Below are 144,179 nucleotides of genomic sequence, written 5' to 3'. Positions count from 1 at the left end.
CAAGGTTAGGATAGAACACTGAATTGCTCCCTAGTACCAGTGAAGTATACATTTTGGAGCTTCAAGGCAGGAAACAATGAGATGAGAAAAAGCTCTTTGTGCCTAGGAATACTAATGAAACCACCTATAGACTAGGCCTAAGTTCAATGGTAAATGAGCCCTTATTGCCAATGAGTTGATAATCAGGAAATTGAAAAGCATACTCAAAACTTAATTTAGTTGAGGCTAGGACTCGATCAAATCAGGAGAATTATTTTAACAATAATTTTTATCTATAGACTTTACATTGGCTGGCTCAGTTGCAACATTATTTTTTTTTCATACACAGTAATAGTTAATTGAAGTAAAAAGTCTAAGCATAGTTATAGTTGCTAAATAAGTAAAGATTAATGAAAACAGTTTTTAAAATCCCTAGCATCTCAACCTCCCCAAAGGGGTGTGTATGAGAGGTTTTTAATTAAGGAAAGTTAGAAGCATTTTTAATCTTGAGAAATTTTGGATTAATTTCAATATTGAAACTTAAATTTGACTTTTAAATTGTTTTGAAACTAAAAATTTCATGCAGTTTTAAAAATATGATTTGGGGATTTTTTGTAATAGAATATTCAATTAGAATTTTACTTAGTGCTAGACAATATTTTAATTTTGGCCACAAAACAGCAGGAAGGGCCATTTTCAAGTCCTGAATAACCTGTGATGTGGATTTTGTTTTTGCCTTTATACTTCTATAGTTTGTAGGGTTGCTTTTTGTATGATTATTTTGGTAGAGTAAGGCAATCTTTCTAATTAAGCATGTAGCTTACATAATTTTATAATTGACATAGAAAAGACATTAATAGAATTAATAAGAGATTGCAGATTTAAGGTTAGCAACATGGATAATATTTATAGAGAGTAAGTATATAGGGAGTTCATCAAGTCCTGTTAAAGAAATGTGTTTATGGATTTCTCTTATTTTCTTTTGCAGCAATGAAGCTGTCTAGTACAAAGGGAGAAGGGTCTCTGATACAACAGGGTCCATTATTCAGTCTGAAACTGCTAGTCTGAAATTTCCTTGAGGGTGGATTCTCATAGGAACAGGGAACAAGTACAAATTTTGGGGTCCCCAACCTACAAGCTAGCCCTGAAACCTGGGGTTCATCAGATCCCACTAGGCCACAAGTTTGGGGTTTCTAGATTCAATATATATATATATATACACACACAATTTTACATACATAGTCCTTGATTTGGTGTTAGTCAAACAGAAAGATCTGTTGATCTTTTTATTTGCCTAAGACTTTATGGGACTTAATATTTACATGTATACACATTTTCCACATTTGCAAATTTGGGTACTTTTTATTTACTCGAGGCCCTTGCTATACATCAGTCTTGTGTGGTGTTTGTGTTCTTTTTATGTTATGATGGATGCATATACATACCCAGTGTTGCTTGTAGTCCTTTGTCTACATTTTGACTGAAGAGTTCAGCTTCTTTCTTTTTTGTTATGTGCTGTGTTGGATGCATACCCCTAAAGTGTGAAGTTAACTGTGTTTTGTGTTCTCAGCACACCATCTTACCTATTGTTCTTCTCCTTCTGTGTCTTCATGAGTTGTATTTATATAGTTCAAAGTTTTAGCTGGTCTATAGCAGTTTTGCACAGTTCTCTTTTGAATTGTAGTAGTTTCTTTCTTCCTTTTACTTCTGATTTTCTTCTGATTTTCTTCCTCTGTAACTGTCTTACATGTTGTCTGTCATCTTACATTTTGCCATTTGGGATTTCTCTCCTTTCTCTCCATTCCTGCTCTAGAATCTTTTGTGTGTTTTTAATCTTGTTTGTGTAATGTGTTTAAATGTGTAGCAGTAATGTTTATTTCTCATCACTTTCTGTTTCTTCCCTCTCTTGGCTTTCTTCTGGGTGTTCCATAGTAGTCATGGATTTCTGTGGCTTTATGTTGGAAACATGAAACCAAGGATCCTTCCCTATTACTTTTACTGCACTTGGAGTAGTGCACAAAACTTAATATGGTCCAGTCCATTTCTCATCTGTTACAGATTTTCTATTAAAGTTCTTAATATATACTGTGTCTCCTGGTAGTATGTTGTGTAATGGGAAATCTAAGGGTACTCTCTGTTGGATTAACCCCATCTTGTGCATTATTGGGGTATTGTAGTCTGAAATTATTGGCATAAGTATACTTTGTTCTAATAAGTTCTGGATAATTGGGGTTATTCTCTCCATGGTTTCTTTGCTTAGCCTGTATTGTGGTATTCTTGGTGGAGTTCCCTCTTTGACTTCTTTTGTAACAAGAGTTGCTGATATTAAAATCCTACATCAGTAGAATGTTTAGCCCACATTTCATCTGGAATTTCAGTGGGTATTTCAATATAGTTCTTTCATTTTGTTCTTGTTCTAATTCATCATCCACTTGCCCCAGGAATAGCAATGGATAATGTTTCAGAAACTGTTTGGGTAGATGTAGGTATATCTTTCCTGTTTTGTAACACTGTATTGTTGTTCCAATTTTACACAAAAGAACTCTCCCAAGCAGGTTTGAGGGACAGTCGAGGGATCAAGAGAAAGGTATGTTCAGTTGTTAGTGGTCTCAATTTCACTATCTTTGATTTTAATTTGGGAACTCTGTATTTGTCCCATTGTACCTTTGATTTGGACAGACCCTATGATTATGCTGTCTTCTGGAGATGTTTTGAGAACTGACCTGGTGGCCCCCGTGCCAATGAGTGAAGGGCAAATTTCACTCCATACTTTAGTCATGGCATGAGGTTCTGTATTGTTATTGCTTTGGTGCACTTGGATCATTGGTGCTTCTATCTCTATCTTATCTATGTCCCATTCATGTTGTAAATCAGCCACAGTTTGTTCTGCATCTTGGTCTTCTGTTTGTATTTGTGTTTCCTTTGTATTGGGAAACACACCCTGGGATACTGATTGATGTTGCAATGATGTTACTTTGATTGCTTTCTTCTTACAATGCACGCATATATGTATATGTATATACATATATGTGTGTGTGTGTATATATATATATATACATATATATATATATGCATGATCATTTATTAATTCCTTACTATTTCCCAGATACTATCCTAAGTGTTGAGGATTGGGAAAAAATACAGGAACATCAATGGTGATTTCATTGGTAATGGAACTCCAGAAGGAGAAAACTCCCTTTAAAGCAGATGCATTTAGGCATCTTCTTTGCACCTTACAGTCTCAGAGAGTTGCCTAGAACATTGAGAAATTTTGAATCTTGCTCAGGATCACACAGTGAGTAAAAGTCAAGGGAAGGACTAGAAGTTAGTTTGTCTTGGTTCTGAAGCCAGGACATCTGATCTGGGGATACAAATGCAAAAAGCAGCATGGTTCCTGTTTCTCAGCTAACATTTTATAGAGGAAGACATCATATACATGGGAGGTGTTTTGGTTTGCCAAGTTCTAGGAATTCTGAGCTGAATTATAGAAGTGTATTAATTGTTAGTCCTTTCTAGGATGGTGTAGTATTATTATTATTATTTTTTAAACCCCAACCTTCTGTCTTAAGGCAGAAAAGTGATAAGGTGATTGGAGTTAAGTGACTTCTCTAGGGTCTCACAGCTAGGAAGTGTCTGAATCCAGATTTGAATCCAGATCCTCTAGACTCCAGGCCTAGCTCTCTATCTAAACTGGGCTACCTAGGTGCCTCTGTAGTGCAGTATTGATTTGATTGTTATTTCTAGAAGCAGAAGAGGAAACTTAGTGGGTCTAGGGATGGGATACAATGAATGAATGAAAAAGCATTTATCAAGTATTTACTATTTGGCAAGTACTGTAGTAAATAATCAGGATAGAAATACAAAAATGAAGCCAGCCCCTGCCCTCTGTAAATCTTAAAATTTCACAGACTTATGAATGTTAAAAATTTTACTCCATATTGAGGAATCCTCCAATTCCCTACTTGAAATAATTCCCTACCACATAGTGAGAACTCTACTTGAATGTGAAAACTCCTTGCTATGGGAGGATCTCTACCTCATCCCTACTTGGGACTGCTTTAGGGGAGAAAACTCCTTGCTTTGGGAGGACCTCTAAGTACTTAAGAATGCTTTAGGGCAGAAAACCCCTTGCTAAACAATGAAAGTACTTGAAAACCATACTTATAAAGGAAAGGAGTTCTTTGAGCCCTGAATTGATACAATGGGATGCTAAGTGCCTATAAAGGTGGGGCAACTTGTAAACTACTTAGACCTAAAAGGTGAAAACTTACTCAGAGGTTTTCTCTTAATGAAATTAGTTGACACAGAAGCATTTTTTCTGGTTCAGACTTACTGAGGAGATTTGTCTACTTAGCAGGAATTTAGATGGGCAGTCCTTTGGAAAACGTCTACAGTGATTGGTAGATGTAAGGACTTAGGGGAGGTGACATAGGAGAAAAACCCCTATATAAGAAAAAGCAGAATCTCTTGAGGAGATATCCTTTTGGAGAAATCCTTTTGGAGGATCTCTGATGAGGATCGCTTGGGAAGAATCTCTTGAGAGAGGCTCTGGAGAAGAGAAGCTCTTGGAGGACAATCTCTAAGGAGGTCTCGCTGGAGCTCCTCTAAGAGGACTCTGTCCCTCTGGAGGCTCTGGAGAGAGGCCCTTTGGAACAGTCTCTGGCTGGAAGGCTCTCTGGTGAAGTCAGTTGAGATGGAGCTGGCCTGGTGTCACTAGAATCCTTGCTTAGGTAGACCTTGTGGTGAGTGTTAAAAGACTGACTGACTGCTCTCTCTCTCTTAAGACTCAGGTCTAGGCCATGTTGGCTTAAGGCCCTTCATACTTATTTCCTTTTTTCTCTCTTTCTCTCTTTTCTTTAATTCCACATTTGTATTAATTAAAATCTCTATAAAATCCAGTTGACTTGGGTATTTGAATAATTGGGAATATTTCCCTGGCGACCATTATATTTGATTTAAAACCAAGACACTGTAGTGAAACATATTTTCTGCAGTCAAATTTACTCACCCTCTCTTATATCTATCACAATTTATATCTTCCACCATTTTAACTCACTACAGTTTAAGACCTCAACCATTTTAAATCTCACACCTCATAGAGTTAAGGGGTGACCACAGGCAGATATTTTGGTTCCAGAATTGGAAAACTGGATGGAGGAGGGGAAGATTAGAAAAAAATGGCTTCTCTGTGCCAGGGTATGGAATTATATATGGCCAGAACTGCTCCTAACTAAGTCAACCACCATTTGGCCATCAATCCCCAGGGCAGGAGTTCTGGCCATAAAAGATTGATTGGATCATAGATTTAGAATTGAGAGGGAACTCAGATATCATCCAATCTATCTATCTATTAATCTATTCTACCTCATCATTTTACCTCTGAGGCAACTGAAATAGTTGATTGAGTTTCCCAGACATGTGGGAAGCAGGACTTGAACTTGAATCTTTCTGACTAGCATTCCAGGCATTACCTTATGGGGTCAACAGAGATTAAGTCCTCCATGGCTGAATTTCTGATCTGGGAATAATGATAGGTCTCCCTTGATTAGAAAATGTGAACTGTAAGCAATCAAGAGCCTAGAGAGAAGGTTTTCAAGTTCCAGTGCAAAGAGGACAAATTGAAGCTGTCTCTGAGCCCCCTACATTATCAGAGAGGGACAAGGAAGGAAGTGTTTGCTTTGGGTCACTGGACAGAGGGGCAAGGCATGTAAAAATGTCCTTGGGCACTGAGAAGAGGGTAATGAGCAGCTCCCCCCTAGGTGGGGGGAATGGCAAATGTGTCAATACTTCCCTACATTGGCCTAGAACGAGGGTGTCGGGAGCCATCAGGCCACAATGCCTTGACAGAGTCACAGATGATAGCTAAGGAGGCCACAGAGTGGCCCTTGGCAAGATGTGATTGCCCACTCAGTCCCCATTGCATGACCTCTTTCATCAATGCCCCTTACCTATGAATTGGCATGATTATTATTCCTCTTAGACTCAAAAGGAATAATGCAAGAGTAAAATACCTGTACCCTAATTCCCTAGACCATCACCAAAAAGATCAGACCCTCAAACCCAGTCCCCAAAAGACTATCATGGGTTAACTTTTACTTAGGTACATAATTCCCAGTGAAACTGCAGTTCCAAGCCAAGCCCAAAACTTTCCCACTCACAGAAACCTATTCTCATGAAGCCAACACACAAATCAATCATAAAGGCCCATACAATAAGTACAAGTACATCAAGCTTCAATATGCCTCAGTGACTTGATTACACAAATCAGTAACTCAGGAACTCCCTAGTAAAAAACTCCGAAAAATGATCAGTCTAAATTTGAATTGTGTTTCCAGTATCCCTCAACCTCAATGATATGATTGTTGAATTGTCTTTTAAGAACTATTGATTAATTATTCCATTTTATTAAAAGCAATGAGTAATTTTCCTTGATTGTTTGTAAGCTCAAAACTCCTCACAGGGTAATGAGAAAATCAAGCCACCTGTGATGAAATCATTTAACTTGTATGCTGTCTGTAATCACAATATAAGAATATAGAATGTTAATCAAGTGATTTGTTAAAAGTTAATGTATCACTTTTCCAATTATCTCTCTTTGAACATGTGTGTTAGGTAATGTATCTGTGTGCCAAGAAAATGGTATAAAAATAAACACTAGGCATGGGGATGGTGGAGCAGCTATCAGAAGCAAAGCAGTCCCATGGCCTTAATGATTAAGCTGTCTTCCATTTGTTATTTTTTTGACTGATTGTTTGCCACCTCTTGGGAACCCCTGGAGTTGCGAGTGAGGCTGGACCCTGCCTGTGGCACTAGGGCAGGACTTGCTCTGAGTATAGGGTTGAAAGGCAAATAGAGATCTGTCTTACTAGGAAAACATGGTGTATCCAAGAACAAGGGGTACTTCTGATGAATGTGAAGAAAGTAGTCAGTGAACATTGCATTTGTTATGGCTAAGAGCTGTGCTAAGCTTTGGGAATACATATATAGACAAAAAGATGATCTTGATCTTAAGGAACTTACATTTTGATGGAGAAAAACAACACACCAAAGGAAGCTGAAAAGGAGAGGCAAAAAAGGCAGAAATGATATTTTTTGAGGATGGAGTGAGGAAGGTGGTAGAGGAAGTATGTAGAACAATTAGTAAAGCCTAGAGAAATATGAAGACAGGGCTAACCTGGGCATCTGAGTCAATCGGAAGAGAACAAAGGGATTCTTCCAATGTGAAAAGTCCAGGGGTAAAGGAAACTTTCACAGTGAAGACAAAGTGCTATGAGAAACAGGATGAAGAGATCATTTTTAGTTGAGGGGCAAAGGGGTAGTCATAGAAGAATTCATAAGGTAGTAGTGATTTGGTTGTGCTTTGAAGGAATAAAGGGTCTTCAAGAGAGATATGGAAAGTAGGGTAGGGAATCCATTTTAGCAACAATAAATAGCTTGAGGAAAAGAACAGAGATGGGAAAGGGTAGGACTTATACATAGGTCTTGTATATACAAAAAGTTGCATACACTAAAAAGTATGATTCAAGGGAGAATTGAGATGTACATAGAAAAGAAGAGAATTGTGAGCTAAGGAAATTGAAGCCAGATAATAGAGTATATTGGATGCCAGAATCAGAATTTATACTTTTTTTTGGTGGACATTGGGGATATTCTGAATAGAGGAAGAAGTCACAGAATGAAACACCTGACAGAAAAGTTGCTTGTGAAAGTTGAATTGGAAAAGGAGATAAAAACCAGTTACTAATATAATCCAGGTGAGAGGTAATAAAAGCTTGAATTAGGGTGGTGTTAGTGGGAGTGGAGAGAAGATAAATTAGAAAGATATTTCCTAGATATAATCAGCAAGACTTGGCAAATGATTCCATGTGTGGGTAAGAGAGAGTGAGGAGTCAAAAAATGATTTCCCAAGGAAATGAATCTGAGCAACTGGAAGGACAGTAGTATAGAACTAGAAAATTAGAGGGAAAAGGAAGGTTTTAGGAAGAAGATGAGTTCAATTTTGGATAGATTGTGTCTGAGGTGTTATAGAGCCTACCCTAACAAAGTATCATATACATCACAGACCATGAACTCTAAATACTTGCTTCTGAAAAGGGGCACCTTCTGGTTATACCTCATTTTCACCGTCTTAATATAAATCTAAGGAAATGGTGCTATATCACTGAGTAAGATGCCTGGTAAGAATTCCCTACCATCTCTATCTACTACCTATTCTTCTAGCTCCCTTTGTTAAGTGTCATCCTCAACTCCTTGTTCTCTTAACCCAAATATCTAGTCTTTTTTGCTACCTTCAAAATATGTTCTCCATATCCACAGAACTACAACTCTAGTTCAGACTCTCATCATCTCTCCCTTGGACTACTGTAAGAATCTTCTAGCTGGTATCTCTGCTTCAGTTCTACCCCGACCCTAGTCCATCCTCCACTTCAAACTGATTTTTTAAAGCAGAGGTCTGACCATGTCACTCCCTTGCTCAAAGAACTCCAGTCGTTTCCTATTACCTACAAAATCAAGTATAGAAGTCCTGATGGCCTTTAAAACTCTTCTTTACTTGGCCCCTTTCTACCTTTAGGGCTTTCTTGCACCTTATACTTTTCTTCTTGATATTCTTCAGTCCAGCTACACTGTCCAATTTGCTTATCTTTACATATGACCATTCATACTTCATCTCTGTGCCTTTGTGCTGAATGTCTTCCATGACTGCAAGGCTCTCTGTTCTCATCACTGCATCTTGACATCCCTGGCTTCTTTCATGTTTTAGCTGAATGAGCCTTCCCCTCCAAAGATACTTTGCTTCTATTCTGCATAAAAATATATATACATACATATATTTCCCTAAATTATATATACACATGCATATATACCTTTTAAAATACACATATATGCATTCTTTATATATAATATGCATATAGCATATAGAGTATATATAGAAAGCATTATAGAGTATATGTATTATGTGTGTACATATAAAACATATAACATCTATTTATTTACATGTTATGACACAGGCAAGGTCCAGCCTCACACGTGACTCCAGGGGTTCCCAAAAGGTGGCAAACAATCAGTCAAAAAAATAACAAATGGAAGACAGCTTAATCATTAAGGCCATGGGACTGCTTTGCTTCTGATAGCTACTCCACCATCCCCATGCCTAGTGTTTATTTTTATACCATTTTCTTGGCACACAGATACATTACCTAACACACATGTTCAAAGAGAGATAATTGGAAAAGTGATACATTAACTTTTAACAAATCACTTGATTAACATTCTATATTCTTATATTGTGATTACAGACAGCATACAAGTTAAATGATTTCATCACAGGTGGCTTGATTTTCTCATTACCCTGTGAGGAGTTTTGAGCTTACAAACAATCAAGGAAAATTACTCATTGCTTTTAATAAAATGGAATAATTAATCAATAGTTCTTAAAAGACAATTCAACAATCATATCATTGAGGTTGAGGGATACTGGAAACACAATTCAAATTTAGACTGATCATTTTTCGGGGTTTTTTACTAGGGAGTTTCTGAGTTACTGATTTGTGTAATCAAGTCACTGAGGCATATTGAAGCTTGATGTACTTGTACTTATTGTATGGGCCTTTGTGATTGATTTGTGTGCTGGCTTCATGAGAGTAGGTTTCTGTGAGTGGGAAAGTTTTGGACTTGGCCTGTAGCTGCAGTTTCACTGGGGATTATGTACCTAAGTAAAAGTTAACCTTTTGGGACAGAGTTTGAGGATCTGATCTTTTCTTTTGATGATGTTTTAGAAAATTAGGGTACAGGTATTTTGCTCTTGCATTATTCCTTCTGAGATTAGGGGGATTAATAATCATGTCAAGGGGCATTGTTGAGGGAGGTTATGTAAGGGGGACTGAGTGGGCAATCACATCTTGCCAAGGGCCACTCCATGGCCTCCTTAGCTACCACGCGTGACTCTGTCAAGGCGTCGTGGCCTGATGGCTCCCAGCAATGTCATCTTCTCCATTAGTATGTAAGTTTCTTCAGGACAAGAATTGTTTTTGTCTATATTTGTATTTCCCACATTTGGCACAGTGCCTGGCACATAGTAAGTATTAAATAAATTCTTGTTGTTTTGATTGGCTATCTCATCAGCATGTCAAACATATGATACCTAAAATAGAATTTATTATCTTTTCACCCAACTTCACCACTACTTTAAGCTTCCCTATATTTATCAAGGGCACTATGATTGTCCTGTTCAATCAGGTTTGTCATCTTGAACTCATCTTTGACTCTTCCTTCTTCTTTATGTTATACATTCATAGAAATGGCACATTGAAGAGATTCTCTCACTATAAAATTTTTGTCTTAGTCATTTTCTCTCCATGCATGTAACTGCTTTCCTGGTTTAGGCTTTTTGCATCTCTTAGCTAAAATACTTTAATAATTACCTAATTGATCCTCTTGCTCTTTTTCCACTCTATCAGGCAGACATCTTTTCCTCTTTTACTACTCTGGCTACTTTGTTTTCCTTGACTTAATCTACAATTAAGTGGCCCTGGGTGTCTGGTTGGTGTGTGTAAAGAAGACCCAAAAAATTAAATATTAAATTAAATATTAAAATTTTAAATATTAAAAGGATGATCTTCCTCTTAAAGATCCTTAAACTCTACTATTGACCCTTCGTGGAAGTATATGGGCCTATACTGGGACAAAGCTATTTTCCAGTTTTCTAGAGAGGCCAAGTTAAAAGAATGAGTAAGTCCTCTGCAATATACCCAGGTCCATTATGCCATAAGATAGTCTGACATAACAGTTACATCACTATCTCTCAATTCCTCCCTACCTGCTTCCCCTACCAGACTCTAGAGTGTTTCCTTCCTCATTTCCCTAACTCCTTGAATTCAACCAGTTACCTAATTGCTGTCTCCCTGATCTTTCTAGTCCTGACTAACTCAATGGTTTCAATTTGCTGCCTGTATGGTCTGTGATAGCAATCAAATAGATACTTCCTATCTAGTCAGACTCTCATCTTGGTCCCTCTTGACCCATCTGTTCTGCTGCTACTCAGCTACATTCCTAGTGGTAGCATCATTATGGGGAGCACAAGGAGACCTGGTACCCAGAATTGTGTTTTTCTAGAATGTTAGAACTGGAAAGGACTCAACAGATCATCTAGTCCAGTGGTTTCCAACTTTTGTGTGTGACTTTCATATTTCATAGCTCATCTCATGACAGCCATTGTTCTATTAGTAGCTCAAGATGCAGGATATTTATGTGGAACTTATATGATATATCCTCTATGCAAGATTACTTCAGATTCAAGGTATTTTATGGCTCTGCATCCACTAAAAAACTGTAGTTCTTCAGTCCCAATCAATGACCTTACTGTTACTACTCAGCAGGATAAGAAGATTAGTTAAAATTAGAGACATTTAATAAAAAAAGGCAGAAAAAAGCAGTAATAAAACATATTTTTTCACATAAACCTGGGGCATACTCTGCCACAAATACAAAACAATATCAGTGGAGAAAGGAGACTCAAGTTGAAACATGCATGGACAGGTACCCTTGATTTGTGTCTTTATTACTTTAATAATTCCTTGAAAATGAAAACGGTTTTTTATGAGAATATTTGTAGATCTTTCACATTTTCCTTGTATTTTTTGCCCATCTTCCATTTCCTTCTTTAAAAGCCCTTGTTATTATTTTGCTTAATAGTCTCTTATAAAGATTTCTCTAAGCTAGTCTTACCCTTTATTATTTCCTTGTGTTTTTGAGGAAAAAAGTTCATGATCATTCATCATTATACTCTATGTGGTTTTACAAATGAATTTGTTTTCTAATCCAGTATTGCCTTTGGCTGCCATTGTTCTCTAAGTGTCCCCTTTTTATAATTAAAGAAACTGAGGCAGAAGTTAAGTGACTTGCCTAAAGTCACACAGTGAGTGTTTGAGGTTGAATTTGAATTCATATCTTTTTGAATTCAGGCTTTGTTCACTGCATCACCTAATTAGCCTGCATCATCCCATTCACATTTCTAGATGGCATCCTCCAGGTAGGCTTCTATTGCTATTGACTTGAGCACCCATTCTGGTATATTTTCTTCCATATTAATCACCAGTAATAGTTTATATCTCCCCTTTATCATTGATCTTGTGATTAGTAGCCCTGATTAACATAATACAGATTTTATAAAGGGGTATTTGCAAAAAAAAAAAGTGGAGCAACTTGATGACTTAGAGGATTGAGAGTCAAGCCTAGACATGGGAAGTCTAAGATTCAAATATGGCCTCAGGCACTTTCTAGTTGTGTGACTTTAGGCAAATCACTTAACCTCCATTGCCTAGTCTGTTCTCCTCTTCTGCCTTAAAACCAACACATAACATTGATTTTAAAATGGAAGGTAAGGATTTTAAAAAATAAAATAAAAAATAAAAAGATAGAGCAAGAACCAAAGTTCTGAATAGAACCTTCCTCTATCATCTCTGTCCTTAGAGAGAAAGGGTGCAAAGGAAAGCTGTTGTATAAAACATCTCCTTCACCAATTTTCCTTCTGGATGAATCACTTTCTGAAGGATCAGGAGTCTAGACTATACTGGCCTAGGTCAGGCAAGTCTCTTCTGGGATTTACTGGTAATGCTAGGCCTTGCTACTAGCAAACTCTGATATGGCCCCCTATTCCTGTACTTTGGCTCCTCTGACCTTTGGAAAATTACCAGACCCTACAGTGAGGTGGAGAATATACAAACAAGAGGTGCTCAGTCCTGTGTCTGGGTACTCCTTCATCAATCCCCCTGGGCTCAGATAGTTTTCTTTATACTTTGTCTTTTGCAAGAAGGAAAGAGGTTAGTTGGCACCTTTTGTATGTACTCTATGCCATTACAGAAGCCTAAAGTAAAACCTCTCTTCACTATGTTGTAAAGGACCAGAAACAGTCACAGACACAGTCCACATGTTCTCAAATGAATTTCTGGGTCCTTGCTTTACACTTAAGTAGGAATAGGCTCACTCAACCTCCATTTGGGTCCCTTGCACATATTTTCACAACTGGGTCCTCATTGGCCAGTCCCTTTCACACTAATATCATTTTGGTAGCTGTGGGGATGGATAAGGGAGGGGATATCCTGCAGGCTGACAAACTAATTAGGTTATTGCAAAGTTCTGGTAAGAGGTGATGAGCTATGACGGTAGCTACTTAAGTGAAGGAGCAAATATATAAATTGGAAATAAAATCAACACTACTTAGCAACTGACTAAATATGGAAAAGAAGATCAAATGGGAAGCTATTTGCAAAGTGCTTGAAATATAAGTACCAGTAGTATTTTTATTATTTTTCATGAAGACACTGAATCTTTAAATGAACCATCAGAGATAAAAACTGATTTACTAAAACTTTGTTGATTTTGATGCACAAATATTTTCAGGAAGTCTAGAAATAGCACCACCTTGTGTCAAAACAATGCAACACTTTGGGGCTCAAAAAAAGAGGAACAATATTTTTAGGGGATAGTTTGCTTTTATTTCAACTCTGTTCGTGTATGTGGTTGTCCTACATTGTAATTGTTACAATGCTAGGGAAATAGTTTGTGCTTAAGAAATTTTATGAGCTGAAACATTATTGCCATATTATCCTCCACCCTGTCCTTCATCATGAGTAGGAGGCAGTGATCTACAAGGTCAGTACAATTCCTTAGAACAAAAAAGGCTAATAATATACTAATTGCTCAAGTTGAGTTGTGCTATCCTGATATTCTCCTAAGAGAGAGGTGTTGGACTCAGAATTTGAATGAGACACATTTTAGGGCCTGGCCAGTATAAGAAGATTTCTATTTTAATGTTGTTCAATTGGGGTAGGGAAAGGTTGAGATTAAATATAAAACCTTATTAGTCAAAAATAAAATAAAACATAATATATCTATCATTTATTCTTATTGCCACACCAAAACTTCAAGTGAGTTTTACTGAAGGAATTGAGGGGATCACAGAAGCAAGTAACAGTGGGAACTGAGGAAATTGAGTGAACCACACAGCTTCTCATCCTGGGATTCAATTCTGGAGCTAGTTCAGTTCCCTTCTTATTCAATTATGGGTTTAGTTCAACTTCTGTTTTGTGAGAAAACTTTATTTAATTCTGCAAGTTAGGAGGAAATATTGTTGCATTATTTGAACCCAGCTGGACATGACTAGGAAACTGGATTACCTGTAGCTCCTGCTTAGAGATCCTTAATGTAAGGATCTAAGCTATACTGACCAGAAATTGTCTGATCCAAAGATTGATTGAAGAAATTTTCTAATAATTGTACATGTCGTCTCTGAAAACTGGCCTGTGCTAGTCAATTGGTTTTTTCCATGTTCTTTGTTTATCTGGGGGGAGATACCTCTTTTTCTGATTTCAGGGAACTATACCTGTTCACTCTCTTTCTCCCAACTTTGAAGGTTCCTAATCTTGGAAGCAGAGCCAAGATTGTGAAGTAGAAGCAGGGAATGCTCAAACCACCATAAAAATCCTCTCCAATCAATCTCAAAATAATACTTCAAAATGAATAATGGACTGAAAGAACAAGGAGACAGAGTGAAGCAACTTTCATGCAGAGAACAACTTGAAAGGTAGGCAAAGAGGAGTAAGAGTTGTAAAGGATAAAACTGAAAGGATAAATTTTAGTGTTTTGACTTAAATTCTAAATAAGTGGTCACCATGGGAAATTCCCAAATATGAAAATACCCAAATCAGCTGGGATTTATGGAGATTTTGATTAATAAAGAAAGAAGGAATTAAGGGAAGGAGAGAGAGAGAGAGAGAAACAGAGAGAGAATTAATTTAAACTGCTCTGGCTCAGGCTGAGCCAAGCAGTAGAAAAAGGCCTAGGCAATGGCCTAGGCCTAAGCCTAAGGGAGAACAAGTCAGTCTTTATCACTCACCTCAAAACCATCTCCAAGCTGAGTTCTTCTACTCCGAACTGAAATTCCTCTCCAAACTGAATTCAATTGTCCCTGAACTGTTCTTTTGCCTCCTTTTAAAGAGATTTTTCTCATATGTCACCTCCCCTAAATTTTCACATCTACCAATCACAGTAGACGCTTTTTTCCAGGACTGCCCATTCTTAGTTTTCACCTTCTTTGGTTTTCACCTTCTCTGATTAGATTAAATCTTCTGAGTACTTCACACCTCTTTGTTAAGCTTGCCTTTTATAAGTTACTTGACCTTTTTAGGTACTAATTTAACCTTTACAGGTACTATAAAAAATAGACTCGAATACAGGACTACAATCCCCATGAGCCTTTGCTCCACTTCCCCAGAATGCCTTGTAATCTCACCTGGGCCGAGATCGAGAAGGTATTTAAGCTGATTCAAAGGCTTTTAGCTCTCGCTCTTGGCTCTTTTTGGACTTCCGTTTTGGAGCAGGCGGTCTCTTGCGTGATGTGAGTTTATTTTGTCTAGGCCTCTGGCCTAGGCACATGTTTCTTACTTGTATATTCTTTAATCTTTAACTTTTAATAAACCTCTAAAAAATATAATACTCCTTGCAGAGAGAAACTAATTTCTACCTGCCTCAGATGCCCCAGTCTCCCCATCTCCCCTAAATTTTAATCTTTACAGTTGGCGTAACCACTTCGGGAGAACAAACTCTGAATCTTCTGATTTAATCTTTGATATCTAGTACCTAGAAAAAAAAAATTTTTTTTGAGCCATATCTCTCTGGCCAAGGTTTTCTACCCTCGCAAAGCTGCTACAGGCTCCGGACCTGCCGCTCCAGCTCCTGGCCTCTCACCGGCCCCCTGCCTGCCTATTTCTGTGCCCCAGATCCTCGAGCACAACCCCAGTTGGCTCATCACCCAGATCCTTGGAGCAGATCTCTCAGGACTCATTGGGACCAGCTGGTAACAGTATTGGCCACGTGGGCGGAGGGGAGAGAAGAGAGGGAAAGGAGACCAGGTAATTTTCCCTTAGGCTAAGTCTCCACGTGGATGGGGGTATTGGCCACAGGGGTATCAGAGAGGGGAAAGAGAGAAAAGACTAGAGAGAAGAAACAGATCTTTTCAAACAGAAACCTAAAAAGCAATGGGTTTAAAAGGATTTTGGACTCTTCTGGCAATTTCATTGATTTTACCTGCCTGTCAGGGAGCAGACTCAGCCCAAAGATTCAACTTTAACTTTGGGGAGGAAAATGGGTGACCCAGCGAACTGGAAGCCAGGCCCAGAGATGGGAGGTCTCTAATTAAAATCTGGCCTCTGATGCTTCCCAGCTATGGGGCCCTGGACGGATCCCTTGAACCCCGTAGCCTAGCCTTTACTACTCTATCTTCTGACAATAGACATTTAAATGGATAATTAAAAACAAACAAACAAACAAAAAAAAAACAAGGAACTTTGAAGAGACTAAAGGCTATATTCTAAGGCATTTCAGACTCCAGTGGTTTATAAAAAAATCTCTGTATTCTATTGCATTGTTTTGTTTAAGATATAACTTTGTGATTTTAAGTTCATATATTACTGGATTGAATATTATTCTGTGAACTGAAGGTTGATTGAATTTATTTTGAATGTACTTAGTTTTAAAATTCTGTTGTTTTTCCCCTATAACTGTGTTGAACAAATATTATTGTGAATAAGCCCATATATGAAAAAACAGCTTTTTTCTATTTTGCTGAGGATAGATGGACTTCAGAACTGGTTATAATTGTATTAACAACCTTTGGGATTTTAATGTGCTAAATACCTCAAATGATTTGATTTTAAGGGTTTTTTAAATATGATTTTTGGAATTTTTTTTAACAATCCGGTTATTTTTGCCTGCCCCTACCACGAGGTAAGGCCAATAGTAGCTGAAGTGAAATACATTTTATAAACCCCCAACCTTCCCACATGTGAATGGAAGTTGGGCAATTAATCTCAGGGCATTTGTATCCCTATAAGCCTCCAAGAAAAAGGAGCACCCCTTTATTTATGCTCTTCAGCTCACTTTTTTACTTCTACCAGAATGATATATAGCTTTCTTGATTATGTTCTAAACCCAAGATGAGTTTTACTTTGTTTTAAAAAATATGTTTATTACAAAGGTTGAAAGATTGCTGTTTGTAAAAATTGTGACAAATATCCATCAATTCATAGGGTTTAAAATTTTCATACAGCAACTTATGTGAAATATGATAGTGTGTTTGTTTGCTATTGTAATTAATTGGGCTATTGAGAATTTTGGGGATTTTGATATCTACATATTTGTACTACTGTATTTTTAAAAATGAAAAATTGTTAACCTTGTTCAATTCATTTGCCTTCTACTCACAGTGATCATGGCCAGATACAAAGAGGAAATGGATCTCATTTTTTGGTGAGAAAGCCTTGTATTTTATATTTTCTTAACTGACACAGAGTGTCAATGGTTATAAGCTATATTTTTGAATTTTTTAAAGCTCTTTTATTATATTTTTCTTGCACGTGCAATATACTTTTTCAGGTTTTTTTTATTATTTTTTCTCTCCTTTTTATATTTGAAGCACATGTCACCAGTATTAAGATTTTCTTTAAAATTTTGATTTTTAAGTTTAAGATACATTTGCTAATACATGCCCTAAAAGGCTTGTGACTATAAAAATGATGGCACTGATTATTTAAATAAATTAAGGGACTTTGCTTAATGATTCTGTCTGATTCCAGGATAAGAGATACACACAAGAGCCATTTCATAGGGCCAAAGAAAGGCCAATCTAGGATGGATTGATGCACTTCTAGGCCAATACAAAGGTCTTGAACCTAGTGTGAAGACTCGAGGTTACTATGTTTAACATGTGTTAAGACATAGGCTTTCCTTATATCCACACTCACCCTGAGGATACTCAAAGATGAGTATCCCCGAAACCTTGGCTTCTATAATCTGGTCCCTTCCTTTTCTGCCTCTCATAGTGTGGTACCTTTCTGTAGTCCTGGCAATGACTGGGTAAATGCATCATTACTTAGATCATTTTGATTGGGCCCTGATTGAAGGACCTGTTATGATTTATTTTTCTTCTACTTGGAATTTTTACACATAAGACTTTGATAGTCTATATTTTCATCCAGAAATTTTTCTTTTCTTTTGGATTTTCTGATGTCTTTTTAATATCTCTTGCCAATTGATTCATATACCTCATACCTCAGCCATGCATCCCTAACTGATTCTGAATCTTTCAATCACCCACAACACGGGGGAATGCAAAAAAATCATTATTTAAATTGCAAAGTTTAAATTCCTTTTGAGAAGAATTTTAGGTAAAGAAGATGCTACCTCTCTGAATCCAGAACTGAACTGTTGGAGAAGCCACCATGAAGAAGCCTCTAGACTACAAGTTGCACAAAATTGAACTTTGGGTGTGGTTGATTGAACATTTATTTGTATGTATACTTTTATGCCAAAGGGGACTGCCCCCTAACTGGCTTTCTGTCAATGCGTTCAGCAATTATTGATTTTGTTCTTTTTTCTCTTATCCTCACAGTATTGTAATCTTTTAAGTTTATTATGTTTTTATGATCCTTTTGGGGAAAAATAAATTTTTCCAAAAATGATCACACGTGGGAATGTAAAAAATAGATTCGAATACAGGACTACAATCCCCATGAGCCTTTGCTCCACTTCCCCAGAATGCCTTGTAATCTCACCTGGGCCGAGATCGAGAAGGTATTTAAGCTGATTCAAAGGCTTTTAGCTCTCGCTCTTGGCTCTTTTTGGACTTCCGTTTTGGAGCAGGCGGTCTCTTGCGTGATGTGAGTTTATTTTGTCTAGGCCTCTGGCCTAGGCACATGTTTCTTACTTGTATATTCTTTAATCTTTAACCTTTAATAAACCTCTAAAAAATATAATACTCCTTGCAGAGAGAAACTAATTTCTACCTGCCTCAGATGCCTCAGTCTCCCCATCTCCCCTAAATTTTAATCTTTACAGTACTTAACACATTTTTGTATTAGATCTAAAAATAGACCTAGCTTAAGGTTCTAGCTTTACTATAAAGTATGAGTTGGGGACTTTCATTGTTCAATCAGGAGTTTACAACTTTATCTTCCCCTAAGGCACTGTCTAAGTAGGGTGGAGTAATTTTAAAAGTTCCCAATACATTCTTGATTCTTGTTAGACCAAGTATCTCCATTATTACAATTAGGAAATATCTAAATCAAATCATCTAAAATACAGTCTGAGTAGTTTTAAGATTCACAATGGGGAGCACAGCCCACAGGAGGTTATACCAAGAAGTACCAGAACAAGGCAACGGAAAGCCCCTCCACCTTACATGTACTGTTCAAGGTTCTGAACTTCAACCCAAACCAAAGTTCAGACTCTGAGACCCTGTCTATGCCAATAGCAATTGTGAAGATTAAATTTAACTCTGTCCTGATTATAACAATGAAATTAATTAACTCTCCCATGATTGTGTAGATTAAATTGTAATGCCTGACTATTTTTAGAACACCCTACTTAAAAGTTGAGTATGGACATCTGCTCATTTTTAGATCTAATCACCAAAAGTATAAACATCCCACTTTATCATTGAGTGGGAAATCTATGACCCATGTATGCAATAGTGGGTGACAAATCAGAATTAACTGACTGACTTCTGGGCAGTCCTAAAGCAGAGGGTCAACTGTGATTGGTAGACATAAAATTATGGGAAGACACAGGAAGTGATGAAAGAGAAAATGTCTTTAAAAGGGAGTGACGATTTCCTGAAGGAGTTCAATTCTTCATGCTTTTGAGTTGAGGCTAGTGAAGAGGGGCAGAAGGATCTTCTGACTGGACCTGAGTCCCTGTTCCTTAGACTGACATGTGGTAAGTGAAAAACTGACTCTGAACTGCTGTATTTTTCTGAAGAGACTTCTCCAGGTCCTGGGCTATAAGGGCCAAGGCCTATTAGATTGAGGACTAAACTCCCCTGCCTGGGTTGAGTGAGAGGGCCATAAATAAATTACTTAGTGTTTAGGCTAGATATCTTACCTTATCCTCTCTCTGATTTCTCACTTCACTTTTTCTACAATTTGTAAATAAATGATAAATAAATCTCTTTGGAATTAATTAAATTCCTGGTGACCATACTCTTAAATAATCCAGTTCAACCCTTTTATAATTAACCCCAATTTCCCCCTTACACAATGTAACCTCACATATACCCAGTAAAGTTCCAAGCCTGCAATAAGGTCTGGAATCCCAGCACAAAGCAGTCTTTGCAGCATAGATGATTTGTGGAGGCCCAGAATGAGGCTAGGAGCCCTACCCAAGCTTGTGTTGAGGTCATGAGCCCCAGTGAGAGGCAGTCTATGTGGCATATTTGATCTATGTAGGTCCAGATCGAGCTAACTCTTACCAAACCTCAGGGCAAAGTATAGGACTCAGGGAAAAGCAGTCCACAGTGTACCTGGCCTGATTTAGCCTAGATTGAGACCAAAAGCCTACCTAAGGCGGAGGCTATATTTTGAGCCTTAGCATGAGGTAGTTCACAGTGTTCTGAGCTATGCAAGCCATCAGCAGTCTGAATGGTGGGTCAGAAGTGGGAGATGGTTCTCAGAACTACCGGCCAATATGCCACCTTGGAAGAAGAGAAACTTACAGAAAGCCAGAAATAGAGCTAAGGGTAGCATCCATGAATAACTGTAGTTTAAGAAAATACCCTCTTTAGTCTGAGAATAGAACACACCATTGAGATATAAATGAAAGTCAAGAAAAAGGCTGGGAAAATGAGAAAACATCCCCAAAACACTTAACCATAGAAAAATATTATGGTGACAAAGAAAAACAAGACACACAGAGAGAAAGGGACAGTGAAAGCAAAGCAAACACACATAAAACTTCAAAGAAAAATACAAATTGTTCTCAGATTCTAGAAAAGCTCATAAAGGATTTCAAAAATCAATTAAGAGAGGCAGAGGAAAAATGGGGAAGATAAATGAAAGCAATGTAAGAAGATAACAGTAGAATTGACCAAATGAAAAATAAGGTTTAATAGGTCACAGAAGAAAATCATTCCTCAAAAATTAGAATTGGGAAACTAGAAGCTAATGGCTTCATGCTTCATCATCAAATAATAAAAGAAAAATTTTAAAATGGAAAAAAAACAGAATAAAGCATGAACTATCTCACTGAAAAAAACAACTGACTTGGAAAATAGATTCAGGAAAGATAATTTAAGAGTTATTAGACTACATGAAAGGCATGATAAAAGAAAAAAAATTAAAGGCTGAACATCATAATAGAAGAAATTATCAAAGAAAATTGCCCTGATATTCTTAAACAAGAGAATAAAATAGGATTTGAAAGAATCCACAGCTCACCTCCAAAAATAATTCCCCAAACCAGGAATATTATAGCTAAATTCAAGAGTCCCCCAAACCAAGGAGAAAATATTCTAAGCAGCTAGAAACAATTAGAAAACCATGGAGTTACAGTTGGAATTACACAGGACTTAGCAGCCTCCACATTAAGGGACTGGAAGGCTTAGAATAAGACATTCCAGAAGATGAAAGATCTAGGTTTACAATTCAGAATCACCTATCCAGCAAAACCGAGTATATTCTTTTTGGGGGGAAATGATCTTTTAATAAAATAGAAAAGTTCCAAGTATTTCTGATGAAAAGACCAGACCTAAATAGAAAATTGATGTCCAAACACAAGATCCAAGAGGAACATAAAAAAGTAAATAAGGAATAGAAAATTGAATGGACTCAATAAGGTCAAATTGTATATATTCCTATGTGGAAAGATGATATTTGTAATTCTTTTTAAAAAATTTTTATTATTATTAGAGCAGTTAAAAGGAGTATACATTAGACAGAGGGTGTAGAAAAAGCAGATTAAGATGATATATATGATAAAAATCAAGGGGTAATAAGGGGGATTGCTCTTGAAAGAAAAGGGAAGGGAGAAGTGGAATGGGGTGAATTATCTCACCTAAAGAGACATAAAAAACTATTACAGTGGATGGGAGGATAAAGGTGGTAAAAGGCAATGCTTAAACCTTACTCTCATTGTATCTGGTTCAGAGAGGGAATAATAACCATATTAATTTGGATATAGAATCCTATTTTATCCTATTGAGAAGTTGGAGGGGAATAGAATTGATGGGTGAGGGGAAATAGAAGGAAGGGAGTAGCAGGGGATGATGATTAAAAGCAAAACACCTATGGGGAGGGACACAGTGAAAAGAGAAAGAACAGAATAAAAAGGGGAAAATAAGATGGAGGGGAATACACAGTTGGAAATCATAACTGTGAATGTGATGAACTCACTCATAAAACAGAAGCAGATAGCATAATGGATTAAAAATAAGAATCCTACTACATGTTGTTTACTAGAAACACATTTGAGGTGGGGAGACACACACAGAGTAAAGGTAAGAAGCTGGAGCAGAATTTATTGAGCATCATCTAAAAAAAGCAGGATTAGCAATCATGAACCCAAACAAAGCTAATGAAAACATAGATCTGATTAAAAGAGATAAGGATGTAAATTACATCTTGCTAAAAGGTACTACAGACAATGAAGTAATATCAATACTAAACATAGGGGCCAGCTGGGTAGTGTAAAGATAAAAATTTTAGGGAAACTGAAGGCAGGTAGAAATTAGTTTCTCTCTGCAAGGAGTATTATATTTTTAGAGGTTTATTGAAGATTAAAATATAAAGAAAATACAAGTAAGAGAGGCACACGTCTAGGCCCAAAGAGTCTATTCACGACCACTCACATCTTGCCTGCTAGGTGGAGATCCGCGTCTGCTCCCAAGCAGAAGTCAGAAAAAGGGCAGAGCCTTTTTACAACCAGGTTAAATACCCCATCTCGCTCTTGGCCCAGGTGAGGTTACAAGGCATTCTGGGGAAGTGGAGCAAGGACTTCTGGGGAGTGAAGTCCTGGGTTCAAGTCTCCATTTTTACATCCCCCCCCCCATTTGATCCTGTGGGAAGGACTTCCCCAAAGGATCATAAAAACATAATCAATTTAAAGATTACAATAATTTGAGGATAAGAGAGGAAAAAACAAACAAAACAAAACCAATAATTGCTGGATGCATGGACAAAAAGCCAATTAGGGGGCAGTCCCCTTTGGCATGAAAGTACACATACAAATAAATGTTCAATCAACTACACCGAAAGTTCATTCTTGATCTTCTTGAGCAGCTTATGGTCTGGAGGTTTCTTCATGATGTCTTCTCCAACAGTTCAGTTTCTGGATTCAGAGAGGTAGCATTTTTCTTTACCTAAAATTCTTCTAAAAAAGAATTTAAACTTTGCAATTTAAATAATGATGTTTTTTACATTCCCCCATTAAGAGGGTGATTGAAAAATACAGGATCACTTAGGGATGCATGGCTGAGGTCTTAGGTATATTAAACAATTGGCAAGAGAAATTAAAAAGATATCAGAAAAATCCAAATAAAAAAAATACTGGATGAAAATATAGAGTATCAAAGTCTTATGTGTAAAAATTCCATGTAAAAGAAAAATAAATATATAACAGGTCCTTGAATCAGGGCCCAATCAAAATGATCTAAGCAATGATGCATTTACCCAGTCAGTAGCCAGGACTACAGAAAGGTACCACACTATGAAAGACAGAACATGGACCAGATTATAGGAGCCAAGGTTAAGATACTTGGTAGAATGTGGAACAAGGAAGACCTCCCTTTAACACACGTTAAACAGCTGCAACCTCGAACCCCAAACACATTCAAGTCCTCTTTGTCTAGGGTCAAAGTTACATCAATTCCACCAGGATTTGTTGGTCTCTTTGACCTTGTGCTCGATTGGCACTATGCAGTTTAGCTTTGTGCTTCTTTGGCACTATGCAGTGGCTCTTTTGTGTATATCTTGTCCTGGAATTAGACAGAATCATTATGTAAAGTCCCAAAATTTTTTAAATAATTAGTGGCATAATTTTTATAGTCTCTAGCTTTTTGGGCATGCATTGACAAATGTGTTTTAAACTTATAGTACTGAAAAGTCAAAAAGTTAAAGAAAATCTTAATGCTGGTGACATGTGCTTCAAATATAAAAAGGAGAGAAAAAATTGAAAACATATATTGCACATGCAAGAAAAATATAATAATAAAAGAGCTTTAAAAATTCAAAAATATAGCTTATAATTATTGATACTCTGTGTCAGCTAAGGAAATATAGAATACAAGGCTTTCTCACCAAAAATGAGATCCATTTCCTCTTCATGTCTGGCCATGATCCACTATAAGTATGAGCAAATGAATTGAACAAGGTAACATTTTTCATTTTTAAAGAACAGTAGTATAAATGTGTGGTATCAATATCCCCAAAATTCTCAATAGCCCAATTAATTACAATAGCAAACAAACACACTATCATATTTCACATAAGTTGCTGTATGGCATTTTAAAAAAAACCTATGAATTGATGGATATTTGTCACAATTTTTACTAACATAGCAATCTTTCAACCTTGGTAATAAACATATTTTTAAACAAAGTAAAACTCATCTTGGGTTAAGAACATAATCAAGAAATCTATATATCATTCTGGTGGAAGTAAAATAGTGAGCTGAAGAGTATAAATAAAGGGGTGCTCCTTTTTGGAGGATTTCTAGGGATACAAATGCCCTGAGATTAACTGCCCCAACTTCCATTCACATCTTTAGAAATGCGGGAAGGTTGGGGGTTATAAAATATAATTCACTTCAGCTACTAGAATGGGCCTTACCTCATGGTAGGGGCAGGTAAAATAACCAGAGATTGTTAAAAAAAATTACAAAAATCATGTTTAAAAAACCCTTAAAATCAATTTGAGATATTTAGCACATTAAATTTTCCAAAGGTTGTTATAGCAATTGTAACCAGTTCTGAAGTCCATCTATCCTCTATGTGACAATTTACAAAGTCAAATTAGAAAGACTGTTTTTTCATGTATGGGCTTAATTACAATGATGTCAATATGGTTATAGGGGAAAAGCAACATAATTTAACAGTAGTTAATCCAGTACTTTAAAATGATTCAGTGTAACAGAATAATATTGAATGCAGTAATATATGAACTTAAAATCACAAAGTTAAACCTTAAACAACGCAAACAGTAAAATGCAATAGAATACAGAGATTTTTTATAAACCATTTGAGCTTGAAATGCCTTAAAATTATATAACCTCCAGTCTTTTTAAAGTTCCTTGAGTTATTATCCATTTAGATATCTATTGTAAGAAGGCAACCTGATAAGGGGTAAGCAATGAGGTCCAAGCGATCTACTCAGGGCCACATGACCATGAAGTGTCTCAGGCCAGATTCCAACCAAAGACCTCCCATCTCTGGGCCTGGCTCTCAGTCCACTGAGCCGCAAAGTTTTTTTTCCCATAGTTAGCTAAATGGTTGTAGGGAGCTGAATCTCCTCCCTGACACGAGGTGAAGTCAATAAAAGGATCAATGCAATTAAAAGATATTCTTGTAAAATAGTCATGCTGTTAAGTTCCTGTTCATAAGTCTCTTTCTTCTCCTCTCCCTTTTCTCTCTCCCCTCCTATGATCCACCCATGTGGTCAATACCCCCATCCATGTGGAGGCTTAGCATAAGGGGAAATTACCCTATTTGTTACCAGCTGGTTTTTGATCCTGAAGAAACTGGGTCTGCTCCCAGCAGCCTGGGTGATGAGCCGGCTGGGGTTGTGTGCGTGGTCTGGGGCACAGAAACAGGCAGGCAGAGGCCAGTGGATGGTTGCAGGCAGGAACACAGGCAGGCAGGGCTGCGAGAGTGGGCACCAGGTGAGAATGGAGAGGCCAAGAGCAGCAGCAGGTGAAACAGGAAGGCAGAATGAAGCAGCCAGGGGCCAGGTTGGAGGCAAACACAACAGGTCTGGAGCGGATGTCTGCAGGCTAGAGATCACAGGCAGGCAGGGCTGGGAGCCGGGAGCCTGTGAGCTTTCTAATGGCTGGAACGAGCAGCAGCTTTGCAAGGGTAACAAAACTTTGACCAGAGAAATATGGCTTAAAAAAAATTTCTAGGCAGTAGCTATGAAAAGCTGAACTAAAGATCAGTAAAGAAAAGAATCAGAAGATTGAGAGTATTTCATTGTCCCTTTGTGTTCACCAAACTGTAAAGATTAAAATTTTAGGGAAACTGAAGGCAGGAAGAAATTAGTTTCTCTCTGCAAGGAGTATTATATTTTTAGAGGTTTATTGAAGATTAAAATATAAAGAAAATACATGTAAGTGAGGCACGTGTCTAGGACCAAAGAGTCTATTCACGACCACTCACATCTTGCCTGCTAGGTGGAGAGCTGCGTCTGCTCCCAAGTGGAAGTCTGGAAAAAGGGCCGAGCCTTTTTACAACCAGGTTAAATACCCCATCTCGCTCTCAGCCCAGGTGAGGTTACAAGGCATTCTGGGGAAGTGGAGCAAGGACTTCTGGGGAGTGAAGTCCTGGATTCAAGTCTCCATTTTTACAGTAGCTCAGTGGATTTAGAGCTAGGGCTAGAGACAGGAGGTCTTAGGTTCAAATCTGGTCTCAGACACTTCCCAGCTGTGTGACCCTGGGCAAGTCACTTGACCCCCATTGCCTAGCCTTTACAACTCTTCTGCCTTGGAACTAATACACAGTATTGATTCCAAGATGGAAGGTAAGGGTTTTTGAAAAAAAAAATACTAAACATATATGCACCAAATGGTATAGTCTCTAAATTTTTAAAGGAGAAATTTAATGAGCTATAGGAGGAAATAGACAACAAAACTATATTAGTGAGGTATCTCAACTTCCCCCTTTCAGATCTAGATAAATCAAACTAAAAACAAACAAGAAAGAAAGAAAAGGTGTGATAGAGGAACAATACAGAAACTTTGAAGGATAGAGCCTGGAAGAAAGACAAAGGTTCATCCCCAGTGGGAAATGGTTGAGAAGGCTTGGAATCTTGAGGGAAGAGGTGATTCTGAGGAAAGGCAGTTGATCTATCTTGAGACAGCAAATGTACAGGTCTTATCCAAGACTGTATCCTGAGCCATACAAAATCCCTTATTAAATTTAACCACCATTTCCCCCCAAAGATACCAAACAGTGTGTCAGATACCTCAGAGGACCAAGAACAGCATAACTCACACAGTTCCTGTGACATCCTGGGTCTGGACATTGGCTATGCTGTGATAAAGACCAGGGGTCACAAAATCCTGAACCTCTCAGAGATTAGGCTGGCAAGCCTGAGTCCCTCAACTTTGGAGGTAGGGAAAAAGATATTTTAGATAGACAGGGACTTCATTTACCCTCTTTCCTATAGACCCCAACCTGCAGACATCTTTCTCATCTTACCCCTAACCACAATTTTTTAGAATAAAGTTGTCAGTTATCCTAAATTAACTTCTTTGTCATACTGAAATTGGGAGAGAACTGATTTCTCTCTCTTTCCCCAAGGGAAGAGGTTCACCCATTAAATCAGTTATTAGAGGGAAGTAAAGGCAGGGTTAGTGGAGAGACATATTTAAAGAAGACTGAAGGGGGAAATCCTTCTCACCCTCCTTCTACCTTCTGGGCATTTATCATCAACTCTTTCTCCATTATATCCAAACTAACCCTTTTATACAAAGGAAGTAAATAAAACTTTAGAAAGGTTAGAACTAATAGATCTCTGAAGAAAATTGAGTGGGAATAGAAAGGAATATATAGTCTTTTCTGTAGTACATGGGTCCAACATGAAAATTGATCATGTATTAAGGTATTAAAAACTTCAAAACCAAATGCAGAAATGCATTTTTAAATTTTCAGATCATAATGCAACCAAAATGATAATCAACAACAGTTCATTGAAAGACAGATAAAAAATTAATTAGAAACTAAATACTCTAATACTAAAAATGGGGTGGGACAAAGGACAAATTCTAGAAACAATCAATCATTTCATTAAAGAGAATGACAATGAGGAGACGTTATATCAAAATTTATGGGATGCAGCCAAAGCGGTATGTGGGAGGAAATTTATATCTCTAAATGTTTACATCAAAAAATAGAGAAAAAGTAGATCAATGAATTGAACATGCAACTAAACAAACTAGAAAAAGGACAAATTAAAAATCCCCAATTAAAGGCTAAATTGGAGATCCTAAAGGAGAAATTAGTAAAATTGAAAGAGAACCATTGAACTAATATTAAGATTAGGAGTTGGTTTTATAAAAAACAAAACAAAACAAATAGACAAAGCAGTGATGAATTTGATTTAAAAAAGGAAGAAGAAAATCAAATATTCAGTATCAAAATTGAAAATGGTGAACTCACTACCAATGAAGAAGAAATTAAAGCAATCATTAGGAGATATTAACAAAAGAAGTAGAATACTTAAATAATCCAATTTCAGAAAAAGAAATTGAACAAACCATTAATGAACTCCCTAAGAAAAAATCTTCAGGGCCAAATGTATTCCCAAGTGAACTCTATCAAACATTAAAAAACCAAATGAATAATTAATCCAATAGTATATAAATTATTTGGGAAAATAGACAGAGAAGGAATCCTACCAGATACTTTTTATGACACAAACATGGTACTGTTACCTAAGCCAGTAAGAGGAAAAACAGAGAAAGAAAATTATAGGCCAATTTCATTAGTGAATATAGATGCAAAAATTTTAAATGAGATACTAGCAAGGAGACTACAGCTATATATCACAAAGGTCATTCACTGTGATCAGGTGGGATTTATACCAGGAACGCAGGATTGGTTTAATATTAGGAAAACTATCAGCATCACTGACCCTATCAATTAATAGAAATCATGTGTAATGGATGGGGAAATGGAGCCACCTACTATGTTAACTTGATGTTAGAGAGTGAGATGGAATGGAGCAATAAGGTAGAGAGGGAGGATAGATTGTTCCTCCCCTCTCGTTCCTTAGTAAAACCAGCACTAGTTGTCTTCAGAATTACAGAGTATATCTCTTCAGAATCTGGGTTGAATGTAAAGTCAGGGACAGAAACTGATTCTTCTTCCTTGAGGAGAAAAATATAGCTCTCTTCCCCAAGCTTCAGGTCTCTCTCCCTGGATATTATGAGGTAGGCACTTGATCTAAGGAATAACTATTTATTCTAAAGGGACACACACAAGATAGGGTAAATAGGATTATTGAGTAAGGAAGTCAAAAGTGGGAAGTAGGAAATCCCTAAGGCTAACAACTGACCCCCCACCCCAAATCCTGAAGGGTTAGGCACTAGGTCAGTTGTGAGAGCTGCCTTGACTTCTATCTACCAAGGTTGTAGTACAAAGTTGAAGGACAAACTTTTGGGGATAGAGAGGAAAATCTTCTTTGGATGGATGGCTTTATAATCAAAGTCCTCTCCACTCCTTTTCTCACCAGCTGGATCCAAGGGGTTTGAGTTCACAGAGAGAGATGGTCAAAATGCTCAGAAGGTCTTTCTGCTTCAGAGATTTTGCTGAGACCAACCACCCTTGAGGAGTTCTGAAAGAGAAGTGAAGTAACTTCTTTGAATCTTCTCAGCTCTTGTGTTCTTTCCCAGAATTCTCTGTCTTGTTCCTCCCCTGCTTGGATTGCTCTTTTGCATGTTGAATCTGCCTTTCCTCTCTTACACATGATTATCTCAATAGATGCATGAAAAGTCTTCAACAAAATACAACACCTATTCCTATTAAAAATACTACAAAGCATAGGAATAAATGGGTCATTCCTTAAAATGATAAGTAGTATCTACTTAAAAACCATTAGTATCATCTGCAATGGGATCAGTTAGAAGCTTCCTAATAAGACCAGAAATGAAACAAGGATCCCCATTATTGCCACTATTATTTAATATTATATTATAAGTGCTAGCATTAGCAATGAGAAAAGAAAAAGAAATTGAAGAAAAATCTGATAGCTCTTTCAAATTTAAAACAGGCTATCCTGTCTGCCACTGCTCTTGGCATCCCAAATTATGATAAACCATATATGTCCATTAACAGAGAGGGGGTAGCTTCAGGTGTTCTAACTCAACCTTTGGGAACTGCTCAATGCCCAGTAGCCTATTATTCAGCCCAGCTGAACCCAGGAGCTTCAGGAGTACCAGCATGCCTTAGAGGTGTAGCTGCCACTGCTTTGTTAGTAACCAAATCTGACAATCTAGTATTAGGATGCCCTCTGACCATAAAGTTCCCCCACGAGGTTAAGGCATTGTAATTAAGACATAATAGTCATTCTCCATCACCGAGAGACTACCACTACTACTATTAAGACATAGGACACATGCATTTACCAATCAAAGTATTACAAGATACAAGATAACTCTATTGAATAATGAACATATCATGTTAAAACTCTGGAATTCTTAATCCTGCCACCTTGCTCTCCAATTTGCCAACTTCTGGAGAACCTTTACATGAGTGTACATCTTTAGTATCCATTGCTGATAAATCTTCTAATGATTTAATGGACACCCCTTTGGATAATTTGGATTTAATATTATTTACAGATAGTTCTTCATTTATGAGGGATGACATGCACTATACAAGAGCTGTGGTAGTTATTGAATTTGCCACTGTGTGGTCAGCTTCCTTACCCTCAAATGTAAGCACACAAGGTACAGAATCACAGATTTGAAACATGCCTGTATCATTGTAAAGGATAAGAGGGTCAAGATTTATACAGACTCCTTACTTCAACCTTGGCTGTCTGTCTGTCTGTTTACATCTGTGTCTCTCATCACTTGCTCTGGCCCTGGCGACTGCTGGGGGGCCTTTGCCTGGCTTCTTGCCCTGCCTGTGACGGGGCAGCTGCCTCAGCCCCCCAATCCTCCTCTCCACTGGCCCTCCCCTCTTCTTCTTCTTTATCCATTCCACCCCCCAACAAAGATATCCAAAGGGCTAAGTCTTGAGTCAACTGCCAATGTCCCTGGGGGCTTCTCCTATCTGCCCTGGTGTATCCCCTTTTGGAAGTTCTCCCGTCAGCTCCATTAACTGTAGCTCCTTATCTCTAACTCTAGGAAAGGCCACTGCCATGAGGGACCCCATCCTCATTCCTTCTCCTCAGTCCCCCAATCCTGCCCCAGGTCCCAGAATCAATAGCATTGGATGCCTCCTTGCTTTTTTCACACATTTTATCAAATTGTTCACCTGGTTTGAAATAAAATGTAGAAAGGAGGGAAAAAAGCCTTTGGTGGACATCTTCTCCCTTACACACTGTTTGAGCTTTTACAAATTGATTTTATCGCTATACTGAAAGCTAGACAGTATAAATTTTGTCTGGTCATAGTTGATCAGCTAACTAGGTGGCCTGAAGCATTTCCTACTGGGAAAGGGCCACATTCCCACAGTGGCTTTTGGGCCACAGTGGCTTTTGCTGCCAAAGTCCTTTTGAAGGAAATTGTTCCTCATTTTTGGCCTGCCAGCATGTATTGATTCAGATAGAGGAACTCATTTTACTGATTCAATCTTATCTCAAATTTATTCATGTTTGGGGATAACTCTTAAATTTCAAACACCATATCATCCTTAGAACTCTGGTCAAGTTGAAAGAATGAATAAAGAACTTAAAACTATGATTGGCAAATTGTGTATGGAGACTCATTTAAAATGGCTTGAAATTCTTCCTCTGTCCCTATTTTATCTCAGAAGTTGGCCCAGGGATGATTTACACACCTCATCATTTGAGATGCTATTTGGACATCCACCTATTCAGGCAGAACTATTTTTTCCCTGCCTATACATCATTGTTAGGAGGGGATACAACCATTGTCATTGTCATATATATCAAACAATTACAAACGAAATTGCGAGAACTCCATGACTCTGAAACTGCTGTTCAGGAAGGTTCCAAAGACTTCTCACTTTATGACTTAAACCCAGGTGACAACGTGTACATAAAGAATTTAAAATATACTGGGTCAACTGAACCTGCTTATGATGGACTGTTCCAGGTCCTATTGACTACACCAACAGTCATTAAAATTGGGGAGGACTCATGGATTCATTGTAGCTATGTAATTTGAGTACCTTCTATTGTTAATGAATAATTGGCTGTATTGATTGTATTTGACTGTTGATCGTGATAAGACTTCCTTGCTGCTGGATCTGTACTATTTTGATCCTTGTACTTGAACAAATTGCCATTGTAGAATACATATATTACCTCAAAGAAAAACTGTATTAGTGACCTTTATTGACATGATGTGCCTTTTTAACATTTTGTGCCTTTGTGAATTTTTTGTATTTTCTTGAATATATTATTGCTTCTATGCCTCCATTGCTTTATCTACCTCATTTACACTCACTCTGAGGATCATGGCAAGTTAAAGAGGAAATGAATCTTATTTTTTGGAAAGTAGCCTCTATATTTTACCTCTGTGATTGTGAAATATACACATTTTGGATATTTTTCATCATTGTTTTTCTTCCTGCATGTGTGATACAGTATTTGATTTTTCTCTCATTTTTTTGTATTTTGGGGCACATGTCACCAGTATTGGGAAGACTTTTTAAACTGTTTTGATTTTTGCCAAAGAATATATTAAGAAGTCCATTTGCTGAACATATAAATGTGTACCCAAAAAGCTTTGGGATATGGCAACATGCCATTAGTTATTTAAATATTATGGGACTTTTGCTTGATGAATATGTCTGATTCAAGGACAAATGGACCAAAAAGGAGCACAGAAGTTGACCTGAAAAGTGCCAAACAAGCAAAAAGATTAAAAAAAAAAAACCAGACCAAATCAATCCTATGGGGATTGATGAGATTCTGTGCAAAGATCTCAAGGACCTAATCATGTGTGAGACTTGAGGTTGCAGCTGTTTAACATGTGTTAAATGCAGGACTTCGTTGTACCACACACTATTAAGTACCGAACATTGATTGTCCTGGCTCCATTATCCTGGAAAGCAAATAAAAGGGTCACACATAGGAATGCTATTTCCCATTTGTTTTGAAATCTAATCTCTTTAAATTTTCTTTCATAATGTGATAACTTACTGTAGTCCAGGCTGCTAAACTGGGTTAGTGAGTGATTGTCATTACAGGCTTATGGGACAGGAATCAATACAAGGATCTGTTGTGAATTTTTTTTCTTGCTGGAATTTTTCATATTTTTGATATTTTATATTTCATTCAGAGGTTCTTATTTTTTTTTTGATTCTTTGATATTTTTGATAATTGATTCATATACTTTATGAGTCGGCCATGTATCCTGGTGTGATTCCTATGTGCATCTCTGTATCCTCTTTGGGGGTGGGGGGGATGTGTTATTATCCTCCTGGGAGGGGGGGGGGCGATGTTATTGTTGCAAACTTTGATTGAATTTGGGCCTAATTTGGAACAAGTGACTACCTCCCGAATCCAGAAGATGGATGACCTGCAAAAGATGCCTGTGGAGATCACACTCTGTTGCAAGAGATCCAGAAGAAACTTCTAAATTTTATGATTCAAACTATGGGGGGAGGGGTAAAATTGCATTTTATTTTTGAAAATGTGTATATATGTATTCAAAATGGGACTGCCCCCTGGTTTTTGTAAAAAGCACCAAGTACTTGGTTTTCTTTTGTTGTTTCTTTTATCCAAAAATTATTGCCATTCCCTTGTTTTTCCAGATCTATTGGGGAGCCCAGAATCCTGGGAGGAATGTGCATTTTTGAAGTGTACCTAAACTCTGGGAGACTCCATCTCCCAGGACTCTCTACTGCAACTTCCTCTGACACCTCCCACTTCCTTTGTAGGAGGTGTCAGAGGTACAATAAAAGGGGAGAGAAGCATGGGTTTTGGCGCCTTTTTCCCCTAACCTAGGTGGAAAGCTTTGGTCCCTGCCTAGCTGCCAGAGATCTAACCTTTCCCTTCCTTTCCTAATTTTTCCCTTCCTGATCCTAATAACCTACCTAACTTTCTCTGGAGTCTAGCCTGATCTAATTTGCTCCTTATACTACCTACAAGAAAACCCTGGTCAATTTCCCTACCAAACTGGGGGTAGGGGTGGGGTGGGAACCCTGGCTATCTTCCTTTCCTTCCTTTCCCTATCTTTCCCTCCTTTTTCCATACCTCAAAACTAAATTATCACTCTTTGCAGATGATATGATGGTATATTTGGAGAATACAAGAAAATCGAATAAAAAAACTAGTTGAAATGGTAACTTTTGTAAAGTTGCAGGATATAAAATAAATCCACATAACATTAGTATGTTTATGTATTACCAACAAAGTTTAGCAATAAGAGAAAGAAAAATTCCATTTAACACTAGATGATACAAATTAGGAATCTACTTGCCAAGACAAACCTAGGAATTATATACACAATTATAAAACCCTTTCACACAAATCAAGTCAGATCTAAACAACTGAAAAATCATTATTTGCTGATGGGTAGGCAGAGCTAATATAGTAAAAATGACAATTCTGGCTAACTTTATTTACTTATTCAGTGCCATACCAAACTGCCAAATAATTATTTTATAGAACTAGAAAAAATAATAACAAAAATTCATCTGGAAGAGCAAAAAGATTAAGATATCAAGGAAACTATAACAGTCTGAGCTGGGGCTACTACATAAAGTATTTCCTTAGTGGGTTTGGGCTTGAGAAGGAGAAAGGAGTCAGAGAAAATGGGTGATAAATCAAGAGACACAGACAAGTTAATTGAAATGGGGAGGGGCACAGGCCCCTGATAATATTTTCCTTAGAAAAATAAAGGAAAATATGAGAAATTAGAGAACATGTGGAAGTAAGAATTCCGAGATAGAAAGCTCGTGGCCAAGAGTGGCACTAGGAAAGATAAAGACAGATAGAAGAAAGAGCTCCAAGGTTGCAGGAAATCAAGAGAGAGAGTAGCGCCCCTCACCCCAGCCTTTATTGTGGATTGAGAGGTGATCAATGAATACGTAACATAGCACATAGGTCTTAACATTGGTTGGATAGACAATGACAAGATCAGAGTAGGTGGGGATTCACCTGACATGTGCTTTTCAGAGGAATGAGGTTTGATAAGGTGAGGGCTAAGCCTCTGTGGCTTAGGCCCAGTAATTCTCTTGCCCTTAGAACTGCCTATACATTGATCATTAACTGATCTGATCAAGTATTTAATATGTCAACCATACTTTCATGCCTGGTATGTTACAGAAACTAATTTAAAAAATGTGAATGAAGGTGGCCTAGTAGTATTAGGTCTCAAACTGTATATAACTGTCTCAAAACTATAAAGCAATAATCATCAAAACAGTTTGGTACAAGGGGGCAGCTGGGCAGCTCAGTGGATTGAGAGCCAGGCCTAGAGATGGGAGGTCCTAGATTCAAATCTGGCCTCAGACACTTCCCAACTGCATGACTCTGGACAAGTCACTTAACCCCCATTGTCTATCCCTTATCACTCTTCTGCCTTGGAACCAATATACAGTATTGATTTCAAGACAGAAGGTAAGGGTTTAAAAAACAAAACAAAACAGTTTGGTACTAAGATGTAGAAGGGCAGACAATGGAATAGATTTGAAACCCATTAAACAGGGGTAAATTACTGTTACAATCTAGTATTTGATAAACCCCCAAAATCCAGCTTTTGGAATAAGAACTTACTGTTTAACAAAAACTTCTGGGAAAATTGGAAAACAGTATGGCAGAAACTGAGTATAGACCAATATCTCATACCCTATACCAAGATAAAGTTAAAACAGATATGATTTAGATATAAAAAGTGATACCATAACTAAATGAGAGGAACATAGAATAGTTTACCTGTGTTATAGTGGGATTTGTTAGGGGAAAGAACAAGAAGGAAACATATAAATAATCAGGTTTATTTTTGGGAAGGTTGAGGGGGAAGAGGGAAAAAGGGTAAGGAAAATTATTGTGATTAATGCCAAAACTAATTTCTATTTCAAACCTAACTTATCTAAGCTAAATTATGTTCCCCCAACACAAATCTCACAAATGGAGTCCAGTATAAGAGCTAAGATCTTGAGATGAAACTGTCCAAAGCGGGTCCAGTAGAGAAGTGGGTCTTTAGTCCTCTCTCCAGCTGCCAGCAGCCAGTCCAAGCAGGATCCCTCTCTCTTCAGCTGGTATCACCAAAAGGCCAGATGGAAAAACCTCCAATCTTCAAAACCTTCTCTAGGAGAGAGAGTGTCTTACAGTTGGAACCTTGGAATCTTTACCCAGATCTTGATCTAGGCTCCAATGTGACTCTCCATCACATGCCCTTGTCAATCACTTGGAAGTTCACATTACAAAGCCCTTTTGCATTCTTCCTTTTCCTATTTTCTATTTCCTATTTTCCTGGCAGATCTTTGGAGATGGGAAGAATTTGTGACAAAATAAGACTGAGCATTATAAGATATAAAATAATTAAATTAAAAAGATTTTGTACAAATAAAACCAATGTAACCAAGATTAGAAGGAAAACAACAAACTCAGAAAAAAATTTATAACAAATTTCTCAGATATGGGTCTCATTTCTCAAATGCATAAAGAGCTAAATCAAATTTATAAGAATACAAGCCATTCTCCAACTGACAAATGATCAAAGGATATGAATAAGCAGTTTTCAGATGAAGAAATCAAAGTCATCGATAATCACATGAAAAAATGCTCTAAATCACTGCATTAGGGAAATACAAATCAAAACAACTCTGAGGTACCACCCAATACCTATTATATTAGCCAATATGGCAGTGAAGTGATAAATACTGGAGGGGTTGTGGCAAAATTAGGACACTAACAAACGTATTGCTGGTGGAGTTGTGAACTGAACCAACCATTTTGAAGTTATACCCAAAGGGCTATAAAACTATGTATACTCTTTGATCTGGTAATACCACTACTGGGTCTATATCCTAAAAAGATACTAAAAATAGGGGAAAGGACCTACTTGATCAAAATATTTATAACAGCTCTTTTTGTATTGTCAAAGAATTGGAAATTGAGGAGATGTCCATCAATTGGGGAATGGCTGAACAAACTGTGTTACATGTTGATAATGCAATACTATTGTGCTATAAGGAATAATAAGCAAGATGATTTCAGAAAAAGCTGGAAAGATCTGTATGAACTGATGCAGAGTTAAATAAGCAGAACCAGGAGAACAGTGTACAATGATCAGTTCTGAAAAATTAGCTAATCTCAGTGTAATATTTAAAGGAAATGTGGAGGACAGAAGAGGGACAGGGGATAAGGAAGGTTTTAAACAGAATGGAGGTCTTGAAGGGAGAGAGGGAATATGGCTGCCTGTGAGATAAAAGGAGAGAGTTGCCCCTGCCGAGAGGCTCTCTTTGAAAAATGGGGTTTCTTAGAAATGGGTCACCTATGATAGCCTGAAGGGATGTCTTCTTTATTGATTGATGTTGAAGATACCTAAAGCAGGCAAGGACCCCCCTGAAGGACAAGCCTTTCCCCAGACCAAGGTCACCCGGCAGGGGTCAGATAAGGACCTGTTTATGGTTGAATGGCTGTCCTTAGGTTCAGATCCCTCTATGTACCCCTGAAATGATAGTGCTCTTAATCTGACTGTGGTTATTTAAATAAAGATGAATTTAATAACAAGTTTGGATTGGGAGGTATGAGGGAAGAGGGAATCAGGATTTCCCTAGATTGGGTTTGAATCTCTCTCAGCTTTTTGAGCTAAGGCCAGGCCTAGCAGGCTGGTGGAGGGTTTTTTAAATTCCTGTCTATACTATATCTATGCTAGATTTCTTAAGTTCAAACTCTTAGCAGTAGATAGCAAAAGGAAGAAAAATTCTGATTTTCAGAGCTGGTTGGGCCTGTCTCTTTGGGCTGACACCCCTAAAGAAGGGCCTTACAGTTCAAACTGCTCCCCTTAAATTCTTTTGTTTGATGATACGATCACAGGAATCCAGGTAGAGCACACAGTTGGGAAAATCCAGGAATAGAGGTACTTCTATCCAGAGACAGAGAGATAGGGCTCCTTACAGTCAGTGGGCCAGGAAGAGAGTCACATGAGACCAAATGCCACTCTAAGTTGCCCTTCCCTCCACCAACTGTCATTGCTAACTGTCAATTTCACTCTAACCTTCCAACTGTTATTTGCTCCAACTCAGTGGCAGAAAGTCTAGAACTTGCTTCAGTTTTCCTTTCCACATCAGTAATGAAATTATCTTGGACAATCCTGAAAGACGCAATGGGGAATGCTATCCACTTCTAGAGAAAAAACTGTTGGAGTCAGAGGGTTGAAGATAAAAAGCATACTGTCTTGCACATCAGTGTATTTACATTTGGTGTTTTGGTTTTGTATATGTGTGCTCTTAGAACAAGCCTCAATATTGAAGTGTTTTGCATGATAAAAATAAAATTTTAAAAAGTCAAAAAAATACCATCATGTAAAAAAAGATCCTAATCTTTCTTCCATTTAGAGATCAGGTTACCTAATGTATCTTGGTTTGTTTCCTTTTGATTAATTGGCCTCATTTGATTGTTTTTTAATGTATATGCTTCTCTTTCCTCCTGTCTTTGGTGTTCACCCCTAAGCTGAGGGATGGGCCTGATCCTAATTTGTTATGCAATTGCCCTGCATTGCTTAATAAACTGATATGCTCAGAAGATCTAATCTTTATTTCCATAGTCATCTTTCACCTGCAACATTTTAAAGGGAAAATTTAGGAGATTTCTGACTCTATTTAGGGCAAAAGGCATGGAGACCATAGTACCCTCATATGGGGTAGTAAGTACAGATTTATCTGGTTTTCTGTCTTGTCATTTCCAGCTAGGGGCAAATTTCTGATTTTGTTCATTTAAATTTCTAGTCATATGCTTTCCCCCTTCCTTTCCTTTACCTTTTCATTTGCTATCAATAACTGGTAGAGTGAAGAAGGCCAAGGCAGGGTTTGAGGAAGTTTCAGAAAAGTCAGAATTTAAGAGAGGCAAATAACAGCTATGTTCTTTCCTTCCCTTCCTCCTCACTCCACTAGTCAGAACTTACTTTGCTGTTTAGTCATTTCAATTATTGGACTGCTCCTGACTCCATGTGGAGTTTTCTTGGCAGAGATACTGGAGTAGTTTGCCATTTCCTTCTCCATCTCATTTTACAGAAGAGGAAACTGAGGCACACAGGGTTAAGTGACTTGCTCAAGGCCACACAAAAGAGTGAATAAAAGTCTGGGCCATATCTGAACTCAGGATGCTTTCTTCCTGACTTCAGGTGGACTTCTCTATTAACTACACTATATTGCTCTCCCCATTTATCACACTTGTAGGTTAATAAATGTTTATTTATATATAATAATAAATTAATAAATGTTTATTTATATATAACATATATAGCAACATAGAGACACCGTGAATAGCTGACCCTAGGACAAAAGCCATACTGTCATAGAGAAAAGTAAATTATAGAAGTTTTGGGACAGATGGGACCAGGTCTTTTTCCACTAAAACGTATGATACTTGAGGGCCAGGCAAGGTCTGCACATCGTATGCGTTTTAATAAATGCTCTAGCTGAATTTCGAATTCCTCTGTCCCCCATACCCCATTTTACAGATGAACGAATTTAGGTCAAGAGACTCGTTCAAGATCACACTGGTCAGAAGTGCCTCAAATTTGGTCCTAGTGACTCCTACATACAGCGCCCACCTCCACACAAGGTCAGGGCCACTGCCAGTCACAGATACTCGATAGACTCGGGTACAGGTCCGGGTGCATGCCCATGATCACGGAGCTGATCAGCCAGGCCGCTCGGGAAAGCCCAGAGGCACTGGGCTAGAAAGACCAGACAACTCAGTCTCCCAGAGTCCCACCCTCCTAATCTCTAAGAAACAAGGAGAACCTGGAGAGTGGTTCGGTCCTAAAGCCGGAACCAGATCTCCACGCACTCTCACAGATAAGGACGCCACGGTCACGAGCAGTCAGGGAGGCGATAGACCTCAATAGGCAGGGCAGATCAGGTCAGGGCGGGCACTGGAACGCGGTCGTCCCCCTAGTCCTTCCCCAAGTCTCCTCTCATTGGTCTCTTCGCCACACGCTGCCTCGATTCCTCCACTTTTCCGGGTAAAGAGGGGCAGGTTCCACTCCGTGACGTCACTTCCGGGTCATTTCTGCGCATCCCTTGATTCAGCGCGGCGCACCAGCCGCCATCATTTGAATTTGAAAACAGTGATCCTTACGTCTTGTAGATCTGGCGTGGCTTTGCTGATCCCGGGGAGGGGAGACCGTTGGGAGCCAAGCAGAAGTCAAGTCTCTGCCTCGGCGACGAAGGCAAGCCAAGGTAGGTAGGTGACTCCTTGGGGAGCCTCTGAAGGTTGAGAAAAAAGGGTTAGGTTCCCCTACTGAATGACTGAATCAAACATTTTTTAAGCTCTTACTGTACGCCTTGGGCAGTGTGATAGATGGCTGGAGGGCAACGCTGCTTCCCTTTTGGAGGATACGTTCCGTGTGTGGGTTTGGGGGCGTGCTTGCAGTGAGATGATGATGCAGTGAGATGATGATGCAGTGAGAAGCGAGGCGGGGCTCCGTTGTGGAAGGGTCCCGGGGATAGTGAGGGTTGTGTTTAACTGTCTTCTGTTTACCTTTGGCAGCTGGGAGAAAGATGTCTTCTTTTAGAGCAGATGACTTGGAGTGTAGAATGTAGGGGTTGAACTAGTAGACTCTTAAGATTAACCAGTATTAATAAAGCACTTACTATGTGATAAGTGCCGGGTATACAAGTAGAAAGAATCAAACCTTTCTTTCAAGGATACGGCTTATTTCTTTTATGTACCTACTTATTTACATGTTATATTCTCCATTAGAATGTAAGCTCCTTGAGGGCAGGAACTTATTATTTATTTATTTTTGTATTCTTAGAGCTCTAACACAATGCCTGGCATAACTGGCGCCTAAAAATATTTGTTTATGGATTGCTGAAACAATTCCTACTCTACCAAGCTGCATTTCTCTTGTCTTTGAGGTTGGCCGCAGATAAGAGCATTAGTCTGAGACCGGGGGATCTGAATTCAAATGCAGCTTCAGATGCCTATTGGCTTGTATGTGTGACCCTGGGCAAGTCACCTAATCTCTACCAACCAGTTTTCTCATGTAAAATGAGGATACTAATAGCACTTCCCAGAGTTGCTGTGAGGATCAAATGGGATAGTATTTGTTAAGTTTAGTAAATTGTCAAGTACCATGTAAATGCTACTCCTTCCTTCCTTCCTCCCTCCCTTCCCTTCACCCTTCCCTCTCCTCCCCCCTTCTTGGGTCTGTGAAAGGCATTGTTGATAGTAGATAATTCTTTCGTAAACTTTATTTTTCTTTCAGGTTTAGATAGCACAAATTCATGTTTTTAGCAGTTTTTTAGATGCACTTCTGTACCCTAGGGACCTATAATTTTCATTTTGTGAGCACTAACTCCACTGAGCAAACCTCTGTGTCTTGGTAAAGGGTCTAAAGCTGTTAACACATGGGGGGGATAATGTTAATGCTATCATGTTAAATTTAACAGATATTATAAAAGAAAAAATATAACAAATTCACAGTTTTATATACAATTCTATTTTTCTATTCTTTGTGAATGGCATTCTTGCTTAACTTTTGTGTCATGGACACTGGCAGTTTAGTGAAAACTTAGAGACCCGTTCTTAGAATAATGTTTTAAAATGTATAATATGTAATACATAGGACTTATAAAGGAAACCAATTCTACTGAGACACAGTTGTAAAAATATTTTTTAAAACCAAATTCATTACCTCTAAATTAAGAACCCTGATACAGAGAAATATCATAATGTTTGTTGATGTTTATCAAATTAATGGTTTCTTTAAAAAAAAGTTGTTATGGTAGTATCATCCTTGCAAACTAATCTGATAATAAGACTCTCTAAACTTAATTAAGCTGCTTCTTTGGAAACTACACAGTTTTAGCACATTCTTGAAGCCTTTCCAGTTTACTGATACCAGCTGAAGCTTGCCTTTAAGAACTGAGGATTCCTACCACACCTTGAATGAAGCATCAGAATTGAACAAACACAGCTAGACTTATGCTAAAATAACATATTTTGGAAGATACTTTAAGCTGTAAGTTTGTAAGGAAAATCCTATATTTTAAGAAACCCTTGAGGCTAAGAAGCATTTGTGAAGGTTATATTAATAATATTTTGGATGAAATGGAGAAACGAACTCATTCTTGGGAAAGATAAGAACAAAAAAAATTAGTTTTCCACTAAAGTGAGAACTGCTTCCAATTAGAAAATTAGTAACTTCAACTCTGCAACTGGCAAAACAAGAATAGTTTGACCTTTAGGTAACAGATTTAATTTAAATTACAAATCAAATAATTAGCCAAAAAACCAGTGCTGATCATGATCACTATTTGTGACTCAGACTTGTATTCCCTTCCTCCTTTACCCTCTTCCCTTTGAGGAAAAAAAAATCTGCCAAGATAACCATATGCTGTGTGTACAATCCGATCCTGTTTAAGTAGGAGATTCATAGAAGTATAAGGCACAGTTCCTTCCCTCAGGGAGTTTTCATTTGGAAAAGTGGGAAAAAAATCTGAGAAAAATGTAAACTGAGAAGTTCCCATAATGCCTTGTGAGATTTCTCTTCTGATGAATTGCCAAATGAATGACAAAAGAGAATTCTTGGTAAACATTAATCTGTCATCTGTATAATTAAGATGCATTATATGCTTCATTTTCTGGAGGCACAAATATAGATTTTTAAGATCAGTGATTCCTTTTCTAACTATAGTAGCATATAGAATTCTTTATCTTATCAAAGGTAGTTGAAACAATTCATGAGTACCTGCTTTTTTGCCTATTAACTCTGTAAGATCTGTCAAACAGTGGAATTTCAAATAGGCAGGATAAATTGAATTTTCTGCAAATTTCCTCACATTTTCCTTTTTCGTAGTTTATTTTTTTTGTGGCCTTTGCTGATTTTCTTAAAAAATTTTCCCCAATTATATGTAAAACTGTTTTCAATATTTTAGAAAGAATTTTGAGTCTCATATTCTCTCCTTTTTACCCTTTCCCCTCCCCACCAGATGGTAAAAAATCTGATACAGATTCTAAGTGGGCAATTGATGTAAAACATTTTTCCATATTAAACCTTTTGTGAAAGGAAACTTGAACAAAAACCATTTAATAAAGAAAGTAAAAAAAAAATTGCTTTAGTCTGGATTCAGTTCTTTCTCTGAAAGCTGATGGCATTTTTTATCATGAGTCCTTTGGAATACCTTTTTGATAGTTTATGAAAGTGTTAAACCATTTCCCAGTTTCTTAAAATGAACTAATTATGTGTCAAGTTCTTTGGAAACAAAAGCTGAAAATGATATATATATATATATATATATATGTATATATATATATATATATATATTCAAGGTACTTATGTTTTAACTGAACAGGAATACATCTATGGGGGAATCATGGCCAGGGAAGGATATATGGGTCTGGAAAGGTATAGGATGGTTGATCAGAGAGTTAAGAAAGGAGACTGATAGCCTTTTCTAGCAGGCTCTGACAATTGATTTGCTGGAGAGGAGCTGGCCATAGAGTGCAGTGAAGCAACTAGTTTAGATTTTGGAGTGCACTGACCAACATAAATTATTTTTTTCAGATAAATGAAGCTTAACTATTAAGCTTAAAATTTTATTTTTACCTTAAAAAAAAAACACATTACCTTCTGTCTTAAAATCAATTCTAAGAAGAGTAGGAAGGGCTGAGGCACTTCAATTTAAGAGACTTGTTTAGGGTCTTTGAGACCAGTAGTTTTACTATTTTTGTGGGGAAATAAGGATATTATTAATTAATATTCTTTGTGAAATGTATGCGGGATGATGGATAAGGTTGAATGGAGATTGATCCCCAGAGTTGCCTTGAACTTTTTCTTTAAAAGTACCTAATATTAGTTGGTTCTTTGGATTTTTATTCCCCTCTTATGAAGGTGGTGCTCCAGAAGTGCTGCTGCCCAACTAATCAATCAACATGCAAGAATTTATTCAGTGCTTACTAGTGTGTCAAGCACTGTGCCAGCCATGGCCTACTAGGACAAAGAGGAATGGATCCTTAACATTCAGAGCCTTATCTTCTGTTGGAGGAGATAGCATTGTTGTTCAATCTAACTCCTGGTGACCCCATTTTGGATTTTCTTGGCAGAGATATTGGGGTGGTTTGCCATTTCGTTCTCCAGCTCATTTTACAGATGAGGAAACTGAGGTAAACAGGGTTAAATGACTTTCCCAGAGTCACATAGCTAGTGAGTATCCAAGGCCTAGTGCTTTATCTGCTGAGTCACTTAGCTGCCTCAAAATCAGAGAATTTGAGTTTTACTTAAATCCCTTCTCTTTTACTATATACCTATCGGTATAGTAATATTATTTTCTTTTTAATTTTTTTCTTCCCTTTGCTAAATTGGTTAATAAGTGAAAGGATAATACAATCTAAATGTTTGTTTTTAACCTCTGGAAATTTACTTTCTTTACTGTTTTTTTCAGTATTCTTTAGATGTCAATATTCAAAACATTGTTATAGATCACTAACAATTTTGTCACAGGTGCATCATTGTTGTATTCAGGCCACTCATGTCTCCCTTGCATTAAGATTACCAGTTAGGGGGCAGCTGGGTAGCTCAGTGGATTGAGAGTTAGGCCTAGAGACAGGAGGTCCTAGGTTCAAATTTGGCCTCAGACACTTCCCAGTTGTGTGACCCTGGGCAAGTCACTTGACCCCCATTCTTCTTACCACTCTTCTGCCTTGGAACCAATACACAGTATTGACTCCAAGACAGAAGGTAAGGGTTTAAAAAAAAAAAGATTATTACTTAAATGTGAAATGGTATCTCGTCATTTTCAAGAATTTGCGATGGAATTTTTGGGGGAGCTCTTTACTATAATATTATATCGGCAAGCAGGAAAATGTTTAAAATGTATCTAAATATCAACTTTGCTTCCCATCCCTAGAGATTAATGTAGTTTTCAAACAGTGCCATAAATTTGCCATGAGGATAAGCCTCTTATTTCTGAAGTATTTCACTACATTGAAACAAACTGGTTATACTTTTTTAATGTCATATCTTTGCAAGTTTTAAGAGAGTTAACATTTCCTTATCATGAAAGTGGGTTAAATTTCTTTTTGGTGAGATCCTATATCATAAGTGTGTATCCTCTGTTTAATTTGTTTCACGTATTGTCCTAGCCAAGAAATTTTTTGGGGGCAGATGGACACTCTGGTTTGTCATTTTATCTAATTTGTTTAAAAATTCAATTTTATTTTCAGCTCTCAATTTTCTCCCTTCCTACTTCCTCCTCCTGCTTTGAGAAAATCAGAAAAAAAACTGTTAAAAATATGTGTACTTAAGCAAAACAAATTCAAACATTACATATTATCTTGGACAAGAAATAAATTACTTGATGACCAGTCTTCTGATGAATGTACTCATCTTTTGAATATGCTGACTTTTGGCTGAAACATTGCTAGGCCTGTACTGAAAGCCTCTTGAGAATAACTTATCAGAACTTCTGATAATTGGCCCACAGACTTTAAGAATCCAGACATAAATAATAGTAGTTATCATTTAAATAATAATAGTAATAATAGCTAACATTTACTAGTGCTTTCTGCATGCCAGGCATGTGTTACACTATGCTTGCAATTTTTATGTCATTTGATCCTCACAACAAAAGTGTTTCACTTGTTATTCCTTTTGATCATTGCAACAACCAAGTGTAGTAGATGCAGTTATCCCTATTTTGAAGCTGAGAGTGGTTAAGTGATTTGACCATTGTTATATAACATAGCTCTCAAGTGACTGAAGCAAGATTGAAATTGTGGTTTTTCTGGTTCCCTGTTCAATGTTCTATCCACTATATTACCTGGCTTTTTAGATCAGATAAACAAGGAAATTACCTTATATACATAATGGACAAACGATTAATAATATGAATACAAGGATCAATAATATAAATCAGTATGCTCACTGAGTGGCATAACATCTAAATATTTAAAGGAAAAGTAAATTGCTTTGTAGGGAGAAGTAGAGAGTAAAAGTATAATAGTTGGGGGACTAAATTTACCTTTTTTTTTAGACATAGAAAATTTAAAAAAAAAGATTTGTTTACCTTTAAGAAAGTTAAATAGAATTTTAGAAAAGTTAAATATTATATTGCGGTTATTGCTGATTAGGAGTAGGAAGAAACATTTCTCAGCTGCTCATGATACTTTTATTAAAATTGATTATGTATTGAATGTAAAAAATTCACATGTGTAAAAGCAGAAATATTAAATAACATCATTTACTAATAATGCACTAATGATATTTAAGAAATGGCTTCTGAAAAAGGATTAAAAATGGAGACTTAATAATTGAATCCTAAAGAACCGAGTCAATGCAGAAACCATAGAAACTAGCTAATTTCAGCCAAGAAACTTACAACAATAATATTTAATACCAGAATTTTTTGGGATGAAGCTAAAGCAGTCTCTAATATTAACACATATATTGCTTAACATCTTCATCAACAAAAGTGATTCAACAAATGGTCAAATTGGGTTTGCAACTAAAAACAATATTAGAAAAGTAACACATTAAAAACCCCTAGATAAACACAAAAAAAGAGATATTGTAGAATTTAGAGAAGGAATGAACACATGCACACCAAGCTGATGAAATAAAGTTAGTCTAATGATCAGAAATTATTTTGCCCAATTAGATACCCCAAATGGATAATTAGATAAAATTTACAAAGACTTAAAAATATAAAATTAAGAGAATGCGAAACAATTTCACAAAAATAAATTGAATAAGCTGTACATGAACTACTAAAATGTCATAGAACTCTCAGATGGTTTTACAAATGAATTCTGTCAAACAACACAGAACAGTTAATTCCAGTATTAAACATTGTGACTTTCCCAACTGTGGTTTTGACATATTGAGGATTGGCATAAGAAGTTAAATGGGAATTTTGGGAGAGTTTTGTTGAAGCCTCAGATGACATGCAAAAGCCAGCAGATGACACAGAAAAAGTTTAGAAATTCTGAAATGCATTAAATATCAACATATTTTATCTTTTAATACTATAAACATGTAATTTCATTTTAAAGTTACAATAAGTAAAATGTCAAAAGTTTGAGAGAAGAATGTGAAAGCCAGCAGATGGCATACAAAGGCTAGAAATGTAGAGAAAATTTAAAAAGCTTAGCAGCTCATAATTGCATAAAATGTACCCTATAAAAGAAAAGGAAAAAATTCAGGCTCCTTTGTTACTATAGGAGGGCCAAAAATTTTTATGAGGATTCTCCAAATCATGTAGGTGCCATCCATATACCTAACCCTCACAATGTAGAAGGTACCTGTACCAATATAATAGAACATATTAATAACTAATAAACATGTTTTATTTAAATATATGCTGAACAATTTTGACAAAATGTAATATCTATTTCTAGTAAAAGTCAAAACAAAACAGCACAAGAATAAATGAACCTTAACCTTTCCTTAATGTAAACTTATTAATGGCCACTAACATATACAACAATGACAAATGCTAGAGGCCTTTATTATAAGAATATAAGGTATAGCAAAGATGGTCTTTACCACCATTCTTATTTGATGCAATTATAGTATAATAATAATATAGGAAGAAATCAAGAAAAAGAAAAATACTGGGGTGAATATGCCCAGGCAAAAAGAAACAAAACTATCACAATGATTGTTTCTAAATAAGATGGTCTGTTTAGAGAACCCCAGTTTTTTAAAATATTAAATGAAACAATTTTAATAGCTTCAATAAAATAGCAGATTACAAAGTAAACCAACACAAAATATCAGCATTTTTATATACTGTTTAAAAAAAGCAGGAAAAGAGACAAGTTTGTTCAAAATAGTTATAGAACAAATATTTGATCATACACACAGAGAAACTATGAATACAACTATTAAATGTATAAAAATAAAGATCAAAATAAATGAGGAAATATTAATTGCTTATAATTAGACCATGCCAATATAATAACAATTATTCTTATTCCGTAAATTAATTCAAATGTTCAGTGCCATACCAGTTGAACTACCAAAAAATTACAGAGCTAGAAAAAAATTACAAAATTTATCTGAAAGAACAAAAGGTCATGAATCTTAAGGTAAACAATAAAAAAGGTAGGGGAAAAAGAAAGTCTAGAGTAACCTATCTCAAATTATATTGTGGAGCAGTTATCAATCTTCATTACTGATTAAAAAATAGAAAAGTTTATTAGTCAAATAGAATAGTTGTAAAGCCGTAAGAAACAAACATATAGCATTCAACAGACCCCAAATTCCCAAGTACTTGAGGAAAGGGCTCCCTATTCCACAAAACTTGCTATAAAAACTAGAATTCAGTATGGTAGAAATTAGGTTTCAACCAGTGTCTCACCATATTTCTCAGCTCAGGTGCTACCTCCTGTGCCATTCTTTTTTCTGATATTCTATTCCTTCAGCCCACCTTCCCACCCTGCAGTTGTTATTTCTCTTTCCCCTGTGAAATTATTGTGTATTTGCTATTATATCCACACTTAGAATATAAGTTACTTAAGGGCAGGAGCTGTTCAGTTTTTCCTTGTCTCTCTAGCATTCAGCATCATAGTTTGCATATAGCAGTAATTAGTAAGTGTTTATTTGAATTATATTGGTGCTACCAGGTCATCCTGGTTTGAATACTTATATACTGGTTTAATACTAGTTTGAATACTTGAGTTATCATTGACTTCCTTTCCCTCATCTTTCACATTCTATCATTTGTTAAGTCCTGCCATACATACTGCTGGCTCTATTAGTTTTGATCCTTATCTCCTCACACTTGGACTATTGTAATACACCTCCTCATCTTTTTGGCTCCAGTCTCTTCCTTTTTCGATCCATCTTCACATAGATGCCAAAATAATTTTTCACAAACTCAGGTTTATTATATCATTCATATGCTCAGATAGAGGCTCCCTGTTGTTTACAGGATAAAAATGAAGACCTAGCCTCGTGCTGAAGAACTTTTATAAATGGGTTTGCATTATTCTTCAAAGCTCCATTCCAACCAAACCGAAGTAATAATAAATGTTTGGTTAACGTAACCTGCCACTATCTACTGCTTTTGTTCTTTTGTAGGTCCTTTCTTCACCTCTCTTTAGAAGGTGCATTTTGGGTTTCTTTTCCTTTCATAAACCTTCCTGTAGTGCTCAGCTCATGTGTTACATTCTCCATGAACCCTGAAGCCTGCCTTAAATCTACTTTGTCCAGCTCCCATGCCTATTAGCTATTCTCTCTTAACTGAAATTTTCCTAGCACACTTTGTCTGGATCTTATCTTTGGGCTTCTAGAAAAATGAAGTTCCTTAAGGAGAGAATCAGTTTTTATCTTTTTATACCCAGTATCTAGCCCTGTGATGGTGAACCTATGACATGCATGCCAAAGGTGGCACATAGGGATATCTCTGTGGGCACATGTGCCCTCCCCCACCAGAGTAGCTACTAGAAAGGCAGAGGTACTTGGGCAGAGCTTTTCCCTTCCCCCTCTCCACTGTGCCTCCCTGCCCCTCTGCCCAGCAGCCCAATGGAAACACTTCCTTCCCTGAGTGGAGTACTCCAGCCACTCCATTCCCTTTCTCCCTCCCCTGTCTGAGTAAGGCTGGGGGGTGGGGGATGGCCAATTACCTTGCACATAATAGATGCTGTCAAAATACTGTCTTGAGTTCTCTCTCTTTCTCTCTCCTTCCTTCCTTCCTTCCTTCCTTCCTTCCTTCCTTCCTTCCTTCCTTCCTTCCGGGGATTAGGTTACAAAAAAATCTCTTTGTTATGAAGTAATTGGACTTATTCTTGCAGAATGGAAACTAATTCAGATGGAACAGTGGTACAGAGACCATCCTATCTTGTTAGTGCTGAACCCACTGAAAGGCCTACAGGAATAGATGTTGATGATATTAAGCTTGACCTGTCCCATGAATTTTCCTTGGTTGCTTCTAGCTCTGAGGTAAGTCCTATAGAAACAGCAGGAGGTTGATTAATATGCCGATTCAGAGGAAAAGTTTTATCTATTATATATAAGCCCCTTGTTGATACAAGATAATTTTGTTATAACTAGATAAATGGTTAAAAAACATAATTCTAATTTATATTTATACATAGTTACATAATATTAAGGTGATCCCCTCATTCAAGTTAATTCTAAGTTTGTTTCTCAAATATTGTTCTGAACTTACTTGGAGAAATTTGGAGACTTAAAGACTGGAGCTATATAGTACTCAAAATAGCTATTTGGCCACACAAATACATTCATTTCTACTTCCTGGTTTATAGGTAATCTTTGATAGGGTTTCAGTATTTTTTTAAATTTAATTTTTTAATTTCAATTTAATTTTTAATTTAAAAAACTTTTTGCTTTCATGAGGAGATTAGTATAGTCCTTTAGCTGGGGAGGTCTCACTAATACCTGCTTAGCTTTCCTTTAGCTGCTTCAGGTCTCAGCCAAGTGAAGAGTAGGCTTGTGGCATCAGTTAGCAAATATAAAGACCCTAAGCTGTTCATTTTGTATTCCTCATTTCATATTTTTTTATCATCTTAAGGGAGAACAAGATCTCTAAAAAATGGACCAGTGATAGGGCTTCTTCTTTAAGGTACAATTGTAGCTTGGTTTCTCTCCTTGGTGAGAGAGTAATATGAGTATTATACAAGAGCCTTTGGAATTTGTAAAATCAAAAAACTGGAGACTGGTTGATAAAGTATGCTTTTCTTTAAGTTTAAGTTTAACTTCTCAGGAGAAATAAAAATGACAACACATGAAATCACATACTTTTTGCCCTTTATGGTGACAATGCCTCCCCCCCCCCCCCAACCCCCCTATCTTTCCTTACAAACTTGTATTTCAGACATTTTCAGTTGTGTCCAATTCTTTATGACTCCAGTTGGGTTTTTCTTAGTAAGGATATTGGAGTGACTCTAGCTCATTTTAAAGATGATGAAACTTAGGCAGACAGGGTTAAGTGACTTCCCCAGGGTCATAGAGCAAGTGTTCCATACCTGGATCCAGTAAATATTTAGATTCCATGGCCTCAGTTTAAGAGAGTTCTTTTTATTTCTTAAAGTAGGACACAAAGAACTTCTTGAAGCCTGGTAATAAATAGCTTATATTAATCTGTTCAGGTTTTTAATCTACTTATAATAAATTGTAGCCAAGTTGTAAGAGATGAAGAGCAAAGATTGAGAACAATTCAAAGCTAGTAGAGGATAGCCAAATAGACAGCGTATCTAAGGCTTCATTTCTTGTCTTGTACAGCACAGAGCCTCATTCTGTATATTTTGCTAACTCTATAAAATATGTTTACTTCATTTGTAAGAAAGTTTAATTATGCAATTATGCCAATGTTGTGTAATGAAATTTGTGATTTTATCAGCATGGGTCCTCCCTCCAGCAATGCAGGTTGCAATATTCACAGTGGATTACCAGAGTATGTTTTTAAAAAGTTTCTCTGTCCCCCAAAGACATCATACTGTAGCCAACTAGGTTATATATGTTTCTCTGAACTTAGCTAGGCAGGTCCAGTGCTGACAGATATATGATCTATTGCAATTCTGAATCCTTTTTACTTTATAGGATCTGCCAGAGCTTGCATTTCTTTGGCAAAGCCTGTAGGGCCTCAGGATCATGTCCATGCTTTAATGAGGAACAGTTGTGAGACCTTTATGGAGGGAAAAAGTGAAATAAAAATTATCCATGGAGTCCACTAATTAGGTAGTGCTGGCAATCACTGAATCAATATCTAGAAATAATTATCTGCAGAATTTTTTAATACTCAGAGCTCAAACTCCATCCCCTTTGTGAAAAGTCAAAACTTAAAGCATCAGTTTCTACAACCTTTTATAGAATATGAATGCACAAGCAGCATAAAAAATGGAATTGTATAGAAAGCAGGAGGGGGAATATAAAGGCATATATGTCTGGTAACAAGTGATAGAGGGGGAACATAAGTTACCTGCCAGCTGGCCAGTGGGTTGTTTTTTTTTTTTTAACCTTGATTTTGTAAGTGTGACCTTTGAGCTTCTAGGAGAATTATGTGGAAGCTTAACACAGCGACTGGGACAGTGTTCTTTTATTGTAATGGTAGCAAGAAGCTTGAGCTAGAAAGTCTCTTGCCATAGGGACTATATTGCCACAGATGGTTATTTATTTTAGATTTATTCTGTTGTGCCATCAGTCATCAAAGTGTTTTTTCTTTGGTGTCTATATAGGTTTTTCTTAAGACTTCAGGAATAACACAATAGAATAAATGCTTTATAAGGTGTTCCTTGCAAAGCTTTACATGCATTTTTTAGTCAACCATCAATAAATATTTATTAAATAACTATTATACTAGTAAAGTGGTAGCAGATAGGTGGTTTCTAGAAAGCATAATGTCTTAAAAGTACCAAAGAAAGACTTATTGTATATTGAATGATCTATCATGAGACATGGCCAGGAGTTGCACAGGATGAGAAGATAAAGTAGGGTTGTTATCTATACAGGTGAAAGAAATACACTAAGGAGATCCACTAACATTATCATTGCCTAATATATATATATTTTTAAGTCTTAAAAATTATACTCATTTGCCAATTTAAGTGGATCTCTTCAAAAACATTTAAGCAGTAATCCTTCAGCTTTAGGGCCTCTAATCATTTGCTCTGCTGGGCCCTGAGTGTTGTCTGAGGAATAACTAGTCAAGTTTAGAGATTGTCATCATCAGGTTGGCTGCAGGGTTTTGAATGTTTTGGCCACATAATTCATGAAGGCTTTACTAAGTTCAATAGGTATGCATTGTGACCATTGTGAGAAGAGGGAGCACCTACAGTGATAAAATCATATTCTTTCAAATATTGATGATAAGGTCAATATAATTCTGTTTAAAATTACTTATTTAATCTACTTTATTTTCCTTTTAAGGAAAATGAGTTACAGTCCAAGGACCATGTACAAGTTTGCCTTAGAATACGACCTTTCACGCCATCAGAAAAGGAAAGTGACTCCCAGGTTTGTGTAGTGGTTTTATTTACACTTATAAACTTCAGAAGAAGGACAAACAATATCTTTACTTTTTTTTTTTCTGTGCTAGGGCTGCATTTATGTTCAAGATTCTACTACTGTTCTACTAAAAGATCCCCAAAGTCTAGCTGGTCGGTTGAGTGAAAAGTGTTGTGGGCAGATGGCACAGAAATTCAGTTTTTCCAAGGTAAGTACAGTTGCAGTAAGGAGAAATAATTCTCTTAAAGTATGCAGTGACATGATGAGCCTTGTTTGAATTATAATAGAGCTTTTCTTTAAGTAATGCCTAATTAGAAAGAGATGGAATATATTTATCCCTCCTGAATTTTATTTTGTTAAATTTAAATTAATGCCCTTGCTTACTAATCTTTTTGGTTCTTGATTCTCATTCATTGTTAGTGATCCTTCTCAGTTTTGTGTTATCTATAGAAATTCTGAGCATGCCAGTACATCCCTTTTTCCAGATCATTGCTAAAAATATTAATAGCACTTGGGCCAAGCACACCAGATCCCTGTGGTTCTCTTCTAAGGTTGTTACTTGAAGTTAGTCATTTTTCAGTCATGTGTGACTCTTTTTGACCCTATTTGGAGTTTTCTTGGCAAAGATACTCAAGTGGTTTGCCATTTCCTTCTCTAACTCATTTTATAGATGGGGTTCTGAGATAAACAGTGTTAAGTGATTTTCCCAAAGTCATACAGCTAGCAAGTGTCTGAGACCAGATTTCAACTCAGGAAGATGATGAGTCTTCCTAGTGCCAGGCCTGGCATGTACCACCTAATTGCCCATTCTACTGAAGATTTCTTTCTAAATTTTACTGAACCATTTATAATGGTTATTATAATTATTTGAGTAAAGCTATTTAACTAACTTTGAATCCATTTAATTTCTTATGTCATAGTAATATTGTATTTGTGTACTATAATTCATTTAGCCATTTCCCAGGTGATAGCCATCTATTTAGTTTTTGCTTTTTTTTTTTTGCTACTAAAAGTGCTGCTATGACTTAGGGGTACATGGGATCTTTCTTTTTATCTCTGACTTCCTTGTATTACATCTGTTAACAGTGGGATCTCTGATTCAAAGGGTATAGATATTTTGGTAGTTTTCTTAGGATAATTCAAAATTGCTTTTCAGAATAGTTGGACCAATTCAGAACTCTGCTTATGGAGTATGTAGTTTTGCCTGACTCTACAACTCTTCTAATACTAATTCTAAGTCAAGAATAATCAATTATTGGGTGTAAAATGATTTATATTTATCTTTTTATTAGTGATTTGGAGCAATCTTTTATACAGTTATTGATGATTTGTAATTTTTTTTGAGAATTGTTTGTTTAGATCCTTTGACCACGAATATATTTATTTATTTAAAGTTCTTATCTTTGGCTTGGAATTTATACTAAGTGTTGGTTCCAAAGTAGAAGAGTGGCCTAGGCAGTTGGGGTTGCCCAGGGTCACAAATTTTGGAAGTGTTTGAAGCCAAATTTGAACCCACATTCTCCTGACTCCAGGCTTGGAACTCTTCTACTATGCTACCAATCTGCCCCCACTTCTATTTTTATATTGGCTTTTAGTTACTGTGTGTTTGTTTCCAGAACTAGAATCTAGGCTATGATATAAGAGTTTTAAGTTTGTTTCTATTATTTACCTTAGAACTTTTAAGATCAGTTACTTATTTGTTTTGTGTACTCCCATAATACAGAGTGCAATCCCTATATAGGGTGAGAAGATGGTCTTTGAGTAGTGTATTTCATAATTCTGCAGGTTCTTTGGAAAAAAACAACAACCTTTAAATACAGAAATTAGATCATTGGAGATTAAATCATGGGTCTTGTTCTTGATCCTCTTCTGGCTCATATAATGTGGTAGAGGATATACATTGCTGGAATAGTTTTGAGAACCTACGGTTTCCCCTCTTCCATGGTAAAGGATCAGAATAGGACTTTGGTTGGAGGTATTCTTTCTGTAATACCATAACAAAAAAGTAATGCAGAGCAAAGTGTTATAACTGTCACAAAAGGATTGCAAACTAGTTGTGAGTTCAGGGGCAGGAGCAGTGATATTCATTGGTTGTCATTTAAAGCTTTGTGCAGGTAGCATTTGAAATAGGTAGGATTAAGATGGCATTTAAAAAGGCAGAGACTCTCTAGAGCTCTCCCAAATTCCCCCCTGAAAAATTTTAAAATAACACTTCAAAAGTAATTTTAGAGTGACAGAACCAACAAAAGGATGGGATGAAACACTTTTCTAAGAAAACTTAGAAGGTTGGCAGGAAAGGTCTGTTGCACTGCATGAGAGTGGAGCATAGCTTGGCAGAGGCCCTAGTAGGGCGGCAGGTCTCATCACTTCAGTAAGCCAGGAGTAGGCAGTGGGGGCAACTGAGCAGGCAGCAGTGGCTTTTGGAGTTCTTAGCCCACAGATGGTAAAGGGGTTAGATTACTGGTCAGAAGGAGATTATAGGGGGTCCTTTTCCTATTCTTGGGGGCTGGAATTTGTTACATTGCCCATAAACAGATAATGGGCTGAAGTGCACAGCCCTAAGGCATGGAAGAATATTAGCAAAGAAGAGCAATTTGGCCACAGGGAAACAGGGACCCGGGTCACAGTTCCTTGATGGAAAAAAGTGTGGTCACTTATAGATCAGAGCATAGAGTAAACACAGCTGTCTTTAAATTATACCACCTTGAACTAAAAACTTATTGAGTCTCAGAACTATCTCCGAAAGCAGTTACACAAAAAACCTGAAGCTTGGCATAATGTCCTCTCTAACCTAGGAGAAGAGCCCAGGTTTAGCAATTTTTAGCATTAACAAGTCAAGAAATATGCTGTTAAAATGAACAAACAGCAAGCAAGAAAGAAAAAGAACCTGATCATAGAGCATTACTATAGTGACAAAAGTGCCCCAGAAATACAATCCTTCAGGAGAAAAAATGAATAGTCAATGAAATTGAGGATTTTTTTTTAAACCCTTACCTTCCATCTCGGAGTCAATACTGTGTATTGGCTCCAAGACAGAAGAGTGGTAAGGGCTAGGCAATAGGGGTCAAGTGACTTGCCCAGGGTCACACAGCTGGGAAGTGTCTGAGGCCAGATTTGAACCTAGGACCTCCCATCTCTAGGCCTGGCTCTCAATCCATTGAGCCACCCAGCTGCCCCCTGAAATTGAGGATTTTTAAGCATTCCTGATGAAAAAAACAAGCTGAATAGAAAATTTGACTTTTAAATAAAGGACTTGAGAAATGTTAAAAGATAAACAGGAAAGAGAAATCAAGAGATTCAATAAGGAAGAACTATTTACATTCTTACATGGGAAGATGATACTTGTAATTTCCAAGAACTTTATCATCATTATGGAAGTTAGAGGGAGTATACATGGGTGTGAGTTGAATAGGATGGGATGATATTAAAAATAATAAAATTAAGGAGTAAACAAAGGAATGCCCTAAGAGAAGGGAAAGAAGGAGGTAAAATGCGATAAATTATCTCAAAATATGTGTGTGAAAGAGCTTTTACAGTGGAGGAGAAGATGAGGAGATGAGCAACACTTGAACTTTAATTTCATTGGAGTTGGCTCAAAGAAGGAATAACATAAAACATTCAGTTAGGTATAGAAATATATCTCACCCTACAGGCAAATAGGAAAGGAAGAGGATAAGAGAAAAGTAGCAGGGTACTGAGAAAAGGGAGGGCAGATTAGGGGAGGTAGTGATCAGAATCAAAACACTTCAGGATGGACAGAGTGAAAGGAGAAAGAGAGCGAGTAGGATAAACGGGGAAATAGGATGGGGGTGGTGGTGGTGGAATACACTAATCCTACCTGAAAAAAATTTTCCAGCAAGTTTTTCCATTATAGTTCTCATTTCTCCAATAATAGAGACCAGTATTGAATTCTATAGAAGATAAGTCAATCTCCAGTTGATAGTGGTCATAGGATATGAATAGACAGTTTTCAAAGTAATCAAAGCTATCTATATTCACATGAAAATGCTATAAATCAGTATTTATTAGAGAAATACAAATTAAAGCAGCAGTGATAGATTGACTAATATTATAGGAAAGGAAAATGCTAAGTGCTACAGAGAATATGGGGAAATTGAGACACTAATGCACTATTGGCAGAGTTGTGAACTGATTCAACCATTTTAGAGAGCAATTTGGAATTATGCTTAAGGGATTATAAAACCCTTTGTATCCCAAAGAGATAAAAAAATTTTTTTATAAGGGCTTATATTTTCTAAAGTATTTGTAGCAGATCTTTTTATGGTGGCAAAGAATTAGAAATTGAGAGAATACCTATCAACTGGGAACTGGGTCAACAAGTTGTGGTATATTATGGAATGTGATGGAATTCTTTTGTGCTTGAGCAGAACTAGGAGAACATTGTACACATTAATAGCAATATTATATAATAATTGATTGTAAATGACATCTATTCTAAGTAATACAGTGATCCAAGACTTATGCTGAAAAATGCTACTACCTCCAGAGAAAGAACTCTTAAGGTCTGAATGCAGATCAAAACTTACTTTTAAAAACCATACATACATACATACATACATACATATGTTGTTGTTTTTTAATCCTTACCTTCCATCTTAGAATCAATATTGTGTATTGGCTCTGAGGCAGAAGAGAGGTAAGGGCTAGGCAATGGCAGTTAAGGGACTTTTCCAGGGTCACACAGCTAGGAAGTGTCTGAGGCCAGATTTGAATCTAGGACCTCCTGCCTCTAGGCCTGGCTCTCAATCCACTGAGCTACCCAGCTTCCCCCCAAAACTATATATATATTTTTCTTGTTTGTTTTTGGTCTGTGTTTTCTTTCAAAACATGACTTACAGAAATATGTTTTCCATGAATACACATGTAAAACCTATGTCAGATTACTTCTCAGTAATCTCAGGGAGGGGGAATGGAGGGAAGGGAGGGAGAGATTTTGGAACAAAAATTTTAAAAAAATGTTAAAAATTGTTTTACATAAAATTGGGTAAAAAAACTTAAAAAATATGAGATAGGATTTCAGTAATTGGGAAAGGGGTGGTAGACAGGAGGAAAATAAAGTCATTTCAAGAAGGAAGAAATGTTTGAGTAAAGCTTTAGCAGTGTGTTTTTAGCAAAGTACTTGGATACAGTCTTTCATTTATAACATAAAAGAACTGAAGGTTGTATGTTTTGTGACACAATTTTATGATTTTTAATTGACTTATATAAAATTGTCTTGAAACTGATCATCATTTAGGTTTTTGGTCCTGAAACCACACAGAAAGAATTCTTTGAAGGGAGTATTATGCAGCTGGTGAAAGACTTCTTGAAAGGAGAAAATCGCCTGATTTTTACTTATGGTGTAACCAACTCTGGCAAAACATATACCTTCCAAGGTAGATATGTAACTTTTTAAAACATTTATTTTCTGTCTTTGTAATAATTCTGAGATAGAAGGGCCAAAAGTAGGCAAATGAGGTTAAATGACTTGCCCAGGTTCACATAGTTAGGATGTACCTGAGGCTAGATTCGAAACTAGATCCTCCAATGGATTTGAACCCAGGTCTGACACTCAATTAACTGCTACCTAGCAAATATTCAAATCATGCACATCTTCTCTTACAGTGCCCCTAAATGTGTAATTTAAAAAATTTCCTTAAATGGAAAAAGTAACAGGTTTTCATAGCATGTTCATTAGTTATATCCCTAGTAACTAAGGGAAATATTTCTCACTTTTAATGAAACTGAAAAAATGAGTGCCCATATTATGTAAAAATTATTTTACCCTGTGGGCTGACATTCACATAGCATTTTTCTTTATTGTTTCTCTCTTTTGAGTCTTATAACACTATTTTACAGATGACGAAATTGATACTCAAAGGAGTTGTTAAGTGTTAAGTTGTTAAGCCTATGGTCTCAGCTACTAAGGATCAGCTTTGAATAAAGATTCCTCCTGACTTCATGTCTAAGGTCATTTACACTGATCCTTCTTGTATTTCTAATTGAGATTAATATCTTTAGGTTTAAAGAAACAGTCTGATGAAAATCAGAAGATAAAAATTCATAAAAGTTACCTACAAGTAGAAATTAGTAAAAAATTAAGAATCTGCCCAGGGCAAACTTGAATGTTATACTTTATTTTAGTATTATATTTTGTGAATTACATATCTTAATATTTGGGTGTAAGGGATCTTGAACTAGAACAGAAGTAAATTGGATGTCAGGGACATTGAATAATTATAATGATTGAGATTCTCTGGGGTCCTTTTCCCACTTCTAACTCATTTTATCCTTATCAGTGCCTACCAGCCTATATGCCTTATATAAAAGAATCCTGAAGATACTTGGAATGACTTCTGACATCTCTTTTTCTCACCCCTTGCCAATAACACCTTGAAATAAATTTTTAAAAATTGTGTTTTCAGGTACAGAGGAAAACACTGGTATTTTGCCTAGAACAATGAACATGTTGTTTAATAACATTCAAGACAAACTGTATGAAAAGATGGACCTAAAACCACATCGATGTAGAGATTATTTACGGTTATCCTCTGACCAAGTGAAAGAAGAAGTTGCTATTAAAAATGCTTTGCTTCGACAAATTAAAGAGGTATGACATAATTTATTTTTTTAATTAAGTTTATTTAATTAATTAATTTAGATTTTTTTTTCATAGTTACATGATTTATGTTCTTTCTCTCCCCTCCTTCCATCCCCCCTCCAATAACCAACAAGTAATATTTCACTGGGTTTTACATGTGCCATTGATCAAGACCCATTTCCTTATTATTTATTCATTCATTCACTCACTCACTAACCAATTAATTAATTAGTTAATTAATTAATTAAAACCCTTACCTTCCATCTTAGATTCAATACTGTGTATTGGTTCTAAGGCAGAAGAGCAATAAGGGCTAGCCAATGGGGGTTAAGTGACTCGTCTAGGGTCACATAGCTGGGAAGTGTCTGAGGCCAGATTTAAACCTAGGACTTCCCATCTCTAGGCCTGGCTTTCAATCCACTGAACCACCCAGCTGCCCCTCATTTCCATATTATTAATATTTGCACTAGAGTGATTGTTTAGAGTCTATATTCCCAATCATCCCCATTGAACCATGTGATCAAGCAGTTGTTTTTCTTCTGCATTTCTGATCCCACAAATCTTTCTCTGGATGTGGATAGTGTTTTTTCTCATAAGTCCCTCACAATTGTCCTGGATCATTGCATTGCTGCTAGTAGAGAAGGGTATAACATAATTTAAATATGTAAAATGCATATACAGTGTGACTTTTAGAAAATCTTCAAATATCTAAGTTTTGATTCTATTCTTTATGCTTGCTAAAAGAGGGAATGGTATAGTTAAGTGTATGAAGCAAAAAATAAGGACACAGACAATTCAACCTAAATTTCAGACTCATTCATACTCCACAAGATATTTTAAGTGATTTAAAGTCTATTTAAAGTATTTTGGTTTTTTTTTTAAGGTTTCAGTAAAGTTCATTAGTCCTTTGGGGTTTGCTGGTAATGTGAAAAAGGAAGCTATCATGCTTGGTGTTGTTCAGAGGCTATTATGCCATTCAAGGAAGAATTCAGTCTTCTACTAAGATTGAGAGAATTTTGGTGAAAACTATTCCTTATCCTCCTTGTAAGTTTCAGGAACCTTTTTTGTTATTCCATGAAACTGAAGGGACACAAAACTTTGAAGGTCTTTTCCTATAAGTCCTACTCAGGAGGCATTGTGCTAACCTACTATTATTTTTTTTGTGAACAAAGTTGTACTATCCTAAGAGTCTATTCTTATTTCTACTCTGAGTCTTACGAAGGGAATTTTAATCATTATTGTTGAATGAGAAAAAAGTTCTGCAAGCAATTCCTCCTGGAAATTATATTCAGTGTTTGAAAGGGGTTGTGAAAGAATATCTGTGGGGTTGGTTACATTGTATACTGGCTATTGAAAAAACTTCCCACCATTGATGGTTTTACACTTCTTATCTAATGACCCCAACTTTTGGTTTTTTTTTAGGTTGCTCTTCAAAATGGCAGTTGTGATACCTTGTATGGTAAGGTTTCCTTCCTTCTTTTCTTTTAAGCATTTTGATTTCATTGATATATGTAATTTTGATGGGTTTTCAGTTTTAAAAGCACCGTTCTAAATCTAATCACTGTTAATGACAGTGACATACTTGGTAATGAAAATTCATGTTTTGAAATGTCAAATTCCATTTAAATTTTATCTAGTTTAGGGGGCAGCTGAGTAGCTCAGTGGATTGAGAGCCAGGCCTAGAGATGGGAGGTCCTAGGTTCAAATCTGGCCTCAGCCACTTCCTAGCTGTGTGACCCTGGGCAAGTCACTTGACCCCCATTGCCTAGCCCTTACCACTCTTCTGCCTTGGAGCCAATACACAGTATTGACTCTAAGACGGAAGGTAAGGGTTTAAAAAAAATTTTTTTTTATCTAGTTTGTTCTCTATGAATTCTTTTATTACTAGAAATAACTTTCTCATGGTTGTATAACAGGTATTTAATACATATTTGTCAGTTTGAATTAATGATGGAATTATGAGTTGGGGCCAGTGAAAATATAATTTTGTATTTCTTCAACAGAAGAGAAATAAGAAGAGATGAAAAAATAATTTTAAAAAACAACCCATTGCTTTTTTTTTGGCTTAGTGTTTATTTAAATCATCATTATTATTTTTTTTGGACAGGAAGTTGGAACTCTGTGAACGTCTCAGATTTTGAAGATTCCAAAGACTTTGAACAACCTAGTTTGAATGTAGATAATACAGTGAAATTTTCAGTCTGGGTTTCTTTTTTTGAGATTTACAATGAATTTATTTATGATTTATTTGTTCCTGTATCAAATGACAAGTATCAAAAGAGGAAAATGCTGCGTCTTTCTCAAGATGTCAAAGGCTGTTCATTTATAAAAGGTATGGTCCCTACTGCCCATGCCTTCAGACATTAACTAGCATAAAATGAAATAATTCACACTTAATCTTTAAAAAACTTTTGTTACAGAAATTGGCTTAATCTTTGCTTTGCATTGATAAAGTCATAGCCCAAGTTTGAGTTACAAAATGTCAGTTCTTCCTTAGTAGTTCATTTACAAGTACTATATATACCTACATGACATTGCCTAGGCCAACTGGTTAAAAATTGTAAACTTGTTCATGACTTATTTTAATTTTAAAATGTTCATCCACTTTCTCCTATTTTTCTTTTTTAAGATCTGCAATGGATTCATGTTTCTGATTCCAGAGAGGCATATAGACTTCTTAAACTAGGATTGAAGCACCGGAGTTTTGCTTCTACAAAGCTGAACACTGCATCTAGCAGAAGGTAAGTGAGGAAGAAAGACTGGAGTTACCACTTGCTTAGAATAATCAGTCACTTGAAGGCAGAACTCCCTTCATTTGAGGACTAAATGGGTCATATGCTGCTTTTGATACCTCATTTTCAGCAGTAGTGCTAGCTATTCCTCATTCATCTAGTGAAACAAGGAAAAAGATTGGGACTAAGTGTAGGCTTAAGTCTTCTCTATAGAGATGGTAGCTAAAATCTCAGTAGCTTTCAATCCGTGTTTTAAATCAAAATATTGTACAACCAGATGAGAAGTTTTATGGTAAATTGTCACTAAAATGTAATGACAATCATTGTTTAATCTTTGTTATAGTCACAGCATATTCACTATTAGAACACTGCAGATAGAGGATTCTGAGGTGCCTCATGTAACAGGAGTCAGTGAGTAAGTAAACATTCTCTTGAATTTAATTGCTTTAAAAATATATTTCAAAGTTCCCTCCAAGACTAACTCTCTTCTCTTGCCTCCCTTCCTTCTTTCTCAGACTATCCCTGTGTGATCTGGCTGGTTCAGAGCGAAGCATGAAGACCCAAAATGAAGGTGAAAGATTGAGAGAGACTGGAAACATTAACACTTCTTTGCTGACATTAGGAAAATGTATTAATGCTTTAAGGAACAGCCAGAAGTCAAAGTAAGTCACTAAAAATAGATAATATCTATTTACTTAGACAAAACTATGTTATACTAAGTATAAGATTCTCTGTGAAGGATTTAAATATGGACAATAATGGATTACAAAGGATGAAGGTACTGTGATTTGAGACAGTAGGAGGAGTCTCTGCTTTGGTGAAATTACAAACAGGTCTAATAAAGTGTGAAATATTAAGACTTTGTCCATTTAATGCTCAGAAGGATTTTACATAATATTCCCTTATGGTTTTCTTTTTCTTTTTAAAAATAAATTTTTGTTGAAATATATTTTAAAATAGATTTTTGTTGAAATGGCATGGCCTTTTTTTATATCATTATTATTATGCCAAGTATTTTCCTCTCCCCATCACCCTATATGACAAATAGTGTTTTTTTTAAGAGAAAAATATATCAACACAACTGATTTATACATTGAAAAACATCTGAAAATGTGCATTGTGTACTAACTTCCACAGAGGGATAGGTTGAAGATGTCTTTTCATATCTATTTATTCTAGTCTTGCTTGATCTTTATAATTCTGTTTATATTTACTTTTGTTCTTTTTATTTACTATTTTTTTTAAACCTTTATCCACTGTCATAGAATCAATAATGTGTATTGATTCCATGGCAGAAGAGTGGTAAGGCTAGACAATGGGGGTTAAGTGACTAGCCCAAGGCCTCACAGCAATGTCATTTCTGAGGCTAGATTTGAATCCAGGGCCTCCCATCTCTAGGCCTGACTCTCAATCCACTGGACTACCCAGCTGCCTTCTCAATTTATTATTGATGTATTTAGTTTCTACACCATTCACATTTCCCTCTGACATTCCCCTCCCTACTCTTAGAGAGCTATCCCATATATAAAAAGAAATTAGAGGGTAAAAAAGTCAAAGAAAATAAAAAATAAACAAAACTGGTCAATACATTGAAAATCCGACTATGCAATGTTCCAAATCTTTCCAACCCTTTACCCCCTCCATTCTGCAAAGGAGTTGGAGGTAGGAGGGAGAGAGGTTTTCTTCTTTCTCTTATTTGGGAACAAATTTGTTCTTCCTAATTTTTTAATACTTGTTTTCAATTGCCTTGTGGTTTCTCTTTCTATTTCCATTATTGTAATCACTGGCTATACTTACTTTTTGTGCTTCTCTATATTCATCATATTTATTGTATTCATCATATTTATTGTTTTGCATTGTAGTATTCCATTACATTCAGATGCAACTTTTTTTAGCCATCTTTCATCCTTTGATTCCAATTTTTTGTCACCACAGAAGTCTTACTGTTCTACTGTTTTCTAAACAACTTTTTTTTTTTTAATTTGCTTCCCACAGTTATCTGTGGATTGTGGTTAGTGCTGAGAAGTCTTGGTTAAAATGCATTCCAGGAGTATAGTATTAGTGCAAATATTTAGTAAATGATTTGGTGAGTAAGAGGATATTATTGAAATGGTTTACAGATACATAAAACTTTAAGTTTTGCAAGATGCTTTACATACATTACCTGATTTGATTCTCACACTACCCCTGTTAGGTGATTTTTAGTCTCATTTTTATGGATGAAGAAATGGGGCTAGAGAGTGTTAAATGACTTAGTCCAGATTTGAGAATCACACAGCTAATAAATTCATCAGAGGCAGTATTAGAACTCAGGCCTCTGACTCGAGGTCTAGCACTTTACTATGCTGTAGAATTATTTCTTAGTTGAAGGTATTTTGAATTAATAAGTTTCTGATGCTATCTCTTCAGGATTGGTAAAGTACCTTCACCCTCACTGAAGTAGTTTGCATGCTTAGTTAGATATGACAGCTTTCAAGGTCACTTAGCATTTGAGGCTCTGCAGTCAGCCAATACAAACTACCCAAGTATATCATATACTTATGACATAGAGCACCAATAAACTGAGCCTGTTTAAAATTTTCAAATGTTATTTCCATTATGTCAGCAATAATATTTATCGTAGATTTCTTGTATGCATTTTTTTGGGGGGGCCAAAAAACCTCCCCAAACCCACACAGCAACTATTTCATTAAACTATATAGAATTTACAGAAGGTAGTTGCCACTTTAGAGCATGTTGTTCACACAGGCCTTCTCTTATACAATAGTTGCTATATTATTCATTACTGTGTAAGTAGTCAGCAACTGAATATTTCATCCTGGCTTAGGAATCTATTTAAATGCATACTAACTTTTAAAATTTTTCTTTTTTAGGTTGCAACAGCATGTTCCCTTTCGAGAAAGTAAACTTACCCATTATTTTCAAAGCTTCTTTAATGGCAAAGGAAAAATATACATGATAGTCAACATTAGCCAGTGTTGTTCTGCCTATGATGAAACATTCAGCGTTTTGAAGTTTGCAGCTGTTGCACAAAAAGTAAATATATTTTTATCCATCATAGTAGTTTATATCATTTTCTCCTCATTTATTTCTTCTATTAGAGTATGCTGAATGCTTTTTTCTTCTTATATTATTAGCTTAAAAAAAGATTTGTTTGAAAATTAAATTTTTAATTGTCTAAAGGAAAGATGGAAATACTAAATACAGCTCATTTTGGTACTAATAATAATGAATTTCACAATTTGTGCTAATGGGAACAATAATGCCAGTTATCTGCAATGCAACTTTATCCCTGAGATTAGTTGATTCTGTTGTCTGCTCAGTGGCTTCAGGGGCTGGATCAGGGATAGAGGAAATCTTGCTGGTATGAGCAGTACTTTGGTATTGATACCCCTAAGTTTTTTTTTCCCCTCTCCCAGTGCATCCTCTTAGTAGCTTTAATAATCAAGTTGATTAAATATAAAAATTCTAAAAATCTCTATTATCTGTTAAAACATCTGAATTCCTGGTTGATTTCATTTATCTAAGACCTTCACTTAAAAAATGACATTGGACTCCTTAACAGGTTTTTGTTGCAGATATTTTAAATTTTTCTCAAGAGAAACCATTTGGCCAGACAAAATCTTCCAGGGATACATCGTTCATTGCTAATAATGCAGATACTAAAATGTTACAAATGAAGAGAACCACCATTGAATGGGAAAGGAGTCTTGAAGATGTAATAGAAGATGAAGATTTGGTAGAGAATCCTGATGAAGCTCAAGATGACCATAACATGGAAGAAGCAGACATGACATTCAAAGAAGAAAAATCTTTCAGCAAAGAGGAGTATTCAGTATGTATTCTGATAGGCTGGTTGTGTCATTATTACTCTAGGACTTAAAAATATGTTAGTCTTCATTGATCCCCCAGACTTCTTTTTTAGCATTTATACATGCCTCTTTGATTTCCAGCTTAAATATTGTCAAATGCCTGCCTGTAACTAGTTTTCTTATATCTTCTAAAATATCTAGTGAAAAGAAGAGTAGCTAACTTTCATGATTTCAACAAAGATGAACTCTCAGGAGCAGGGAGGCCATTCAGCTGCCTAAGGAGGGGCAAACTGGCCTCGCTCAGAAATGGAGCAGAGAAAAATTTCCATACTGATACAAAATGAAATTGAACTCATGAGTGGTTGCTGTACTTCCAACTTGGGCAAAAATAGGGTGGCCTAATCCCGTTCTATACCTTCCCCAACCAAAAAAGATAAAACTATCAGAGCTTGGGCAGTGTTAATTTTGCTGTTCAGAAGCATATCTATAAGTGGATTGGTTTCCCCAAAGATATCATATCTTCAGTAGATGGATATAATAAATATAAGACTTCACAAATAAAAATGCATGAGGTACATTGTTTTCTAAAGAGATGAATGATGTATCTTAGAATAATCTGGAGGCTCTTATTAAATTTTTAGAAACTACTGTCACTGATAGAAGATTTGAAGAACAAACTGATAAATGAAAAGAAAGAAAAATTAACCTTGGAATTAAAAATTCGTGATGAAGTTACACAAGAATTTACTCAGTACTTGGCTCAACGGGAAGCTGATTTTAAGTAAGTTTGTGTGTTTAATTCAATCCAACAAGTAAGTTGCTTGTTTATTCTAGGCATTATTAGGTGTTATGTATATAAGGAAGAGAAAAATTGTTCTTGCCCTCAAGGGGTTTACATTCTAGTATTGAGAGGAAATGATGTACACACAAATATTTATATTCCAAATAAATATAAAGTACTATTGTAGGGGGCACTAACGGAATTGAGTGGCTTTTTGTAGGTGCTAACATTTTAGCTGAGCTTTAAATGCAGTTAGGAATTCCAAGAAGTGGAGATGAGAATGGAGAACATTCTAGGCATGTGGGAACTTCATCAGACTCCAAGTCAAGAGATGTGATGAAAATAAGAGGATAGGATGTAGATGACAAACCTACAAAAATGTCTGAGAATGATCAAATAGAATGTTAAGATGAGGGAGTACTGTTTAAACAGTCTGTGGGGGAGATTATCTGTTATTTTATTTACTTATTTTATTTTTTGGGAACATTAAGTAGGCTAATTTTGCTGGAATACAGAATGTAGAGGAAGAGCATTGTAAAACAAGTGTGGAAGAATAGGTTGTTGATGCCATTATAATGGACTTTACATATCATATAAAGGAATTTATGTTTTATTCTAAAGCAAAGGACCCTAATCTTTTTTTGTGTGTATCATATATCCATTTGGCAGTTTGGCAAAGACTATGGATCCCTCCTCAGAATAGTGGGTTTTAAATAATTGAAGGAAATGTTTTCCTCATTTTCTCTTCAAGTTAATGGACCCCTGATAATATGATTGTGAACCCTTGGGGGGGCCCCAGGTTAAGAGCCCCTACCCTAGAAGCAATAGTGACTCCCTCTATCTCATGAGTTAGGGTAAGAGAGTAAGATGTTTACTTCAAAAATATCAGTTTGGCAATTATAGGGAATATGTTGGAGAAAGGACTTCTTTAATAGTTCTTGTGAGAAGTTATGAGGTCCTAAATTAATGTGGTGGCCATACAAGTGGAGAAAAGGGGTTGGATGTGAGAGATATGGGAGTGTCATTGACAAAATTTAGTGGTAGGAATGGCTCTGAGGTGATGAATCTGGATGACTGGAAAATTTGGTGATGCCCCTAACAGAAATGGAGAAATTAGGAGATAAAGTGATTTGGGGGGAAAGGATAATGTTATATTTTGAACTTTTTGAGTTCAAAGTGCCTATGGGGGACAGCCTGGTGTAACTGTTCAGAGGATGGTGGCTAGATATTGTAGTCATTACTCTACATAGCATTTGTGGTTTAATGGGAACTGATGAAGAGAGAGAGAGAGAGAAAGAGAGAGAGAGAGAGTGCCTTGAAGATAAGAGGATAGGATGTAGATGACAAACCTACAAAAATGTTTGAGAATGATCAAATAGAATGTTAAGATGAGGGAGTACTGTTTAAACAATCTGTGGGGGAGATTATCTGTTGTGTTTTTGTTAAGTATTTTTTTTTCCAGTGGTTATTAACAAAGTGTGGTCCCTTTTTGTAAGATTTGTAAGAAGTTGATTGTTTTGGTCAGTAAAGGTCCATCTTATTAATATCCTATAGTAGTTTAGGAAAACATGATTTTCATAAGCCTAGTCTTTCTTGACTTATGCTCTTTCCTTTTATCTGGTACTTCTTACCCCTTTTCTGAAAACCCAGCACTCTTATCTAATCTTTGCTGGAAGTTTCTAGCTTCTTTAGTTAATCGGTTCTTAACAAACCTGTTACAGTAAAAGCTGGAAACTGATCAGAGGAATACCTAAATGAGACCATATCTTTCCTTAAAGAAAATTTGCTTCTCTTCCACAGCCTTACTGTGTGGACAACTCAGATGTGCTTACTTTGAACCTAATCTCAAGAGCCTGATATTACCTTGGCTCCAGATTCAGAGGGAACTAACTATTCACATGATTATAAATCTTTGCCCCATTTATGGCCTTAAGGTTATCTTTCCCAAGGCCCGAAGTTTCTTTCCATTGTTTAAGTAGGTGATGTATATACAGTCTCTAGAGATCCAATTATATCCTTGTTTCTCAGGTGACAGTGACTCTGATATATCCTTGTACTACTCCCTCCTCAGGTCCTTGTGCCTTTGGGTATTTCAAATTAAGCAATAAGGCCATTTTTTTCTGGGAGAGGTAAATCCATCAAATCAAGGCCGTTTTGCTTTTGGTTGGTTTTCTTAATAAATGAGAGTCCAAGTCCCACAAAGCAGCTGCCACAAACTGGGACAATTTGCAGTGATTGTTTCATTGTCTTTTTGGTAACATTCTGAAACATTGAAAAAGAAATACCTTCTTTCCAAAAGTGAACTTGTTCTGTTTTTAAGTGAGATTTGTTTGCTTTATGAAGGGAATCCCTTCTTCAGGAACGTGAAATGTTAGAAGAAAATTCTGAACGTCGGATGGCAATCTTTAAGGATTTGGTTGGTGACTGTGAAACCTCACGTGAAGAGCCAATGGATGAAACTTGTACTGTGAAAGTTGAATCCAAGGTGTGTGTGTATCTGTTTTTAATTTAAAGAAATTATGAGGAGGAATGTTCTGATGTTATAGGCTACACCATTTAACATAGATGTTAGTACATTTTTAAAAGCCCTTACTTTATGTTACCTTAATATTTATTAAGTTTATCATAGTCAGACATGTAAATGTCTGACTGTTGATTAAACTTGGCTACATAATCTGAAACAAGTTAGATATCTAAAGAATGTGGAGCCTCAAATTGTCAATTTTGCCCCTGAATTCTGAAATCATGATTTCCTGTCTATTCTCAGTTTGAGCCTTGTCCTGGAGCCATTACTACTATTTACATGTAAATGGCTAGTTTGGTTGAAGATTAAACATGACCCAGATGAAAAAAAGTCCTTTCTTATTGTGGTTGTGGAATTAACCCTTCCCCACTATTTTCTTTCTTGTTTTTTTTTAGACCTCATCTAGTTACTGCTCTTTGTAGCCCACTATAGTAAATGGGAAGTTCTTACCCCTACTTGGTTTTGTGACAATGTCAAGGATTTGGGGGAAGGGATATGTAGTCTAGAATGTATAATGAATTTTCATATAGGAGCCTGAGTGCCACTTATAACTATTCCCATGGGAAAATGTATTACATGCCATAAGCAATTGTTTTGGTAAAAAAAATTGACCTTTCAAAATCAGATAGACTTATTTTACCTATGTATCTTTTTTTTTTTTGGCTTAAGACAATGGTTGAAGGGGGAAAAAGTTCTTTAAAATTAAAATGAGTTTTTCTGTAAAAATAGCAATACATTTAATGAAAATATTTGCAAGAGATCATTGCCTCCGTGGAACACACTCTTCCACAAATATATGTGTCATAATATAGGAGAAGTAGCATGCATAGGGACCCCAGATATGTAATAACTGTGGAGGGACATATTATACTTCTGGCCTTGCAGGGTGAGACTATCTTCTGTGATCATACTCTCTCATTAGGACTATTCCTGGCTGAGCATGTTCCTCTTCGGGCCTGCTCCTTGCTGGGCATGGTGGTATATCTGATAGACACAGTTTCCCTGTCTTAGCAGGCCTTCCATTTGTTAGTTGTATGGTGGTAGCCACCATACCTAGCTATGAAAAGCTACAAAGGGCCACCTCCCTAATATTAGTTCCTCTGTCTTGGCTGTTGATCAAAGCCTTCTACTAATCAACTACCTTGTGGTTAGTGATGCTTTCATATCTCCTTAAAAATTTTTACTCATGAAACTGTTAATAAATTGAAGTCTGAGAATTTTGCATAAGAAGTAAAGATCAATTTTCTCCATTTATCTAGAAATATTTTCTTCTTTATTTTATATATCTATCAACAGCAAGACCTAATTCCTTTGATGCTGTAAAACTTAATTGCTTTTGTATTGAAAAGCCTCAGTTTCTTCATATTTTTCCTTAAATAAGTTTTTTATCCTAGCAAAAACAAAAAGGTTTGGGGGCAGTTGAGGTACAGGACAGAGAGTGAGGCCTAGAGATGGGGGAGGGGGGCGGGGTTCTTGGTTTAAATTTGGGCTCAGACCTATGTGATCCTGGGCAAGTCACTTCATCCCAGTTACCTAGCCCTTACTGCACTTTTGAGTGCAGAAATGACACTTAGTTTCGATTAGAAGACAAGGTTAGAGCTTATAAAAATAAAAGTATACTTAGACTTGTGTGAACATCTTTGAACATATATCAGCATAATAATCTGACTTACAAAATCAGCAACATAATGCAGTTTAAAAACAAGTACCTATTGCATGGTATGCATGTTAGATTTTCATTTAACTAGCATTAGTGCATGTGATATATTACATAATTGATAATTTTATTAGCATTCATGACAACTTGGCATATATTGAACTAAGGGCCCAAATCTCAAATATGAAACATGTGATGCCCGACAGTTTCATTCAATGACCAAGTATATAGATCATAGGTAGGAACAGAGAACATGTTCTGTAGTGGTAGTACATGGATGCTGTGGCCAAATTGATTATGTTAATTGCTGTGATAATTGATGCTTAAAGTGGGCATATACACACCAAACACAGAAGTCATATGTAACATGTAGCTACATATACAAAGACTGCATCTTATCTGCTTTGTGACAATTGGCATTGTTTGACTGCAAAGGTAAGCACTTCCATTTATGCTAAGCTAATTATGCAGTGAATCTGGAGCTTGACTTAATGGGTTTGATGCTATTGTTTGAAATTTGTGGATTGGTCAGGTTTGCCTATCAGCAGCATTCTTAGACCTACTAGTCTATGATCTCAATCTGATGTTGTAACTGGCTCAGATTTTTACTGTCTCTAGACTTTATGGGGGCCCTAATAATTTCCTAAAGTCATGAAAATTTTTGCTTATTATCTTTAAAAGGAATATGGGCTATTTTTGTAACATTGTAATAGTGAAAGCCACTATTAACATTAGTCCTGTGGTTTTTGCTATTTTTAGGAATCAGATAATTTTGTAGGAATTGAAGACGTTATTGATTCTCTTCAAGATGATATCACTGATATTAAGAAACAAGCTGAAATTGCTCACTCATTCATTGCATCTCTTGCTGACCCCCAGGAAGCTATTGCTTGTTTAGAGCAAAAGTATAATCAAGCTACAGCTGAATTAGCTAAAATCCAAGAAGAATTTGCTAAAGTCCAGGAAGAATTAGTCAAGACCCAAGAAGAATTAAAGAGAGAAAATAGTAAGTACTTTCTTCTTTGAACATTCTTTAGACTTAGAAGAATTTGTAACTTATCAGTTCTAAACAATGTATTTATTATTACTCTCATCATAATTACCCAGAAAGGCCTTTATATAAAAGGCACTAGTCACTAGATTTTTTTTATGTTTATATGTCTATAAAATTTTTGAATATTTAAAGGTAAAACCTCAAAACTCATATATAATGAAAAACGCCAAATCTATGTGTGCCCTTTTGCTTATTTTGAAACCTTATCTTAGAAAAATGATTCTTTAAAAATATCACTTTTACAAAGAAATTAAGAAACATGTTAGGATCCATTGTATATTCCCCTTCCCCTGTTTATTTCCTATATTCCTTATAGGGATTCCCTTCCTAAGATACAGTATACTCTGGACTTATGAGTTCTATTCTAATGTTCATTTAATATTTAAAGGAATAGCTTCTTGATCCTAGATTTTTTTAGATCCTATAAATAGTGTCAATAAAAGTCAATAAGTATTTTTAAGTGCCAACAATGTTCAAGGCACTGGCAATACAAAGGAAGGCCAAAAATAGCACCTGCTCTCAAAGAACTTACACTGTAATGAGAAGAAGGAATCCATGGTAGGGAGAGCCAGTATGCAAATAACTGTGTACCAGTGTGAAATAGTTAATAATCAATAGAGAAAAGGTCCTCAAATTAAGGGGAATCCAGAAAGTCTTCTTGTATGATGTGAGATTTTTGCCTGGACTTGAAGAAAGCCAGAAAGTGAAGATAAAGAGGGAGGGAATTCTAAGTATGGGAGATTCTGGTGGAATGTCTTGAGGAGCCCAGTGTCATAGAGGTCCAAGGTTGGGGGGGGAGATAAGTTATAAGAAGACTGAAAAGATATTGGAGGGCTTTAAATGCCAAATAATATTTTGTATTTGATATAGTATAGAGAATACATTTGAAGTTATGTTTATTACATATTTATATTTCTTATTACCTTGTTTTATTTTAATTACTTTAATTTAACAGGTAAAACAAATTGTCCAATTGGCATTTTGTCCAAAAATATGTTTAAGTCTCTTAGGAAGTGAGGAGTAGCATGCTTCATTATCAGTCCTCTTGAATAGTGGTTGGTCATTGTGTTGATCAGAATTCTTAAGTCTTTCAAAGGTCTTGGTCTTTTTCTTTTTCTTTTTCTTTAGAGTCCTTATTGTGTAACTCATTCTCTTGGCTCTTCTCACTTCATTCTGAATAAATTTATATTGGTCTTTCCAGCCTTCCTTGAAACTTCCCTTCATAATTTCTTATAGCACAATATTATTTCATGATGTTCATATTATTGTGTTGAACCTAATTTATTCAAACATTTTGCCACCACAACAAGAGCTACTACAAATACTTGTTAAATATAGGGCTCTGTTTCCCTCTTTCTTGAATCTCTCAGGGGTAGTAGGAATAGTATAGGGTAAAGTTGTATCATTGGGTCAAAAATTATTGACAGGTCAGTAACTTTTTGGGCATAGTTCCAGATTGTTTTCCATGATGAAATAGAATGACTAGACCAATTCACAGTTCCACTAACAGTACATTAATGTGCTTGTTTTCCTAAAGCACTTCCAACATTTGTCTTTTTTTTTTGGTCTGTGTTACTAATCTGATGAGCACATTATTTGATTTTAAGGGCTGTGTAAATATGTGTTACTGTGAAGCAAGATGAATAAATATATTTATAACTATAATAGATACATCTACTTTATGAAATTCCACAAAGGTACTTGAGTACATCTTTTACTTGGCTTCATTCCAGTTACAGAAGTTATTTTGGTAGGAAGGTACAATCAGTACTTATTATTTGACTCATTATTTATCTGGGCATTAGCAAGGCTATCTAGACTCCAAATACTTATTTTGTCTTCTGACTGCCCCTTCCACATTCTGTTATGGCAAAGTTGAGAGATACCTCTAAATATTTATGCTACAATGCCCATCATCTCTAGAACTTTTCTTTGATAAAATCTATGATTAAGGTAATGAATGGGTTGCTGCTTGGTGATATGTGTTTTGGATGCTGGATATTTGTTTTCAAAGCTATATAAAATTAACCTCTGCTTTTTATGTTCCATTTTATCAGAATCAGAAATGACTGACTGCAAGATATCTGTTCATGAGCTTGAAAATGCTAATAAGGTGATGCTTTAGAATTTTATTTGATAGCAATATTTATTATAAATGTCTTAGTAAAGACTTTCATGATTTGAATGTGCTTTTTCCTGTTGTTCATTCAGTTTCTTTTATGCCTTTTGTTAGTAGATTAGTCTTACCATTCTTTTGACCTTATTTTACTGCCTTGTAAAGTATGAATGCTTTGATATATGCAGATTAAAATGCACACAGAAAATATAAATGTTTTGGTGTTAGTATTAAGTTATGTCATAGATTATTATGCCATAGATCATGCTCAGAGATGCTCAATTCCTTTAGCAAAATGAAACTAGAATTGAGAGGAATTCCATTTAAGAAGCTATTTTAGAAATTAATCTAATTTCTTGACATTTGTAATTTTATATCTGTACTCTAAAAATGTCTTTTCTTCTTTCCAAAAGAAAATAGTTGCACAGAATCAAAGAATTCAAGAGTTAATGAATATCATTGATCAAAAAGAAGAGACTATTAACAAGTTGCAGAATTTGGTGTCACATATGGAAGATACATTTAAAGGCTGTGTAAGATTCTAATTATACTGGTTTATTAAACTAGTTTTATTTCTCAAATTATAAGACAAATCAGAATTTTTAAATGAAGCCAGTGTCCTGACTTTAAGCAAAATTGGGGTAATATGTCTTATGTTACTTTGTAAACTTAAAACTTAGGTGAAATTGCTTTTAATTTCATGTTCTTCATAAAAGTACTTTTTGGATATGTTTTGCTTATGTCAACAAACCTTTATTTGGAACAGGTTTATCTTTCTGCCTCCCTAGTTTAGATGAATAAAAATGCTTTAACCTCTGGTAGATTGGATGAAGGCAGAGGGATCCTTAGGATATAAGCTTTCATAAATTAAAATGTGTAAGAGAGGGGAGGACATGCAGATCTATTAAACTTACTTTACAAATATTTACCAAGTTCGGCTAAATTTAATTGTATTTGTAATTGTAATTAACTGTTCATATTGATAATAAGAATATTTTCTTATGATATGATATAATGATTTATAATTTGATTTTTAAGATTATTGTTATGTTTCTTTATGTTGGAGTTGATCTACATGCTAGGTTTACTGGCAGGTGTCCCTCCATATTCTCCACCCTGTTCAGGAGTAGTTTATCATCTGTACAAGAAGTAGATTGGCTATTTTGTTCTGTCTTGACTATTGAATATTAATGCTACCCTTAAGTTAAAGCCACAGCCATCACCTAAATTCATGACAAAGAAAGTACAGTGGGGAAGAATATATTATTTTTATAACGTGCCCATCTTCTTGTTAGAATACTTAATTTGGTGACAGTGAGGGCAGAGACTTCATTGGCCCTTTGGCATTCTTCTATAGCAGGATCCTTTTGGAAATATAGTGAAAAGAGGTTTGAATTTGTCATCAAAGGACTTAGACTTAAGTCCCAGCTAGGCCATTACTAAGTCATTTTACCCTTTCTCAGACTCAGTTTTCTCATCTGTAAAATAAGAGGATTAGACTCTGATCTCTAAGGTTTCTTCCCTATTCAAAATTTGTAATTCTTTGAACTTTTAGAGTAGGCATTTTCTGTATAACTTTTGAAGCAGTATAAAAAGCCCAGTCCATCTTCCCCCTGGGGATAAGAAAATAAATATCTAAAAAACCAAAAGCTTTGACACATTCCCACCATGTAACCCTAGGCTAAGTGCTTAACCTTTCAGTACTACAGGCAAATATCTTAATAAATATCTAAAACCAAATATTATAGTGCTTGTTAATCTACATTGGTGGTGGAGAAAATGATATATCAGTGAATTAAAATTCTTTTCCCCAAACAAGAAATATCTCCAGGTTATTAAAGTATGCAAGTAGTTTTTTTGTTTGTTTGTTTTTGTTTTTTTAAAACCCTTACCTTCTGCTTGGAGTCAATACTGTGTATTGGCTCCAAGGCTGAAGAGTGGTAAAGGCTAGGCAATGGGGATCAAGTGACTTGCCCCAGGTCATACAACTAGGAAGTATCTGAGGCCAGAGCAACTAGTTTTAATTAAGGGATCTAATCTTCCTAAGCTGGTGTAAAGTTGCACAAGAACCATTATAATTTATAATAGTTTTGCATGTACATGGGGCAGTAGGAAATATTGAAGCCTACTTTTTCACTAGTGATTGTGAAAGTATAATACAACTTTGCCTGATTTTTCAACTTTTAATGGCAAAAACCTGAGGTTCTAGCAGATGGGGATATTGTAATAGAAAAGAATGTTTAGTGAGTAAAACATCATGCCCCTAACTCCCTGTTTTTTCTGAAGAGGAGGACATTTTCCTTTCACAAACAAAAAAAGAGGAGCCAACAGATGCTTACCAGTAATGTTTCCTAGTTTGGAGTGACAAAGAGAACTCCCTTGGCTTTAATCCTGAACAGTGAAGTATTCCAAAGGAATATATTAATTCATAAGTTCCATTTTTGCTTTTATTTAATTTTGGGGAAAAGCAGTTTGGATGTCTACTATAGAAAAGGCTATGTGTTTAATTGAATACATATTTTACTTGGGAGTGAAGGGAGAAGAGTTGAGTAAAAATTACTTCACTATACTTTCACATTTATTTTTATAGGCTTATATTCAAACCCACTTTAACATGTTTGTACATGTTAAATTTATATTGGATGATTGTTGTTTATAATTATTATTTTTGAAATAGATCTAAATTATAATAAGGCTTTTCATAGTTAAGAATCATAATAGTAATAGTACCTGACATTGTATAATGCTCCAAAGTTTGCAGCGTATTTTCGATTATCTAAAGTTCTCTAGTGCTTTAATTACCTATATAAAAAACTGAATAGCTGGGAAGAGTAACATTTCTGCCTTGCATACCTATGGAGGCTCATTCAGTCAAAGATTAGAAATCCAGGGGACCTTAAAGGTCATATGGTTGAAATCATTCATTTTACAGGTAAAGAAAGTAAGAATCAGATATTAAGTGAATGGTTCAAAGTCATAGAGGTAGTAATAGAGCTAGGATTGTAACCGAGATGCTTTTATTCTAAAATTGAGCCCTCTTTCTGTTGTACCACATTACCCATAGCATGACTTTAAAAATATTTATTTTAAGTGAAACTATTGAGTTTTCAAGCTTTAGGGAAACAAGTTTTGGAAATGACCTAGATGAAGCTCTTTTCTAAGATTTTCTAGAACTGAGTTGTCTCTGTCTCCAAACCAAGTCACTTGAAATAGTTTATAGATGTCCTCAGCTACTACTATAAGTACAAATGGAGGCAAATAGTTAAGTTTTAAATCATGAATCCTTTAGGTTGTAGTGAATACAGTTATTTTTTCTTCTTTTGGTTAAGATTCCTAATTTTATCATGTGAGGAATGCCCAAGGTGGAACTTTCTTCTGTTGAGTTAGATCTGGAACACTTTGGAGGTAGAACGTGAAAATAGGTCTTCTTGACTTCAAGGCTAGTTCTCTGACTACTCTCCTATGTTAGCACATTAATTCACAAGTATTAGTGAACAGAGGATTAAAACTATATGCAATAGTCACTAGAGGAAATCAGAGCAAGAATCAAAAATATGACAGGGAATTACTTGGAAACATTTTTCAGACTTTTGCTTAGACATGCAAAAACTTTGATGTATCATTAGAGACAGTAAGAACTTGGGCTGCATTTGTGAGGCTTCTGGTACTGTAGTGGCTAGAATATAGTTCTTATGATCAGGAGTCTGGGTTTGACTGCTCCCTCAGATACTTAATAGCTTTGAGATTTTTGGCAAGTCTTTCACTCCTATTTTATAGGTAACAACACTGAGGCTCTGAGAGATAATGAATAGATAATGAATAAAGCCATTTATAAACTGAATTTGTGTGGTATGCATGCAAGTTGTCTATATATATTTTAATATTCAAATCTTATCTGAGAAGTAATTGAAAATTGTTTTCTTCTAGGATGAGACCTTGTTTACTATTAAAAAGGAAATATCAAAGTTGAATAGTACTGAAAATGTTGAGGCTATTCAGATTGAGAAGGATAAGAAGAGAATCTCCTCAGGAAGAAAACGGTCATTTGAAGACAGTTTACTACAACAGGAAGAGCTGCCCACAAAGAAAGGTACCCCTTCTTCAACTGCCAACTGGTCCTACTTCAGAAAACTAACTCCTGTTCCACAACTTAACAGGAGGATTGCAAACAGGAATAAAATTTCTCATCTAAGGAAAAAACTTGAATTAAAAACGAGATACCAGTCATTTTTACTCTGAGATGATTGGCAGTTTTTTTTAGTCAGGACTGTATTTTAAAACTGTTTTCTAAGCATTGTAATAAATGTCTACTTAGATTTTATGCTTTTCACTTTTGCTGCTTTTGCATGTTTATTAACCTTTAGTTTTCACAATCATATCTCTTGGTTAAACTAGTAATTCTCTTCTTTGTCTCCTTCTCCCCTGTTATCTTCATTATGTCCAGGAAATTATAACACTTCTTTTTATGAAATGCTTCTTCTCTTCCTTCTTGGATTTGCATGCCTCTTCACTGTTATGTATATACAAAATGTTGAAAGACAAGACTTTTCTGTCAAGTGTCCTGTCTCAAGCACATTGGAGTTAGTACTATGTTCCCCTCTAGGTTGTAGAGAGTAATGTAATGGAACAGTCCAGTGCTGCATCTCTAGTGTAAAAGGAATAAACATTGTTTCAGTTTGAAAGGCAAGTGACCTCAGTCAATATTTAGAGGCTGAGCTGGAAAAACCTTGAAGATCACTTTGTGGTTAAAGAAACTGAAGCCTAGAGAGGATATGATTTGTTCAGTTCTCAGACAGAAACAGCCAAGATTTGAATCCAGATTGCATGACTTTGAGTTCAAACTTCTTTCCAGGTATAACATCTAACTCTTCCCATCAGCCTTCCTAATTCTACTATTTCATAGAGGCTACCTCTCATTACTGATTACCCATTTTCAGCTATCCAGTAATACCTTTCCAAAGTTCTGTAATTAGAGTTTTACTTTTATCTATGTTCATTCAACTTTTAAGGTGAAGGAAAGGAGAAAAGTATCTAGGCAGTTTGTTTTTAAAAAATATTTTAGTGAATATCTGGACAAAGTATCTTTAATATGAGATTTAAAAGAAAATTGCATTATAAACTTGAGTAATTGATGCTGGATAATGTTTCTTTTCATCCTCCATCTTCCCTTTCCTCCAAGAAGCCTATAAAGGTACTCCCTTATCTATATCCAATCTGTAGGGATTGTAGATTGAAATGTTTGGCAATAAATGACTTTAATATTATTGAAAAATATAAACAAAACTTTGTAATGAAGTGCTATCGGTAGCTACTGCCACACAAATGACATCTCTTAAATCTTGAGATATACTCTTTTTTAAGGTAAAAGAGAGATATAATATATTTATTTATCTTTTAAAAATCAGCACATGTATTTATAAATTTCTACTTTATTCATAAACCCCAGAATATCTCAGAGTAAAGGTGAAAAGAAATAGGAACTCGTACAATAAATTAAGTACCTCTGTCATAGCTTATTTGCTCTAAACTTTCTTACTCATCTTGGTTTCTTAACCTGAAGTAAAGCTATTATTTTATCTCCAGGGATGTATCTTTTAATTTATAGAACTCATAATATTGCTTTAGGCATATATAGTAACTTTAAATAATAAAGCAAAGATTAGAAATAAAGGAGTTAGCCTCCTATCTCCAAACTTCATGTTGTGAAGAAATCTTGGGTCTAGAAATGAGGAAAAATTTACCAAGCATCTATTTATCATTTCTTCTGTCCCACCACTGTTATAAACAAGTATGGTGTTATGGAATGAACACAGAGTTTGAATTTTACCTCTGATATTTTCTAGCTCTCATATTGGGCAACTTACCTTTTTTTTTCTGGGTTTCAGTTTTCTCATTTGTAAAATGATATGGTTGAGCTAGATGAGATTCAGATTATAAGTGTACCGAGATAAAAGCATTGATCAGTACTTTCAAGAAACTTATGATCCAGTTAGTAAGTTCCCAAACCCTGTACAAAACATTATTTGGATGTTAGTTTTCTTATTGGAGTTGCTCAGTGTACCCATGGCTTTGGTTATGTCTAACTCAGAATGCTTCCCCTCTTATCCTACTTTATAAAGGAGCTTGACCATCTCCTCTTTTGTCTGAACATTAAATGACCACTATAATCAGAATTTGTTTTGGAGAAGAATAAAGACATTTCTTACTTTAAAAAGCAATACAAAATTTGCCAAAAGTTTCTTATATTCCAAAGAAAGAAGATAGAATCATTAAGATACATTTATTACACCAGAATTGTGAATATAGCATGATGGTAAATTGAAATAAGGAAGAATAGTGGGGTTTTAGCTGAGATCTGAAAAATCTCTAGCTGAGTAGTGAAAAATTTGATACTGAATCTAATACTAGAGTTCTTATCCCAAATATCTGTTGAAAAACAATATAGTTGATCATGTTATTATTATAAAATATTATTTGACTATAATAGGAACACTATTATAGTGATGTAGAAGAAATGATTGGGGCAGATGTCCTCAAATGCAGACAGAAACTTGACTGGTGGAGACTGGTTATCACCAGAGTGGTGGAGTGGAGAAATCCAGAGGAAAGAGTTGTGAAGCCTAAAAAAAATTCAAAACATAAAAAACTAGTTTAAAGGTGAAATCAAAAAAACCAAGTTCCTGAAACTGTGCTAATGAAATCAGCTTAGCATAGCAAAATGATGTGAAATAATATAAGGAAGAATTTCTTATTCAGTTGTTAGGTTAAAATGGAAAAAATAAAATTTCCTATGGAAATTGCTTCTTACCAGTTTGTTGTCAGTAAAGTACTTTGAAAACTTTAAAGCACAACTTAGGTTTGGTCAATAGGTGGCATACAGAAAGCTGCCTTTGGATCCAGGAAGACCAGGACTCTGGTCTTGCCTCTGGAACATCATCTTGCCTGGGTGAAGTCAGTATTCCAGGCAAAGAAAGGGATACATTAAGAGAGGGAGTTTTTTCTTCCAGATATTCTCTATATCAATGAAATTACAGATCCAGACCATTCCGCTATAAAATCAGTCAGCGTTTTTTTATTAAGTCTCCTTTGTTCCAGGCATTGTACTAAGGCCTTGGAATTTAAAGAAAGGCCCTCAAGGAGCTCACTCACTAATGGGGAAACAACTTGCAAACACCTGTGTACAAATAAGATACATAAAGGATAAATTTGGGGTAGTCTCAGAGGGACGATACTTAAGATTTGTTAATGTCTTGGTGTTTTCGACAGTTTGTGTCAAGGTAAAAATCATTTAGCATTACAGGTCATTTCACATAAATAGCAGCTGATTCCAAATAGGTCTTATATTATCCTCTCACTTTAAAAAAAAAATCATATCTTCTGTCTTAGAATTGATAAAAGTATTGGTTCCAGGGCAAAAGAGTGGTAAGGTCTTGGCAGCTGGGGTTAAGTTAATTGCCCAAGGTCATATAGCTAAGAAGTGTATAAGGCCAAATTTGAACTTAGGACCTCTCCTGTCTAGGCTTGACTCTATCCATTGAGCCACCTAGAGCCATCTTCTTCTCCCACTATTAACTGTCATCTAATAGTGGCTAGAAAATCAGTAACAAGTGGCAAATGAATTTAAAGCACAATTAAGACTAAATATCTAAGTAATTAAGCTGTTTTGTGTATAGCTTTTAAAAAGTGCTTCCCTCGTCTTTGGGGAGCTTTTGTTCGTTGCTAGTGGAACAAATAAGCATGAGATTTCAGTTTGTGTCTACCTATCAGCACTATCAGAACACCTCTTATTTGGAACTTATTGTCCTGTTGCTGCCTTTTATTCATGTTACCAATTTAAAGGTTCAAAGCCCCCTGAAATCAGAATTGAAATGTGGCTCATAAAGAACCCTATAGAGTAGGACTATGGTCTATGGTGCATGCCCTTAGGCAATCTAGCCTTTTTTCTCACACTAAAAGAGTAACTTTTAAATTTACCTTCTAATAAATTTAAAAAATAACCAATTGCACTGAGACTGTTCTTTCTCAGAAAGGGCAGAAACCCAAAACAAAACAAAAATAATCTAGTCTCAGTAATTGCCTCTTGGTAAAGACAAATTGAGGTAAGCAGTTTCATTTAGGCACTTAGGCCCTAGAGCATGTCTACATTTAGGAATTTGTGAATAATATTGATGAGGCAGAACTGACATAAACTACTTGCCAAGTCCAAAGTGATTTTAATGTTTGTCCATCATTAAGCGTAATAGATAAGAGAGAAATAGTTATAATCTTAACTATATTTCATGAAGATTTTCATCACAACTTTCATAATCAGCTTAAGGAAATCAAGTAGAATATATTTGACAATATATCAGGGATTCATGATTTCATGTGAGTAGGTTTTCCTTCCACCAATACAAAGTTTTTAATGAATCTGTGGTGGCACCTATTTGGCCCTTCTTTTTGAATTTAGCTATGTCAGGCCTTCTCAAAGCCTTTCTAATTTGGGTAGACCTACATTCACATGCCAAGTGTAAAATAATGTTTGGCTAATACTGGTGAGTTTTCAAGATCCTTGTATTTATATTACACTTTTATGAGGTAATATGCTTCTCGTTAAACACGGACCCTTTAAAACATAGGCGAAATAGGAAGTGACCAAATTTGTTTCCGAAATGGCACTAGTTAAAACAGAACAAAAACAGAGATCAAAGCAATGGTGACAACACAGAGCATTTTTTAGAGATAGAACAAAGTCAAGCATATCTGAACACTTCTGAAGATTTAAAAGAGCTGGAAAAATGGTTTCCTGGTTAAATATGAAACTTGTGAGAAAATCCTTAAAGGACCTTGACTTAGCACGGAGACAAATTATGGAGTTAGACCTTAGAAGAAATTTCATAGTGATTAGAGTATAACCACCAGGAGATCCATCAATGACAGTTATTTCAACAAATTGTTATCAGTATTTATTAGGTACCATATGCCAAGTACTGTTCAAGGTGCTGGGGATACAAAAAGAGAAATAATGAAACAATACCAGCTTGCCAGGAAATTAACATTCTAATGAGAGGGACAAGTCCATATGTAAGTATATGAAGAATAGATAATAAGAGAAGTACAAATAAATATAAAGTAATTAAATACAAGACAGTTTAAGAGGGAGGGGTTACTAACAACTGGGGGCCATCAAGAAAAGCTTCAACTATATTGTCAGGAGGAAAAGAGTTCATGCAGTAAAGATGGGGAGGGTGCATATTTTGAATATGGAAGGTATGCATATGAAGTGTGAAGATAGGTTATATGGGAAATATAGTGTCATATATGAATTGCAGAAAGAAGGCCAGTTTGGCCATGGGAGATGAAGTAATGTCAAGTGAGGCTGAAAAGATAACGTGAGATCATGTTGTATAGGACTTTAAAAGCTAAACAGGAGAGTTTCTATTTCTTTGGTTCTTGAGGCAATATGTAGCCCCTGATGTTGATTGAATTGACATGATCAGATTTAATTAAAGAAGAGACATGGTCAGCATTTCAAGTAGTATGGGGAAATATGACATAAACCAATTAGTAATGTTGAAGTAATCTAGGTCAGAGGTGATGAGTGCCTGAACTAAAGTGGTAGCTATATGAGAAGAGGTTGGAAATGTGAGATGTTAACAAAGGTCAATTGGCAGCTGTGTATATGGGGTGAGGAAGGGTTTGGATTCAGGGGTAATGATAAAGTTATGAAACTAGAAAACCAAAAGAATTCTCTAGAAATAAGCAAATCTTTAAATCTTTAAATGATGTGGATTGGAGTGGGAGCAATCTAGTGGTACCTCTGAAATAAGAGTCAAAACATAGGACCTAATCTCAGCTCTACCATTTGACTGTAAGCCTTAGAAATTTCTTATAATTCTATAATTTAGGAATTGTTGAAAGAAGAGAATAAAAATTTGAAAAATTAATCCAAAGTTAGGGAATAAAGTAGCTATCCTTTTCCCTTCTAACTTTTTTATTTGGTGAAAACTAAGACTTGAAATGAGAGATTTTTATAGAGTATTATTACACTAAGATTAAGTATTGAAAACATTTACCTCTCGTCCAACCCTACTAGAGAACTATGTCTTTTCCAAAAAATTCATGATCTCTACTATCAGGGAATTTACAAAATAAAAAGAGAATGCTATTATAGAGGAATAGATTAGAAGAGGTGAGAATTTTCTTGGTGGTCACTATAAAAACACAGTGCCTACACCAGTGATGGAGAATATTTTGGAGATGGAGTGTTGGTCCCCCTTCCCCTGCCGTTGAGTGCCCTGCCAGCACCCTACCCCCTACCAAGTGCTGGGCATGCCCCACCCCCTCCTTTCCCCAGATAGGAGAGGGAGGAAGCACTCCCATTGAGCTGCTGGGCAGAGAGGTGGGGGTATGTGAAAAAAAGTCATCAGGCACAGTGGAGAGGGGTAAGGGAGCAGCTCCCCCTGATTTCCTCTGCCTTTCTAGTAATGAACTCTTCCAGGGGGGTCAAGGGGGTCCCCACAGAGAGCGCTCTGTGTGCCATCTTTGGCACCTGTGCTGTAGGTTCGCCAATACTGATATAAAAGATGAACTTCTGCTACCTCCTCATTGAAACTTCTTTTTTTATATGTTCTTCAAATTTTGTTTTATTTATTTACTTATCTTTCTATGTGTATGTTGTACTAACAAATTATCCACTCTTCCCATGTAATTCCTTGAGAATAGGAATGGCTTTTTCCTGTTTCCCAGTGCCTTATACATAGTAGGATTTTAATGAGTGATTTGAATTGAATTGCTAGAAATTGGGTTTTGAGGGTGACATTTATAACTTAAAGGCAAGAATGAGCATGGATTTTTTTCCCTTAAAGTTAGATATTGGATTTAAATAACTTTTCAACAGTTTAAAAGTTCTTTACTTACTAACTTATTGTAAAGATTATGGTTCAGGCAAAATTTCTAATTGATGAGGCCAAATTAGATGGATTTTATTTTATCTGATAAGCTAAGATTTCCTTGTGATTTAAAAAATCATGTGAATAACTTGCAGAAATTTGTGGTACAAAATGGTGAAGCTATCACATAATAGGTTTGTAATGGTACTATTTAATTGTCAGAAAAGTAAAATGTTGCCAATTTAGGAAGGAAGTTCTAGTATTTAATTAGTCAAATATATCCCATTTCAGTTGCAATTTGTAGTGTTTGATGCTAACACAGCTTTTCTTTGTTATTAACTTGATAAGATAAAATACAGTCCTTCAGTTAAGAAGTTATTAAGGCTTCTTGTGTACCACTTTTTGTGCTATAAGCTTGGGGCATACACAGAAAAGACAAACAGTCTGTGCCTTCAACATTTAAATGTGGGAGGCAACACAGAAATAGCTAGTTATATACAAAATATATACTGAGTAGATGAAATTACTCTGGAAAAAAGAGACAGTAGTAACTAAGGGAAAATATCTCTTGTAAAAAGTGGAAATTGGAAATTTGGAATTTAAGAGGTGGAGATGAGGGAGCAGAGTATTCTAAGCATGGGGATCAGTCATTGCAAAGGCATGGAGATCAGAGATGTTATGCATAAAGAGCTACAAATAGACCCATTTAACTAGATTGGAGAGTGTAGGGAGGCAGAGGTGAATAAGTGAGACTGGAAATATAGGGAAGAGCTTGAAATAACACAGAGAACACTATATTGAATCCTAAAGTCAATTGGGAGTCATTAGAACTCTTTGAGCAGGGTTTAACAAAACCAGAAATTTGCTTCTAAAAAACCTTGGCATCTGAGCAGAAAATGGATTGAAGTAGGGAGAGACTTGAGGTTCATAACCTCATCATTACCTTTGACTCCTCACTCTTTTTCACCCACATGTCTAATCGGTTTCCAGTCAACTTCAATGGGGAGTGTAGTAGTGGGGGTGAGAGGTGATGAAAACCTTAACTAGGATTATTGTTGTATGAATGGAGAGAAAGGGCATACATTTAATTTTGTGAAGGTAAAAATAACAAGATTTGGCAATATTATTTGGGATGAATGAGAGTGAAGAGTTTCAACAAGGAGGTTGTGGGCTTGGATGACTGTGAAGATGGTAGTACCATTGGCAATAATAGGGAAGTTTAGAAGAGGGGAAGATTTGAGGGGGAAATATATGTTCTGTTTTGGACATGTTGAGTTTGAGATGGCTGTTGGCAGTATGTGACTGTAGTTCAGCAAAGGGACAAGGCCTGGATATGCAGATCTAGGAATCATCTGTATAAAGATAATAATTGAATGCATGGGAGCTGATGAGATGACCAAGAAAGGGGGATGTAAAGGAAGAAGGGAAGAGGCCCAAGATAAATTTTTGGAAGGAACCCATAGTTAGTATATGTGACTTGGATAAAGATGTAGCAATTGAAACCAAGAGAGAGTGGTTGGAGGAGTGTCAGGAGAGAACAAAATCAAAAAGCCTAGAGAGGAGAGAGTGGGTGTTTCAAAGGAGAAGGTATTTCAGTGTAAAATGCTATGCAGGTAAAGGATCAGTACTGAGTAAAAGCCTTTAGATTTGGCAAATTAAGAGCTCATTGGCAACTAGAGAAGGCAATTTCAGTTGAAGGATGAATTTAAAAGTTAGTCTGTAGAGGGTTTTAGACATGAATTAGAGAAGAGGAATTGGAGGCATAGATTGTAAATAGCTCTTTTTTCAAGGAGTTAAGCCATATAGCTAACAATTGATTGGATCAAATGAAATTTTTGTGAGATTGAAGAGACATGGGCAAGACAAGAGAAAGAGTTGGAATAATAGCAAGGTAATATGTTAGGAGAAGTTAGGAGTAGATAGCATCAAGAACTCATACAGAGGGGTTTTGCCTTGGCAGGAAAAGGGACCACTCCACCTGAGACTAGAGCAAAAAGGGAAAGAATTTTCAGAGTGTGAAAAGAAGGGAAAAGAGGACTGTCTCAGTGAATAGTTTTAATTTTTTTTAGTGAAGTGTGAGACAGGATCTTCAGCTGAGAGGGTAGGGTAAATGCCTTGGGAGATTCTACTCAATAGTGTTCTAAAAGCTATGGTGCAATTTTAAGTTTGAATTTAATTTAGTTCCTTAAAACTATACTTTGACTTTTGGGATGCCTATAAAGCACCCTGACCTTACCTAATTTGGAGATGCTAATGGTTGTCATCTAACCATGCTGTGTAAATATAAGAATAAACAGAATCTAAATGAAAACTTAAGTAGCTTTCTCTTTTCCAAAAGGGGCATAAGATTCAATGAATGCATGGGCTTGGTGGCTTCATTTTGATTAATCAGATTGAATTTGGGTTTACGCCCAGGCTTTCATCTAAGCTTTGGATAGCTGAGGTTGACAGAAATAATCTAGTGATGCCTCAATTAAAATAATGGATCAAAGTTGTAAGGAAATCAATTTAGATTTGATGTCAGGAAAAATTTCCTCAAAATTAAATCTATTCAAAAGTTGAATATGCTGTTTTGGGAGGTTGTGGGTTGCTCCTTGCTGGAGGTCATCAGGCAAGATATTGCAAGACTACATGTTAGTTTTCTTATACTGGAGTTTCCTTTTGGTTACTAGGTGATTCTTAGATCCTTTTCTCAAAAATAACAGGGGAGAGTAGAGGAGATCCTTGGCTAAGAATGTGAAGCTTTTGTGAAAGCCTATTTAATATACAAGAGGGCTAGGGGGCAGCTAGGTGGCTTGATGGATTGAGAGCCAGGCCCAGAGATGGGAGGTCCTGGGTTCAAATGTGACCTCAGACACTTCCTAGCTCTGTGACCTTGGGCAAGTCTCTTCACTCCCATTGCCTAACTCTTACTACTCTTCTGCCTTGGAACCAATATACTGTATTGTTTATAAGACAGGAGGTGAGAGTTTAAAGAAAAACATACAAAAGAGCTTTTGTTTTTTTTAAACTCTTACCTTCTGACTTAGGAGAAATACTGTGTATTGGTGGTAAGGGCTAAGTAATGGGGATTAAGTGACTTACCTAGGGTCACACAACTGGGAAGTGTCTGAGGCCAGCTTTAATTCCAGCACCTCTTGTCTCTGGGCTTGGCTATCAACCCACTGAGTCACCTAACTACCCCCCCCCCCTTTTTTTAAATAAAACAAATCAAGACTTTTTAAGGAAAGAACATTTATGAGACTCCTAAATATTATTGAATATCCTATCTTATATTCAGTGTTTAATGCATATTCACCAAAGAAGTTTGTTTGCAAATAATCTCTATTTCTCATGGGGCCATCCATGTTAAAGAGTTAGTAGTATTTAATACAAGGTAAAAAGTAAGAAGTATAGATTTTTATATATGTGTGTGTTTACATATACATTTATATAATAAGGTTGCTAGATAATTTGTTACATCATTGGAGAAGACATTGTGATTTTGTTTATAATGTTTTTAATCAACAATCTTGCTACAATAACTACTTTTCTATTTTTTTCCCTTTTATGAAAAAGAATACAGAAAATGCTTCGATATATACAGTTTGTTATATTTATCACTTAAACAGTATAACATTGTGAAACCTGCTGGTATTTATTATAGTTTGGGATAATATGCCTTTCAGAACTATTTAATAAAATGGAGACTAGGGAAAATAAAGAATTCAGTAATAACTTCTTTCCCCAGAACCTCCTATTTTAAAAATCTATTATTTTATCAGGAAGACAGTGTAGTTAATGGAAAGAACATTGGACTAATGATAAATGAATTAACTTTTAAGATAAATTTAAAGAAGATATGTTCAAGTTAGGAAGGCAATCCCCAAACCAAAAAATTTATAATCTTCTGTAGTTATACTAGGGAAATAAGGGAAATAGTAAGAGCTGAAGTGTATTATTAGGTGTACTGGCTTTGAAAGTTTTCAAGGGAAAGCTTCCCTCTGTTTGTTCTTCATGTCCTGAAACCAAGACCCAATGCGAAACCATGAGATTCCCAGATGTCTAGCTACAAATTATTGGAGGCTTGAGATTCTGCATACCTAGCATAAATTTCAGACATTTAGTAGGATCCAGTTATATTGGAGTAAACCATGACTTCCTCATCAAACACAGGATCCAAGATTTCTCCATATAATATGCTATTCAGATTAATTTCTTCAGGGATAAATGTAGATATTCTCATTAGAAGGTTTCAAAGTGTTGCCTGTTTGGGTTTTTTTAAAATGATTTTTTTGTTATTACTATAAAATGTTCCAGAATAATAATAATTTTATTTTTATAGGGTCTGTTAATAGTGCCATTCTCCCTGATGAGCAGAAGGAAACCAGAGATCTGCAACAAGGCATTTCAGAAAAAGAAGCAGACATTAGAGATTTACAAGAGGAAAATGAAGGATTAAAGAAAAAATTACTCGTCATGGAAAAAAACCTTTTAAATGAAAAAGCAACAAAAGAGGAATTAAATCAACAACTTACAAGTTCACTGCAGGACTTGGCTTGCTCAAAAGAGAAAATTTCTGTGTTAAGCGTAGAGATTCAACAAATTCGATCTGATTATGAGAATGCAATTTCTGAATTACATGCACAGAAAACTATAAACCAAGAACAAGAAGATAAGGTTATGGAATTGCTGAAGGAGATAGCAACAACCAGACAAAATATCACAAACAAAGTGGCACAAATAAAAATAATGCAAACAGAAATAGACAAGTTGCATATGCTTGATTCTGTCCCTCAGACTCTAGAGGAAGAATTACAAAATCTAAATGACCCTCTGAAAGATTATCCTGTTAATTTGTCAAATACTCAGTCCAACTTGGATGCTGAAAATTATTCTGTAAATACACAGGTTGAAGAATCAAGTGTTGAATGCTTTAGGAGAAAGAGTTCTTTTCATTGTAGTATTGAAGCCATTTGGAAAGAGTGCAAGGCGATGGTGAAAATCTCCTCCAATAAAAGCAACCAGATCCAGGAATTGGAACAACAAATTGAAAAGTTGTATCAAGAAGTGAGAGACATTAAGGAGGAAAATAATCAACTAAAACTGAACATCAGTGAAAATATGAACCAGGATAATTTACTAAAAGAAAAAGAAAACACTATTAAACAGCTAAAAGAAGAATTAGAAGGGAAAATAATTAGGCTTGCTGTTGAAGAACAACATGTAGTTGAGTCAGAGAAAAAAATTTCAGAATTTACACAACAAATCACCAGCCTGACAAAGAAAATAAAAGAGCTTGAAACTATCTTGGCAACCAAGAAGGACACAGATAATCATTTAACTATATTGGAAAAAGTGGTTCTGGAAAAAGAATCTCTTATTTTGAAACTGGAAGGAAATCTAAAAGAGTTTGAAGAAAATCTTAAAAATTCCAGTAAAAATGCCAAAGAATTAAGTGATAAGGAAGCTGAATTAAAGGAAGAAGTCATACAACTGAAGAACAATTTGCAAAATGTGAACAATTCACTGCAGATAAAAGATAAAGAAAATGAGAACAACAGTCAAGAAATAGTAAAGTAAGTCAAAGTTTATTAATATTAAATAATTTTAAATGCTAAGCAACTGTGACTGAATTTTCAACAGCTAAACTTAAAAAAATTATCAATACATTTTGTTTTGTTTTTGTTTCTTAAAACCCTTACCTTCTATCTTGGAATCCATATTAAGTATCAATTCTAAGGGATAAGAGCAGTTAGGGCTAGGCATTTGGGATCAAATGACTTTACTCATGTAATTACATATTATTTTCCAGAATGTTTGGATCCACTAGTAGTATATTTCTCTTTAGAAAATACTTCCAGAATTGACTATCTTTTTCTGTTTTTGTCAATTTAACATGTAAAAGACAAAACCTCAGAGCTATTTTAATTTTAATTATTACTCTAGTGGAGCAATTTTTACATATGGTTGTGCTCCTGTTTGTATTCAGTTAATTTTGTATCAGTTCAAGTTTCCTGATTTCTTTGAAATCATATTTTTCTTAATTTCTTAATGGCACAATAACATTCCAATACATTCTTCTACTATATTTTACTCAGGCAACTCCTGCTTTGTACCCTTTAGATTCTAGATCTTTACTTTTCCCTCCTTTTAACTCCAACTATTCCCTCCATCTCTGGTGTTATATTTCCTTTACTTTTTGAGTTTTTGCTGTTTGTAGTATAGATGTAGGTTTATCAGAAAGGACATTTTCTTTCCCTCATCAAAATGTTAATACTGCATCATCATATAACTTTCCAATCCCTAAAGTAAATCTCCCTTTTAAGGTTTCTCTTAAGTCATGTGATTGCTATTCAGTTTTGATCTTTTCATTAGAAATGCTTGAAAGTTTCCCATTAAAGGTCCATTTTTGTAGCATTATGCTTAGCTTTTCAGGATTTATTATTCTTGCCTTTTGGAATATTATATTAGGATCTCCTCTCATCTTAAGTGTAAATTGTCAAGCCTTGTGGATCCTTGGTATTTGAACTCCTGTCTTGCTTCTTCCGATATTTTTAATCTGATGTGGAGAGTTCTAGACTTGGGTTTTACCATTCCTGAAAGCTCCTCCTTTTTATTTTCTTTCTGAAAGTGACTGGTAGATTCTTTCTTCTTTGTTTTTAATAAATCTGGGCAGTTTGCATTTATGATTTTTTAAAAATAAAGTGACCAGGCATTTAAGAAAAGTCAGTTTTTAGAAAGCCAACAGATACTTAAATTATTCTTCCCTGTCCTTTTCTCCAGGTTAGTGTTTTATGTATATCAGATACCTTACATTTTCTTCTGTTTTTTCATTCTTTTGATTTTGTTTGTATATTTTCCTACTTCTTTCTTAGTTCTTGTTCTACCTTCTCATGAGTCATTGATTTCACTTTGGTCTACTATGTTTTTCTGGGAGTCCATTTCTTGGGTAGGTTTTTCATGTTTTGTTTTAAATTATTTATTCTAATAGTTTCTTTAAGAGTGTTAATTCAATTGCTAAGAATCTTTTGCATCATTTCTCAGATATTCATGTCATCTTTGATGGGCAATGCACTTTTTCCCTTTGAGTCTCCAAACTGTTGTAGAATTGTTCTCTTTTTCTAGATTGGATTTTTGGGCAGCTCATCTAAATTAGTTGTTTATAATAATCAGTGTCTTCTTCCATTTACTTATATTTCAAACTTTATTTCTTGAATTAGGGATTTGTGATAAGATCAGTCTCCTTCCTCTACTGTTCTTTTGGATGAAGTGGTTGATCCTGAGTGGCCTAATCTGGATTTCCTGGGTTCCTGTGTTGATTTCTGCCTTTTAGGATAAGTGGCCACCAGATCTCCCTTGCACTCCCAATATTTGAACTTGAAAATGTTGGATCATCTGAACTCCCTATATTATCTGAGACATCTTGGAACTCTAGGGGTTTCCCAGGGTTCCCAGTATCAGTTCTGCTTCCTTTTCAATGGTCTTTGTATAGTGTACCTCTAGATGATTTCTAAAATCCACACAATAGATTTCTTAATACCTTGGAGGCAGTTTCTACTCCTTTGCCTCTGAATACTGAACCTTCCAGGTTGTATGTGTCTCTGACTTGATAGCACTTGGAGGTTATTGACTTAGTTGTGCTGGTGCTGGATTTACTTACTGGTAACTTCCTTTCCTATTTTTGCTTATAGTATCTTGACTAACATTTTTTCTATAATTCCAGAATGGAAAAAGTCACTATGGTTTTTCAGACATCTTCTCTGGAAATCTTGGTTATTTTTTCAATACGAAATATCACCTTGATTTTACTTTGATTTCTTGTAGTTTGAATTTTTAAACTTTTGTGATAATATCATAATTATATAAAACTGTATTTAAAAAATACTTAATATCTGTGATCATAGAATGAAAACAATACACCTCATCTTTACTATTGGAAAGTAACTTTATGGCATTTTTAAGATTGAAGGAAGAACTCTCTGCCAACTCTGCTCTTATACATAAGCTGAAAGAAGATCTTCAGCGGAAAGAAGAAGACCATGTTGATCTGAAAGAAAAATTTGCTGATGCCAAAAAGCAAATTGAGCAAGTACAGAAAGAGGTAAATTATTCCATACTGGTCACAGATTATCCATCAAGTAGTTTTGTTGTTGTGAAGTAATATTAACAATGAAGTCTTTACTCCTAAAGGCTAGAATTTGAAACAAACTTTAATTAGTGATAATATATATATTTAGAACATAATATATTAGAATTGGGATTAGGAACTTCTTGGTCTGATTGAAAAAATCAGTTGCATTTGATAAAAGATAAAAGAATTAAAAAACTTTTTTTTAAAGATGAAAGAAACAGCAAGGAACAATTTTATTAAAAAAAAAAATAACCCTTGCCTCCTGCCTTAGAATTCAATACTAAGTATTGATTCCAAGGCAGAAGAACAGTAGGGGCTAGGCATTTCAGGATTAAGTAACTTGCCTGGGGTCACACAGTGAGGGGTGTCTGAGGTGATAGTTGAAGCCAAGACCTCCCATCTCTAGGCCTGGCTCTCTATTCAGTAAGTCACCCAGCTGCTCTAAGGAACAATTTTAAAAAGTCAACATAAGTATTAGTTCTAAGGCAGTAGAGCAATGAGTACTAGACAATTGGGGTTAAATGACTTGTCCAGGGTCACACAGCTAGGAAGTGCCTGAGGCCCAAATTAAACCCAGGACCTCTCATTTCCAGACCTGGTTCTCCATCCACTGAACTGCCTAGATGTCCCTTACAACTATGATTGATGAAATGTGGATGTATAGAGGTTCTTAAGTAGTAAAGACATTGGTGTTGAAATAATCTTCAGGTTATGGGGAGAAACCTTTTGAAAAGGGGTCTTCCTTTCACAATACAGTTTGTCTCTTGGGTTCCAAATTTGAACAACAGAATAATTGTATCTTTTTTTAAAACCTTTACCTTCCATCTTAGTATGTATTATGTATTATATGTGATTATATAATAGTTCTAAGGCAAAAGAATGATAAAGGTCAGGCAATGGGAATTAAATGACTTGCCTAGGGTCACACAGTTATGGAGTGGCTGGGGCCAGATCTGAAACCCTAAGACTTTCCATCTCTGGGCCCAACTATCTGTAGTGATTAAAATAGTTGGTTGTCATAAACTGTAGTAATTAAAATAGTGGAAGACTTAAATTGTAGTAGATATAAGAGTGGGTGGTTTAAATTTGTGACCGCAAAGATATGTTTTTTTTATATTAAAAATAAAGTGGTCGCCAGGGAAATATTCCCAATTATTAAATATACCCAAGTCAATTGGGTTTTATAGAGATTTTAATTCATACAAATGAGGAATTAAAGAAAAGGAGAGAAAGAGAGAAAAAAGGGAATAATGAGAAAAGAATAGGCCGGCCCAGGGCAGCCCTGGCCAACCCAGGCCTAAGCCCTAAAAGAAAGATCAGTCAGTCCTTAATCACTCACCACAAGATCTGTCCAAGCTAGGATTCTAGTGACACCAGTTCAGCTTCAGTTAGCTCAATCAAGTTCAGCCATCAAGCCCTTCAAGGCAGCTTTGGCCAGTTCCTCCCCAATTCAGCTTTTCCTCTCCTTATAAAGGGAATTTTCTCCTATGTCACCTCCCCTAAGTTCTCCCATCTATCAATCACAGTAGATGTTTTCCAAAGGACAGACCATTCTTAGTTCACACCTAAGAAGTCTAAACTTTTGAGTAATTCACAGCTGAGTAGACTAGAATCTCTGAGTAAGTTCTCACCTCTTTACTCCTTGTAAGTTCACAAGTTCCCTGACTTTTATAGGTACTTAGCACCCTTTTGTATTATATTCAAAAATAGGCATAGCTTAAGAACTTTTTGTCTTACTATAAGTATGGGTTTAAGTACTTTTCATTGTTCAGCAAAGAGTTTACAACTTTATCTTCCCCTAAGGTATGCTTCAGTATGGTGAAGTAGAGTTCTCACATTCCTGATCTAAGTAGAGTTCTCACATTCCTGATCTAAGTTACTTCTGTGGGGAATGGTCTTAACCCAACCTTATGAGTAGGGTCTGGGAATTTTTAAGGTTCACAATCCAACCTTATGAAGTAGGGTCTGAGAATTTTTAAGGTTCACATATCCACAGAGCCAAACTAGCTGCCTCCAGAATTATAGTATCTTGAATATCTTCCTACTGATCTGTAGGTTGATAAGGAGAGTGATTATTCTGAAGGGAACATTTAGTGCCTTCTGTCAGACATACTTGTTGAGTTTTCTGGAGTATTGTCTCTTAGAAAAGGGCAGAAGGATGACAACCATTACACTCAGTGCTTGCTCCTGAGGGCAGCAGCTAACAGTTCTGGGAGTGAGAGTGGCTGGACAAGACACTAGCTGAAACCCTTGGGATGTCCAGCCTACCAGAAAGTGAATGAAAGATCACTTTCTACTTATCCTTATGGTAGACTCCTAGGAAAACAGACTGGAGTTTGTAGAGGGATGAAGAAGCTTGCATAGGTTGTAATCTGCATAGTTGGTGGAAATATCCACTTCAAATCAATCAAAGATCTATTTGAGAATTTAAATACCAAATCAAAAGTTCTGAAATTGTCTTTTTCCAATACAAGATCTTTTAACAAGAGCAGTCATTTGTAGTACCAATACACTTTGAAGGATATTTAATAAAAAGATGAATTGTATCTGATGACTTTAGCTTAAGTAAAATCAAGCTAAACTTAAAAAGATCATTTCTAAAACCTTATATAAGAAGTAAAAAAAATTCAGAATGGCATAAGAAATAGATATTTAAACAAAATGAATATAAATGTTTGAAAGCCGAGTCTGAAAAATGACTTCTAGAAAGTACTAGTTAAATTTCATGCAGAGATAGAAATGTAGAATCCTTTCTATAGTAGAATAAACATAAATGCTTAGTTTTTATTCACAAATCAAAATTATGCTTTCACCAGTTTGTACATAAAGAATTTTAAAAAGGTGAAGATTCAGAAGTTCTTGGGAAACAATAGGTTTAAAAAAAAAAAGATGAAGATCCCTCAAGTTTGTTTAATTGCCATCACTTTAACCGCTTCCTAGATTGTCCCTTCTGGGTTCCTACCTCATGTTGCCTTTAAGTCAAACTGAATTCCTTCCTATTTTCCCCTAGCTTAAATAATCTAGAGGCAATTTCAGATTTGCATTTAATTATCAGTCTTTATATTTTCTGAGTCTAAGAGATATCCTCATGATTATTAACATCAAACAAATGGAAACAGGACCACTAAATTGTACAAAAGAACCCCTGCTATCTGCATATTTACTTAATTTTAAGATGTAATATTGCCCATATTTTATTGTTTTAACATTTATTTTGTTAAAATAGTTTTACATTTTAATCAGATTTGTGCCTCATGTGGCCATCATAGACCAAATGCAGGCTGTGGGCAGTGTATTTGAAACTTCTTTTCTAGATAACAAAGATGAATATAAACCACAGATTAACATTAGTCACATATATTTTCATCTCTAGAAATAGATGGAATATGAATGAAGCCTAAGAAATCTTAGGCTTGAAATATCTATTCTTAGTTCAGTCATTGTTCTTGATAACTTTAGTACCATGAGTCTTCCTGTGTCAGTGTAAGGAATTAGAACTTTCATTTTAATGTCTTATAGATGTGGATTTCTGGACTTTAAGTAATTTTATAGTTGAAAAGCTTTGGTTAAAGAACCTATTAGTGTAACATTTTAAATTAATTGATTGGAATGATTTACTCATTATCATCAGTAACCATTTATCTACCACTTTGAACTTATTCACTTATTGCTTCTATATTCAAATAAACCAAGCTTCTCCATGCTTTAAGAAATACTCTAATAGAGCTATTATTCTATATTCATACAAGTGAAGGTAGTGACCTGGTACTAGAAGGCACCTTAGAGATCATTTAGCCCAATTAGCGTCATTTCACAAGTGAGAAAACTGATCCAGAAAAAGAGAAGTTATTTGCTTAGGATCACACAAGTAGAAAGTAATGAATCTGATCATCAGTTTCAAACCCTCTGATTCCAGCTTCTGTATTCTTTTCATTGTATCATGCTTATCCAAGGGGTGGACCTAAAAGAGAGAGAATTATCTGGAGTCAGATTATTATAGAATTATAGAATTTGAAAGGACCTTTGAAGCCACTGGGTCTGACCTCTCATTTTACAGGTTAGGATATTAAGGCCCATCAAGCCTAAGGGATTTGTCCATGATCACACAGGTAGTAAGTAATCATTGGCAAAGCTGAGATTTGAAACTACATCCCCTGAATTTAAATATAGTGCTCTTTACATTAGAGTTTTCACATGATCAAAAATTTTGCAATTATATATGAGTATTATGTTGATTCCTGTTGAGCTTATTTTAAAAGTCTGAGTTTCTTAAAGCAATTTAAGATGAAATGTAGATTGATTTACCTGTGTTCCTTGTAAAGTTAAATGAGGAATAATTTTTTAGTATCTATTAAAATACATAAATCTTAAAATGTCAAGATTTTTGTTTCTTTAAAAAGTGCTCAATCTGTTTAATAAACATTATTCTTTGCAGATATCTATAATGCGTGACCAAGAGAAATTACTGAGGAATAAAGTTAATGAACTTGAGAAAATTAAAAACCAGTTTTCCCAGGAATTAGATATCAAACAGCGAACTATTCACCAGCTTAAGGTAATGTGTTTCTCTTTTGAAACTTAAGCAACTTCACTTTGTTATGGTTTAGTATTTGGGGTAAAATGCAGAAGCAAATTATTTTACATTTTTAATAAAATTGTTTTTTGCTTCATTTTAGAAAAAATAATAAATTTAGTGTCCCTTGGCTCTTATGCCAAAAAAAGCTTTTATTTCAGTTGATTCAATTCAATTTGATTTATTCAATTTATTAAGATTTTGTTATGTGTATATCGTTTTTTTTTGGTCTTGGGAATAGATAGAAAGTTAAAATGATAGACAATGTTACTTCATGGAATTCAGTGGGGGAATATGACATGCAGACAGCTTTTATAAAGCAATACTTGATAAGTACATTAGAGGGAGGTAAACAGAGATCTTCATGAGACATTGTGGGACAGGCTGAGAAAGCTGGGAGTTTTTTTGAAAGAGGTAGTATTTAAGCTAACCTTTAAAGTAGGGGTCAAAATTCAGCAAGAAAATGGAGAAAGCAAGGACATTTTACATACAGGGAGAACATTGTTATTTAGACACAGAGAGCCATGAACTAAAGACTAAAACTAAACACTTGGAGAGGAAGTAGCATGAAAGTAAGCTCGTACCAGTTTGTATATCACCAGATTACATAGGGCCTTCAGTGTCAAGCACTACAGTTTAGATTTCACATTCAGTTTGATTGGTATGGCATTGAATAAATAAGCTAATTTAGGTAGGATTGTCATTTTTGTAATATTAGCTCAGTCTAGCCATGAGCAATTTGTTTTTCCACTTGCTTATATCTAATTTAATTTGTCTGAAACATGTGTTGTAATTTCATTCATATAATTCCTGTGTTTAGATTTCACATATAAAGACTGTATTTTAATTACTAAAGTTTCCCAAACAAATTAAGTTATCAATGGAAAAAACCACAAAAATAAAGCTAACTTTCCCCAGAATAAATTTAGGAGAATAAGCTGGTCTTTACTGTTGCCCAGTTATTATCCTACTCTAATTTTTGGACTTCCTCTTTCATTCCTCATAGGTACTATTCTGTTACAAGTGAAAATTAATATATCTACTCAGTTATTAATTTTATAAAGTTTATTAATAAGAAAGGTAGATCAGCATAGTTTAAAATCTCTTTCTTACTCTAAGTCCTCTGACCACGTGTCCCTTAGCCTGCAAAACTTCTTCCTCTTCCCCATAACTTGCCTGCTTTCTCCCTGTCTGTCCAAGAAAACCCCAAAAAGGACCTGCCCCCTTTCTTTTATTGACTTTTAGGACTTAATGGATGTAAACTCTGGCAACCAGGTCAGCAACCCAGGAGGGAGAGGGGATGAACTTCCCCTGACACAATTCCAAATAGTTTCTTTTCTCCTCAAGCATTGACTGTGTCCTAACTCCCATTTCTAGAACAGATAACATACTCCTAAACTACACAATTGAGGTCACCCAATCATTCTCTTGATTTCTCAGGAACAACATGCACTTTCTTCCACTAGGGCAGGAAGAAAGAAGAGATATCATTATTCTTTTCTAACACTAATCTCTCCTAGCTATCCTCTTGATTTTAATCCTCTCAAGATACTTCAAAGACCTGGCTCCAATAATCTTCCTTTCTCACACATCTTAAAATTCTTCCTCTCTACAGTTTCCTTCCCATCTTCCCACACATATTCAGGTCTCCCCATTCATAAAAAAGTTTCCTGATCCTTGTCTTCCCCATTCAGCTACTTCCCCTTTTCTTCTTGGCCACTGAGATGTGTGCCTACAATTGGAATTACCTAGGGTTACAGGTTAACCATCTAGAAACAAATCTTGGCAGCAGTGTGGTAATTAATGAATTATTAAAACATGCTAGGGGTAAGGAACATGAAGAAAAAAATGAAACAACTTTTGCTCTCAATGAGCTCACATTCTATTAGAGGAAAACAGAATTAGAAAATGAGATACATATCTAACTAGCTAGTAATCCCTAAGGACAGTACAGAAATGAGGGTTGATTTTTTTTTTAATAGGTGGTATTACATGAATTGACCTTTGTTGACCTAGTCTTCTTTTTTTTTTTGAGACTGAAGTGGGGAGGGGGGAGTATATTTTAACCATGTATCAGAGATGGGAGATGGAATGTTGTGTACCAGGAACAATAGCAAGCACACCTGCCCAGCTGTAATACAGAGTATGTGAAGAAAGCAGTGTGTAGTAATCAAGACTGTAAGGCTTCAAAAGCCAAAGTAGAAAGTTTGTATACTATCAGAAGCAAGAGGGATCCTTCAGAATTTCTTGTGTAAAGACTGATCAGACTTGTGTTTGGATAGTATCCATCTGTTATCTGGATAGAGGATGGATTAGAGAAGGGAAACTAGAGGCAGGGAGACCTGCCATAATTGTTTGGGTTGAGGCTTGAGGTCCTAAACAGAGGAGGTGGTTATGTGAACAGAGAGAAGGTAGTGGATTCCAGATATATATTGTGAACATAGAGACTTGGAAGCTAATTGGATGTGAGGACTGAGTGGGGGGTGACTGCTACATTATGAATCTGGATTCCTATCATCTGTAAAAGTATTAAAGTTTTTATTTGTGAGTCATTTGTTTGAACATTTTCCATTGATGATAAGAAAACCATCCTTTAATTATGTCATTTCTCTTAAAGTTTATACATATGTCTGGTATTTATTATATCTTTTTCCATTCTGTTGGCTTTTAAAAAATCTTATATTTTATTACTTTGTGTCCAACAATTAAAGCTGTCACCCTTATTCCTAAAAACTTCTTTTGTTGCTTTAGCATTTCAGAATTTTTCTCCCTTCCATGTTTTGAGAAGTATATTATCATATTTTATTTTTTATTTCCTATGTGGATTTTCTTTTAAACTCATTCATCTGAAGTTTTATTATACATAGCATGTGTTGGTAAAGTTATTTTTTTTGTATTATTACAAAGTATAGTTTTTATATTGTTACTAAGGTACATATTATATACTAAAATACATCATATTATAAAATATTAAAGTATTATCTTTTTACATGTTGTTTTATTATTAGATTTCTCTTTGTTAAATTTCATCATATATCCCATCTTTTATGTATTTCACTATATTCTCCTAGTTCTAAGATTTTGTGAATTTTTGTTAACATTGTTAACGTAATTTCTTATAGCTGTTTATTGCTGGTATATATGAATCCAGTAGATTTTTGAAGATTTACCTTCCATTCTGTGACTTTACAGAACTCATTTATTATCCATATTATTTTTGCATATGTAATTCCCCTTGTTTTCTAGATCCATATAAGCCCTTTGTTGTTCAGGTATTTTTCAGTTGAGTTCTATTCTTTGTGACCCTATTTGGGTTTTTCTTGGCAAAGATAATGGAATGATTTGTCATTTTTTCTTCAGAATATTTTACAGATGAAGAAACTTAGGCCAACATGGTTAAGTGACTTTTCCAGGGTCACACAGCCAGTAATTGTCTGAGGTTGGATTTTAATTTACGTCTTCCTGACTTCTGGCCCCCAGTTTATTTTCTATATCAGCTTGATGTCTTTTACATACATTATATTCTTTGATCATGTTGTCTACAAGTATTTTAGTTTGCTCTGTTCCCCCTTCTTATCCCTCAATTTATTTTTCATATTTTATTTTAATTACTAGCATTTTCAATTTTATGTCACATAAAAATAGATAATAGGAAACTTTAAATGAGTATCCTAATCCTGTTCTAGTTTTAGATATTAATGCCTTCCTTAGTATTCCCCAGTAGACTTTGTGTTTTATTGTCCTTTGTGATCTTGGATATAACTTGACCTTATTTTCTTTTATTTGTAATAAGAGGGGGTTAAACTACATAATCTCCAACATCTCTTTCAGTTCAGAATTTATGTTCCTGTGATTACCCTGGAGATATTTTGCTATTAGAAATTTTCTCTCATTTCAGTTGCTTTTTGGGTCTGATTGACATGGAGTAGGTTGAGCTACTTAGTTATTCCTCTTCTCAAAAGTCCTAAAAACTACATATGAATTGTTTATATGGTGACAGATAAGCTTAGGTCCTATTCTATTTCTGTAAAGATATTGTCATGTGTTTTTCCTCCTAAAACATTACTAAATATATTCATCTTTTGGTATTTCTTTCTAAACTTTTAGGTTGATATCTTTTTTTATTGTTTACTGTGTTTAAAAGGGTTAATAGAAATTTGACATTGATCAGCTAGTGCTAGATACAAGAATAAACTGAATCTGCAAATTGGGATGCATTTTAAACCTATTTAGTATTGTTTACTTTGGGACTTACTTGACTTTTTGAGGTTGTTCCTTACTGAAGTCTTTAAAAAAAATTTTCTTTTAATTGTTATAAATTTTAATTTTTTTCCAGATTATATGTCAGTACAATTTCTTAGTATTCATTTTCTTATATTTTGCAGTCTATGTTCTCTCTCTCCCTTCTACCTTTTCTCCCTTTTCAAGAGGCAGATAATCTGATATAGATTGTAAATACATTTTCATATAATCCATATTTTCATATTCATCATGCTATTGACACATATTACTTTAGACAAAGATTCATGGAGGAAAAAGTAAAGAATGGTATTTTTCAATTTACATTCAAACTCCTTCTGTTTATGGTGGTGGATAATCTTTTTTTGGTCATGAGTCTCTAGGAGTGGTCTTGGATCCTTGCCTTTTTGATAATATTTAAGTCATTCATAGTTGATCATCATATATTATTGTTGTTACTGTGTATAATAACATTTTCCTGGTTCTGCTCATTTCACTTTGTATTATTTCATATACGTTTTTCCAGATTTTTTTGTGATCATCTTATTTGTCATTTCTAATAGTATAATAGTATTACTTACAAGCATAGACCAAACTTGTTTAGCTGTTCCCCAACTGATGCACATACCTTGAGTTTCCAGTTCTTTCTTAACTAATTCTAACATTAACTCCATTCCTTTTACCATTGTTTCCCTAAACCTATTTATGTTCTTAACTGGTCCCCATTCATTAGCTCTATTGCTTTCCTTAATACTTTTCCTAACATTTTTATCATGCCCCTTAAAAGAACACCACCATAATATAGAAATAGGTTTTGGGTGATAATATGTATAATGCAGTGAAATTGCTGGTTAGCTCCAGGAGGAGGGAAGGAAGAGGGAGACAACATGCATCATGTAACCATGGAAAAAAAATTAAAAAATAAAATGAAAATAAAAGAACATCATCCCGATCACTGTATTCGCTAGCCCTATTTCTATCCTTATTAGTTAACTATAATCTTATCTTTACCTTAAATATTAAACATATAAAAATAGTATGAATATAAGTGTATACATGTATATAACCATGTGTGTATGTGTATCCTTACATGTACATGTAGTGCTTCTTTGATATTTGGACAAGTCACTTAACATCTTTGTACTAATTATGTAAAATAAAGATTTGGGACAAGATAGCTTCTGAAGCCCTATCTAGCTCCAGATCTGTGATCTTATGATCTTGCTAGGGAGATAGTATGGGGTAATGAAAGAACAGTGGAAAGAGCAGCTAGGTGACTAGAGTCAGGAAGATTAAATCCAGCCTCAGATTCTTATTGGCTGGGTGACCTTGAGCAAGTCACTTAATTGCTATTTGTCTCAATTTTCTCATCTGTAAAAAGGGTATATATATATCTCCCAGAGTTGTTATGAGGATCAGTTGAAATAATAATTGTAAAGCACATACCATAACAACTCCACGTAGTACTAGTCCTAGTACTAGCAACAAGGAAGAGTTGTGTTTGAGTTTCTCTTTGTAGTCTTTGTTAAGTCACATTCTACCAATTTCTTCATCTGTAAGATGAGGTATTTAGATCTTGCATACCTAACGGTTTCTTCCAGTGTTAAGATTTTATAATTTTGTTGTAAACCTCAAAATTCCTTAGACTTATAAATGTTGGAAATTTCACCATTGGGATATTTCATACTTGGAAAATTTCTTACTGATAGTCTATTGGAATGGGAACCCCATTGGCATGGGAGGTTCCTTCTCTTCCCTTCTTAAGATTACTTTAGGACAGAAACCTTTTGCTGAACAATGGAAAGGACTTTGACCTATGCTTAAGCATAGAACAGGAATTTCTTTGAGTCATGATTGATTTTAGAATTGATACAATGGAGATACTTGGAATCAATCTCCACCCTATTCAGTCCTAACAGGATTGAGTAAGGGCTGCAGCCTAGATCAAAATTTAATTATTCCAATCTCTACCCTACTCAGGTTAACAGGATTTAGAAAGGGCTGTAGCAAAGGAGCAAAGATTTAATCATTTGAAAATATGACCTTCAACAGATATGTGCAAAGCCTCTGGGCGGTCCTGGGTTAAGCTAGAGCCTCCATTGGCACAGGGAAATTGATGGACAGTGATTGGTAGATGTGAAAACTGAGGGGAGGCAACTTGGATGGTTTCCTTAAAGATGAGGGGGGTCTGAAGACTCGGGGGTTGAAGAGTTGATCGGAGTGGTGGCAGTGTACTCTGAGAAGCTTGCTCTGAAGGAAACTGAAGGTGGGGGCCTCTGAGACTGTTTCTCCATTTTGGTCACGTGAGTAATAGGGACTGATCTCCTTTCTTTGCCCCAGCTATCTAAGGGCTTGGGCCTTTTGGCCCAGCCTAAACAGAAGGGGTATTTAAGCCCTATTCCTTTCTCTCCTTTTTTCTCTCTCTCTATCTCTAATTCCTTTCTTCCTCCTATTGTAATTAAACTCCATAAAAGATTGACTGCAAACTTGAGTTTTCATTTAGGAATTACATAGCTGAATTCCTTGGCGACCTTAAATTAATATATATCAGTCTTTTAAAGTGATTCCCTTGTCACATTGTGGAAATTACAGATATATAGCTACTATTCTATTCATTCACAGGATATTCAGAAATTATAAGTAAGTCAGGGAAAGAAAAAATGGAAGCATTATTTAGGGAAGAGGGTATAGGCCTTGGAGTCAGAAAGGCTTATATTCTGCTTAAGTCTTATGTCTGACATAATCTGCTGTGTGACCGTGAACCAATCACTTAACTTAGAACTTCAAGTTACGTATGAGTTACTGGTCTGCATCAGTATGGTGGGAGTTTCCACACCAGGAATACTTTACATCATTGAAATCATAGGGTAATCTCTCAGTGCCAATTGTGGAAGGGTATAGGATATACCTGACTGGCCCATTATTGGGTCACCCTGGCCTCTTAGGGAACAGAGTTCCTTGACTCATTTCTATTTTTTTTTTAGGTCTTGGATAATCAGTTCTAAAAAGAAATTTACTGGGCTTCTCCTCTTCCTGGTCTTGCCTCTTAAGTTTATATCAAGAGAGAAAAACAAAGATAATTTTTATTGAATCTGGTAGATATGGAAGTAGAGGGAGAGTTTGTATTGTTTTGACTCTTTTTTTCCCCTCCAAGTTAAAAGCAACTTTGAAGCTTTAATCTGGCACTGTCTTAGATGTGGCTAATTACAGTTTTCAATTGTTTTCCTGTTTTGTAGTTTCTAAAGTTTAAGGTGTAGGTTTGTTAACCTATTTTCTTTAATTTTTTTCAGGAACAGCTGAGTAATCAGAATTCTGAAGAAATTCTACAACAATGTCAGAACATACATAAGGGTAAGGAATAATAGACTATAAAAATTAGACTAAATGTGTTCTATTTTACATTTGTTTTGAAATTTCCTTTAAAATTCTTAAGTGAGATAAAATTAGTAGTGCATATTTTTACAAAATGGAAAAAGGGTGACTAGGTTTGAATGACTTCTCATTTTTATATTATTCTTGGGAAAATATTAGCAAAAATCATAAACCCCATAAAAGCAGAAGACTAGGTTCTTGCTTGAGTGTTTCTTTTACAGAATAAAGTGTTTTACTGAATTAACTTAAAGGTTATAATTAACTCTTTCCATATGTAATCATTATGGTTATGTATCTTTTTTAAAAAACTGTGCCTTTTCTAAATGGAAAATGTTTCTAGTGGAAGTGTTACCTCATTCTTTTATTCATTCATTCATTTATTTATTCACTTATTTTAAAACTCTCACTTTCTGTCTTAGAATTGATAACTAAGTATTAGTTCTAAAGCAGAAGACTGGTAAGGGCTAAGGAACTGGTGCTAAGTGACTTGTCCAGTATCACACAGCCAGGAAGTACCTGAGGCTCTATTTGAACACAGGACCTCCTGTCTCCACTGATACTCAAGCCACAAAACCATCCAGCTGCTCATACTTCATTTTTTATACAGTTATTTTATACAAAAATTTTTATACAAAAACATTTTTATACAAAAATGAGAGTGAGAATAATTTCTTGAATTTCAGTGCTGTATTATTTGTACAAATGTAAATGGAATTTGTATATTTTTAAAGTTTTAGTTCATCTCGATGAACTAAACTTTTTAGTAGTTAAAGCCTTGATTTTTGGATTGAGTCAGTGTTTGCATACCAAGTACAGATATTGAAAACTTATTTATAAGACTAAAAAGTGTCGGAAAAGTTGCTTAATAAACCTTTATCTTAAGCTTGGAGATGAATGAGTTTCAAATATATTTTATGTATATTTCAAAGTGTTACCTGTATTTAGAAAGCACTTTCACCTCCCATAGAAGACTCTCAATTGTGAAGAATAAAAGGAAATGCAATATTTTGAATTGTAATAATATTTGAAATGACTTTAAAATTTCAGATCTGGATATAAAAGAGAAGATAATCGAGGGAATGAGAGTAACAATGGAAGAACAGGAACAAACTCAAGTGGAAATGGAAGAAATGCTTGCAAACAGATCAGAAGAAGTTGTAATGCTAACATCAGGTAGAAAACAATGAACTATTTGCAATATTTCAAATGTGCAGCTCTTATTTTTTCTCTACTTTTTTTCTACTTTAATAATACCATAATTACATATGTGGTACATTGGCAGCTGGGCGTTATCATAGTGCAGGGAGTGCCTGGCCTGGAGTCAAGAAAACTCTTCTTCCTAAGTTGATTTTTTTTTTTTGGTGGCAATTATAAGACTTGACACTTAACTTTATTGAATTTCCTCTTACTAGAATAAGTTTTTACTCCAGCTTGTCTAGAAACAAAACTGAAAAATCTCAAACATTATAGAAAGTAGAGAAAATTTTGCATTGAATGCAACATTCTATTTTTGTCACATCTTAAGAGCAGTGTTTCTTTGTCCAAGGGAGTTGAGAAGACCATGGGTTCACTCCTGTATCTCAACTTTGCTTCCCACTGGTACCTAATATCCTAGTAATACTTCAAATGTTGTATACTTAGAAATTGGGATTCCTCAGAATTGGCGCAGTCTGCTGAGCACAGGTAGCAATTATGTAGGTATATTACTACAATAATTGATAAGTATTAATGGTAATTAATCTGTGACAGTCATCAGTGGAGGAATAGGTAGAAGAAAAAGGGCCTTGGAGCCAAGGTAACCTGGGTTAAGTCCTGCCTCTGACACATTCTGCTAGTTAAATACATTTTAAACTTAAGCAAGCCACAACTTTCCAATATACCCAGCAATTCTTACCATAAAATCGAGGTGAATTGTTAATTTACGTGGTAGAGGGAATTTTCCCACAGTGAGTTCCCCAACACTGATGAAATTGTAGATCTGGAACAAAACCAAAATAAAAGTAAAAAAGAAAATCCCTGTACCTGTATAGCATTTTAGGTTTTCCATATTTCTTTTTCATGCTCCACTTTTTTCTTGGTCCCCTTATGTTTATCATTAGAGTTGGAAGAATGGAAGGAAAAATATAAGAATCTGGAGACCAAAATCAGAGATCAGAGACCACAAGAAGAAAATCAAAGTAATAAAGAAAACACAGATGTTCTTAGTGAAAAGCTCAATCATTTACAGGAACAGTTACAGGTAATATTATCTTCACTTCCAATTGTATGTAAAGATAGTAGACTACCTAGTTAGCTTAAGATGACCAAGTTACTGAAATGTGTTCAGGCTACTAAAACTGAGGTTGTGTGGAATGGGTAGGTGGAATGTTGTAATTCATATGTTACATATATATTGCATATATAAATGCACACTGAGATATAATGTGTGTGTGTGTGTGTGTGTGTGTGTGTGTGTGTGTGTGTGTGTGTGTGTGTGTGTGTGTGTATTTAATTATAAGCTTAGGAAAGCTAAGTAGTAGAGATTCTTTCTTAAAGCAAAGTTTGTGCCATGAAAATTAGATTTGCAGTGAAGAAGTATTGGGCTCCTGCAAACTGAAATTCTCTTACTGGATAATGATGAGTTTCTTCCATTTCAGTATTGGCCACACTACTTTTTATCCCCAACAATGTTTTAAAACCTTAAAATTTCTTTAGGAAAATTGGGATGAGAAAAATGACATCTAGGAAAATGAATTTCTGTTATAATATCATTTTGGTTTTAAAATTTTAATTATTTAAATTTAATGTAAGTAAATAATTTTGTTATATAAAATATAAGTAAATAAAACAAATATATAAAAATAAAATGAAATAATTATTTAAATTAAATTAAATTTAAACATTTTTTAAAATTGCTGCTTCAGGACCTGAATGCCTGATAACTAATTCTTTTCATAGTATTTACCAAATGTTATATCAGTTTGTCTCTCCTTTAAATGTCATCTTAAAGGTAGTTTTGTGGGAAAGAATTAGAGAGCAACAATTAAACACATTTTGCTTAATATTACAGGGCCTTCAAAATTTAGGATGTTCAATAACAAATGCTTTTATAAAGAAGAGATTAGGAATTTTCTTTAATACCTCAAATTTATGGCCACACTGTGGCTATTCATTGCATCCCTTTGCCTAACATAGTGCTGATAGATTTATTTCATAGTTATTGAAGGTTTGGAGCTGAGAGAAATCTTTAAAAGATCCTAAATCTTTTTAGTGTGGAAATTCAAATGTGCTCTGACCAAAGCAAAACTTTTTAAAATTATTAAGCTAAATGTCATGAAACAGATTGAGATTGTCCTCATGTGAAAATGAAGCTATTAGAAATATTGTTGTTTCAATTAGTCTAGAATGATACTGCAAACAAATAGAACCATAACCCTGTAGGAGCTTAAGAGAATTTACCAAATATGTTAATTTACCTGCAAGTACAGTTGTCCTAAAAATGTAGCCAAAAGATGAGGGTTCTAATTCTGACACTATCACTGTGTGACCTTGGTGAAGTTATTTAATAACCTCCTTGGACCTGTTTCCTCATTTGTAAATTAAAGGGGTTGGACTAGATTTCTAAGATCCTTTCCAATATTGATATTCTTCAATTTGATGTTATCTTCTTCATGTTGTGTTTAGAGCTCTTCTATATGTCACATCCCTAAATTAAGGAATATTTGATAAGTGTAATCCAGACAGGAATAGACCTTCAGAAGCTTGTCCATTCTGTTCCTTCCAGGAGCCTTTCATAATTTGTATAATTATATTGAAACTTTGTTTCAAAAAAGATCTTCAATGAAGGAACTTTTGCAGACTGTGTAAACCATTCTAAATAATTTTGATCCTCATAATTTTTTGTATTATAGGAATCAGAACAGAAACATCAAGATGATAGAAAGAAATGGTTAGAAGAAAAAATGATGCTAATCACTCAAGCAAAAGAAGCTGAGACCCATAGAAACAGAGAGATGAAAAAATATGTTGAAGACCGAGCCCGTTGTTTACAACTTCATAGTGAAGTGGTAGGTGGAAGACTCAGTGTCTTTAGTTGTTAGATTTACTCTTTGTGTGTCTCCCTGTGGGGGCATTAAAATTGATTTGAAGAAGCATCTTCACTGTCCTCTTCTAGATTCTCAGTTTTCTTCAGGAAAAGTTGAACTCACTTGTTTTCCTCTAGAGGGTGGGTTTCAGCCACTCTTAAGGCTGTGACAAAGAAGAAAGAGCCAGGGGTACTGACTCTAGAAGCCATTGTATTATGTCTGGGTAGGATATTTTGCACAGAAAGAGATTCCCCTACCTGGAGGGGAAAAGATTTATTCAAGGACATGATGATCAGTTAAATGGAACCAAGCCATAATATACCTGACAAATGACAAAAAGATCATTTGGGTATTGGTGAATAAGATATAACAATAACAAATTATCTAGGACTATTGAATGCAGCCTTTCATCCCTTTGGATAGCTTCATGTTATAGTTGTACAGTGATTTTATTATAAAAATATAAATAATAATAGGAAGAGCCCAACTTTATTAGGAATCTCCTCAGGGGAAGAATTTTCTTTTACACAAAATTCTTCTATTCCCAAAACTGTGAGAAAGTTTAGTTCATTCAAACCTTTAATGGTAGGTGCTACATACTGTAAGGATGATATTAGAAAATAAGTATTGTTTCATTAGTTTAGGGATAAGAAGTAAAGTGGCTGCTTGAGAAAAGAACCGAAGTTTGAAGCAGAGCTGAAAGAGCATGTTAATTTCAACTGCTGACAGTTATAACTGGTTTTCTATGTCAATTACTCTCTCTCAGGGCTGGAGGAAGTAACATCTTTGCCTCTGTCTGAGGGAAAGATCTGAAGGATCTCAGTGTTTTCCTTTACCATCTTGGGAAACATTGTTGAATATCTATTGTGGTTTTTATAGATTAACTCTGAGAAGACCAAAGAAAGATCTTGTCTTTTCATATTCTGGAATTGTCTGGAACACTTGAGAGGTTAAGGGCCACATGGATGAGTCACACAGTCAATCTGTGGGAGATGTGGGACTTGAACACAAGTTTTTCTGATTCTGAGGCCAGGATTCTATTTAAGATCATTTTGCCCTCAGTTTTTATTTATACCTTTTTATCAAACATCCAATCTTTTCCCCAATATGTACCCTTCCCCTGGATCCTGCCTTCTGACAAAAATTTAAGCTTCACCCGCATTACATGCCTCAATCCATTCTTTTAGTTTCCCTTCCTTCTCTCTCTGGGATGAAGATTGATTTTGACATTCATTATGCTCATGGTTATATACTGTTGGTTTTACTTTCCTTGATCTCTATCGGTACATCAAATTTTCTCTTCTTTTTCTGAATGTATCATATTCATTGTTTCTTGTTGCTTCTTCTTTCTTCTCCCCCCCCTTTCTTCCTACTTCCTTCCCTCCCTCTCTGAAAGGTAGAAGTCCACATATATGGAATGTTTTATACCACTTTACTGAGAAGAGGGAAGCATTTTTCATTACTGATTACCCAGTACTGTGCTGTTTCCATAGTCTTTTCAGTTACTTTGCATTACGATACAGTCCATCTCTTAGGAAATGACTAGCTGTTAGCAGTACAGACAGGCAGAATACAGTCTCTCCAAAGGTCCTTGTTTTTCTATATGGCTTTTACATCCCCTCTCCCTCTGTCATTGATTGTGTGAAGCTGCAGAATTGATTGTCTGTCTATGCCTCTTTTGAGTTCTTGCTTCTCCTCCACCCACCACAGAAACCCCATTATTTGAAGTAGACAACTTTGTCCCTCTCTTAAGGAATTTACATCTAAGAAGTTTATAATATAGTTGGAGAATTTTATTCTTTACCCATAAATAAATAAATCATAGAAATTTAAAGTTGAAATGTTTTAGAGATTATGTACTTTAACTCCTTTATTTTAAAGGATTAAGAAATTTGATGCCCTAAAAGATGGATAAATTATCTTATGTATTCATCCAACAGACATTTAATTCCTACTTGATCTTTAATGAATTTTTCTAAAATATATACATCATTTGACATTGATCCAAAACTAAAAACAAAACCACAAGAAATTATATACATTTAATTCATTTAATTCCATGGATGATATTCAGGAATTTTTTTCTTTTTAAAATAATAACTCACTTTTCCAAAGTACTTTAAGTTTATGAAGTAGTTTCCAATATGCAGCACTCTGTGGTAGATGATACTAGGTATTAATACTACTTTTTAATCACTTACTGTCTATTGTAGAATGGATACTAAGTATTAGTTCCAAGGCAAAAGATCGGTAAAGCCTAGGCAATTGGGGTTAAGTGACTTGCCCAGGGTTATATAGCTAAGAAGTATCTGAAGTCAGATTCAGACCCAAGATATCCTCTCTCCCAGCCTTTCTCTCTACTAAGTCACCTAGCTGCCTCTCATGTATTAGTAATTCAAGGACATTCAACTTCAAACTGATAGATGAGGAAAAGTGTCAGGGTAAGTTGGTCATGGCATTATTATCCTTTGTTCTTATCATAACCTCAAATTCTTTGTTTTTTCATTTTGATAATATTGGGATTTCTTTCTTTATAATGAGCTATGGAATTGAAGTTTTAATTCCATGCAGTTTTGTCAGAAAATCAAAAGAACAGTCTTGACTTTATTCCGTTTTTAGAACACATTTGGAAAAATGGAGCACTATTTTGCCTAAAATTGTCAAAGTAGACTTTTAGTGCATTTGTTGATTATTTTCACAATGATAATGTGTATATATTTGGCTTTTATCATAAAAATGGAGTTCATAATAAGCATGTGGTAGAAATCCTTTAACAAAATGCAAGTTATGGTTAATCCAGGCTTTTTTCCCCCATGATTTTTCTTTTTTCTTTTCTTTTTTTGGTTTCTTTAGGAAAGACTTACTGCACAGCTAGCAAATAAAGATGACGACTTACAGAAATGGCGTGAAGAAAGAGATCAGCTGGTTTCAGCATTAGAAATACAGCTCAAAACATTGGTCTCCAGGAACATTCAGAAAGATAATGAAATTGAGCAACTGAAAAAGATTACATCAGAGGACCCTGGAAAGGTTAGAGAAAGCTTGTTTTCACCTTTTAATTTACTTTGGAACACAGGACTGTTGGCTAATTTGTAAAGTTCTGAACTTTAAAAAGTTGCAGTTCAGCGTACTTTGAAAAGTGTGTTTGAAATGTTAAGTTATTGTAGGAGAAAGAATCTTGGAATGGGGATCAGTGCATTCTACTTTAAGTTTCATTGGAATTACTATACTACTCATTGACAGTATATTGTCAGATAAGATTTATTGCATGTAAAAAATTTTGTGACCTTACAGTTTTATATAAATGTGATCTGTTATTCTCTATAAAAATTCATAGTTTGTGTTTCTTAATTTTGTAACTATATTTAAGTTTTTGCAATTCTCCCTTGTTCTGTGAGATTTTCTGCATATTCTTTGACCCTCCTGATCTGTTAGTTGTTGTTGTACCATGCTCTCCTGGGTTCCCAAAGGATTCTATGTGTCATCAGGCATTGGTTCATTTTTGCTTGTCTTATAGTATCTATTTAATCTTTAAACCCATACCTTCTGTCTTAGAATCAATACTAAGCATCAGTTCTAAGTCAGAAGAGCAGTGAGGGCTCTTTGGGGCAATTTGGGGTTGAGTGGCTTGTCCAGGGTCACACAGCTAGGAAGTGTCTGAAGCCAGATTTAAAGCCAGGTCCTCCTTTCTTCAGGCCTAACTTTCTATCCACCAAACCACCTAATTACCCTGTCTTATTTTATTTTATTTCTTTTCTTTTTTAACCCTTACCTTCCGTCTTGGAATCAATACTGTGTATTGGTCCCAAGGCAGAAGAGTGATAAGGGCTAGGCAATGGGGGTTAAGTGACTTGCTCAGGATCACACAGCTGAGAAGTGTCTGAGATCAGAATTGAACCTAGGATCTCCCTTTTCTAGGCCTGGTTCTCAATCCACTGAGCTACCCAGCTGCCCCTTATATTATTTCTTAAGGGAATTTGTAATGTTTTGAGGATTTTAGTACTTACCATTCCTTCTAGTTTTTAAAATCTCCTCTGTCTTTTTATTTTTTTATTCTTTGAGTTTTTATTGAGTTCTCCTCCACCCCTACCCCACCCCCTAAAATCTACCCCAAAATTATGGACTCTATGTTTAGAAGTTTTGCCATAATGTAAAGGAAATAAATGGTAACAACTTCAAATAGATTAAATAGGTTTAAATGGGTCTGAATATATTTGGATTATTGACCTATTAGATCAAAATAGAAGTAAGCATAATGATGAGAAGATATAGAATACAATTTTTTAAAATTGCCCTCTAATGCAATAGTTAACAAAATTGTTTTGTATCTGGATTGGTTATTTGAGCTCTTTAGGGAAAAATTCTGTGTTTATTTTGAGATATTTATTTTTAAAATCTAAAAATGAAGAAGAGCTAAATATGATTTTCTACAATTTTAAAATATTTTGATATAGAAAGATACTTCAACACCATTTAGCTTTCAATTATTTTATCTGCGTAATGTGACCATGAAAATGTGGGTTTCAAGACTGTGAAATGCCAAAACTGTAAAGATAATTTTAGTGTCTTGATTTTATATTAAAAATAAGTGGTCGCCATGGGAAAAATTCCCAAATATGAAAATGCCCAAGTCAGCTGGGTTTTATGGAGATTTGAATTAATACAAATGAAGGAATTAAAGAAAGGGAGAGAGAATAAGAGAAAATAGTATGAAGGGCCTAGGCCAAATGGCCTGGGCCTGAGCCTTAAGAGACTAGTCAGTCTTTAATCACTCACCACAAGATTTGTCCCAAGCAAAACACTAGTCCATCACTGAAATCCTCAACTCCTGAACTGATTTCAGAGACCCAGCTACTCCAACTAGTCTGAACTCCCCCCAAGTTCAGAGAGCCAGCTCCTTTTAAAGAGAAATTTCTCTTATGTCACCTCCCCTAAATTTTCACATCTACCAATCACAGTAGACGTTTTCCCCAGGACTGACCATTCTTAGTTCATATCTTCTTTTGTTATCACCTTCTCTTAGTAGACTAAAACTTCACACCTCTTGCCTTTTATAAGTTGCTTGACCTTTTTAGTGATTAATTTAATCTTTATAGGTACTTAGCATTTTGTATTAGATCTAAAAATAGACCTAGCTTAAGGTTTTAGCTTCACTATAAGTATGAGTTAGGGACTTTTTCATTGTTCCATCAGGAGTTTACAACTTTATCTTCCCCTAAAGCACTATCTGAGCAGGGTGGAGTAATTTTAAAGTTCCAAATACATTCCTGATCAAGTACATCCATTGTTTAAATGGGGAATAGCTTAACCAATCTTCTAAGGTATAGTCTGAGCAGTTTTAAGATTCACAGTAATCATGTTTTTAATATAGGATTATAAGCATACAATAAAAGAATTGAAGACAATGTTAGACGAGAAAGAAAATACCATTAAAAAGCTTAAAGATTTGAATCATTCTGAGAAGTCCAAGGAAGTAATAGCTCTGACAGATGCAGAGATGAACACAGGGAAACAGTTGTCTCCTAATATACAGGTAAGTTGGAGTTGAAATTTGTTTTTTTTTTTAACCCATATCTTTTATCATATTATAAATTCTAAGATAGAAGAATGACAAGGGCTAGGGAATTGGGGTCAAGTCATGTATCCAGGGTCACATAGCTTAGAAGTGTATGAGTCCAGATTTGAACCCAAGTCCTCCCAACTCCAGGCCTCCTGCCCCTGGAATTGAAGTTTTTAAAAAAAAGTTTTGTAAAAATAGGTGTCTGTTAAAATATAATTGGATGATGACCATTAAAAAAAAAAAACACACAGTGCCAAGATATAATTTAGTATAAATTTTGATGACTAGAATTTTAGATGCCATGGTATTCTCAGTACAGTGTGTATGAATATAAAATAATGAGTATGGAAATAATTTTTTTATTTGGCCCTTAGTCAGGAAGATGAGTCTTCCTGAATGTAAGTCTGTTTTCATACAATAGCTGTATGTTTCTGGGCAAGTCACTTAATGCTATTTGCCTGAGTTTCCTCAGCTATAAAAATGAGCTGGAGAAGGAAATGGCAAGACATTTCAGTATCTTCGCCAAGAAAACTTCAAAAGAGATCATGAAAAGTCAGCCATGACAGAAAATGACTAGATGACAAATGCTTTCAGAGATACAATTGCATTCTCATAGTGTTCTAGTTTTATATAATTATCTATATTTTCAGTGGGGAAATTAATCCTGAGACTTTTTTTAAAGAAATTTAAAAAAAAGAATTCAGAGAAAAATCTTTCCTGTCCATCCTAACTGACTTCCCACCTTCCTCTTGTGATAATTAAAATGTTTTGGGAGCAAGGGAAATATATAACAATTATGACCTCTGAAATATGTTTTCTACTGTGTCAATGGTGGCTCTAGCTTAACCCAGGACAGCCCAGAGGTCTGTGGCTTTGCACATGTCTGTTGAAGGTCATATTCTCAAATAATTAAATCTTGATCCTTTGCTGCAGCCCTTCCTAAATCCTTTTACTCTGAGTAGGGTGGAGATTGTATTTTCCAAGACCTGGTTCTGTCATTCCAAGTATCTCTATTGTATTAATTCTAAAATCAATCATGACTCAAAGAACTTCCTGTTCTATGCTTAAGCATAGGTCAAAGTCCTTTCCATTGTTTAGCAAAAGGTTTCTGTCCTAAAGTAGTCTTAGGTAGGGAGGAGAAAGATCCTCCCATGCCAAGGGGGTTCACATTCCAATAGAGTTCTTACTATCAGTAGGAAATTTTTTCCAAGTATGAAATTTCCCAATGGTGAAATTTCCAACATTCATAAGTCTAAGAAATTTTAAGGTTTACACTCTTAGTACTTAACTCAAAGCCTAATTTCAGTTATAATTTCAATTCAGTAAACATTTATTAAGCACCTTCTGTGTGCCAGACACTGTGCTAAGCACTAGGTATATAAATAAGAAAAAGCCCTCACAGGGCTTACAATTGAATAGGGGAAGACTACCTACTTAAAAAAATAAGTTAAAAACAAAGAGTGTGATGATACACCATAATGTTCTGTGAATTTGAGAGCTACTGATGGAAAAAGGAGTTATATGAAAGGTTGTAATCCTTTTATAAAGGCTTTTGGAGGAATTTATTGCTCTGTCCTCCAGCCCTCCAAATTAGAGGTGAGTTTAGAATGTGTCAAACATCAAAACATGAAATCCATCTTCATGGTGATAAGAATTCAGAATTTTCCACTACCCTTGAAAGAAAGATATTAAAAAAAATTATTCTGTGAGTACAGTAGGATGTTTTCATAATATTTTCATTTATAATAAACATGACTTCAAAAATTTTATCTGCACAATAGATATTTGGCTAAATAAGCATTTCAACCCCTAACTTTCTTTTAGTTAGAGAGAGAGAGTGAGTGGGAGGTATACACTGAGAAGTATTATATATATGTGACTTCCATGAGCTATATAGTTTTTTCATGATATGGGTGCTCTATTCATTCTTATAGATTTTAAGGATTTGCATTGGAGAACCGAAAGAAACTCAGTGTTCGTGGAAGCAGTCCTATAGGAAAGATCAAAGGAGAGAAATTAATTAAGAGACTATTATTGTTACCTAGATATAAGTTAAGTAAGGTCTTAAAATAAAATAAAATGAAAAAGATGTGAAACATAAAAGTAGAATTTATAGTATTGGGAGAATGGTAGCCAGAAGACCAGGCAGGTCATTTAAGGGTTGGAGAAAGATGAATGCTTCATCTATGTACTTTAATCCAGTTTACAATTTGTACCAATTAACTTGGAATTTATATTCCTTCTCAGGTCTATTTAAAAATATTTTTCAAATTTTCATAACTCATTTTAATCTTCTGCCTTAAGGAAAAACAAGTCACAGATAACAAGTCTGGAAATGCTATCCCTCCTGATTCTGACACAGTTAAAAGGGAGATGTCATCAGTGCCCTGCCCAAGTGATGAGATATCTATGGCAGAAATAGAGGTAGGTCTCTTGTTGTAGGATTAATGGATTAATGACATAATCATCAATAGTACAGATTTATTAAAAAATGATACTTTAAAACTTGATTTGATCAATACCTATGTTAAATGTTTATTTAAGCTGATTTATTTTCTATTGAGAAAATATTTAACTGTTTGATAAGATATTAAAGTATTTTATAGATATGTGCAAAAATTATCATAACTTGCCCCCAGAATTCAAGAGCATATATTGCTAGAAATAATTCCAGTATTTTGAGATATAGATTTGCACAACAGATTCATTTTTAGATTATTATTTATGGCATCCTTAATATTACAAATTAACTTCATATAGGATTACTTTACATAATAAGCTGCAGTAGCCACTGGAAATTTGGGCCATTTACAAAAACAATTTCCCAGAATTTTCCTTAATTCAGTTTTTGATTGAACTAAAGTTACTTTTTAGGAGGTGAGGGGGAAAATTCAGTGCAATCCACAGATCCTCCTTTCCTTTTCTACCCTTGGAAGTAAGTTGAATATCAAATATTGAGAACTGAAATTGGAAAGTAGTGATTTACAATATAATAGCATAATTCATTGACTTACTAGGGCAACAGTGATTTTAGAAATTCCCAGTGGGAATTCATCCTCAGCTCACAGTCATTCTAAGGGAAAAGATTAGTCACAGTCTTTTTTTAAGTCATTTTTTAATTTTATTTACTTATTTATTTTGGTTTCAGAAGTCAATTTTATTATGGTAGTGTTCTGTATAGTTTTTTCTTTTTAAAATTTGGCTGCTTAGTCCTTATTATACTCTTTCCATCTTATCACAAATATATGTGTTAGAGAAGCTTAATTAAGAGGGGGCTAAATAAAAATCCTTTGGAAATCTACATCTTCCTTTCTGTGACTCCTACAAAAGTTTGTGAGTCTAAGATACCTAAGCAGCTCTTTTTACAAATGAGGAAACTGAGGCAAACAGGGTGAAGTCCAGGGTGTCATCAGCTAATGTTGTGAGACCAGATTTAAAATCAAGAATATGAATCTTCCTGTTTAAGATGTTTTTAAAAATTCTGGACTTAACAGATGACCAAAAAAATTTCTATATACAACACAGATCACCAAAAGGACTGCATATAAAACTGTGAAATTCTATTCTGTAGCACATTCTTGACATCTTGATGGAGACATGATTGACTCAAGTTGTGGCAGGAGATGTAGATTCTTAAATGTGGCTTGCTATATGGCTTTGTTTTGCTCAACTCTACTTATTTGTTTGTTGTTTTTGTTGTTTTTAATATTATTTAATATTATTTATATTTAATTTTTAATTTATATTTAATTATTTAATATTATTTATAATATATAATGTTATTTATATTATAAATAATATTTAATATTATTTATAGTTGGAGGAGAAGTTGAGGGGAAGGAGTGATACTAAAGGGGAAAAAAGGAAGTCCTTTGAAGGCATTCCCTAATTGATAAAATCCTCTTTGCTCCCAGTTCTTTCCTTTTAGCTTTCCTCCTTAAGGATCAGGAAGGTTTGTTTGTGACTATTATTTCCCCAGTATTATCCTTCATCTTTACCTTTCCTCCCCCTATCCACTCCTGTTTCTTTGTTTAGTTTCATGTATTTCTACTGTGATGCCTGAAAAATGAAATAATTGAGGAAATAAAAAAAGATTTGAGTTTCTGAGAAATATAATTTTATTAATTGAAATATGCCAGTTTCATAACAAATTGGCATTAGGCCTCTTCAACTTTGTCACAGAACTTCCAATACAGGGGGAGACAGATTTTTATGCATTAGAAACAAGTAAGACCAGTTAATTAGAAGAAAATAATTAAGTATTCTGATTTCTTAATTGGAGGAAAGATTAGAGACTTTCCAAGTTGGAAAAAAATGGTGTCCCACTCCTAAGTATTCAACCAAAGGAACATGAAAATAATAAATGGTTGACTAATATGGGGGCAGTTTTTGGATAAGACATAAATTGCTTGAAAGATATAATTAAGAGAAAATTCCTTTTGTATCAATTTCTGAACCTGACTGTTTCTTATCAGAATAATCTAGGTTTTTAGTTAAAGATTTCTAAGTAACAGATAGAGGTGGCTTTGCTTTCCAGCCATGCAGGACTAGGTTCAAACAATACAATAAAATATTCTCACCATTCCCATAATTGAATATAGTTTTCTCATAAGAGATACTTGACTGAACCCAGGATTGGATAGAAAGGGAACTGAGATAAATCCAGATAGATCACAAGATGGAGTCAGTGTCATTCCCTTGCTATACCAAACTCTTTGCCTGTGTACCCAGGACATCCTCCTTTTTCTGGTTCAAACAGGAGTGAGGTTCATCAAATGTTCACTACACTCATCCCTTCATATTTATCTACTCCTCTTTTCTTATATCTTAACTGAGGGGATTAGTAAGTTCCAATCTCTTCCTTACTACTCTAATATGCTTCTTTTAACTTTCCTTTTCCTTTTCTTTTAAAACCCTCAAAAACAAGACCCATTTTCCTCCATGCCCTGTGGATTTCAGTTGTCTTTGATAGGACTTTCCTTTTGGCCTTTCAGGAAGTGATTAGGGGATTCTTCATATGTTTACTTTGCCCTTTGATTCTAATATATGTAGACAGTTTTCTTTTATGATTTATTGAAACAAAATGCACCAACGTTTTTTCTTAAGTCATAGTTTTCAGGGAGTTCAGTGATTCTTAAATTCTCTCTCCTTAATCTGTTTTCCCCTTAAGTTGTTTTTGTTGTGGGCTATTTTATGTCTTTATTTCTCCACAATATTCATGCAGTCTTGTGGAAATGTTTTTTTTCCCCCTCCAAATTTCTGTTTACTATTGTTGCAATTACCCTCTCCCTCTCTAGGTTGGATTTCTGGTTATCTCCAGTTTTGTTGTAATTAAAACAAATAAACAAAAACTCTTACCTTCTGTCTTACAATCAATATTTGAGTATTCATTCCAAGGCAGAAGGGTAGTAAGGGCTAGGTAAAGGTAATTAAGAGACTTGTCCAGGGTCACACAGCTGGGAAGTGTCTGAGTTCATATTTGAATCCAGGACCTCCAGTCTCTAGGCCTGGCTCTCAATCCACTGAAGCTACCCAGCTGCCCCCTTATTTGAACCTTTTTTTAATTTTTATTACTATTTTCTGGATATGCCTCATTTCTCTATCTATACAATGTTTCCTTTTGACAAAGAAATAAACAGTTAAGTAAAACCAACTCACTCAACCAAATCTTCTAGTACATGCAGCCTTTTATTCCTAAAGATACTAAGCTCTGCAAAGAGTGGGAATCTGTCCTCTACCAATTTACAATTTTCCTCTTACCACAAAGAGGAGACTCACTGCAAACTGAAAGACTTGATAATCTGGGAAAATGGTTAAAGTTTAGAGCTTTCTTCAGAACTGTTTTGACCATTTTCTTTAGAATTTTATGTTGTAATTGTGCAAGGTTGGTCATATATAATGGCTTCAGAAATAATTAGCTATAACTCTTCAGAACTAAGTTGCAAGCAAGCAGAAATATTAGATGATGTGAGGGGAGCAAGGAAAAGATCATTCCCTTTTTTTCTTTCCACATTATTCTTATACTCTTGTTACTAACTTTTTGATTGGCTTGTTGACTTCAACTATTTAATTGCAATTGCCCTCTAAATCAGTAATTTTATGATAAAGTAGATTTCACCCATGGAGGAAAGAAAAAGGCCCCATATACAGAACTTACTTATTCTAATGAAGTTTATCAAAGGGTAATTTTTGTAGTCAGTTGAGGTCTTAGGAGAATGAGAACAGAGAAGGAACATTTGTCAGGTCTGGGTTTTAAGCTGTTTCCATTAGTGTGTGGGTAAGGACTAGGGTTGGAAATTCATCAAATGTCTAGTAAGAAGGAAATTATAGCACTATGAATAGGGCAACAGCTGCAAAAGTTGTTCTATGCCAGCTGCTTGGGTGGTACAGAGGCTTGTGGTCTCAGATTGCTTAGTTTGGGAAGGGAAGAGTGATGATTGCCGATGGTAGCAATATCTAGCATGATTTCTTTGTTATATGGAAGACAAAGGTCCTTTGTCTGGATCTGAAGGCAGTTATTGGCTAGAAGAGATGAACAGCATAGGATAAAATTCTATTGTCTATAAGAACTAGGATGCTACTACAAAACTCTTCTTTATTTGCATTGAGATGAACATTATCACAATTTTGGAAACAGGGTTAGATCTTCCCAGCAGAAAAAGGCAAAATTGAAAAGGACAGCAGATTGCATCGGTAAGCAAACTAAAACCATCAGTAGAGACTAAACTCTACTAAACAGTTATCTCTAAATTTTAAATTTTACCAATGCAGAGTCCTTGAGGTGTATTCTTTTGTGTAATGGACAATAAAGTCTTTGCTTTAAACAGTTAAATGGTTTCTTTAGGATACTATCCATTGGGAATGCTGACCCAAATAAAGATGGAAAGAAAAATTACAATGGGATTCTAATTATTAAAGAGAAAAGACCTCATTTTATCCATATTTAGATATTTAGTATGTGATATTACTGCATTTACATATTTTCTAACAAGTGATAACAAATTTTTTGAATTCACAACATGAGGATGGCACCTGCAGTTAAAAAATCCTAAATGGAAAACATGTATTTATATTCATTATTAAAAGAATTATGTAAACCAGACATGGAAAGCATTGTCTAAGGCATAATTTTTAATACATAACCTTGTAATAACATTAAATAGGTTTTTGAAGAATAAGTTTAATGTTCAAAATCATGTTTACAAAAAAAATAAATGATTATAAACAAAATGTACTGGTTTTTAGAAAGAGACTAAAAGTTAGGAGTCAGTGATGGATGTGTGTTAATATTTTAGGCTCCTCTTCCTATGGACTACCCAAACTAAAGTTCATGAGCAAGCATTTATTAAGTGTCTACTGTTGTACAAAGCACTGTGCTAAGCACCAGAGACACAAAGTTAAAATGAAAAGTAGTCCCTGTATTCAGGAGCTTGGAACTACCACCCAGAGCTAGTTTTTGGAAGAATAGAAAAAAGGTAATATAGGTTTTCTCTTTATAACTAAACAAAGATTAAAAAATTTTTTGGTAGATAAGATCAATAACTTAATATTTAAATGTCTGCTATGTGTCAAGGACCAGGCTAGATATGCTGGAGATCATAGGGAGAAAAGGACTCTTTCCAAGGACTTTACATTCTGTTGGGAAATAGCATATGTGTATAGCATATAAATATGTACAAAATGCACTGTCATATTAAGGTAAGAGAAACTTTCTAAATTTGGATTCTCTTCTTAACTTTGGTGACAAAATAGGTAGGCAGTACAATGTAGGAATTGTGCATAGATCTATGTGGTCTATGTGGAATTCTTTTTCAGAACATCTTCATTCCTATTGGCCATTGAGTAAAGTATGTATTTCTTAGCCTGACCTTTGAGACCTTGCATCCTTTTTAATACTACCTCCTGTACTCTAAGCTCTAGCCAAAACCTACTACTTACTGCCCTCATAAATGTCCTTTTCCTTCTCTCTCTACTCATCTACTAATGCTGTTTCCTATTTGAGTCATTCCCTTTGTTCCCTAAGTTACTGAATTCCTACCCATTCTTTCCATCTCATTTCAGCTATTGCCTCTTTCATGAAGCCTTCCATCAGTTTCCTCTTCCCATTCCCATTAGTTGTGACCTTATAAGAAAAGTAATTGTTTTCTGGATTTTTTGTGAACCTTAGTAGTAACCGGTATGTTGTATGAAATTATTCCAGTTTTTGAAATGAGATCACTATATCACTTGTATTTACTTGTTTTCTCCTTATTGTTGAGACAAGAAATAGAATACTGAAGAAATTTAAACAACTATTCTCAATCGGTCTACTATAAATTCATATCATCTAATTATGGCTTGGTCCTTACTACCAAAAATCAATTCTTTTATTCACCTCCAATTGTTTGGCTCTTTCTTGAACTCTTCACAGAGGCTGTTCCAGTTAATAAACATTTATTAAACACATACTATGTGCTCGGTGAGGTGCTAAGCACTGGAGATACAAAAGGAGGCAAAAGACAGTCCCTGTCCTCTAGGAACTTGTAGTCTAACAGGGAAGGAAACCTGCAAATGAATATAGACAAAGCAAGCTATATATAGGACAAATAAGAAAGGGAAGGCACTGGAGCTAAGAGGGGGTTGGGAAAGGCTTCTAGTAAAAAAAATGGGATAAAGGAAGCCAAGGAAGTCAGTGGGCAGAATTGAGGAGGGAGAGCATTCCAAGAATGGGCACAGCCAGAGAAAATGCCCAGAGCCAAGAGATAGAGTGTCTTGTTTATGGAAGAGCCAGGAGGTCAGTGTTACTGAATCAAAGAATACATGGTGAGGAGTAAAGTGTAAAGATATTGCAAAGGCAAAAATTGGCTAGTTTGTAAAAGGGCTTTGAATGTCAAACAGAGCATTTTAGATTTGCTACTGGAGTTGGTGTGCTATGCTTTAGGAAAATCCTACATTGGCCAAATGGAGGATGAGATCTAAAGTAGGCAGACCCACTGGCATAGATTATGATATAGTCAGATGAGAGGTGATTGGGACCTGCACCAGAGGGGACGTAGGGTCGGAAAACAGGAGGGGATATATTTGAGAGATGGTGCAAAGATTAAATTCACTGGTGTTGGAGACAGCTTGGATAGGCGGGGTAAGAGACAGTGAGGAATCCAGGATGACTCCTAGGTTAATGTTAGCCTGGGAGACTGAGAATGGTGCTGCCCTCCACAATGAGAGGGGCAGATCTTAAGGAGAAAGTCCTTAAATTCAGTTCTCTTTCATCTTGAGGGCAAGGATTGTTTAATTTTTGTTTTTGTATCCCCTAGTTACTAGTACATGATAGGTGCTTAGTGAATGCTTGTAAATTGATTAAATTAGCTGATCAATAAAGTAATATTATGGCTAGAAACCCAATACTCACTCAATTAGGAGGCTTCCTGATTTGGTTTAAGGTTAGCTGGGATTTGGGGAACAGGTAAATGGGTACAGGGTATTTGAGTGAAGATTCGTCTCGTTTCAGGGTCATAAAGAAACAGATATTTCAGGTACCACAAAAATCATGATGAGGGACAGGTAGGTTGAAGTTCAGGAATTGGGTTCAATTCTGTCCTCATTCACTTTCTAGTGGTGTGACCTTGGACAAGTCACTTAACTCTGTTAACCCTTGCCCTTCTGTCTTAGAGTTGTTACTGTGACAGAAAGTAAGGGTTTAGAAAATAATAAAATCATGATAGATCTAGCCAGGCTCCAGAGAACCAAAATTAGATGTGGGTTAGCTTAGTAATTATGGAGCCTCAGAATTGTTAGAGCTGGAAGGGAAAGATCTTAGATATCATTGATTCCAAGCCTCTCATTTTATAGATAAGAGAAAATGGAGCTCAGAGGAGTGTAAATGAATCCTAGAAAATATTTGCTTATTATTCAGACTAAATAATAGAGTAAGAAGAAAAAGAGGAAAAGTGTTGGTATAGTTTGGTAAAAGATAATAGTGGGAGTGATGGAAGAAGAGGAAAGTAATCAACAATAGGGTAAGAAATATCTCAGAATTCATTCATTCAATAAGCATCTATTATGTACCTGTTATTTTCCAGACTCTCTGCTAGGCACCATAGATAAAAAATGACAATAAAACAGTTCCTGCCTTCAGGGAACTCATATTCTATTGGAGGGGGGAAAAATCACTTGAACATAGATAATGAAATACAAAATATATGTATAGTCATTTTAGAGGAGGGCATTTTTAACAAGGAGGTTCAGGAGAAATTTCATGTAGGATGTGTCACTTGAGCTAACATTTGAGGGAAGCTAGGGATTCCTCAAGGAAGAGGTGAGGAGGGAACTGGGAGATAACTTGTGCCAGGTACAGAGTTAGGAGATGGAATGGCATAGAAGAGGAATAAATAATAAGTAGGCTAGCTTGGTGGGACCTAGAGTATATAAAGTATAGTAATGTGAAATAAAGTCCAGAGATCCATGCAGCCTTGAGTACCAGGAAGGTCTAGAAGGCTCAGTGCCTTAGTTTGGGATTTAGAAATCAATACATATTTAGAAATTAGTGAAAGTCCTGGGGCTAATGGCAAATGTCCCTAGAATTAGTAGAGAAATGGGTCCCTTTGGATTTCAGTGTCATTACTTGAATTCTACAACACGGAGATCTTTTGCAGATCTTCAGTTACACTTTGTTTCTAACTCCCTTATTACTTATTATTCACATTGTGTATTATGATTATTTGTATATGTGCTCACTAAGAGTTATACCACCAGAGCAGGAGCCAGTAACATTTGTATCTTCTCCAACACTTACATTAGTGAATGTTTTCACAGTGCTTTATCAATGTTTGTTTAATTGAATTGAGGGCTTTTATGGCAGTAAACTTTTGACATTAAGTTTGGCTGACTGCTTTCTCCATACACTTCATATCTTGATAGCCACATGAAGGAAAATTGTTGTGATCCAGTATAATTTAGTTATGAATCCATCACTTTGTAAAAATTTCTTTGTTTTTTTTTTATCTTTTCCATTTCAACTGCAGGATGGTTCGGGTATAGCCCTTGACTCTTCTGAAGTGTCAACAGATAATGAACATGTAACTCGGTTTCCAAAATCAGAATTAGAGATCCGGTTTACACCTCTGCAGCCTAACAAGATGTCAGTGAAGCATCTTGGTAGTCTTGTACCAGTGACGGTTAAGATATCCAAGCCTAAGAAGAGGAAGAGTAGTGAGATGGAAGAGGTAAACACCTTTCTCTGAAAAGTCCATTTCCAAAACCATTTCTTTATCATGTTTTACCTTCTCCAGAATTTTCTGGGACCTGCTCATTTTTAGGTGTATTTAAAGTCTCTAATATTACATCTTAAAATGTAAATTCCAGAAAATCTTTGATTTAAAAGTTTGAATTACAGCAGAGCTGATGTTTTCAGAGGCTGCTGTCAGCTACCCTAAACTCAGGAATCATACACAGGCAAAAAGTATAGAAAGAATACAGTTGTCAGACACAGAGTAAGGATACATGTTGAGAGCCCTGTGCTAATGCTGTTTCTAATCAACACTTGGCTTCCCCTTTGCCTTCCTGCCCCTCACAGAGAGTCTGCCTAGACCCTGGACCCTCAGAGATGTTCCTCCCTTCCCCCTCACTATGCTGGGGAGTTTTTATGCCTCCAAGCAATTTTTTGTCACTACATCATCAGTGCAAAGCCTTCTTTTATGTTTCCAAGAAAGAAGCATAAAACTTTGTGCTCTAGCTATTGCTATGACAGAGTCTAATGGTTACAGTGTTCTTTTGGCTGAAATACCATCTCTCTCTTTTTTAATCCTTGCCTTCAGTCTTAGAATCAATATTAAATATTGGTTCTCAGGCAGAAGAGCAGTAAGGGCTAGGCAATGGGAGTTAAGTGACTTGCCTAGGGTCTCAAAGCCAGGAAGTGTCCGAGGCTACATTTGAACCTAGTACCTCCCATCTCTGGACCTGGCTTTCTATTCACTGAGTCATGTAGCCGCCCCTATGAAATAGCACCTTTTTTGATCACTCTTTGATGATGACTCTCTTTATTCCAGGTCTCCCTTTAAGTTCCTTCTTTCTTATTGCTTCCATTCACCATCAGTCTCTATGGTGCCCTCAAGTGATACTACTTAATTAAAAAAAAAAACAACTGCACTTTTTCCTTATCTTTTAGCCCTACAACGCCACCAATAGGATCTTTGTGGTTTCATGAAGGCAATCTAGACCATTTAATTCTGGACCCAATATTGTTTATGTGTACTTTCTGTTCCATATGTAGTTATTTCTCATCCACATAGTTTTTTCTTTGTAGATGGTTAGACTAAACTTTTTGGAGTGGTTATGGTTCCCTTCCAAGAGACTTTTAAATGTTCTAGGGCTTAATGCACATAGCCCAATGTCATTTGTAAGTAAGAACATCTGGAGGTCCTCACCATCCTTAATGAATCCCTCTTCAACTTCGACTCTATCCTAGATCTCCTTAACAGTAGTGAACACATTTTTTTTGGCAGGGCAAAAGAGATTTAAATGGATTTCTTTATCGCCTAGATTCATTCTTGTAACTCTTTCCTCCCATCTCCAAGAGTCATTTCTTATAATATATATATATATACATATATATATATATTTTTTTAGAAAAGAAGAAAATTAGCAAAACGGGTCACCTATTGAAAAAATGTAGCATTATAATCAATGTTCCATACTGGTGGACCCTGACCTCTGCAAAAAAACATCGAAGGGTATAGGATGTTTTTTTTTAACACTTCCTTTCCATTTTAGAATCAGTACTAAGTATTGATTCCGAGGCAGAAGAGTGATAAGGATTGGGCAGTTGGGGTTAAGTGACTTGTCTAGAGTCATACAGCTAGGCAGTGTCTGGGATCAGATTTGAACCCAGAACTTCTAATCTCTAGGCCTGAACTCTATTTACTCTGCCACCTGTAGCTGCCCTTGGACTTGTTCATTATAATTTTACATTTGGTCTTGATTGTTTTGTGATTGTTCTTTATATTTATATTGTTGTCATATATATGTGTGTGTATATATACATATATATATAGGCATATTATATATGTTTAGGTATATATGTAGTCATACTTATTTTTTTTTAATTTTGTACTTGCATCAATTTATATAAGTCTTTCCATGCCTCTATATTCATCATTCCTTTCATTTCGTACAGCAGAGTAATATCCAACATTCATAGAACACAATTTGTTTAGTCATTCCCTATGGAATTACATTGTAGTTCTTTGTTACCATGAAAAGGGCTGCCTTTGAGGACTTTTTGTCCATTATCTCCTTGAATTATATGCCTAACAGGAGAATCTCTTAGTTTATGACTGCTTTGGACAATTGGTGGTATACCAACATTTAAGTGGTGGACTATTGAGAGAGTAACAAGCAAGATGGCTATTTTAATATTCACTGAAGAATGAATAAGGAAAGTGGCCTTTTTCCCTAATTGTTCTATTTAGCTGCCTTAGATTTCATGTGTTGTGCTATCTTTATGACATTGAAGTTAATGTCTTAAGTAATAACATAAACTTTTTAAGATTAAGAAGTCATTAGAGAAAAAACTTGTTACTGACAGTTTGATCTTTTAATTCTTTTTTTCTCAGAACTTTGTGAAACATGAAAATAAGAAAAATGTTACCACACCCAGAACTAAGTTGCCAGACTCATATGGTTGCAATTCTATCAAAAAGGAACCAAAGGTTTATTTTTTTTCCATTTTCTAGTAGTGACCATTAGTTTGAATTTTATTTGCAAAAATTTTAAATGGCAATGAATTTATCACTTATTATCCTAAAGATAAATTATATTTATTTATTTAGATGTATAATACTAACCTTAAATCTCTACATGGAATATTTAGCTTGTACCAAACTTGATAAAATGTAACAGAATTTGGGATACCTTGACATATTCACCTTGATTTATAATTAACGTGTCCACAGTATTGCCACTCTTGTTGTGCTACTTCCTGCCTTCACCAACTTGGTCACCAGCTTAAATCCTTATATGTCTAGTCTACTACTCTTGTCTGGTGGCATCTGCTTAGGCCAAATCCTCTACAAATTAGTCACTGAGGCTTTCCCTTCTTCTAATTTCACCTCTACCCCATCTCCATTTTAGTTTTCTTTCCTTGCCCCCAAAGAGAGTATGCTTGCTTATAATTTGAATAATTACATTATCTTCCCCACCTTCTTAACTCTGTTCTTTGTTCCCTTATCCTTCCAAAAACTATATGAAGGCTAGTCAATCTTATCTCAAGGTCTTTGGTTATGGAGAGGCCATATACTCAATTTTTTGGTTACTACTAGCCTAATGCCTGATCATGCTCAGATCATTATTTCTCAGTTTACCTTCATTTTCAAACATAACAACTTGTAAATCATAAAGAGTCTCAACCATTAGTTAAAAACACCAAATTGTTTATACCAAACATTGAAGGAACTATCAAATATTAGATAAATGTTTTAGAGATATAAACTTTCCCCTAAGTAGTACTGCTTTGGCTGTATCCCATAAATTTTGGTATGTTGTCTCGCATTGTCATTCTCATTAATAAAATTATTCTATAATTCGTTCTTTGATCTACTCTTTTTTTAGTATTAGATTATATTTTTGATTTATCTTTCCATGGAGCTTTATCAATTATAATTTTCATTACATTATCATTTGAAAAGAATGCATTTCTTATTTCTGCTTTTCTGCATTTGGTTATGAAGTTTTTATGCCCTAATACACAGTCAGTTTTTCTGTCAGAGCCATGTACTGCTGGAAAAAAAGGCATATTCTTTTCTATTGCCATTTAATTCTCTCCAGTGACCTATTAGTTCTAACTTTTCTAAGATTTCATTCACTTCCTTTACTTTTGTTAATTTTTTGGTTTGATTTATTTAGATCTGAAAGGGGGAATTTGAAGTCTTCCACTAGTATAATTTTACCATCTATTTTTTCCTAAAGTTCATTTAATTTCTCCTTTAAAAATTTAAAAGCTATATCATTTGGTTCATTTCTCTTTAGTATTGATACTACTTAAGTGTTTATAGCACCTTTTAGCAAGATGTAATTTCCCATGTTATCTCTTTTAATCAGATCTGTTTTTGCTTTATCTTTGTCTGAGATCATTATTGCTACTCCTAGTCATATATTTTAATTGAAACAAGTATTAAAAATGTTTTACTATGTTATAATAGTAAATGAATGAGGAAATAACAAATTTAAGGTGATTTAATTCCCAGTATTTTTCTCTTTTTATACATTTTTTGAAAATTAAAAATGTTTGTATGCCCACTAGGTTTCCACTATGCTATCATCTAAAAAGGCATATTCTTTACGGAATCAAGCATCTACTCTCAGCCCAAAGTCATCCATTAAGAAAAAAGATGGAACATTACAAAAGTTTGGAGATTTCTTACAACATTCACCGACAATTCTTCAGTCAAAAGGTTTGTAGAGAATTTATTAAGTGTATATAATCTAGTAAATTTTCTTTCCCTTTTCCCCTGAAGAAAATCTTGGGGTTTTGTTGTTGTTTTGTTTTATTTTTGAAGTATAATTTTAGTTAAATTACTTCCTCTTAAAATTTTTTTATAATAAAAATCTTAATTTCTAATGTCACACATGGCTTTTGTTTTATGTAAAGAAGATTGAGTGGGAAATTCTTCAGAGAAAAAGTTAATAGAAACAACCTTCTAGAAAAGACTGCATCCCTGGCTAACTTCTCCAATATTTCTCTCATCACTCCTAGGCCTTCTAGGTCAGGAAGAGGAGTATGCATACTTCATCCAAGAAGGATTTATTAATCAATGCTCTTCTTTTCTATTTCTGGAACCAATTCTCTTTCACCATAACTTGGTAACCTTTCCTTATTTGAAGTTCACTCTGTCTATATCATCATGCTAAATTTTTGTCATAATCATTTGTTGGCTTGCAGATCATTTCTTCATTTATCTAAGAATTCAGAACTTGGCCTATAGTTTTTCTTTCCATCCCAAACTCTTCCTAATACATAGGAACTTTAATATGTATACTGATGTTTCTTCAAATATCTATAGCTCCTCTTTGATTCCAGGTTACCCTTGATTACATCTTCACTCCATCTCAACCACCCCAGTAGATGATCATACTCTTAGTCTTGTGTATCATCTGTCTTTGTGCTCTTTCCTTTATCTAGTAGTCTGAAATTCTTCCTTGATCATAGAATCCTATTTACTTTGTTTTCACTGTGGCCTTTAATCTTTCCCTGTTCTAATCTATCACCCTTGCCCTGTCTTTACCACCCTCCCTCTAAAGGCCTGACTTCATAGTTAACCACTTCAACTATATACTGCCTTCAATCCTAGAATCCTTTGTCCTAACACTGCCCTTTTTTTGTGAAATCCCAATACTGGACTTGCTGAATATGAGTCTTTCCTTCCCATAAATGTGAATGTCTCATAAGTTCTGTCCTGGTTTCTCTCATTTCTGTACTTTTTATTGTTTGGCAGTCTTATTGGTTTTATTATTATCTCTGATAATTCCTCCTCAATGTCTACATTCAATTCAACAAACACTTATTAAGTACTACTATGAGCAACTCCATGTGATAGACTCAGAAGGGAAATATGGTTAACCTTAATCTCTTTCCTGAACTCTAGTCCCATATCCTGGCTTCTGACCATCTTCATTTTCACCCTTTGGCAACTGAGATTTATCACAGACAAAACATTTTTACCCCCACAAACCATCACTCCTTAAAATTGCCCTGTTTCTGTTGACGACAACTCCATCCTTTTAATTATCAGTTGCAGTTCTCCCCTTCTTTTCTACCACCCATGTCTAGTTTATTGCCAAGTCTTATTGATTCTATCTTTATATTCATTCCTGTTTCTCCCCTCATATGGTCACTTCTGGTGTATAGAACCCTTATTATTTCCCATTTCAACTATTGTAATGGTGTCCTAATTGGAAATATTTTTAATGGCTGTTTAATACAATTTAATTTTCATATAGGTACCACATTAATATTCCTAAAACAGGACTATGTCATTTCCATATTTAAAAATCTTTAGTAGCTTCTTATTGCTTTTAGTTAATCTCTACAGACACATCAGGCCTACTAGTCTGATATTTGTTCATTTATTTTTAGCCCTTTAAACTCAGTTTTCTTTCTCCTACTGTTCCTATTGTTCACTTCCTATCATAAAAAGAGAGAAAAGTAAAATTCTTGTGGCTGATATGTGAGTCAAGCAAAATAATTTGAGCATAGGCTATGTCTGAAAAAATGTCTCCACTTTCACTCTGAGTCCCCTATCTTCTGTCAGGAGATAGTGTAATACCTCATTTCTCTTCTAGAATCATGGTTGGTCATTGCTTTGATCAGAGTTCTTAAGCCTTACAAAGTTGTTGGTCCCTCATATATTGCTATTGTACAAATTGTGCTCTTGTCTACTCATTTGATTCTGCATTAGTTCATACAAGTCCTCTCAGGCTTCTCTGAAATCCTTCCCTGCATTGTTTCATTCAAGTCCATAGTATTCCATCACATTCATATGCTGGAATTTGTTCAGTTATTTCTTGTTTGAAGGATACTCCCACCATTTCATATTCTTTGCCATCACATAAATATCAGCCCCATATTTAAAGCCTTCCATAATATGGTCATCATTAGCCTTTTTTTTTCTCAATCTTACTTTTCTACCAATTTGGTCCTTCAAGCAATTGTCCAAATGCAACATTCCATCTCCTACCTCTGTGGCTGTCCCCCAAGCCTGGAATGCTCTAATTCCTCACTCCTCTACCTCCTACAATTTCTAGCTTCTTTAAAAATTCAGCTCATCTATTACCTCCTTTTTTTTTTTGTGATAAATATTGTTAGTGCTCTCTTTCTCTCTTCTGAAAGTACTTTGTAAAATATGAACTTCGTTTTCCCAAAGTGTCATTTCAGGACCCATTATCTCTAGTATCTTTTCAAGGCATCCACACCATCTTTAGGAGAACTATCCCTGGAATGTTTTGTTTGTTTGTTTTCCCTTGAAATTTAAATTGTTTTGTTAGACTGATTTTAAGAAAAATAACTTGACTTTCTAGCAAAGAAGCTGATGGAAAAAATGAGCCCTTCAAAGCCCATTGGACCTGAAAAAGGTAATGAAAATGGATCCCGACCAAAGCGGACCAAACGGAAGTTGTATACAAGTGAGATCTCCAGTCCTTTAGATATTACTGGCCAAGTGGTAAGTAAAAATCCCTGTGTTTGTGGTTTGGAACTGAAGACATGCTAACATTCCAAATGCTGGTGTGAATTTCTATTCTGTCCAAATGTGTTAGAAATAAATGCTTTGCATATATCTGTAGGAGTACATCTATATTTTCTAGTTTGGGCATGTTAATAAATATTTGTAAAAACTAAAATTAATGTACATGAAAGCTACCTTCATTTTAATTTTTTAGAGTCATTAATAGCTTTTGCTGTTACTACCATAATGATGCAGTTAGTAATTTACTTGCCTGGGTAATCCTCTAACCATTAGAAAATGAAAACAGGATGACCTGGGCCTGTAAGAAGTGTCAGAAGTATTAAAAATACATGGTGAGTGGATCCTGGTGAGGAAATCTAAGGATAATAGGCAATTTTTAAAGCCATATGGTAGAAAAGAGAATCAAAGAAGATAGCACTGATGCTAAGGATAGATAAGATAATATCTCTTGATGGAGGGATATTTGCTTATTGGTTATTTTGCTTCTGTCCTTTTTCTGAAGAGAAAGGTCTTTGAACTGGAAAAGATAGAAGAGAAATAACTAATAGAGATCTGATGCTGTCATTGATAAATTCCATTTAGCCAGGCCTAGATAAATTAAATGTGAAGGCACTGAAAAGACTGGTGTATTAAATTGCTACCACTTTACATTATAAATCAGTCAATCACCAAGTGATTTTTAAGCACTCATTAATTACTAGTAATCTTTGAAAGATTGTGGAGGATGGGAGACATACCACAGGATTAGAGAAGGGCCCAATTTTTAGAACAAAGAAGAGGCTGTCCAGTAAGATTGACTTCAATTCCAGGAAAAATACTGGAATGTATTATTAAAGGGATAATTGATACATTTAGGAAAGGAAGTGGTAGTCATGAAGAGCTAGCCAACATGACCTCACCAAGAACAGGTTATACCAACCTCACCTTATATCCTATTTTGACAAGTATCTCAGCCTAGAATATTAGGGGAATAGTACTATATAAATTGTTTACTTTCGGTAAAGCATTCAATAGTCTCATGATAATTTTGTAGAGAAGATAGTGAGATGTGGGCTAGACAGCAGTGTGCTTAGGTGAATTTGGAACTAGTTGAATATCCAGGCATGAAGTGCTTATTAATGCAAAAGAAATCAAAGGCAGTTCTGAAGGTTTACCATTGCTTCTGCTCTTCAGATTTAAAACAACAAAACACCATATGTGTGTGTGTGTGTGCAAGTATGTATATGTTTGTATACATATAATACACATATGTGTAAAAACAAGCAGGAGATGGAATGAACATAACAAAGGCAGCAAGATATGAAAGATATGGGTTGAATGCAATCAAAAAGGGCTTTGGAAAGGAAGATTGGGCTATGGGGGGCGACTTGCCAGCTAAAATCTAACTAGCTAGACACCTTAGCTGCTGTGTAGGACAGGGGCTATCAACTTATAGCCCAAGGGACAAATCTGACCAGCAGATTTCTATACAGATCATGAGCTAAGAATGATTTTTACTTTTTAAAATATGATTAAACTTTATTTTAAAACGCATCTGCCATTCTTTGCTTATGGGCAATACAAATGATAGACAGTACAGAAACCAAGTGGCAGGCTAGATTTGAGCTATGGGCTATAGTTTACTGTCCTCTGGTGTAGGACATAAACATTCAGAGTTCCTGGCATAAATAGTGTTCTCTTAAGATTTTCAGATGACACAAAGCTGGAAGGTGTAGCCAACAGACTAAATGATAGAGTCAGGATCCAAAAAGTTATTGACAGACTAACTCATTGGACCAAATTAAATAAGATTAAATTTAATTGGCTAATGAGATGTAATTATTAAATTACCATCAGAGGATGAATACAGTTTCAAACTTGGATCAAAATCCACTTTATAAGTGTCTGAGGAGGCATTAGTAGACCAAAAGGAAGAGAAGTTTAGCTTAGAAAAGATTTTGGAGGGGGAATATGACAGCTTTTTTCAAGTGTTTAAAGAAAGGGTGGCAATCATATGAAAGAGTTACTAGACTTGTCTCTTTCAAAAAGGCAAATTAAAGCTTAATGTAAGTAAAAACTTACTAACAGTTGTTCAAAACTGGATTAGATAGTATTGAGAGGTAGTACATCCTTCCTTGCCTATTGTTGACATAGACCAGACTCCTACTTTGTATAAATATTGCAGTGCAGATCCCTTTTTAAGTCTAGATTATATCAGAATATCTTCTCTTAGCTCTGAATTTTGGTAATAACACACTATTATTATTATTACTTTTGTTGTTAGAACAAGAATGAATAGTGGTGTCCCTGCTCCCCATCCCCCAACCCTCCCAAAATGTGTGCAATGGTTACTGAGAAGACATCAAATTAGCACCCAATCTCTTCTCTCTACCCTTTTTTCTATGAAATGGAATTAAAAATGGTTCCATAAAAAAAGTCCTGAATTTTTACATGTACTTCTACTTGGATAAGCAAATAGAGAAAATTATTGGAAATGCAATTATACAAGAGAATTAAGCAGGAAAGATCTGCTATCAGTGACAGTCCACCAAAGTAATGAAATTTGGAGGTGGCAAAGCAGGGGAAAAATAGTTGTTTAGTTATTTTGAAGTAATTTTGTATGTTGATCACTTTCCCATTCTATATTCCTTACTTAAAATAATAGAATTTTAGAGTTAGAGGGGGGAAAATATCCTTTAGTGACAATTTAGTCAACTCTCATCATTTTACAAAGGGGAAAATATGAAGCCGATTTATCCATAGTCTCACAGCAAAAAAATTTCAATGGCTAGGAATTATCACTTGAAAGCACTGGATTAGTTAGGCACTGGTGGAGTTAGATAGTTTCAGACCCAATATCAGCCTTGCTAATTTTTTTTTTAACCTTGTTTGAATATCACTTCTCACCTCAGGAGTCATAGCTCTCCCAACTGTAAGCTTCTCTTTGACCTCATCAGCTAGATCTACCACAAAGCAGTTTCTTCACATTTGTTTGCCCACTTCAGATTTTGCCATTTAGCATAATTTGTTTCTAGAATCTTGAGTATTTTATTAATTATTTTTGAATAGTATATCCCCACACTTTAATGTATGGATCATTAAATACTTTTGTTTTACTGTTGGGTATTTGTTATGGGGAAGATTTTTTTCTATATGAACGTGCTTTTCTATACCTTTAAATGGGTTGCCTAGTTAGACAGGACGTTAAAAGAAGTGGCAATTATTTTTGCCTGTGCTACTACTTTTAATTCATAATAATTTATTAAACATAAACAGTCATTTATGACCATTCTTACTCTAGAAGTTATGTAAATCTTAAACATGTGAAATAACTTAATTTCAGATTTTTATGGATCAAAAAGAAAAAGAAAGTGATCACCAGATTCTCAAACGAAGACTCCGAACCAGAACAGCCAAATGAATCAGATTTGGAGAAAATTTTAATGGACTTCTCATTCTTAATCAGTGCAATTTATGCTGTTTTTTTTTTTTTAAAGATCATTTGTACATATCATGATGCTCTTAATTCCCTATGTATACATCCCTGTTTTTATATGCGTACTTTATACTTGTAATTCATTAAAGAAGGATTTATCAAAAAATTATTCATTTTGTGACTATTAAGGACTGGAAAACCAGTGAAGTATTAAGCAGAACACCACCTCCTGTTTTTCTTCTGCTTTGGTGCCTGGAAAAGAAGCCTTCTGATTATATATAATATCTGTCTAGGGTGCAAAGGGAATAGTTAAAAAAAATATTCTGAATATTCATGAATTTATGATCTCATTGGCTTGGTAGTTGTTTTTTTTTCACCTATATAGATCATAAGCTCTCAGGCTTCTTTATTCTATGCTGCTCTTGACTATCTTCCCTTAAATTTCCAAGGGTAATCCATCCTGGATTTCTGGAATTCTCCTATGTTCTCCTGATATTGAGTACTACATCATCCCTCAGCCTCATGATGTGATCTGCCCATCTGAATATTTTGGTATATCACATAAGTTTGCAGTGGTTGATCATGTGCTAGTGTGTACAAAAGTCACAGTAATAAACAACTTTTTTCAGGCAATGCTGATGGATATGTGTGCTCTCTGATTTTCCTCCAGTGAAGTCTGTCGAACTTCACTGTTTCAAGTGCTTCAAGAAGTTTTCTTCCTGGACTCTTATCCATTCTTGATGCCAACCAAGCATGTAGGTTGACCATCAGTTATCTTCCGCTCTTCATAAACAGCTAGTCTTTTTCCATCATATATTTCTTTAATGACATCTATTAGACCATTATTATTTCACAGTCCTTATTTGTAATACCTTTCAGCCTTTGTCCTTCAAATGATCTCCAACTTTGGCTTCCTAGATAATGATGTCTGTGTTGCACAACATTTATTTAATCACAGAACATCGTTGGAAGAATATAGATGTTAAGAAATGTGGGTTTCTGTTTCATCAGCAGCTGCTCCTCAGTAAGTAAAAGGATTACATTTGTAATCCTAGCCTGAAGATCATTCACAATAATGAGGTTTTGATACCTACAGGACAGGAAAACAAATCGAGATAGATAGGGTGACCAAGGTGGCCGATAAAGAAGACTGCCTCTATTGGTCCCCTAGTCTGAGAAAGTGTCATCCAGAAATTGTCATGTATGTAATATATGCCACATCTTATTAAAATTTAAAAAATTTATTTGAAACTCAGAAACCTAAATGTAAAAGAAATTGTTTATGATTAAACTTTCAAATGACTTTTTTTAAGGGTGTGAGTGGTAAACTTGTAGCATTTATACTTTTGAAGTTTCAAACTGCTAGCCAGCATTTTTGCTAACAGAAGGTGGAAAGGTTAATTTAGAGTAATATACTAAACATATACAAATCATATAAATATAACTACAAAAAATTTTTTTGTAGTAATAAAGAAAATCTTAACTGGGGAGAGATTTAATATTCATTACTTGGCTGTACCAGTATAATAATGATGATTGAAGCTAAATTAGTCTTCAGTGTTTGCATCATATCACTCAGACTACCAAGGGGTTGCTTTGTATAACTCAACAAAATAAAATCCAGTTGGAGGAACAAAAGGTCAAGAATTTCAAGGGCCATGATGAATTTTTAAAAATAGAAGTGAAGAAGACCTAGCATTACTAAATCCCAGGTTACATTAATAAGCAGTCATCATGAAAACTTTGGTACTGGTTAATCAGTGGAATAATCTTGTTTAGAAAAACCTAGAAGGAAGCCAATAACAGGAGATGGCAAGATACTTAGGAGATATGTTTTATTTGTCAAGAACTGCTAAGAATACCAAAAAGCAATTTTGCAGAGAATAGGTTTAGGGCAATATCTTAAAATAACAAGAACTGACTTTTGTCTAGCACTTCAAAGCTTATAAAACAGTTTAACATATATTTTTTAACTCAGCCATGTATGCAGTTACTAGAGGTATGCCTATTCCCATTTTACAGATGGGAAAATGAGGGGGTGGGGAGGGTAGGACTTAAAGTACAGTGAATTTTCTATTTTATTAGATTGCTTCTCATGTAGTCCACTAAGTTCCAAATGGATAAAATATCCAAATATTAGCACAAAGGGAAAAAAGAACTAGATGAGAAACTATCAGGAAAAGAGTGAATAATAGTGTCAAATCCTACATAGAGGTTAAAAATTAGGTTGAGGATTGAAAATACATTCACTAGATTTGGTAACAGATTATTGGTCATTTTGGAGAGAGCAGTCTCACTTGAATGAAAAGGTTGGAAATATAAAGAAGAGCGAGCAACCATGTTAATACATACATAGAGGCCATGAAGGATGAAAATTAGATTTATTTATGCTAACCCTTGATTCTATAGGCTGATTTTCACTTGTGGCTGTTTACTTTGTAATAGATTGTTATTGAAAAGCTATGTGTCAATCAAATATAAGTTGCATTCATTTTCTATGTATTCATGAGAAGAGCTCACTGTTTATAGGAATCCTTTGTTTTGTGGGGAGAAAAATCTTTGTTCTTTTTCAGATTAGAGTTTTATAGTCTGGCTTCCAAACTCATCATTCAACTGAAAGTGCTCTCTCCAAAGTTAACAATAATCTCATCATTGCCAGAGCTAGTGTCTTTTTTTTTTCCCTCAATCTTCATCCTTTTTGACCTTTATGTCAAAAAAAAAGTAGGTTTTGACACAATCACTCTTCTTGGTATTTCTTCTTTTTAGGTTTTCCTATCTCTCTGATTATTCCTCAGTCTCCTTTGCTCTATCTTCCTCCAGATCATACAGTTCTCATGGGTCTTTTTGTCCTGGGCCCTCTTCTCCCTCTTGTTTCACTTGGTCATCTCATCAAATCTCCTGGATTCAGTTATCTCTCCTGATGATTTTCTCATCTTAACCAGTCCTCTCTGCTGACTTCCAGCCTCACATGCCCATCTGCCTACTAAACATCTCAAACTGGATATTCGTAGATATCTTAAACTCTGCATATCCAAAATTGAACTCATAATCCCCTTCCCCTGATACCGTCCCCCTTTTAAACTTTCCTGTTGTGCCCCCCCCCCTTTTTAAGCCATACCTTCTTAGTATTGGTTCTATACCATACTAAGTATTGGTTCTGAGGCTGAAGATTGGTAAGGGCTAGGCAATTGGGGTTAGATGGATTGCCTCGGATCACATAGCTAGATTTGAATCCCAGACCTCCCACCTCCAGGCCTGGCGCTCCATTTACTGAACCACTAGCTACTCTTCTTTCCTATGACTTTTGAGGACATCACCATCCCCCTCCCAGGCCTCCAGGCTAATAACATAGGTGCCTTCAATTCCTTATTGCTGCTTATCCCCTATATCCAATTTGGTACCAAGACCTGCCAGTCTTGGTAACATCTCTCATATATGGCCTGCTTGTTTCCTCTTTCAGGAAAGTTCAGACCTGTATCTCCTCACACCTAAATTATGCCAGTTATCCCTGCCTCAAGTTTTTCCACACTCCAGTTCATTGTCCACTCAGCTCTGAAGGCAATTTTTCAAAAGCACAGATCTGACCCCTTCTCCAATAAATTCTAGGCCAGGAGTCCCCAAACTGCGGCCCGCGGGCCACATGTGGCCCCCTGAGGCCATGTATCCAGCCCCCACCGCACTTCCGGAAGGGGCCTCTCTTTCATTGGTGTGGTGGTCAGTGAGAGGAGTATTGTATGTGGTGGTACTGCAAAGCGCGGCGTCACTCACGAACAGTACTACTTCTGGTGACATAATCCTTTGTGTAGCACCTTAGAATGAGATGCCGCACAAAGGATTATGTGGCTGCACAATGGAAGATGTCAGCATGGTGAGCAGCAATCTGGGGGAGGGGATTCCGCACTGTGTATACTGCTGCCTGGTTAGGGTTAGGTTTTTATAGTCTGGCCCTCCAACGGTCTGAGGGACAGTGAACTGGCCCCTTGTGTAAAAAGTTTGGGGACTCCTGCTCTAGGGGCTTCCTATCACCTCCAAGATCAAAGAAAATCCTTTGGGGTTCAAAACTCTTTCCAGTCTTCTCACACTTCATATCCCCCTACTCTTTGGTCCAGTAACATTGGCTTCCTTCCTTGTTCCTTGTACAAGATGCTCTGTCTCTTTTGACTTAAGGCTTTTTCACTGACTGACTCTTATTCCCGAAATGCTCTTCCTCCCTATCTCTGCCCCTTAGCTTCCCTGGCTTCCTTTAAGTTCCAGCTAAAATCTCACTTTCCACAGAAACCCATTCCTAAACCATTTTAATTCTAGTGCCTTCTCTCTGTTGAATGTTTTCTGTTTATCTTGCATATTGTTTGCATCTTGTCTTCCTCTTTACATTGCAAGCTTTTTGAGGACAGGGATGGGCTTTTGTCTTTTTTTTTTTTTTGCATCCCCAGCATTAGCACAGTGCCTGGCACATAGTAAGGATTTTGCAAACATTTTTTGACCAACTTTGTCCAGGTTTTTGCTTTTTATAACTGGATTTTTTAAGATAAGCTCTTCCTAGATGAGGGGACACTTAATACATAAAGCATTTAGCCAATATTTTTATATCTTTGATGAAGCAAAATATTAATTAAAAGCACAGGATTAGGAATCTAAATAAGGCTCTGAAAATGGACTATTGAGTACCCTTTTCATTGTAATCTCTTGTGGTTTTTGGTATCAGCCTTATATAATTAAAATGGTCATAACTGAGGGAAAAAAGCACAAGGGAATTTGGTCTTTTTCAGAGAATGTTATTGTAGTGTGTTAATTGAACTGACTGTTTGATTCCCATGGATTTTAAGAGGTTTGTTAATCACCTTTCTTCTAACATGCAGAATGTTTCATTGACCTCAATCAGATTCCCTTACAACTACCTTGTCATTCTGTCTTCTATCATTGCCATGTTTTAAAAAAAGCCTCTCCAAGACTGGAAAGGATGCTGTTCCTTTTTGGTCGCCATCTCCGTCCATTGAAATCCTTCCCTTTCTTCAAGGATTAAATTGTCTTAAGTTCGCCAAGAAGCCTCCCCTGATTTCCCTTCCCTTTTGGTTGGTAGTGATTGGCTCTCTAAGGTATTCGATATCTTTCCTAGGTGAGGCAGTGGAGTCAGGAAGACCCGAGTTTGAATTCTGACTTAGATATTCCCTAGCTGTGTGATCCGGGGCAAATCCATTCATCTCCGTGCCTCAGTGTTCTCATCTATAGAATGGAGGATCAAGTGAGTTGACATATATAAATCTATATAAATGCTAGTTATTACTTAGCCCTCTTCACAAACTATCGAAATAGTGTGAGGCTTCAATAAATGTTGGAGGGTCAAAGGAGCTAATGGGAATGGCTTTGAAAGGATTTAAAGTTTTAATGGTGCAACTGAATATGAAGAAATCCGGGAGAAAATGAACTTGCCTCAAGGGCACACGGTGCATTTATATTTTTGTTCCTATCTACTCATCTTCATAAATTCCCAAAAGGAGACGGATAAGTGATCATCCTAAGTAAGACAGGCAAATCACCCAGGACCTGCCTTTTGAGTCCAGAAGAATTGTCGAACAAGAGCAGCTTGATCTCTCCCATTTCCTGAGTGTACTTAAATGTAAGAGTTGAAGCTCTTAAATGAGGGATCCATGTAAGGATCCCTGTGAGTGTATATTGCTTTGGTTTTAGAATGCAATATTATCTCTGTATTGTATATTTTTGTTTTGTTAAATACTTTCCAATTGCATTTTAAGGTGTGTTTGACACCTTTGGTGTAGCAGAGAACTTTCAGTGAGGAAATGCCTTGTACCAATGCAAATTATCAACTGTTCTATAATTTAGGGCTCTGGAGAGTTGTCTGGGGCATTGAGAAGGGTCAGACTCAATTCAGAGACCCACCCTCTATCCATTAGGCTACTTCGCCTTTTATGCACCTTGCTTAAAAGGAATCACTTAAATGCATATTGAATTAAATCATGAACTACCTGAGGCTGGGGTTGGCAGAGAGTGCCATGTGGGATAGCACAAAGGGAACATGGCAGGGACTAGGGAGAGGCGACGTCTGCTGAGAGCTTCTGAAAGTATGAGCTACAGGCATAGCAGCATAGAACTATGAAAAAGACTGTTCTGGGGAAGAGATATTTGTAGCCGTTGCTACAAACATAAGCGATATTTTCATTGTCATGCAATTTCCCAAGACTGGGATGCTTTTCTCCTTTCTGGAAGCCCGTCATCCTTTCAATGCCAACTCAATGACGAAGCCTTTTCTGATTGTCTCAAGGTATTAGTGATATTCTGTCTTGCTCTGATCCGGGTCCATTTTTCTACAATACTCTGAAAATAGAATTTAGACCTAGAAGGTACCGTAGAGGTCATTGAGTTCAACCTCTTGATTTTTATGTAGGAAAAAAATGAGTACCAAGGAGGACAAGTGACTTGAGAGCCTTGGTGGATTAATTATTACTTTTGCCAGTTATTAGATAACTGAACAAACAAGCAAGTCTTCCAAGTAATTTGTCTCCATATGGCCAGAAGCTTGCCTTAGCAGATAATAAAGTGATATTGGTCTGGTCCTGTAAGTCTATTATACTTGTATAACATTGTCTATTATAGTTATGGCAATTCCCTTTCCTTTTCTATTAAATTGTAAGTTGGGGAAGGAGGCTGTATCTGATAGAAACTTTGTATCTCCTCATTACCTAGCATATAGCTTTTCACACAGCAGGGAATGAATAAATGAATCAGGAAGCGATTGGGGTTTATCAATTTTATTTTGAAAATTTAATTTAATTAGTCAATTTAGAACATTTTTCCTTGGTTACAAGAATCATGTTCTTTACCTCCCTCAACTCCCCCACCCCTTCCCATAGCTGACTGCGCAATTCCACTGGGTTTTACATGTGTCCTTGATCCAAACCTATTTCCGGTTTATCAATTTATAGATGAGACCCTGGGAAGGTTCTACCTTAAGAAGTTAATTCCTTTAGGAAGGAACCTACCTTTAGTCTCTAATTAAAATTATGGTAACATCTGCACTTATTTCTCTTCTGTGTTAACTTGGATCATTGCTTAGATTTTCTGATTGAGCGAAAACACTCTTGGTAGGAAGGATTTTTCCTGAGAAAGTTGATAAGGTAAGAAAATGTCCACCAGATGGGGCTAGAACACTTCTCTTTTGAAAAAAAAAAATGAAAATGAACCATCTCCAACTAATTGAATCATCCACCTCTTCTGTCTTCTGTAGCCATGGAGAACTGGGGAAGATGGTCAACCAACTGCAATTAACCATCCATCCACCTCTTCTGGTTCACTGCTAAGCCTATCTATTATCCTCACTATAAGCTTCAGTTCTACATCTTTATTTTTCCAGTCCATTATTTTGGCTTCCCATTTTTCTTTCCACAGTCTTGGCCTTGTAGATGACCAGTACAATTATACATTGTTTTCCATCTCCCTTTGCTGTCAGCCTTCCAGCTGAGGTCTTCTCTGCCTAAAGTCTGGACATGCTGAACAAAGGTTGTTAGAGGAAGTCAGCGCCTCCTCCCCACAACCAGTGTAGTCTGGGTCATGTTAACTAATCCCTTCTGGGCCCTCACTGAAAAATTTTAATTCCTCTTTGACTGATTTTTATTCTGCTTCTCTCCACAGCTAAGCCAAACTTTCTCTTCTCTCTTCCAC

General features: G+C 35.5%; 1 protein-coding gene across 3 annotated transcripts; it reads left to right on the top strand.

The window, feature by feature from the left end:
• Positions 1–39,875: 39,875 nt before the first annotated feature.
• Positions 39,876–137,135, top strand: KIF20B (kinesin family member 20B). Of its 3 annotated transcripts, none has more exons than XM_016428024.2 (34): positions 39,876–40,073; positions 49,632–49,779; positions 52,726–52,812; positions 52,895–53,011; positions 58,061–58,199; positions 59,229–59,413; positions 60,827–60,863; positions 61,512–61,736; positions 62,034–62,145; positions 62,480–62,551; positions 62,652–62,798; positions 65,010–65,172; positions 65,702–65,971; positions 66,590–66,729; positions 69,073–69,214; positions 71,670–71,916; positions 74,022–74,077; positions 74,494–74,613; positions 78,008–78,170; positions 89,276–90,509; positions 92,896–93,034; positions 97,500–97,619; positions 105,167–105,227; positions 106,296–106,421; positions 107,348–107,487; positions 109,139–109,294; positions 112,166–112,342; positions 114,684–114,845; positions 117,177–117,296; positions 125,873–126,073; positions 128,462–128,557; positions 130,147–130,297; positions 132,921–133,063; positions 136,410–137,135. In XM_016428024.2, the coding sequence occupies exons 2-34, from the start codon at positions 49,633–49,635 to the stop codon at positions 136,485–136,487; spliced, it is 5,673 nt and encodes a 1,890-aa protein (XP_016283510.1). In that variant the 5' UTR covers positions 39,876–40,073; position 49,632; the 3' UTR covers positions 136,488–137,135. The 3 variants fall into 3 exon arrangements, with proteins under 3 accessions (XP_016283510.1, XP_016283512.1, XP_016283509.1); XM_016428026.2 differs by having other exon boundaries at positions 39,877–40,069; positions 71,790–71,916; XM_016428023.2 differs by having other exon boundaries at positions 39,877–40,069.
• Positions 137,136–144,179: the final 7,044 nt, after the last annotated feature.

Source organism: Monodelphis domestica, chromosome 1 (genome assembly GCF_027887165.1).
Source record: "Monodelphis domestica isolate mMonDom1 chromosome 1, mMonDom1.pri, whole genome shotgun sequence".
NCBI classification, from domain to species: domain Eukaryota; kingdom Metazoa; phylum Chordata; class Mammalia; order Didelphimorphia; family Didelphidae; genus Monodelphis; species Monodelphis domestica.
The sequence above is the reverse complement of the archived record's forward strand: the minus strand, read 5'-3'. Positions and strand labels throughout refer to the sequence as shown.

What these genes read in the sequence shown, in the direction of transcription:
- KIF20B (XM_016428024.2), top strand. Translation starts at nt 49,633, where the DNA reads ATGGAAACTAATTCAGATGGAACAGTGGTACAGAGACCATCCTATCTT. An exon ending in CATGTAACAGGAGTCAGTGA is followed by an intron (nt 62,552 to 62,651) that starts GTAAGTAAACAT and finishes CTTCTTTCTCAG; the next exon opens with ACTATCCCTGTGTGATCTGG. An exon ending in TCAGCAAAGAGGAGTATTCA is followed by an intron (nt 65,972 to 66,589) that starts GTATGTATTCTG and finishes TTAAATTTTTAG; the next exon opens with AAACTACTGTCACTGATAGA.